General features: G+C 43.3%; 1 protein-coding gene across 1 annotated transcript; it reads left to right on the top strand.

The window, feature by feature from the left end:
- The first annotated feature begins 54,517 nt into the window (after positions 1 to 54,517).
- Positions 54,518 to 131,741, top strand: LOC143171911 (chromodomain-helicase-DNA-binding protein 1-like). The gene is made up of 38 exons (XM_076361092.1): positions 54,518 to 54,593; positions 56,131 to 56,331; positions 74,194 to 74,401; positions 76,505 to 76,606; positions 77,929 to 77,996; positions 80,129 to 80,278; positions 80,578 to 80,831; positions 88,084 to 88,309; positions 89,255 to 89,355; positions 96,374 to 96,552; positions 97,035 to 97,162; positions 97,254 to 97,470; positions 98,095 to 98,184; positions 99,036 to 99,226; positions 100,310 to 100,498; positions 100,670 to 100,832; positions 102,522 to 102,674; positions 103,251 to 103,322; positions 113,302 to 113,451; positions 114,109 to 114,257; positions 114,537 to 114,633; positions 114,724 to 114,819; positions 115,857 to 116,033; positions 116,240 to 116,400; positions 118,212 to 118,253; positions 118,999 to 119,129; positions 119,567 to 119,705; positions 120,424 to 120,574; positions 121,590 to 121,712; positions 121,930 to 121,953; positions 122,085 to 122,219; positions 123,427 to 123,684; positions 124,080 to 124,220; positions 126,933 to 127,111; positions 129,023 to 129,119; positions 129,327 to 129,384; positions 130,359 to 130,569; positions 130,768 to 131,741. Exons 2-38 carry the CDS (start codon positions 56,279 to 56,281, stop codon positions 131,129 to 131,131), a joined length of 5,427 nt encoding a protein of 1,808 aa, XP_076217207.1. The 5' UTR covers positions 54,518 to 54,593; positions 56,131 to 56,278; the 3' UTR covers positions 131,132 to 131,741.
- Positions 131,742 to 144,179: the final 12,438 nt, after the last annotated feature.

Below are 144,179 nucleotides of genomic sequence, written 5' to 3'. Positions count from 1 at the left end.
CCGGGCAGGGTGGACAGCTGTTTAATCTCTTCCGTCTCCAAGGCAGCCATACCAAAAGCCCACCGGTACCCTTTTGGGTCCTTGAAATACCCTCTCCTGAGGTAGTCTATGCCAAGGATGCACGGAGCCTCTGGGCCAGTCACAATGGGGTGCTTCTGCCACCCATTCCCAGTTAGACTCACTTTGGCTTCCAATACAGTTAGCTGTTGGGATCCCCCCATCACCCCAGAAATACAGATGGGTTCTGCCCCTATATAGCTTGATGGCATTAGGGTACACTGTGCACCAGTGTCTACTAGAGCCTTATACTCCTGTGGGTCTGATGTGCCAAGCCACCGAATCCACACAGTCCAGTAAACCCGGTTGTCCCTTTCCTCCCCCTGGCTGGAGGCAGGGCCCCTCTAATCCTCATCACAGTACTCATTTCTCATTTCTTGTACATACGAGTCAGAAGTCTCTTCATTAAGATCAGAAGTAAGATCAGCCCTTCTACTCTCTCTGGGGAACTGCCCGCTGGAAACTGGAGCAGCAATTTTCCTGGAAGAACCTCTTTCTGTGATTGTTTTCCCTTGCAATTCACGTACCCGTGCCCCTAGGGCTGCAGTAGGTTTCCCATCCCACTTCCTCATGTGCTCTCCGTGGTCACGCAGGTAAAACCATAGGGTGCCCCGTGGTGTGTACCCCTTATACTCTCTCTCAAGCAAAAGAATGCTGACTCCTAATAGCCGAGATACTGGTCCGTACAGGTGAGGAGTAGGACCTATCCTCTTTGAATTGCTGGAACTCCTGGGACAGTTTCTCCACAGCCGAGACGAGGGAGGAAGAGAGACTTTCCTCGTATTGCCGGAGTTGACTAGCCAATTCATCCACTGTTTGTTCCTCTCCATCTTTCCAGGTCATCACTGCCAATGAATTGGCGTATGACGATGGTGAGCTCCTTATAAACTTCCGCCACATGGGTCGTGTGCACTTGACTTCATCTGGATCTTTGGATAGTTGTTCATTGTTCAGGTCATCATAAATCACCTCCAGCACAGCTAATTCTCTCAGAAACTGGATACCCTTCTCCATGGTGGCCCACTTGCTTGGGCGACATATGACATCTTCCTTGAAGGGATACCTTTCCTTCACGCTTGACAAGAGTCGCCTCCAAAGGCTGAGGACTCGTGTCCCTTTTCCAATTGCTTTGTCAATGCCCCCTTCCCTAGAAACGGATCCCAGTTGCTTGGCTTCTTTACCCTCTAATTCCAGGCTACTGGCTCCATTATCCCAGCACTGGAACAGCCAGGTGACAATATGCTCACCTGGACGACGGCTGAAATCTTTTCGTATATCTCGCAGCTCACTCAGGGATAGAGATCGGGTGGTCACTGCCTCGTTTATGAGTTCTTCCTCTTCCTCCTCCCCGGTCAGCTGCTGTCTCTCCTCCTCCCGTTCTCGTGATGGCCCTTCTCCAGGGTAGTCGTACAGTTCTTCCTCCGGTTCCCTTTTAGAAGAAGCTTCTTCCTCCCTTAGTAAACAAGCCGACTTCTGCTTCCACGATTTCTTCTTCTGTACAGGGGCAACTGATACCGGCACAGGCTGGTTCTTTGGTTCAGCCACAGTGCGTGTCGCTGGGGTCTGAGTGGCCGCAGTGCATGTCGCTGGGGTCTGAGTGGCCACAGGGCGTGTTGCCCGGGTCTGAGTGGCCGCAGGGCCTGTCGTTTTTACCGTCAGATCCAGAGACCTTCTCTTCCCTTTGAGGGTACTGAATGGTGTTGAACAGGGCTCGTAGGCATGGGCCAGGCCCCAGCACGTTGCAATGATCTGCATCTCTCTGGAGTTGCCAGGGTGACAGCATACTTTGTCCAAATATTCTACTAACTTTTCAGGATTCTGCACTTGCTCAGGGGTGAAGTTCCAAAACACTGGGGGTGCCCATTGGCCTAGGTACTTGCCCATCTTGTCCCACACACCCTGCCACTCATAACTATTCAGCCTTGGGGCAGATCTCTTGATGATATTCTTAAATTGCTTACCAACTTTAGACAAAACCGAAACAATATTCCCAAGAAGTACCAATAGAAGTATCTTAACTACCCAAGGCTGTTCAAAATACTGAACAGTTACTGTAATGAAGGAGGAAACATCATAGAAGAAGGTAGTGACCCTGCCATTCTGTATTTCCTCCGTAAAAAAACTCTCAGAAAAGTTACTGCAATTGCTAGTTGTCTCCACGAAATGGTCTCCGTGGTACAGTAACAGCTTCATTGCAAAACTTACATACCACACTAAGGTCAAGGTCAATGTTCTAAAAACAAACCTCACAAGCGAGACATCACTATTCACTGCAGACCACAGCAAACTGCAAAAACCAACACCAATCTTTAACATGTACAGCAGGAAAAAGAGCACGATGCAGATTACACAAATCAATATCGAGAACAGAGAAACCAACATTGTGACCCACAACTATTAACAGATATAAGTTCCTTAATACACTCCGGTTAATCTTTTATTATCTCAACCCTTCGTGCCCCACGTTGGGCGCCAAAAAGGACTGTCGTGGTTTAACCTCAGTCGGCAACTGAGCACCACACAGCCGCTCGCTCACTCCCCCCTGACCCCGGTGGGATGGGGGAGAGAATTGGAAGAGCACAAGTGAGAAAAACTCATGGGTTGAGATAAAAACAGTTTAATAATTGAAATAAAATGATAATAATAATAATATGATGATAATAATAATAATAATACACAAAGCAAGTGATGCACAGTACAATTGCTCACCACCCGCCGACCGATGCCCAGCCAGTCCCCGAGCAGCGGCCCCCCCGGCCAGCTTTCCCCAGTTTATGTACTGAGCATGACGTCACATGGTATGGAATGTCCCTTTGGCCAGTTTGGCTGTGCCCCCTCTCAGCTTCTTGTGCACCTGCAGCCTTCTCAGTCGGTAGAGCATGGGAAGCTGAAAAGTCCTTGGCTAGTGTAAGCATTACCTAGCAACAACTAAAACATCAGTGCGTTATCAACTTTGTTCTCATCCTAAATCCAAAACACAGCATTGTACCCGCTACTAGGAAGGAAATTAACTCTATCCCTGCCGAAACCAGGACACTGGAGTAGTGATAGCAATCTGTCTTCGCATACTCAGTATCAAAATATTCAGTGTTAAAAAAATCAGATAAAATTCCGTTAAAACAACTCTTCAGATAGATACAGCTGGTGTAAGTTTAACTTCAGCACTTTACCAGGAGGAACCTACAGTTGTCAGCATTGGTTGCAACTCTATTTTTCACCCTTCTAAGAATGTGAATAACAAAGTAATTTGATATAAAAAGGAAATTTCTCACTTGTGCCAAGTCAAATTACAATTGAATGGGCTTTTTTGTTTAATGTTTATTTTAAAGGAAAGTATGACAGAAGAGCTCTATGGAGATCTCAGACCAGTGGCAGGGGTGGAGACACTAGGCTTTCTTTGATACTGGAGTTGTCTACTCAAGTTTCACTACAGCATGAGAAGATAAAGCAACTGGAACAAACTTTAGAACACATTGAAATGAAGATCCAGCAGCTGGCAGCAGATCTTAAGTCCCAGGCTATTCTGGTTGCTAAAATCCCTCAAAAGTATTTATCAAAGGTACCAAATGGCCATAATGTCAAGATAAATCTCATGGAAACTTCTGAAAACTGGAACTTGCTTAACTGAAATTGCTGAGTTTACAATGTGAAGTAAAAGCAGCTGAAGTCCATGCAGTTCTCAGAAGGAAATAGAAGTATTCTATATTTTTAAAACTACTGAATTATTGCTAGTTGTCATCTAAGTCCTGATGAAGCAAAGAGCTTAAGTATCGTTGTTAAACCCTTTGACTTCAATGAGCTTTGAGTCAGTTGCTTTTTTTGTGTGCATATCCTTTAATGTAAGTGTTTTCTGAGGCAAAACAGAGTCTAAGCTGGTTATATCATCTACTTGCATACTAAATTCTCCAGCTGTGTGTAAAAGATTTTTCTCTTGTACAGTTAGTTAACAGAATCCACTTGTTCAAAGTATCCAAAGCAGCATCATATCGCATTGCTTATTAACTAGCATCCTATACACACAGTATAATATATGTGAAGATCTGATTTTGCAAGGAATTTTGTACCTTTAAATATCATTCATTCTTTGGAGCTAAAGATATTGAACTTTCTTTGGAGGCGTTACATGAAAGAAACATCCTACCTAAAGAAATGCAAAAATGTTCTTTCTGTAAAAGTTCTTGCTATGATTTAGAAACAAATTGTATGATATTGTGACTATAATTGCTTCTGAAATAGAAGCTAGTATAACATTCATTTTATTTGAGAAAATTTCAGCAGGGTAAACTAAAAATGTTTAGCAAATATATACTCTAAAAAAACCCGCAAACCTCTCCGTATGTACAGTCCCTACAGATATAAGGAAAATACAAACTTTAGACAAGAATGAGGTTTAGAAAATATCTAGAAAAAGTATTCACAGGGAACTCAGCTTAAAAACTGAACTGAGCACTTCTGCAAGTCTATCACTATTTTATTTCACATGCATAAATAGCTAAATATGTGAGATATATATTTCTCTATTTAGGATAAAAAATAATTCTGATTTCACTCCAGTCTTAATAATCCATTTCCTTTTTTATATCTCTCTGCCTCAGAAATGTTTATTGTAAGATGAGCTCATCCCATATGTGCAGACATGCTAATGACTAGTTTCAACACTTGAAAAAAATCCTAAATGAAAACATTGCACAAACATAAAAGGCTTGAGCAGTAGGTCTTGACTAAACCAATGTAGCTATGAATATATTTTGGGAAAAAAAAAACTGCTTTTTCTCAATAGTTGGCTTATGATTGGAATATTTTTCACATTAATTTCATTCCACATTGTTTACAAGGGAGTAAGAGTGAGACTGTTTTATCAGTGACCTGGGAAATTAATTAGAGTACTCATGACAAATATTTCTATTGAATTCAAAATAATAAAAAGCACCATTTCCCAACAATGTAAACAGGTAAATGGTATGCCAAGGAGGTATATGGGAAAGGCAGTTAAGACACACAAGCAAGTGAAAGAAATAGGAATGGTCTACAACAACCAGAAACTTAAAGAAGCTGTTGTCTGAGATGAAAAAATGAGTATTCTCATTAATATTAAAGTAGTATAGCAGCTTTTCAGATATGTGTGAGGACTATGGAGGAAGAAAATGATTAAGTTTTTCCTAAGCTCTGAATAAATAAATTAGTAATTTGTAAAGACTATGTCAATGAAAGGAGAAGTTTATACAAGAGTCCAGATAACCTTGCACTTTGCTACATTTTGGTTCCTTCCTATCCATGGAGGATAAAGAGCTAATATTTGTATACTTGCTTTATGCTAAAAATTAGCATAAAGTACACAGTACTATACCAGCTACTAGGAAGGAAATTAACTCTATCCCTGCCAAAACCAGGACAAAGCCTTAATTGCCCTGACAAGCCTCACCTGGGACCACACCTATGCACCCTCTACCCAGTGGCCCAGGAGCTCCATTTAAGCTCAGGTCCAGGTACTTTTTTTTCTTACCTGGCTGATACTTTAAGTAGGTATGTGCTTACCCCTGTCTCTGACTTGCTAATTGGACTTGCAAAGTTGACCTTGAAATTGACTAGTTGCCTTACAGTTGTCTGATGATTGCTGGATTGTTGATGGATCCTGTTGCTGTCACATGCCCTGCTACCTTTGCTCAGGTACTGTCAGACTGTATCTTTGTTAGGTAGGCACCCTTTGAAAACATTTTACTCTGGACATTGAAACCTGAAATAGAGTGATCAAGTTAACCAGCCTAAGCCCTAGACTTAGGGACTGGTGCTCCTGTCAATGAACAGCGGAACCAGGGCTGTTCCATAAGGGATAATGAAATGTGAGTCATAGGAAGCGTTGGTCAGCTCCCAGAGCTACGATAAGGAAGCATTGGTGTGCTGGTTTTGGCTGGGATAGAGTTAAATGTCTTCATAGTAGCTAGTATGGGGCTGTGTTTTGGATTTGTGCTGAAAAGTGTTGATAACACAGGGATGTTTTCGTTACTGCTGAGCAGTGCTTACACAGAGTCAAGGCCTTTTCTGCTTCTCATACCACCCCACCAGCCAGTAGGCTGGGGGTGCACAAGAAGCTGGGAGGGGACACAGCTGGGACAGCTGACCCCAACCGACCAAAGGGATATTCCACACCATATGATGTCATGCTCAGCATATAAACCTGGGGAAAGAAGAAGGAAGGAGGGGGACGTTCAGAGTGATGGCGTTTGTCTTCCCAAGTAACCATTGCACGTGATGGAGCCCTGCTTTCCTGGTGATAGCTCTAAACACTTGCCTGCCAATGGGAAGTAGTGAATGAATTCCTTGTTTTGCTTTGCTTGCGCGCGCGGCTTTTGCTTTCCCTATTAAACTGTCTTTATATTAACCCATGAGTTTTCTCACTTTTACCCTTCTGATTCTCTCCCCCATCCCACTGGAGGGGGAGTGAGCGAGCGGCTGCGTGGTGCATAATGTTGGCTAGGGTTAAACCATGACAGTTGGTCAGCTCCCAGAGCTATGATATCATTGGTATTAGTGAGACTTGGTGGAATGAGTCCCACGACTGGAGTGATCGGATGGAGGGCTACAGGCTGTTCAGGAGGGATAGGCAGGGCAGGCAAGGTGGAGGTGTTGCACTATACATAAGGGAGAGGTTTGATTGTACAGCCCTTGCAGTTAGCGATGATGTGGTGGAGAGCCTCTGGGTGAGGATTAGGGGGATGGAAAACAAAGGAGATGTTGTAGTGGGTGTCTACTACCGATTGCCCAGCCAGGATGATAGCACTGATGAGTTATTCTATAGGCAATTAGGAGAAACTTCTGGATCGGTAGCCCTTTTCCTTATGGGAGATTTCAACTTCCCAGACATCAACTGGGAATACCGTACTGCTGTGACGAGCAGGTCTTGGAAATTCTTGAAGTTTGTGGGAGGTAACTTCTTGTCACAGGTACTCAGTGAGCCAACTAGGAAAGATGCCCTCCTAGACTTGCTATTTGTGAACAGAGAAGGACTCGTGGGGAATATGATGGTAGGTGGCTGTCTTGGCCACAGTGATCATGAAATGGCTGAGTTCAAAATATTCAGTGTAATGAGAAAAAAGGACAGCAGAGTTGCTACCCTGGACTTCAGGAGAGCAAACTTTAAGCTATTCAGGGAGTGTCGTGGTTTAACCTCAGTCAGCAACTAAGCACCACACAGCCGCTCGCTCACTCCCCCCGCCACCCGGTGGGATGGGGGAGAGAATTGGAAGAGCACAAGTGAGAAAAACTCGTGGGTTGAGATAAAAACAGTTTAATAATTGAAATAAAATGATAATAATAATAATATGATAATAATAATAATAATACACAAAACAAGTGATGCACAGTACAATTGCTCACCACCCGCCGACCGATGCCCAGCCAGTCCCCGAGCAGCGGCCCGCCCCGGCCAGCTTTCCCCAGTTTATGTACTGCGCATGACGTCACATGGTATGGAATGTCCCTTTGGCCAGTTTGGCTGTGCCCCCCTCCCAGCTTCTTGTGCACCTCCAGCCTTCTCAGTCGGTAGAGCATGGGAAGCTGAAAAGTCCTTGGCTAGTGTAAGCATTACCTAGCAACAACTAAAACATCGGTGCGTTATCAACATTGTTCTCATCCTAAATCCAAAACACTGTACCAGCTACTAGAAAGGAAATTAACTCTATCCCTGCCGAAACCAGGACAATATCCACCCCTTATTCTATACCATCTGCGTCATGCTCAAGTCTCATATTTTCCAGTATATTTTCATTAATCACCACCCCCTTTTTTTCAATATATACACACACACACACACACAGAGATATCATTCCCTTCGTCTGTGGGCCATCCCTCTAAAACGTTCGGTGAGTTCATTTAGTCCATCACTTCGGGCTCCATCTGTCATAATAACCTTTCAGGGCAGGAAAAATGGAGATGGTGTGCGGTGTTGGATTGTTTCATGTTGAAGTCAGTCCTGGTACCATCATCACTGTGCTTTGCTTGGTTTCACTGAAGTTATTCTTCATTAGTCTGGGTGATTCTTATTGTAATAACATTAGTATGGCATATAATATTACTAGTATGATTAGTATATCTGTGTATTATTAGTATAACTATTATAACTATAATTAGTACTTAACATCACATAATTCAGATCATTGGCTATTCTCACCCAAAATCAAATCCCCTTGAGGTACACATCGGACTTCCCCATCCTCCCGCATCACCCACCAAGTGCACCCAGGTCCTTGAGCAAAAGCAATCCCACGGATGGGTCTGCCTTTGCCCGAGGCAGGAATAACCCAAACTGTTTTCCCCAGCATATTTTTATGTGCACTACAGGGACTTTATTCCCATCTACAGTACGTAAAAGTTCTGACTGGGCAGGGCCTGCTCGATTGGCAGATCCCCTCGTGTTGACTAAACAGGGGGGCTTTGCTAAATGTGTATCCCAAAGTTTGAATGTCCCGCCACCCATTGCTCTCAGTGTAGTCTTTAACAGTCCATTGTATCGTTCAGTTTTCCCGGAGGCTGGTGCATGATAGGGGACGTGATATACCCACTCAATGCCGTGCTCTTTGGCCCAGGTATCTATGAGGTTGTTTTGGAAATGAGTCCCGTTGTCTGACTCAATTCTTTCTGGGGTGCCATGTCGCCATAGGACTTGCTTTTCAAGGCCCAGGATAGTGTTCCGGGCAGTGGCATGGGGCACGGGATATGTTTCCAGCCATCCGGTGGTTGCCTCCACCATTGTAAGCACGTGGCGCTTGCCTTGGCGGGTTTGTGGGAGTGTGATATAATCGATCTGCCAGGCCTCCCCATATTTATATTTCAGCCATCGTCCTCCATACCAGAGAGGCTTTAACTGCTTGGCTTGCTTGATTGCAGCGCATGTTTCGCATTCATGGATAACCTGCGCAATAGTGTCCATGGTCAAGTCCACCCCTCGATCACGAGCCCATCTGTATGTTGCATCTCTTCCTTGATGGCACCCTGAGGTGTCATGGGCCCACCGAGCTATAAATAATTCACCCTTATGTTGCCAGTCCAGATCCACCTGAGCCACTTCAATCTTAGCAGCCTGATCCACCTGCTGGTTGTTTTGATGTTCTTCAGTGGCCCGACTCTTGGGTACGTGAGCATCTACGTGATGGACTTTTACAACCAGGTTCTCCACCCGGGCAGCAATATCTTGCCACAATGCGGCAGCCCAGATGGGTTTGCCTCTGCGCTGCCAGTTGCTGCGCTTCCATTGCTGCAACCACCCCCACAGGGCATTTGCCACCATCCATGAGACAGTACAGAGATAGAGCACTGGCCACTTTTCTCGGTCAGCAATGTCTAAAGCCAGCTGGATGGCCTTTACTTCTGCAAATTGGCTCGATTCACCTTCTCCTTCAGCCGTTTCTACAACTTGTCGCATAGGACTCCATACAGCAGCTTTCCAGCTCCGATGCTTTCCCACAATACAACAGGACCCATCAGTGAACAGGGCATATTGCTTCTCATTTTCTGGTAGTTCATTATACATTGGGGTCTCCTCAGCACGCGTCACCTCCTCCTCTGGCGATATTCCAAAATCTTTGCCCTCTGGCCAATCCATGATCACTTCCAAGATTGCTGGGTGAATGGGGTTTCCTATTCAAGCCCGTTGTGTGATCAGTGCGACTCACTTACTCCATGTAGCATCAGTTGCATGATGCGTACAGGGGACCCTCCCTCTGAACATCCAGCCCAGCACCGGTAGTCGGGGTGCCAGGAGGAGCTGTGCTTCAGTGCTGATCGCTTCCGAAGCAGCTCAAACCCCTTCATAGGCTGCCAATATCTCTTTTTCAGTTGGAGTATAGCGGGCCTCGGATCCTCTGTATCCCCGACTCAAAACCCCTAGGGGTTGACCTCGAGTCTCCCCAGGTGCTTTCTGCCAGAGGCTCCAGGTAGGGCCATTCTCCCCGGCTGCGGTGTAGAGCACATTTTTTACATCTTGCCCTGCCCGGACTGGCCCAAGGGCTACTGCATGAACTATCTCCTCTTTAATTTGTTCAAAAGCTTGTCGTTGCTCAGGGCCCCATTTGAAATCGTTCTTCTTCCGGGTCACTTGATAGAGAGGGTTTACGATCAGACTGTAATTTGGAATATGCATTCTCCAAAAACCCACGACGCCTAAGAAAGCTTGTGTTTCCTTTTTGCTAGTTGGTGGAGACATGGCTGTTATTTTGCTGATCACATCCATTGGGATCTGACAATGTCCATCTTGCCATTTTATTCCTAAAAACTGGATCTCCTGCGCAGGTCCCTTGTCCTTACTTTGTTTTATGGCAAAACCGGCCTTCAGCAGGATTTGGACTATTTTCTTCCCTTTCTCAAAAACTTCTCCTGCTGTGTTGCCCCACACGATGATGTCATCAATGTATTGCAGGTGTTCTGGAGCTCCACCCTGCTCCAGTGCAGTCTTGATCAGTCCATGGCAAATGGTGGGGCTGTGTTTCCAGCCCTGGGGCAGTCGGTTCCAGGTGTACTGGACGCCCCTCCAAGTGAAAGCAAACTGTGGCCTGCACTCTGCTGCCAAAGGGATTGAGAAAAACGCATTAGCAATATCAACTGTGGCATACCACTTGGCTGCCTTTGACTCCAGTTCGTATTGAAGTTCTAGCATGTCTGGCACAGCAGCACTCAGCGGTGGCGTGACTTCATTTAGGCCACGATAGTCTACTGTTAGTCTCCACTCTCCATTAGACTTCCGCACTGGCCATATGGGACTGTTAAAGGGTGAGCGAGTCTTGCTGATCACTCCTTGGCTCTCCAGTTGACGAATTAGCTCATGAATGGGAATCAAGGAGTCGGTTGGTCCGATATTGCCGCCGGTGCACCGTGGTGGTAGCGATTGGCACCTGTTGGTCTTCGACCTTCAGCAACCCCACAACAGAGGGGTCCTCCGAGAGACCGGGCAGGGTGGACAGCTGTTTAATCTCTTCCGTCTCCAAGGCAGCCATACCAAAAGCCCACCGGTACCCTTTTGGGTCCTTGAAATACCCTCTCCTGAGGTAGTCTATGCCAAGGATGCACGGAGCCTCTGGGCCAGTCACAATGGGGTGCTTCTGCCACCCATTCCCAGTTAGACTCACTTTGGCTTCCAATACAGTTAGCTGTTGGGATCCCCCCGTCACCCCAGAAATACAGATGGGTTCTGCCCCTATATAGCTTGATGGCATTAGGGTACACTGTGCACCGGTGTCCACGAGAGCCTTATACTCCTGTGGGTCCGATGTGCCAGGCCACCGAATCCACACAGTCCAGTAAACCCGGTTGTCCCTTTCCTCCCCCTGGCTGGAGGCAGGGCCCCTCTAATCCTCATCACAGTACTCGTTTCTCACTTCTTGTACATACGAGTCAGAAGTTTCTTCATTAAGATCAGGAGTAAGATCAGCTCTTCTACCCTGTCTGGGGAACTGCCCGCTGGAAACTGGAGCAGCAATTTTCCTGGAAGAACCTCTTTCTGTGATTGTTTTCCCTTGCAACTCACGTACCCGTGCCCCTAGGGCTGCAGTAGGTTTCCCATCCCACTTCCTCATGTGCTCTCCGTGGTCACGCAGGTAAAACCATAGGGTTCCCCGTGGTGTGTACCCTTTATATTCTCTCTCTTGAGCAAAAGAACGATGACTCCTAATAGCCGAGATACTGGTCCGTACAGGTGAGGAGTAGGACCTATCCTCTCTGAGTTGCTGGATCTCCCGGGACAACTTCTCCACCGTCGAGACGAGGGAGGAAGACATGATGACCTTTCCAGGTCATCACTGCCAATGAATTGGCGTATGACGATGGTGAGCTCCTTATAAACTTCCACCACATGGGTCGTGTGCACTTGACTTCGTCTGGATCTTTGGATAGCTGTTCATTGTTCAGGTCATCATAAATCACCTCCAGCACAGCTAATTCTCTCAGGTACTGGATACCCTTCTCCATGGTGATCCACTTGCCTGGGCGACATATGACATCTTCCTTAAAGGGATACCTTTCCTTCACGCTTGACAAGAGTCGCCTCCAAAGGCTGAGGACTCGTGTCCCTTTTCCAATTACTTTGTCAATGCCCCCTTCCCTAGAAAGGGATCCCAGCTGCTTGGCTTCCCTACCCTCTAATTCCAGGCTACTGGCCCCATTATCCCAGCATCGGAGCAGCCAGGTGACAATATGGTTGCCTGGATGATGGCTGAAATCTTTTCATATACCTCGCAGCTCACTCAGGGATAGAGATCAGGTGGTCACTGCCTCGTTTATGAGTTCTTCCTCTTCTTCCTCCCCAATCAGCGGCCGGCTCTCCTCCTGCTGTTCTCGTGATGGCCCTTCTCCAGGGTCATCTGTCTCGTACACTTCTTCCTCCAGCCCCCTTTTAGAAGAAGCTTCTTCCTCCCTTACTAAACGAGCCGAATTCCACTTCCAAGATTTCTTCTTGTGTACAGGGGCAACTGATACCGGCACAGGCTGGTTCTTTGGTTCAGCCACAGGGCGTGTCACCGGGGTCGGAGTGGCCGCAGGGCCTGTTGCCGGAGTCTGAGTAGTCGCAGTGCATGTCGCCGGGGTCGGAGTGGCTGCACGGCGTGTCGCTGGGGTCGGAGTGGCCGCAGGGCGTGTTGCCCGGGTCTGAGTGGCCGCAGGGCCTGTCGTTTTACCGTCAGATCCAGAGACCTTCTCTTCCTTTTGAGGGTACTGAATGGTGTTGAACAGGGCTCGGTAGGCATGGGCCAGGCCCCAGCACGTTGCAATGATCTGCATCTCTCTGGAGTTGCCAGGGTGACAGCATACTTTGTCCAAATATTCTACTAACTTTTCAGGATTCTGCACTTGCTCAGGGGTGAAGTTCCAAAACACTGGGGGTGCCCATTGGCCTAGGTACTTGCCCATCTTGTCCCACACACCCTGCCACTCATAACTATTCAGCCTTGGGGCAGATCTCTTGATGATATTCTTAAATTGCTTACCAACTTTAGACAAAACCGAAACAGTATTCCCAAGAAGTACCAATAGAAGTATCTTAACTACCCAAGGCTGTTCAAAATACTGAACAGTTACTGTAATGAAGGAGGAAACATCATAGAAGAAGGTAGTGACGCTGCCATTCTGTATTTCCTCCGTAAAAAAACTCTCAGAAAAGTTACTGCAATTGCTAGTTGTCTCCACGAAATGGTCTCCGTGGTACAGTAACGGCTTCATTGCGAAACTTACATACCACACTAAGGTCAAGGTCAGTGTTCTAAAAACAAACCTCACAAGCGAGACATCACTACTCACTGCAAACCACAGCAAACTGCAAAAACCAACACCAATCTTTAACATGTACAGCAGGAAAAAGAGCACGATGCAGATTACACAAATCAATATCGAGAACAGAGCAACCAACATTGTGACCCACAACTATTAACAGATATAAGTTCCTTAATACACTCCGGTTAATCTGTTATTATCTCAACCCTTTGTGCCCCACGTTGGGCGCCAAAAAGGACTGTCGTGGTTTAACCTCAGTTGGCAACTAAGCACCACACAGCCGCTCGCTCACTCCCCCCTGACCCTGGTGGGATGGGGGAGAGAATTGGAAGAGCACAAGTGAGAAAAACTCGTGGGTTGAGATAAAAACAGTTTAATAATTGAAATAAAATAATAATAGCATAATAATAATGTAATAATAATAATAATACACAAAGCAAGTGATGCACAGTACAATTGCTCACCACCCGCCGACCGATGCCCAGCCAGTCCCCGAGCAGCGGCGCCCCCGGCCAGCTTTCCCCAGTTTATGTACTGCGCATGACGTCACATGGTATGGAATGTCCCTTTGGCCAGTTTGGCTGTGCCCCCTCCCAGCTTCTTGTGCACCTGCAGCCTTCTCAGTCAGTAGAGCATGGAAACCTAAAAAGTCCTTGGCTAGTGTAAGCATTACCTAGCAACAACTAAAACATGGGTGTGTTATCAACATTGTTCTCATCCTAAATGAAAAACACAGCACTGTACCAGCTACTAGGAAGGAAATTAACTCTATCCCTGCCGAAACCAGGACACGAGGTCTACAACGATCCAGAGGATATCCTGTGCACACGGGCCATGTGAAGGAAGTTGATTCAAAATGCCCCAGCGTCATATTCTAAAAGCTTGGCAACAATGTATTGCCCGGATATGGATACACCAACTGTGGAAAGAGTGTCTTCTTGGCTCCAAAACTTTGAAGAAAATCTCTGTCCCTCCTCATCCCCACGGGCCAGCGCCTTGGCTGTCAGGGCCTACCCAAGAAGTCAGTCCCCTCCTGCCCCGGTCAGAGGGAAAGGGAGCCCCAGGTGTATGCCGCGTGGCACCCTCTGGTTCGTCCTGTGTGACCAGGGGGAGGACATGAGGAAGTGGGATGGTTGAACCCACCTTCAAGCTGGAAGCCCCTGTACGCGAACTGAGGGGGAAGACAGCTGCTAAGAAGGGTCCACCCAAGAAGGCTGTGAGCTTTGTTGCTGTAGAGATACAAAAAGGCAATCAGTGATCTCCCAGACATAGAAGAAGGACTGAGATCACCTCCCTTCATCCTGGTGAGGGGACTTCTGGTCTGGCACTGCAAGGGTCAGACAGTGAATACTCTGACCAGGAACAGGAATAGAGGGTGCCTGCCTCCGGCCAGGAGGAGGAAAGGGATGACCAGGTATACTGGACTGTGTGGATTCTATGGCCTGGCACATCAGACCCACAAAAGTATAAGGCTTTGGTAGGCACTGGTGCACAGTGTATGCTGGGGCCATCAGGGTATAGCAGCACGGAACCCATCTGGATCTCTGAAGTGACAGGGGGATGCCAACAGTTGTCTGTATTGGAGGCTAAGGTGAGCTTAACAGCGGACAAGTGGCAAAAGCACCCCATTGTGACCAGCCCAGATGCCCTGTGTATCCTTGGCATAGGCTACCTCAGTAGAGGGTACTTCAAGGACCCAAAGGGGTACCAATGGGCTTTTGGTGTAGCCACTGTGAACACAGAGAAGATTAAACAGCTATCTACCCTGCCTGGCCCCTCAGAAGATCCCTTCGTTGTGAGCTTGCTGCGAGTTGAAGAACAGCAGGTGGCAGCGGCAATATCGCGCAAAAGGAGACTCCCTGGCTCCCATCCATGAGCTGATTCATCACTTAGAGAGCCAAGGAGTGATCAGCAAGACTCGCTCACCCTTTAATAGTCCCGTATGGCCAGCACAAAAGTCTGACCGAGGGTGGAGGTTAACAGTAGACTATCGTGGCCTGAACGAAACCACGCCACCGCCGAGTGCTGCTATACCAGATATGTTAGAGCTCCAATATGAACTGAAGTCAAAGGCAGCCAAGTGGTATGCTACAACTGACATTGCGAATACATTTTCTCAATTCCTTTTGCAGCAGAATGCAGGCCACAGTTTGCTTTCACATGGAGGGGTGTCCAATACACCTGGAATTGACTGCCCCAGGGATGGAAGCAGAGTACTACCATTTGTCATGGACTAATCCAAACTGCACTGGAAAAGGGTGATGCCCCTGAACATCTACAATACATCGATGACATCATCATGTGGGGCAACAGGGCAGAAGAAGTGTTTGAGAAGGGAAAAAGAGTAATTCAGATTCTTATGAAAGCTGGTTTCGCCATAAAAAGAAGCAAGGTCAAGGGATCTGTACAGGAGATCCAGTTCTTGGGAATAAAATGGCAAGATGCGCATCGTCATGTCCCTATGGATGCGGTCAACAAGATAGCAACTATGTCTCCACCAGCTAACAAGAAGGAAACACAAGCTTTCCTAGGCCTTGTGGGATTCTGGAGAATGCATATTCCAGGTTACAGTCAGCTTGTGAGCCCTCTCTATCGAGTAACCCGAAAGAAGAACTTTTTTGAGTGGGACCTTGAGCAGCAACAAGCCTTTGAACAGATCAAATCGGAGATAGCTTGTGCAGTAGCCCCTGGGCCAGTACGGACAGGACCAGCTGTGCAGAATGTGCTCTACACTGCAGCTGGGGAGCATGGTCTCACTTGGAGCCTCTGGCAGAAAACATCAGGAGAAACCTGAGGTTGACCATTAGGGTTTTGGAGCCGGGGGTATCAAGGATCAGAAGCCCACTGCACCCCGACAGAAAAAGAGATCATAGCAGCATATGAGGGGGTTCGAGCCGCTTCAGAAGTTGTTCGTACAGTAGCATATCTCCTCTTCGCACCGCGATTGCCCGTGCTGCACTGGATGTTCAAAGGAACCATCCCCTCTACACATCACGCAACCAGTGCTACATGGAGTAAGTGGGTAGCGCTGATCACGCAACGAGCTCGACTGGGGGAACTCCAACCACCCAGGAATCCTGGAAGAGATCATGGACTGGCCAGAAGGCAGAGATTTTGGAGCACTGCCTGAGGAGGTGGCTCGTGCCCAAGAGGCACCACCATATAATGAGTTATCAGAAGATGAAAGGCGTTATGCTCTGTTTACCAATGGATCCTGTAATGCTGTAGGAAACCATAGGAAGTGGAAAGCTGCTGTGTGGAGTCCCACACGACAAGTTGTTGAAGCCACTGAAGGAGAAGGTGAGTCAAGTCAGTTTGCAGAAGTGAAAGCCATCCAACTAGCCCTAGAGATTGCTGAACGAGAAAAGTGGCCAGTACTCTCTCTCTATACTGACTCCTGGATGGTGGCTAATGCCCTATGGGGGTGGCTACAGCAGTGAAAGAAGACCAATTGGCAACGCAGGGGTAAACCCATCTGAGCTGCTGCATTGTGGCAGGACATCGCTGCCCAAGTAGAAAACATTGCTGTAAAGGTACATCATGTAGATGCTCACATGCCCAAAAGCTGCGCTACTGAAGAACATCGAAAGACTGAACAGGTAGGCAAGGCTGTCAAAATTGAAGCAGCTCAGGTGGACCTGGACTGGGAACATAAGGGTGAGCTATTTGTAGCTCGATGGGCCCACGAAACATCGGGACATCTAGGGAGAGATGCAACATACAGATGGGCTCGTGATGGGGGGTGGACCTGACCATGGAGGCCATCACACACGTCACTCATGAATGTGAAACATACGTTGCAATCAAGCGAGCCACATGAGTAAAGTCTCCCTGGAACAGAGGGCGGTGGCTGGGTTTTCAATATAGCGAGGCCTGGCAAATTGACTATATCGGACCACTGCCACGAACACACCAAGGCAAGCGCTACGTACTCACCATGGTGGTAGCAACTACCGGTTGGCTAGAAACATACCCTGTAAACCATGCCACTGCCCAAAACGCCATCTTAGGCCTTGAAAGGCAAATTTTGTGGCGACATGGTACCCCAGAAAGAACTGAGTCAGACAATGGGACTCATTTCCGAAATAACCTCATAAACTCCTGGGCCAAGAAGCATGGCATTGAGTGGGTGTATCACATCCCCTATCACCCACAAGCCTCTGGAAAGACTGAGAGATATAATGGACTGTTAAAGACTATGTTGAGAGCATTGGGCACTGGGGCATGGAAGCACTGGGATGTAAATTTAGCAGCAGCCACTTGGCTGGTTAACACCAGTGGATCTGCTAACTGTCCTGGTCCTGCCCAAACAAAACCCCTACGTACTGTGGGAGGAGATAAGGTCCCCGTAGTGCACATAGGGAAGTGGCTGGGGAAGGCGGTGTGGACTGCTCCTCCCTTGGGAAAAGGCAAACCCATTTGCAGGATTGTCTTCGCTCAAGGACCTGGGTGTACTTGGTGGGTAATGCAGAAGGATCGGGAGATCCGGTGTGTGCCTCAAGGAGATTTAACCTTGGGGGAAAAATAATCTGTGATGTGAGTTGCATGTTGTAGGACGTAATGTAGCAGGAACGACCTGAATCAACAAAGAGTGAACTTTGCAAGGAACTGGGCGAGTGCAGCAATGACCCAAACCAAGCCAGTGTTGATGCCCAACAATTGAACATGCTGATTCTCCTGTCCTGAGCACCCATCTTGACAGATGGGACCCAAGTCATAGCCTGTTCTTATGAACAGCTAGAGGAGTGGAGGAAGCCCATGGAATGGGAGAGTAATATCTATCTGTTAAGGGACAGGGGATATAGTAGTTAATGAGAATGTATAAATCTGTATGCTGGGTATAAAGATGATTTAAGTATGTAGTTTAAGTTGTAAGTGTTGGTAAGAAGGGATTTCAGTAATGAGAATTAGATACAATGGGATGGTTAGAAGATATATATATATGTATTAAATTATGTGGGACCTGAGCATGACACAAATGGTATGGAATAAGGGGTGGAGATTGCATTGGGTCTGGCTGAGATGGAGTTAATTTTCCCCATAGCAGCCCTCATAGTGCTGTGCTTTGTATTTGTAGCTAGAAAGGTGTTGATAACACACCAGTGTTTTGGCTACTGCTGAGCAGTGCTCCCACAGCATCCAGGCTGTCTCTCCAGCATTCCCCCCTCACCAGTAGGCTGGGGGTGGGCAAGAGGTTGGGAGGGGACATAGCCAGGACAGCTGACCCAAACTGACCAAAGAGATATTCCATACCATATGAGGTCATGCTCAACAATAAAAACTAAGAGAAAGGAGAAGGAGGAGGGGGGCATTCATTATTAAGGTGTTTGTCTTCTGAAGCAACTGCTACACGTATTGAGGCCCTGCTTCCCAGGAAGTGGCTGGACATCGCCTGCTGATGGGAAGTAGAGAATAAATCTTTTGTTTTCCTTTGCTTCCATGTGTGGCCTTTGCTTTTGCTTTATTAAACTGCCTTTATCTTGACCCACGAGGTTTTTTCCATCTTATTTTCTTCCCCCCCCCTGCTGAGGAGGAGAGTGATAGAGCGGCTTGGTGGGCACCTGGCATCCAGCCAAGGTCAACCCACCACAATCACTGATTTTAAAAAAATTCTATTGAAGATGTTACAGAATACATTTTCTCTCAGTTTGCTCTTTGTGAATTTGACATTGCTACATACCACTCTGTTTTACTAGCCAAATACATCTGCCTAGATAAACCCACCTATACAAATATAAGAAAGACCACAAAATTTTCTTGGGCTTTCTAGATCCAGTACTACTGGAAACTCAGTTGAGCTTATATAAAAGATTCATCAGATCCTTTAATAAGCCTTAAGTATTTAAATGATGATAACAGTTAAGTTCAACAAAAAGGCAACTCAACAAAAAAATCTTTGCCCCCAAATTGTACCAAATAGATAGTCTTATCCTTCCCCATAAACTATGAAACAATCAGCCTTCTGGAAAGCTCATTAAATCTGACTGATATCAGACTAAGAGCTAGTAAACTCCAGGGACTGCACAGAGAACACCCTTCCTTGAGCACTTCCACAGGCCACCATTGTGCAATGTATCACAGAGAAAAAATATCTCTGGGCATATACAGAGTACTTTTAAACAGAAGAGATGCACATAACACACACCTGCATTACTTCTTTCTGCCTCTTCTTGTCAAGGAAACAACTTTTTTTCTCACCAATCTTTCTTTGACCACAGCATCAGTGTTATTCTTTAAACAGAATGGTTCTAGATTATAAACACCACTATAAGGAATCACTTAGTGCTCATGAGTATTTCTACAATCTATTAAATGAGATTATAATTACTTGTCTATGCGTTTGAAGTTCTGTTCAAATAATGGTCTTCTCCAAACAGGAGTCTCTAGCTCAGATAAGCAATGGCAAGTCTTTCTGTAAAGGCACCACCTGAATTTTGTGACCAAAGTTCTGGTGATTTGTTAACATCTGTCTTAGCTGTCCACAGATTCATTACACTACCTACCTTCAGTTCTGTTAATCAGCTAATACCATAACACTCAGATTCAAGATACCCGACTTATCATTTTTGAATGGCTGCTTGAATAATACTTGATTTATTATGAATCTATCTTAAAACTTGCATCCCTCATTCCTGCAATTTGCCTCCACTGCCTCTTAATGATAATTATCTTTAGGTCTGGATTTTTCCAAAGCCTTCAGCACTAACCCATATGCAATAAGAAGAGAATTAGAATGTAATTTTCAATTATTTTTCAGTATTTAAACAATGTATATAGCCTTTATCTTTATTGACAAGAAAAAATATCCTTAACCAAGATAATAAAGGGCAAAGTAATAATTTCCTGAAGAGCGACTTGCTCTTAGAAAAAGCATAAGTATTTTCTGGTTGACACTCACTCTTCCTAAGCAGCTGCACATTATTTTGAGTTGCACAATGGCTTCACCTATATTGCTAATAATATCACATCATTATTTAATGAATGTAACTTACTGAACATGCACGTCTTTTCTAGCAGTCAATCTCAATCCAAATCATTACTTCTTTTTTCCTTGTGCCTGGCCTATTACAGACAGCATTGACTTCTGAGCAACAACAATAAAACATATAAAATAATGAAAAATCCATGTGGAAATATTCACTTGATGCCATCCTCCTTCCATTTCTTATCTCAGAGAAGTTAAAGTTAGTAAAGAACCTCACAGATGAATAGAGAAAGATACATGCTTTGAGAGCTTGGAATTGTGGTGTGTTGCAAGAGCTATATAGGAATAAGTCAGAAATTATACGAAAATCTCAATTTTTCAAGATATATAATAAAAAAATTCTAAAAAATTCTGCTTTAGAATTGGTAGAGCTTATCATACTATCATTTTTAAAGGATTGATTAAGCACAGTTTGTAGTTTGATGGAGAATTTAGTGGGAATAAAAATTGCAGGCTTAGATGAATAAAACATAGGAGATACTAAATTCCCTTTTCACATATATCAGGATTTTTCTTGAAAATAGCAGCAAAACTAATATCTATGTTATGTATCACACTGATGTATGAAGTATTTGTATAGACAGCCTCTTTCTTTGAATTCTTACAGTGTGCAAAGCCAATAAAAATAGAAGGATTATCTTGGAGACACACTTGCTCAGGACTGATGTTTGAGAACTGAAACACTTGAATTAAATAAAAACATGCCCCATGCAATGTTTTCTTTTTCATAGTTAAGCAGGCACTTCTGAAAAGTAACTCTTGCAGTATGCTAACTATTTTTAAACCTACCATTATGTAGGTAGGTACCGCTGTGAAGGAGGGCTTTTATCATGAAGTTCTTGCATCCACATGTGCACTAGAGGAATATGGGAAAACTTGTAGTCCTTGGACCTACGTTTCAGTAAAATCCATGTGTTGTATTCTTGATTTGTTAAGCAACTAACTTGCACATTACAGCAGGCTCTGACAGAATATCCAGTGAAGATTCAAACCATGTATTAAGTGGTACCAGGAGATTCTGTTCATGGTAGAAGGATGGTCTTTTGCTTGTTTATTTAAGAATTTCCACTGTTTTCCCCTTATACTCATTTCACTCACTCTCTTTTCAAAATGAAAAATAAGGAGAAAAAAACGAGCTGACCATGGTATCTTAACATGTTTGAGATTTGTTTTCTGCAGCAGCATGTCTCATTTCCTGGTTTGACTCTGTCAACCCTACCTGACATACCAGAGTATAATTTTTTGGCATGTGTTAATTCCATCATGTTTCTTTGTGAAATAAGAAAGTATCCTCTGCTAGCCAGAGCTGGCTACTTCAATTACAATCAGTTGGTTGAAGGAACTAAACAGACATGGGAGTCTGTACTGGATTACAGCGAACAGTTGGTATGCAGTAACCTGGATAAAGCATGGAACTGAGGACATCTGCTGATGATGGGAAAGCAGAGAGTCTATTCCTTTTCTGTTTGTTAATATTTCAAGTTCCTAAAAAGCCTCTTTTAACTCCTGTACTGTAGTTCTTGGGTTTAGGATCTCCAAATCCACCTCTGAGTATGAAGTTATGAAAATGAATTCTCTTTTTCTCAGTGATTTGACTGGGTTTTGGAGAGGGGGCTGTTTCTTCCCCACCCCGACATTGAAAAAGTAGATAAGATCTAAACTGGGTGGATAGGAATATACTGTCTGAAGGTGTACTTTGTAAGTGGTTTGGACTTTTTTTCACAAAGAATAGTTGTAATATAAAATAATCAGTATCGTTCCATCTGCTTTACAGTTCCAAATTTGCAACATGCTAGTCACACTAAATATCAAAGACAAAGTCTCAAAGACAAAGTGTGTTCTGAAGAAGACCTCAGTTCTAATTCAGGAAAAAAATCCAGATCTTATTCATTCGGATATAAGATAGTATTCTTGATTTTAATAAAATGCTGTGGTGGGTTGACCTTGGCCAGCTGCCAGCCACCCACCAAGCTGCTCTGTCACTCCCCCTCCTCAACAGGACAGGGGGAGAAAATAAGATGGAAAGGCTTGTGGGTCAGGATAAAGAAAGGGAGATCAATTACCAATTACCATCAAGGGCAAAACAGACTCGACTTGGGGAAAATTCAATTATTTTATTGCCTATTAAAACAGATTTGGGTAGTGAGAAACAAAAACAACAATTAGAACACCTCCCCCCTTTCCCCTTTTTCCCAGGCTAACCTTCACTCCTTCATTCCTGACTCCTCTACCCCCCTGCCCCCGGGGCAGCACGGGGGGGGGGGGGGTGGGGGGTGGGGAATGGGGGGTTGTGGTCAGTACATAACAGTTCCTCTCTGCCACTCCTTCCTCACACTTTTCCCCTCCTCCAGCGTGGGTCCTCTCCATGGGCTGCAATCCATCAGGAAAAAAATCAGTTTCAGCATGGGTTCTCCACAGGCTACAGTTCCTTCAGGAAATATCCATCTGCTCACACAGCATGGGGTCCTCCATGGGCTGCAGGGTGGCAACCTGCTTCACCATGGTCTTCTCCACGGGCTCCAGGAGAATCTCTGCTCCGGCGCCTGGAGCACCTTCACCCCCCTCCTCCTTCACTGGCCTTGCATACATACAGGGTTGTTTCTCTCACATTTTTCTCACTCCCCTCTCTCATAGCTGCTGTGCAACATTTTTTAACCTTTCTTAAATAGGTTATCACAGAGGCACCACCAGCTTCATTGATTGGCTCAGCTTTGGCCAGTGGTGGGTCTGTTTTAGAGCCAGCTGGAACTGGCTCTGTCTGACACGGGGGCAGCTCCTGGTCTCTTCTCACAGAAGCCACCCCTGCAGTCGCCCCCCGCTACAAAAACCTTGCCACAGAAACCCAATACACAGGTTCAACTGGTAGTGAAGCTGAGCACATAGCCCAGAAACACACACACTCAGACACACATGGACACACAGAGGACACTGACACGGCCAGTCACACAGACTACCACAGACTAGGTGCTGCCTTCAACAGCACCTACATACAGGATTCACATAAAATATAATTATAGGCAGTCAAGTCCCCTTCCTCCTCTTTGGCTGGTAGAGAGTTCACTAGTGAAAGCACATGCACAACACTCTGGTTTCACAACCACACACACACATTTGCAGATCCCCCTGAGTACTGGCACGACCCGCTGCTGGTACAACTGCCCAGATCCTGGGCCCTCTTACCCGCTTCACAGGTCCCCTACTCACTGGCTAGTCCAGCTTGATGCTCACTAGCAAACATGCATGCACTCACACGCTCATCCCACAGGCACTCCACACTTGCAAGTCCCCCTGGGCATACCAGCACAGACCCTTGCCCGCCTGATATCCCCTGCCTGGACCAAGGGCCTCCTACTTGCTAGCTAGTCCAGCTTGAGGTTTGCTAGTGAATTATACACGAACACCCCCATGCACACCAGGTCTGGAGATGATACAGACACTTGGCCTGCCCCCCAGCAGCACCGGGCACACAGGTTCTGACCCGTTGTCCTGCTCCAGCCACTGGTGCTGAACGTCTCACTGGCCTCACTCACACCAGTCCCTGCCAGTAGATGGTTTTTGGGACACACACCATTCCTGCCCCAGTGGCTGGCAACTGAGACCCTCACCTGCCTGCTCCAGTAGCTGGCACTGAGACCCCACTTGCTCCAGTTACTGACACCACAAGCAAGGAACGCCTACACCCCCACTTTGACTCCAGTAGCTGGCACCAAATCCACTCACTCTGGTCTCACCAGTAGCTGCCACTTAGTCCTTGCAGCACCCATGCACACAGGACAGAGTGAGATTACACAGAGAGAGAGTTAAGAAAAGATTTAATAAGAAGATAGGACAGACTGCGGTGATCAGGTGCGGGATTCAGTCAGACAAATGGACTGACTACCCCTATTTTACACGCAACCGACACCTTTTATACCCTTTTCTGTCTACCCCCCCTTTGTTCCTCCTTGCTCCCCCTTCCCTGCAAATTCCCTCATCAGCTGGCATAGTTCCACCAACAGACTCCCCTCCAACATCCTAGATGCTCAGATTTGCATCCTTATCAGTTGCAAACATCTGGTTTCCCTGCAGTTTCTTGATAGCTGTCCTGGTTTGGGCAGGGATAGAGTTAATTTCCTTCCTAGTAGCTGGTACAATGCTGTGTTTTTCATTTAGGATGAGAACAATGTTGATAACACACCCATGTTTTAGTTGTTGCTAGGTAATGCTTACACTAGCCAAGGACTTTTTAGGTTTCCATGCTCTACTGACTGAGAAGGCTGCAGGTGCACAAGAAGCTGGGAGGGGGCACAGCCAAACTGGCCAAAGGGACATTCCATACCATGTGACGTCATGCGCAGTACATAAACTGGGGAAAGCTGGCCGGGGGGGCCGCTGCTCAGGGACTGGCTGGGCATCGGTCGGCGGGTGGTGAGCAATTGTACTGTGCATCACTTGTTTTGTGTATTATTATTATTATCATATTATTATTATTATTATTTTACTTCAATTATTAAACTGTTTTTATCTCAACCCACGGGTTTTTCTCACTCGTGCTTTTCCAATTCTCTCCCCCATCCCACCGGTGTGGGGGAGGAGTGAGCGAGCAGCTGCATGGTGCTCAGTTGTCAACTGAGGTTAAACCACGACAGTCCTTTTTGGCGCCCAACGTGGGGCACAAAGGGTTTGAGATAATAACAGATTAACCGGAGTGTATTAAGGAACTTATATCTGTTAATAGTTGTGGGTTACAATGTTGGTTGCTCTGTTCTCGATATTGATTTGTGTAATCTGCATCGTGCTCTTTTTCCTGCTGTACATGTTAAAGATTGGTGTTGGTTTTTGCAGTTTGCTGTGGTCTGCAGTGAATAGTGATGTCTCGCTTGTGAGGTTTGTTTTTAGAACATTGACCTTGACCTTAGTGTGGTATGTAAGTTTTGCAATGAAGCTGTTACTGTACCACGGATACCATTTCGTGGAGACAACTAGCAATTGCAGTAACTTTTCTGAGAGATTTTTATGGAGGAAATACAGAATGGCAGGGTCACTACCTTCTTCTATGATGTTTCCTCCTTCATTACAGTAACTGTTCAGTATTTTGAACAGCCTTGGGTAGTTAAGATACTTCTATTGGTACTTCTTGGGAATACTGTTTCGGTTTTGTCTAAAGTTGGTAAGCAATTTAAGAATATCATCAAGAGATCTGCCCCAAGGCTGAATAGTTATGAGTGGCAGGGTGTGTGGGACAAGATGGGCAAGTACCTAGGCCAATGGGCACCCCCAGTGTTTTGGAACTTCACCCCTGAGCAAGTGCAGAATCCTGAAAAGTTAGAATATTTGGAAAAAGTATGCTGTCACCCTGGCAACTCCAGAGAGATGCAGATCATTGCAACGTGCTGGGGCCTGGCCCATGCCTACCGAGCCCTGTTCAACACCATTCAGTACCCTCAAAGGGAAGAGAAGGTCTTTGGATCTGACGGTAAAACGACACGCCCTGCGGCCACTCAGACCCGGGCAACACACCCTGCGGCCACTCCGACCGCAGCGACATGCTCTGCAGCTACTCAGACCCCGGTGACATGCACTGCGGCTACTCAGACTCTGGCAACAGGCCCTGTGGCCACTCCGACCCCGGCAACAGGCCCTGCGGCCACTCCGACCCCGGCAACACGCCCTGTGGCTGAACCAAAGAACCAGCCTGTGCCGGTATCAGTTGCCCTTGTACACAAGATGAAATTTTGGAAGCCGAAGTAAGTCTAACTGGGAATGGGTGGCAGAAGCACCCCATTGTGACTGGCCCAGAGGCTCCGTGCATCCTTGGCATAGACTACCTCAGGAGAGGGTATTTCAAGGACCCAAAAGGGTACCGGTGGGCTTTTGGTACAGCTGCCTTGGGGACGGAGGAAATTAAACAGCTGTCCACCGTGCCCGGTCTCTCGGAGGACCCCTCTGTTGTGGGGTTGCTGAAGGTCGAAGACCAACAAGTGCCAATCGCTACCACCACGGTGCACCGGCGGCAATATCGCACCAACCGAGACTCCCTGATTCCCATTCATGAGCTAATTCGTCAACTGGAGAGCCAAGGAGTGATCAGCAAGACTCGCTCACCCTTTAACAGTCCCATAAGGCCAGTGCGGAAGTCTAATGGAGAGTGGAGACTAACAGTAGACTATCGTGGCCTAAATGAAGTCACGCCACTGCTGAGTGCTGCTGTGCCAGACATGCTAGAACTTCAATACGAACTGGAGTCAAAGGCAGCCAAGTGGTATGCCACAGTTGATATTGCTAATGCGTTTTTCTCAATCCCTTTGGCAGCGGAGTGCAGGCCACAGTTTGCTTTCACTTGGAGGGGCGTCCAGTACACCTGGAACCGACTGCCCCAGGGGTGGAAACACAGCCCCACCATTTGCCATGGACTGATCCAGACTGCACTGGAACAGGGTGGAGCTCCAGAACACCTGCAATACATTGATGACATCACTGTGTGGGGCAACACAGCAGGAGAAGTTTTTGAGAAAGGGAAGAAAATAGTCCAAATCCTGCTGAAGGCTGGTTTTGCCATAAAACAAAGTAAGATCAAGGGACCTGCGCAGGAGATCCAGTTTTTAGGAATAAAATGGCAAGATGGACGTCATCAGATCCCAATGGATGTGATCAGCAAAATAACAGCCATGTCTCCACCAACTAGCAAAAAGGAAACACAAGCTTTCTTAGGTGTCGTGGGTTTTTGGAGAATGCATATTCCAAATTACAGTCTGATTGTAAACCCTCTCTATCAAGTGACCCGGAAGAAGAACGATTTCAAATGGGGCCCTGAGCAACGACAAGCCTTTGAACAAATTAAAGAGGAGATAGTTCATGCAGTAGCCCTGGGGCCAGTCCGGGCAGGGCAAGATGTAAAAAATGTGCTCTACACCGCAGCCGGGGAGAATGGCCCTACCTGGAGCCTCTGGCAGAAAGCACCAGGGGAGACTCGAGGTCGACCCCTAGGGGTTTGGAGTCGGGGATACAGAGGATCCGAGGCCTGCTATACTCCAACTGAAAAAGAGATATTGGCAGCATATGAAGGGGTTTGAGCTGCTTCGGAAGTGATCGGCATTGAAGCACAGCTCCTCCTGGCACCCCGACTAATGGTGCTAGGCTGGATGTTCAGAGGGAGGGTCCCCTGTACGCATCATGCAACTGATGCTACATGGAGTAAGTGGGTCGCACTGATCACACAACGGGCTTGAATAGGAAACCCCAGTCGCCCAGGAATCCTGGAAGTGATCATGGATTGGCCAGAGGGCAAAGATTTTGGAATATCGCCAGAGGAGGAGGTGACGCGTGCTGAGGAGACCCCAATGTATAATGAACTACCAGAAAATGAGAAGCAATATGCCCTGTTCACTGATGGGTCCTGTTGTATTGTGGGAAAGCATCGGAGCTGGAAAGCTGCTGTATGGAGTCCTATGCGACAAGTTGTAGAAACTGCTGAAGGAGAAGGTGAATCGAGCCAATTTGCAGAAGTAAAGGCCATGGTTTTAGACATTGCTGACCGAGAAAAATGGCCAGTGCTCTATCTCTGTACTGACTCATGGATGATGGCAAATGCCCTGTGGGGGTGGTTGCAGCAATGGAAGTGCAGCAACTGGCAGCGCAGAGGCAAACCCATCTGGGCTGCTGCATTGTGGCAAGATATTGATGCCCGGTTGGAGAACCTAGTTGTAAAAGTCCGTCACGTAGATGCTCACGTACCCAAGAGTCGGGCCACTGAAGAACATCAAAACAACCAGCAGGTGGATCAGGCTGCTAAGATTGAAGTGGCTCAGGTGGATCTGGACTGGCAACATAAGGGTGAATTATTTCTAGCTCGGTGGGCCCATGACACCTCAGGGTGCCATCAGGGAAGAGATGCAACATACAGATGGACTCGTGATCGAGGGGTGGACTTGACCATGGACACTATTGCGCAGGTTATCCATGAATGCGAAACATGCGCTGCAATCAAGCAAGCCAAGCGGTTAAAGCCCCTCTGGTATGGAGGACGATGGCTGAAATATAAATATGGGGAGGCCTGGCAGATCGATTATATCACACTCCCACAAACCTGCCAAGGCAAGCGCCACGTGCTTACAGTGGTGGAGGCAACCACCGGATGGCTGGAAACATATCCCGTGCCCCATGCCACTGCCCGGAACACTATCCTGGGCCTTGAAAAGCAAGTCCTATGGCGACATGGCACCCCAGAAAGAATTGAGTCAGACAATGGGACTCATTTCCGAAACAACCTCATAGACACCTGGGCCAAAGAGCACGGCATTGAGTGGGTATATCACGTCCCCTATCATGCACCAGCCTCTGGGAAAATCAAACGATACAATGGACTGTTAAAGACTACGCTGAGAGCAATGGGTGGCGGGACATTCAAACATTGGGACACACATTTAGCAGAAGCCACCTGGTTAGTCAACACGAGGGGATCTGCCAATTGAGCTGGCCCTGCCCAGTCAGAACTTTTATGCACTGTAGAAGGGGATAAAGTCCCTGTAGTGCACATAAAAAATATGCTGGGGAAGACAGTTTGGGTTATTCCTGCCTCGGGCAAAGGCAAACCCATCCGTGGGATTGCTTTTGCTCAAGGACCTGGGTGCACTTGGTGGGTGATGTGGGAGGATGGGGAAGTCCGATGTGTACCTCAAGGGGATTTGATTTTGGGTGAGAATAGCCAATGATTTTATCTGTATGATGTTAATTGCTACGTAATATTATATGCCATACCAATGATATTACAATAAGAATCACCCAGATTAATGAGGAATGAACTTTGATGAAACTGAGCAACGCGCAGTGATGATGGAACCAGAACTGACTTCAACATAGAATCATAGAACCATAGAAGCATTGAGGTTCGAAAAGACCTCTAAGATCATCGAGTCCAACCATCGACCCAACACTACCATGCCCTCTAAACCATGTCCCTAAGCGCCTCATCTACACGTCTTTTAAATACCTCCAGGGATGGGGACTCCACCACTTCCCTGGGCAGCCTGTTCCAATGTTTGACCACTCTTTCAGTAAAGAAATTTTTCCTCATGTCCAATCTAAACCTCCCCTGGCGCAACTTGAGGCCATTTCCTCTCGTCCTATCGCTAGTTACTTGGGAGAAGAGACCGACACCCACCTCGCTACAACCTCCTTTCAGGTAGTTGTAGAGAGCGATGAGGTCTCCCCTCAGCCTCCTTTTCTCCAGACTAAACAACCTCAACGTCCTTCTTGTAGTGAGGGGCCCATATAGATAAAATGATTCTAAAAAGTAATGGAGTCCACGGTGGAAACAAATTTAGAACCCCGATCTTTCAAATATCACTTTTTTTTTTGTGTTTTTAATAATAAGGGTATCTTTCCTTAAACATGATCTAAAGTTGGGGTTAACCACATCTTCTCAATTACACCACCTCTCTTTCCCTCTACTTCTAGCTGTACTTCTATTCATGGAGCTTTCTAAGTGCAAGGATGATTCTCTGGTGATGATGCTAGTATATTTAGCTATTAGACTCCCTTATGGCATATCCAAATTCAAACACATTTGTTTTTATAACCTATATCCTGTCTGTATTGATGAGATTTGTTTCCCATTTGACTGCCCTGGCTGTGCTCAAACTCGTGTGCAGATCTTCTCTGGTCAGCCTGGAGGTTTGTTTCATTGAATTTTGGGCTGCTGATTTACTTTGATCTTAATTGCATGTTGCTGGTGTACCAGTTTAGTTTGGGGCATTCCTGATTTTTGACAATAGGTACTGTTCTGGGCCATAGGCGGAGATTTATTTTGTCTCAAAGTGAAATAAATGTGACAAAAATTATTGTTTTTCCTGTCATGCTTTTAAAAAGTTGTGCTGCCCCGCTGATAGCAGGAGGATGTTGCATCTGCTTCTACTCCTGTGCTACAACTTGATAGATTCTGTCAGCTGCCCTCTCTGCTGCTGATGGTTGAGACACTACTGCTGGCAGCTGCGCCCCTACTCACTCAGGACCCTGTAAATCCTTAATTGTCATGAGTTTTATTATATATGCTTTGGTTCTATTGTCTACTCAAAATTGTCATCTTTGTCAATACTGCCATCTCAGATGAAGTATAGACAGCCATAATTAGATTTTCTTCCCTATCCATCATAGCATGCATTTTGTCCCTAGTTTTTCTTGGCATTTTGTAATGGGTGTATATGGTAAGGTTTTGGTAGTGTGGGGGGCTGCAGGGGTGGCCTCTGTGAGAAGAGGTTGGGGCTTCCCTGTGTCGGACTGAAAAAGATAAACCCCAGGTCAAAGCTGAGCCAATCAGTGCAGCTGGTGGTACATCTGTGAAGACATTTAAGAAATGGAACAAATGCTGGACAGGAAAGGAGGGAGGGGAAAAAGTGTGAAAAACAGCAGTGTGAACACCAAGGACAGAGAAGAAAGAGGGGGAGGAGGTGTTCCAGGTGCCAGAGCAGAGATTCCTCTGCAGCCCTTGGAAGGGAAGATGTAACGGTATGTGGAAAGAGAGTGTCTGCTCCTTTAAGAGTATCTTGTAAAGGGCCTTTTCAATGCAAAAAGGGATAAGAAGTAAAACAGGAAGCCATAAACAAGAACATACAGAGACAAACCTGACAGACAAATGATAAGGGCAGTAGTGATAAGAACGAACCTGGTCAGTCCCACTAATTGGCAAGGATATGTGGAGTGTGAAAATGTTTATTTTCCAGTAAGATTACAGAATCATAGAATCATTTAGGTTGAAAAAGACCTTTAAAATCAACGATTCCAACTGTAAACCTACAACTGCCAAGTCCACCACTAAACCATGTCCCTAAGCGCCATGTCTACACATCTTTTAAATACTTCCAGGGATGGTGACTCAACCACTTCCCTGGGCAGCCTGTTCCAATGCTTGACAACCCTTTCGGTGAAGAAATTTTTCCTAATATCCAATCTAAACCTCCCCTGGCACAAGTTGAGGCCATTTCCTCTCATCCTATCGCTAGTTACTTGGGAGAAGAGACTGACACCCACCTCGCTACAACCTCCTTTCAGGTAGTTGTAGAGCATGATAAGGTCTCCCCTCAGCCTCCCTTTCTCCAAGCTAAACAACCCCAGTTCCCTCAGCCGCTCCTCATAGGACTTGTTCTCCAGACCCCTCACCAGCCTCGTTGCCCTTCTCTGGACACGCTCCAGCACCTCAACGTCCTTCTTGTAGTGAGGGGCCCAAAACTGAACACAGTATTCGAGGTGCAGCCTCACCAGTGCCTAGTACAGGGGCACGATCACTTCCCTACTCCTGCTGGCCACACTATTTCTGATACAGGCCAGGATGCCATTGGCCTTCTTGGCCGCCTGGGCACACTGCCGGCTCATATTCAGCTGGCTGTCAACCAGCACCCCCAGGTCCTTTTCCACTGGGCAGCTTTCCTTTCCAGCCACTCTTCCCTAAGCCTGTAGCGCTGTGTGGGGGTGAAAAGCGGCGTATTGACAGGGTCCTCCCCCATTAACTGAGCAAGTCCCGCGCCCCGTAGCGGGTCTCCCGCTCGCCGTTAAAAGCAGTAGCCGAATCAAGGGGAATTCCCTTTCGTTTTAGCCATGAAAGCAATAGGCGGAGGGTATAATCATCATACTTAATTCCACACTTTTCTAACAGCTTCTTAATAGTACATAGTATAGATTCCTTCTCCTTAGTTAGTTGCGATCCCATTTTAAGTTTCCCAGCTGCTCACCTCTGCTCCAACGAGGCGATGATTCAAAGTTCCGGCTCCAGCTCTTTCCTGAGACTGCTCTGTCTCCCGCTGGCTATGACTCGTTCAGCTGGCTCCCCACCGGTGCTCTGTTCCAGCATTTTCGCCCCACGTTGGGCGCCATTTGTGGGGGTGAAAAGCGGCGTATTGACAGGGTCCTCCCCCATTAACTGAGCAAGTCCCGCGCCCCGTAGCGGGTCTCCCACTCGCCGTTAAAAGCAGTAGCCGAATCAAGGGGAATTCCCTTTCGTTTTAGCCATGAAAGCAATAGGCGGAGGGTATAATCATCATACTTAATTCCACACTTTTCTAACAGCTTCTTAATAGTACATAGTATAGATTCCTTCTCCTTAGTTAGTTGCGATCCCATTTTAAGTTTCCCAGCTGCTCACCTCTGCTCCAACGAGGCGATGATTCAAAGTTCCGGCTCCAGCTCTTTCCTGAGACTGCTCTGTCTCCCGCTGGCTATGACTCGTTCAGCTGGCTCCCCACCGGTGCTCTGTTCCAGCATTTTCGCCCCACGGCGCTGCATGGGGTTGTTGTGGCCAAAGTGCAGGACCCGGCACTTGGCCTTGTTGAACCTCATACAGTTGGCCTGGGCCCATCGATCCAGCCTGTCCAGGTCCCTCTGCAGAGCCTTCCTACCCTCAAGCAGATCAACACTCCCGCCCAACTTGGTGTCGTCTGCAAACTTACTGAGGGTGCCCTCAATCCCCTCGTCCAGATCATTGATAAAGATATTAAACAGAACTGGCCCCAATACTGAGCCCTGGGGAACACCACTTGTGACCGGCCACCAACCGGATTTAACTCCATTCACCACAACTCTTTGGGCCCGGCCATCCAGCCACTTTTTTACCCAGTGAAGAGTACGCCCATCCAAGCCATGGGAAATGGTGTCAAAGGCTTTACTAAAGTCCAGGTAAACAACATCCACAGCCTTTCCCTCATCCACTAAGCGGGTCACCTTGTCATAGAAGGAGATCAGGTTAGTCAAGCAGGACCTGCCTTTCATAAACCCATGCTGACTGGGCCTGATCACCTGGGTGTCCTGTACATGCCGCGTGATGGCACTCAAGGTGAGCTGCTCCATAACCTTCCCCAGCACCAAGGTCAGGCTGACAGGCCTGTAGTTCCCCGGATCCTCCTTCCGGCCCTTCTTGTAGATGGGCATCACATTTGCTAACCTCCGGGCAACTGGGACCTCCCTGGTTAGCCAGGACTGCTGATAAAGGGTTGAAAGTGGCTTGGTGAGCACTTCTGCCAGCTCCCTCATTACCAATGGGTGGATTCCATCCAGCCCCATAGACTTGTGTGTGTCTAAGTGGTGTAGCAGTTCGCTAACCATTTCCCCTTGGATTATGGGGGCCTCATTCTGCTCCCCATCCTTGTCTTCCACCTCAGCGGGCTGGGTAACCCGAGAACAATTCATCTTGCTATTAAAGACTGAGGCAAAGAAGGCATTAAGTACATCAGCCTTTTCCTCAGCCTTTGCCCCTACGTTTACCCCGCACCCAATAAAGGATGGAGATTCTCCTTAGCCCTCCTTTTGTTGCTAATGTATTTATAGAAACATTTTTTATTGCCTTTTACGGCAGTAGCCAAATTAAGTTGTAGTTGGGCTTTGGCCCTTCTAATTTTCTCCCTGCATAGCCTCAGGACATCTTTGTAGTCCTCATGAGTTGCCTGCCCCTTCTTCCAAAGGTCATGAACTCTCCTTTTTCCCCTGAGTTCCAGCCAAAGCTCTCTGTTCATCCAGGCCGGTCTTCTTCCCCGCCAGCTTGTCTTTCGGCACATGGGGATGGCCTGCTCCTGCACCTTTAAGGTTTCCTTCTTGAAGAATGTCCAGCCTTCCTGGACTACTTTGCCCTTCAGGACTGCCTCCCAAGGGACTCTGTCAACCAGGCCCCTAAACAGGCCAAAGTCTGTTTCATGGTTTAACATTATTCTCATCCTAAATCCAAAACACAGCACTGTACCAGCTACTAGGAAGAAAATTAACTCTTTCCCAGCCGAAACCAGGACAGTATCCACCCCTTATTCTATACCATCTACGTCATGCCCAGGTCCCCACACTTTCCAATACATCACAATTAATCACCACCCCTTTTCCTGTCTTTTGATATATACACACAGATATTCCCTTAGTCTATGGGCCATCCCTATAAAATGTTAGTTGAGTTCATTTAGTCCATGACTTTGGGCTCCATCTGTCATAACAGTCCTTCAGGGCAGGAGAGATGGTGTGTGGTGTTGGATTGTTGCATGTTGAAGTCAGTTCTGGTTCCATCATCACTGTGCTTTGCTCAGTTTCATCAAAGTTCATTCCTCATTAATCTGGGTGATTCTTATTGTAATATCATTGGTATGGCATATAATATTACGTAGCAATTAACATCATACAGATAAAATCATTGGCTATTCTCACCCAAAATCAAATCCCCTTGAGGTACACATCGGACTTCCCCATCCTCCCGCATCACCCACCAAGTGCACCCAGGTCCTTGAGCAAAAGCAATCCCACGGATGGGTCTGCCTCTGCCCGAGGCAGGAATAACCCAAACTGTTTTCCCCAGCATATTTTTTATGTGCACTACAGGGACTTTATTCCCATCTACAGTACGTAAAAGTTCTGACTGGGCAGGGCCTGCTCGATTGGCAGATCCCCTCGTGTTGACTAACCAGGTGGCCTTTGCTAAATGCGTATGCCAATGTTTGAATGTCCCGCCACCCATTGATCTCAGTGTAGTCTTTAACAGTCCATTGTATCGTTCAATTTTCCCAGAGGCTGGTGCATGATAGGGGATGTGATACACCCACTCAATGCCGTGCTCTTTGGCCCAGGTGTCTATGAGGTTGTTTTGGAAATGAGTCCCGTTGTCTGACTCAATTCTTTCTGGGGTGCCATGTCGCCATAGGACTTGCTTTTCAAGGCTCAGGATAGTGTTCCGGGCAGTGGCATGGGGCACGGGATATGTTTCCAGCCATCCGGTGGTTGCCTCCACCATTGTAAGCACGTGGCGCTTGCCTTGGCGGGTTTGTGGGAGTGTGACATAATCGATCTGCCAGGCCTCCCCATATTTATATTTCAGCCATCGTCCTCCATACCAGAGAGGCTTTAACCGCTTGGCTTGCTTGATTGCAGCGCATGTTTCGCATTCATGGATAACCTGCGCAATAGTGTCCATGGTCAAGTCGACCCCTCGATCACGAGCCCATCTATATGTTGCATCTCTTCCTTGATGGCACCCTGAGGTGTCATGGGCCCACCGAGCTATAAATAATTCACCCTTATGTTGCCAGTCCAGATCCACCTGAGCCACTTCAATCTTAGCAGCCTGATCCACCTGCTGGTTGTTTTGATGTTCTTCAGTGGCCCGACTCTTGGGTACGTGAGCATCTACGTGACGGACTTTTACAACCAGGTTCTCCACCCGGGCAGCAATATCTTGCCACAATGCGGCAGCCCAGATGGGTTTGCCTCTGCGCTGCCAGTTGCTGCGCTTCCATTGCTGCAACCACCCCCACAGGGCATTTGCCACCATCCATGAGACAGTACAGAGATAGAGCACTGGCCACTTTTCTCGGTCAGCAATGTCTAAAGCCAGCTGGATGGCCTTTACTTCTGCAAATTGGCTCGATTCACCTTCTCCTTCAGCAGGAGACCTTCCTATGTGGAAAGATTACAGCCACCAGCCAGGAGGCTAGATTGCTGTCTGGTTGCTCCAATGCTGGGATACTGGGGCCCACAGTCAGGAATTAGAGGGCAAGGAAGCCCGGCAGCTGGGATCCCTCACTAGGGACCAGGGATTCAATAAAGGGATTGGAAGAGGAGCAACAATTCATAGCCTCTGGAGTCAGATCCTGTCAAGCGTGAAGGCAAGGTATCCCCTCAAGAAAGATCTTAAAAACTACCAAGGCCAGTGGACCACCATTGAGGAAGGTATCTAGTATGTGTGGGAATTAGTGGTGGTGGAGGTGGTCTACAGTGACCTGGACAAAAAACAGGTCTCCAAAGATTCAGTTGATGTCTAGTGCACGTGGTCCATGTAACAGAAGTTTGCACAGAATGCTCTCACATCATATGCCAACACCCTGGCTATGATGGACTGGCCAGACATTGAAGCATCAACTGTGGAGAAACTGTCCCACCAGCTTGGGCAATTCAAAGAGAATCTCCATTCCTCCATGCCCCTACAGGCCTGTGTCTCAGCTATCAAGGGTGCCGCACAGAGTCGGCACAGAGTCTGTTCAAGGGAAAGGGAACCAAGGGCACATGATGCATGACACCCTGTGGTTCTATCTGCACAACCACAGGAAGGACATGAGGAAGTGGGATAGTGCACCTTCCTCTAACCTGGAAGCCCGTAGGCTAACAGGGAACTTGTGGCAAAAGCATCCTATTGTGCCCAGCCTGGAGGCTCTGTGTATCCTTGGCATAGACTACCTCAGGAGAAGGTACTTCAAGGACCCAAAAGGGTACCAGTGGGCCTTTAGTGTACTCACTGTGGATACAGAGAAAATTAAACAGCTGTCTACCTTGCCTGGCCTTTTAGACGATCCACCTGTTGTGGGGTTGCTGAGCATCAAACAGCAGGTGTCAACTGCTACTATGACAGTGCAGCAATATCACACCAACCAAAACTCCCTGGTTCCCATCCATAAGTTGTGTTATCAATTTCGAGAGCCAAAGAATGATCAGCAAGACTCACTCACCTTTTAATAGTCCCATATGACCAGTGTGAAAGGCTGACGGAGGGTGGAGGCTAACAGTGGACTATTGTGGCCTGAACAAAGTCACGTTGCCATACCAGATATGCTAGACCTCCAATACAACCTGGAGTCAAAGGCTGCCAAATGGTATGCCAAAATTGGTATGGCCAATGTGTTTTCCTTGATTCCTTTGGCAGCAGAGTGCAGGACACAGTTTGCTTTCACGTGGTGGAGAGGTGTCCAATACACCTGGAACCGTCATAGGCTGATCCAGACTGCACTGGAACAGGGTGAAGCCCCTGAACATCTGCAATACATTGACAACATCATCGTGTGGGGCAACACAGCAGAGGAAGTGTTTGAGAAGGAGAAAAGACTAATCCAGACCCTTCTGAAAGCTGGTTTTGCCATAAGAAAAATAAAGGTCAAAGGACCTGCACAGGAGATCCAGATCTTGGGAATAAAATGGCAGGTTGGACGTCATCACATCCCTATGGATATGATCATTAAGGTAACAGCTATATGTCCACCAACTAACAAAAAAAGGAAAAAGCTTTTCTAGGTGGTGTGGGATTCTGGACAATGCATATTCTGAGTTGCAGTCAGCTTGTGAGCCCTCGCTATGGAGTGACCCGAAATAAGCACCATTTTGAGTGGGGCCCTAAGCAGCAACAAGCATTTGAACAGATCAAACAGGAGATAGTTTGTTCGGTAGCCCTGGAGCTAGTCTGGTGTGACTGTTTACTCAACTCCTGCTTAGATTTTAGCTAACCCAGCTCACGCTAAGGCCTGCTGTATGCTGGGAGCAGCACCACATAGGCAGGACAGGTGGCCAGAAAGAGTTAAAGGGCCATTATGCAGCCATTATCACCTGCAAATTGCTGTCTCCTGCAGCCATCATCCTTGCTTATTGGTTGTCTGGCAGTTTCTTCAGAATCCACTAAGTCATGGAAACAGTATAGACCAAACTTCCAAGCTGGATGGTATAAAACATCAGCTTACCCAAAAAGCTTTTGAAGTGGATCCAACAGCAGCTGGACTGCTGAGGCTTTCATGCTTCCCGGTGTGATACAGGGGATGCCTACATTGTGACAGAGGAGGAAGGATGAGCACTCTCACCATTGGCTAAGTAACTAATTCTTTTTTTTGCTCATAGGTGCACAATATTAAGAGTTACGGGTTATACGTTATGAAACCTTATGACTTGAATGGTGAATAAGTGAATTCATGTGATAGACTAGTCTGGGCAGAAGAGGATTGAGCCCCTGTTTGTTATGTTTGTTTATTGTATTTCTTAATGAGCTCATGAAATAAAGTTTAAATTGAAAGGGTTACATCCCTGACAATCCCTGACTAAAACCTTGCTGTGATACACAAAAAGCTTCACTTGCATAGGTTTAGTTATTTGTCAATGGAGTTGATGGTGGGACATTTCGAAACATGTAACTTCTTGCCTGACAAGATTAAACAGGCCTTTAGCTAGCTCGTTAAGCTTCCTGTGTCAATCACTGATAACAGGAACTCAGGACAATTGTGTCAAGATAAGTGCCAAAAAACTAGTTTAAACTGACCCCCTTGTAACATCCCGCAGTCGAAGGACTGATAAGCTAATTCAATGACTATATATGGACAAAGGAAGCCCAAAGTTCAACTAGCGGACAGAGTGAGGAAAACTATGGACGACCACCAGAGGGTGAAAAGACCCTAACCCTAATTTTACTGCGCATGCTTGGACTATGTAAATGAATTCCGGGAACTCATCACCATAAGACCACCCTTTCCAGGAAATCTGATGAATATGTATGATTTTTCTGTATATAAACTGATGTACTTTGCTAACCTGTTGGAGCACTCATGGCAGAGCTATCCCCAGTGCTGCCCAGCGCTGTATTAAAGAATGCCTGCTTAATAACAAACTAATTGTTATTGAGTTATTTATCTCGGAAAACCATACTGATCGGGCCTCCTCCTGTGAGGAGCGTCGGAAAGTGCAGGCTCGGTACCGACTTTGTTTCAAAATCAAAGAGTATGTTGTCCTGTAAATTTGAGAGATCCGAACAGACCGTGACAGTCTGGACAGGACAAGATCTGGGAAACATGCTCTACGCTGCAGCCGGGGAGCATGGCTTCACCTGGAGCCTCTGGCAGAAAGCACCCAGAAAGACCCGAGGGCGACCCGAGGTTTTGGAGTCAGGGATATTGAGGATCTGAGGCCCACTATACCCTGACTGAAAAGGAGATACTAGCAGTGTATGAAGGAGTTTGAGCTGCTTCAGAACTAGTCGGTACGGAAGCACAGCTCCTCTTGGCACCATGATCTCCTGTGCTGCGCTGGATGTCTGTGCTGCATGGGAGTCTGAGAAAGAGATGGGAGTCTGAGAAAGAGATAGACTGGTGGAACCATGCTCTACCCTCCCTGAGACAGAAACAGGAACATCCAGCAGAAAAAACACAAGATCAATAGGATCCTGTATCCTCCCCCTGCCAGGCTGAAGGCAGTAGCTTAAAGGAAAGGAGTGAATGGAGGCAAGTCTACGCTTGGGGTGGCAGGCAAACCCCCTCCTTGCCCACCTCACCTTCCCAGGTGCCTCTGTACAACAGGTATGAGGCTCTGGATGTGGAAGGACAGTCAATGGACGATGTGGATGACAGTCCGTCTACACCAGAGGTGTTGCCAAGGTCAGAAAGGCCTACCCCCCATATCACGACCACCTCCACGAGGAAGAAAAGATGGGTTATAGTTGTAGGTGACTCCCTTCTGAGGGGAACAGAGGATCCAATATGCCGGATAGACCCTCCTCTTAGGGAAGTCTGCTGCCTCCCTGGGGCCCAGGTTAAGGACATCACTAGGAAACTTCCTAGCCTGGTACAGCCCTCGGACTATTACCCATTATTGCTCTTCCATGTGGGTGGCGATGAAGCCGCAATGCATAGTCCAAGGGCAATCAAAAGAGACTCCAGGGCCTTGGGACAGTTGGTAAGGGAATCTGGAGCACAGGTAACTTTTTCCTCTATCCTTCCAGTTGCGGGCAGCAACACTGGAAGAAACAGACAGACCCAGTCTATTAATACGTGGCTCCATGGCTGGTGTCACCACCACAATTTTGGGTTTTTCGATAATGGGATGGCCTACACGGTACCAGGCCTGCTGGCGTCAGATGGGATTCACCTCTTTGCTCATGAGCTAGCAGGGCTGATTGACAGAGCTTTAAACTAGACATGAAGGGGGAAGGGAATAATATCAGGCTTGCCCATGACAAGCTGTGGGATGACACGCCAAGGTTAGAGGGACGGGGTGCTAGCGAGGGCCCTCAGCCTGTTGCTCTGAGATGTGCTGGATACACTGGAGCACACTTGAAGTCTTACGGAGATGAGCCAGGGGCTCCTGAGGTAATAGGAGCCAAGAGGGAAACACCAGGGAAATACCTCAAAGGAATTAAGGGGTGTTCCTCTAAGAATGTGACACGGCCAACAGCCCAGCTGAAGTGCCTCTACACCAATGCATGCAGCATGGGCAACAAACAGGAGTTGGAAGCCACTGTGCTGCTAGAAAGCTACGACCTAGTTGCCATCACTGAAACCTGATGGGATGAATCCCATGACTGGAGTGCAGCTATCGATGGCTACAGGCTCTTCAGAAGGGACAGGCGAGGAAGGAGGGGTGGAGGGGTTGCCCTCTACATCAAGAAATGGATGGATTGTGAAGAGCTGTCTCTGAAGAATAGCCACGAGCAAGTTGAAAGCTTATGGGTAAGAATTAGAGACCGAGGCAACAAAGGGAACCTTGTGGTTGGTGTCTACTACAGGCCGCCCGATCAAGGGGAGCCTATTGACGAAGCCTTCTTACTCCAGCTACAGGAGGCATCGCGCTCGCAGGCTCTCATCCTGCTGGGGGACTTCAGCCACCCCGACATCTGCTGGAAAAGTAACACTGCGAGCTGTAGGCAATCCAGGAGACTCCTGGAGTGCATCGAGGATAACTTCTTAGGCCAGGTAATAGACAGCCCTACCAGAGGGGATGTGTTACTGGACCTGTTGGTCACCAATGCAAGTGAGCTAATCAGTGACGTCAAGATTGGAGGCAGCCTGGGTTGCAGTGATCATGCACTGGTGGAGTTCGCAGTCCTGAGGGATATGGGTCAGGCGAAGAGTAAAGTCAGGACCCTGAACTGTAGGAAAGCAAACTTCCAGCTGTTCAAGGAGTTAGTCAATAGGACCCCCTGGGAAACTGCCCTCAGGGACAAGGGAGCAGAACAGAGCTGGAAGATCTTTAAGGATGCTTTCCATAGAGCGCAAGAGCTCTCGATCCCCAGGTGTAAGAAATCAGGAAAGGAAGGCAAGAGACTGGCATGGATGAGTTGAGACCTCAATGGTCAAACTAAAGGACAAGAAGGAAATGCACAGGCAGTGGAAGCAGGGACAGGCGTCCTGGGAAGAGTATAGGGACGCTGCCCGGTTGTGTAGGGATGGAGTCAGGAAGGCTAAGGCGCAGCTGGAGCTAAACTTGGCAAGGGATGCAAAGATTAATAAGAAGGACTTCTATAGGTATGTCAGCCAGAAAAGGAAGGTCAAAGAAAGTGTACACCACCCCCACCCCCCCACCCCCCCACCCCCGATGAACAAGACTGGCAAAGTGGTAACAATGGACGAGGAGAAGTCTGAAGTACTCAACAACTTTTTTGCACCTTCTTCACTGGCAATCTCTCTTCCCACACCTCTCGAGTGGATGGACCTCAAGGCAGGGACTGGGGGAGCAAAGTCCCTCCCACTGCAAGAGAAGATCAGATTTGAGACCACCTGAGGAACCGGAACATACATAAGTCTATGGGACCTGACGAGATGCATCCCAGAGTCCTGAGGGAATTGGCTGATGTAGTTGCCAAGCCACTATCCATGTTATTTGAAAAGTCATGGCAGTCAGGTGAAGTCCCTGGTGACTGGAAAAAGGGAAACATTTGCACTCATTTTAAAAAAGGGTAAAAAGGAGGACCCTGGGAACTACCGACCTGTCAGCCTTGCCTCTGTGCCTGGGAAGATCATGGAACACACCCTCCTAGAAGCTATGCTAAGGCACATGGAGGACAGGGAGGGGATTCGAGACAGCCAGCATGGCTTCACCAAGGGCAAGTCTTGCCTGACCAACCTAGTGGCCTTCTATGATGGAGTGCCTACATCAGTGGACACGGGAAGGGCTGCAGATGTCATCTATCTGTACTTCTGTAAGGCCTTTGACACGGTCCCCCACAACATCCTTCTCTCTAAACTGGAGAGATATCGATTTGATGGGTGGACTGTCTGGTGGATGAAGAATTGGTTGGATGGTCGCATCCAGAGGGTAGTGGTCAACAGCTCAATGTCTGGATGGAGATTGGTGACGAGTGGTGTCTCTCAGGGGTCCGTATTGGGACCAGTCCTGTTTAATATCTTCATCAATGCCATAGACAGCGGGATCGCGTGCACCCTCAGCAAGTTTGCAGATGACACCAAGCTGAGTGGTGCAGTTGGCATGCCTGAGGGATGGGATGCCATCCAGAGGGACCTGGACAAGCTCGAGAAGTGGGCCTGTGTGAACCTCATGAGGTTTAACAAGGCCAAGTGCAAGGTCCTGCCCCTGGGTCGGGGCAACCCCCGGTATCAATACAGGCTGGGGGATGAAGGGATTGAGAGCAGCCCTGCCGAGAAGGACTTGGGGGTACTGGTGGATGAAAAGCTGGACATGAGCTGGCATTGTGTGCTTGCAGCCCAGAAAGCCAACCGTATCCTGGGCTGCATCAAAAGAAGCGTGGCCAGCAGGTCGAGGGAGGTGATTCTGCCCCTCTACTCTGCTCTAGTGAGACCCCACCTGGAGTACTGCGTCCAGCTCTGGAGCCCTCAGTACAGGAAAGACATGGACCTGTTGGAGTGGGTTCAGAAGAGGGCCACAAAAATGATCAGAGGGCTGGAACACCTCTCCTATGAGGAAAGGCTGAGGGAGTTGGGGTTGTTCAGCCTGGAGAAGAGAAGGCTCCAGGGAGACCTTATTGCAGCCTTTCAATACTTAAAGGGGGCTTATGAGAAAGATGGGGACAAACTTTTTAGCAGGGCCTGTTACGATAGGACAAGGGGCAATGGTTTTAAAATAAAAAAAGGTAGATTTAGATTAGATATAAGGAAGACTTTTTTTTATGATGAGTGTGGTGAGACACTGGAACAGGTTGCCCAGAGAGGTGGTGGATGCCCCATCCCTGGAAACATTCAAGGTCAGGTTGGACGGGGCTCTGAGCAACCTGATCTAGTTGAAGATGTCCCTGCCCACGGCAGGGGGGTTGGACTAGATGACCTTTAGAGGTCCCTTCCAACCCAAACTATTCTATGATTCTATGATTCTATGATTCTATGATTCTTTGTCCAAAGGAGTTGACTCATGCCCAAGAAGCCCCACTGTATAATAAATTACCAGAAAGTGAGAAGCAATGCAATCTGTTTACTGATGGGTCCTGTTGTATTGCGGGAAAGCATCAGGGATGGAAAGCTGCTGTGTGGAGTCCGACATGGTAAGTTGCAGAAACTATCAAAGGAAAAGGAGAATGGAGTCAGTTTGCAGAAGTGAAAGCCATCTAGTTGGCCCTAGAGATTGCTGAACAAGAAAAGTGGCCAGTACTCTATACTGAATCCTGGATGGTGGCTAATGCCCTGTGGGGGTGGCTACAGCAGTGGAAGAAGATCAATTGGCAGTGTCACCGAACATCAGGAATAAAACTCCTTAACACTGGGTGTATTAAAGAGCAGGCATTACTTTATTCGGCCGGGTGCATGGGGGATCTCTCCGCCTAGCATGCACACCGTATGTTGCATCAACCGTCCCTTATATGGCTCTTCGATATACATATTCATAATAATTTATTGGAATAATCATACATATTCATTATATTTCTAAGAACTAATTATAATATTTGCATAGTCTTTCACGCATGCGTTTTGAGTCCTTAGGAGCATCTTCAGGTGTCTTAGGTGGTCTCTGGTGGTCTCTCGTGGTCTCTTGTGGTCTTTGCAGGAGGTGGACTTTTCTTGAACCTTTGGGCCCTTCTCCTTATATGGTCACAAATTGGCTCATCACTGCCATTTGCCACAGTTTTGGTTGTCCTTGTCTGGTTTCTGCTAGTACTTATCTATCTCACGATGTGCTCATTAACTTTGGCCTTGTATGTGATGTGCTCATTAGCTTTGGCCTTGTATATTTGACCCATGCATGATTAATCCAGCAGTTTATCTTACAACTATTTACAACAGCAGTGCAGAGGTAAACCCATCTGAGCTGCTGCATTGTGGCAAGACATCGCTGCCCAGGTAGAAAACATTGCTGTAAAGGTACGTCATGTAGATGCTCACATGCCCAAGAGCTGTGCCACCGAAGAACGTTGAAACAACGAGCAGGTCAACCAGGCTGCCAGAATTGAAATGGCTCAGGTGGATCTGAACTCAGAATATAAGTGTGAGCTATTCATAGCTCAGTGGGCCCATGCAACATTGGGACATCTAGGGAGAGATGCAATGTACAGATGGGCTTGAGATTGAGGGGTGGACCTGACTACTGAAGCCACTGCATGGGTAATTCATGAATGCAAAACATGCACCATAATCAGGAGAGCCAAGCGAGTAAAGCCTCTCTGGCATATAGGATGGTAGGCAGGATATCAATATGGCAAGGCCTGGCAGATCGACAATATTGGACCACAGCCGCGAACCTGCCAAGGGAAGTGCCATGTGGTTACCATGGTGGAAGTGACTACCGGGTGGCTGGAAACATAACCTGTAAACCATGCCACCACCCAGAATACCATCCTGGGCCTTGAAAAAGTAGTTCTGTGGCGAAACAGGACCCCAGAAAGAATTGAGTCAGATGACAGGACTCATTTCCAAAACAATCTCTTAGACAGCTGGGGCAAGGAACAGGGCATTGATTGTGTGTACCACATTCCCCATCACCCACAAGCCTCTGGGAAGAGTGAATGATACAATGAACTGTTAAGGACTACACTGAGAGCAATGGGTGCTGACACATTCAAGCAATGGGATGCAAATTTAGCAGAAGCCACATGACTGGTTAACACTAGAGGATCTGCTAACCTGGCCCTGCCTAAACAAACCCCCTACATACTGTGCAAGGAGATAATGTCCCCATGGTGCATGTAGGGAACTGGCTTGGAAAGACAACATGGGTTACTCCTTCCTCAGGAAAAGGCAAACCCATTCATGGGATTGCTTTCGCTCAAGAACCTGGGTACACTTGGGTAATGCGGGAGAATGGGGAAATCCCATGTGCACCTCAAGGAGTTTTAACCTTGGGGGAAAATAACCCATGATTTGAGTTGTATGATGCCATAGTTGTATGTCAAAAGTACCACAGTGGAAGTCACCTGAATCAATGGAGAATGAGCCTCATAAGGAACCAGGCAAGTGCAGCAGTGATCCAACCTGAGCTGGTTTCAGTGCCCAACAATCCAGGGCAACACGCCATCTCTCCTGTCCTGAATGACCATCACAACAGATGAAGCCCATGTTATGGACTAAACGAACTGAATGGACCTTTGAATGGGGATGGCCCATAGACTAAGGGAATGATATTTGTGTCTATGTCAAAGGATGGGGAAGAGGGTGGTTGACGACAATGTATTGAATACTGTAGGACCTGAGCATGATGCAAATGGTATGGAAAGAAGGGTGGAGACTGGGTGGGGGCTTAGCTGCCAGCTGGGGTCAACCCACCACAGTGGGTAATGCAGGAGGATGGGGAAACCCAGTGTGTACCTCAAGGAGATATAACCTTGGGGGAAAATAACCCATGATTTGAGTTGCATGTTATAGGAAGTAATGCAGCAGGAACCACCTGAACCAATGGAGAATGCGCCTTGCAAGAAACCGGGAATGTGCAGCAGTAACCTAACCTGAGCTGTCTTTGGCAACCAATAACTCAACACAACACTCCGCCTCTGCTGTCCTGAACACTCACCATATAGATGGAACCCAAGTCATGGACTAAATAAACTCAGTGGACATTTGTTGGGGGTGACCTATAGACTAAGGGAATGATATCTATGTATATATTAAAGGATGGTGTGGTGGGTTGACCCTGGCTGGACGCCAGGTGCCCACCAAAGCTGCTCTATCACTCTCCCTCCTCAGCTGGACATGGGAGAGAAAATATAACGAAAGGCTCATGGGTCAAGATAAGGACAGGGAGAGATCACTCACCAATTACCGTCATGGGCAAGACAGACTCGACTTGGGGAAATTAATTTAATTTATTGCCAATCAAATCAGAGTACAGTAATGAGAAATAAAAACTAAATCTTAAAACACCTTCCCCCCACCCCTCCCTTCTTCACGGGCTCAACTTTGTTCCTGATTTTCTCTACCTCCTCCCCCGCAGCGGCGCAGGGTGATGGGGAATGGGGGTTGCAGTCAGTTCATCACACGTTGTCTCTGCCGCTCCTTCCTCCTCAGGGGGAGTACTCCCTCACACTCTTCCCCTGCTCCCACGGGAGACAGTTCTCCACGAATTTCTCCAACGTGGGTCCTTCCCGTGGGCTGCAGTTCTTCACGAACTGTTCCAGCGTGGGTCCTTTCCATGGGGTGCAATCCTTCAGGAACAGACTGCTCCAGCGTGGGTCCCCTGCGGGGTCACAAGTCCTGCCAGCAAACCTGCTCCAGCGTGGGCTCCTCTCTCTCCATGGGTTCACAGGTCCTGCCAGGAGCTTGCTCCAGCGCGGGCTCTCCGCGGGGTCACAGCCTCCTTCGGGTGCATCCACCTGCTCCGGCGTCGGGTCCTCCATGGGCTGCAGGTGGATATCTGCTCCACTGTTAACCTCCATGGGCTGCAGGGGGACAGCCTGCGTCACCATGGTCTTCACCATGGGCTGCAGGGGAATCTCTGCTCCGGCGCCTGGAGCACCTCCTCCCCCTCCTTCTTCACTGACCTTGGTTTTCTGCAGGCTGTTTCTCTCACATATTCTCACTCCTCTCTCCGGCTGCAGTTGCTGTTGCGCAGCAACTTTTTCCCCTTCTTAAATATGTTATCACAGAGGCGCTACCACTGTTGCTGATTGGCTCGGCCTTGGCCAGCGGCGGGTCTGTCTTGGAGCCAGCTGGCATTGGCTCTATCGGACATAGGGGAAGCTTCTAGCAGCTTCTCACAGAAGCCACCCCTGTAGCCCCCCCACTACCAAAACCTTGCCACGCAAACCCAATACAGATGGGAAGGGAATGGTGGTTAATGAGGATGCATTGGATAGTGTAGGACCTGAGCATAATGCAAATGGTATGGAAGAAGTGGTGGAGATTATACTGGGTGTGGCTGGGATGGAGTTCATTTTCTTTGTAGCAGCCCGCATGGCACTGTGTTTTGGATTTGTGGCTAAAACAGTGTTGATAACACACCAGTATTTTGGGTATTGCTGAACAATGCTTGCACAGCATCAAGGCTTTCTTTTTTTCCCCACTCTGCCCCCTCAGCAAGTAGGCTGGGGGTGGGCATGAAGGCTGGGAGTGGACACAACCTGGACAACTGACCTGAATTGGCCAAAGGAATATTCCATACCATATGACATCATGCTCAGCAATAAAAACTGAGGGGAGGGGGTTTTGGGGGAGGTAGCCATTGCTCAGAGACTGGCTGGGCATCAGTCTATTTGTGGGAGGTGGCGAGTGATTACTTTTGCATCACTTGTTTTATTTTGGTTGTTTTTTTTTTTCTTCTTCTTTCCTTTACTTATTGAACTTTTAACCTTGACACTTTTGCCCTTCCGATTCTCTCCCTGGTCTGACTGGGGGGGGCAGGAAGTGAGCGAGCAAGCCATGTGGTGCTTAGCTGCTGGCCAGGGTCAACCCACCACAGTATCTTATGCATTAGGTCACATAATGTTAATGCTTATCAGATGAGGAACATTTTCCCAGAAACACTGTGTCACAACAGAGGGCCTGCAGCTAAGAAAATGTTTTCTGATAAGTAAAGGTGCATGCTACCTGACAGCTGCCCAGTTCTACACCTTTTGCTATGGTACTCTATCTGCCAGATGCATCTGACCAACACTCCACCAACCAGGCCAACTAGCTGAATCTAGGAGGAGTGATCAGGAAAGAGACTACTACAGGTTCATGAAACACCAGCATGCAAAAAAGTAAAGCAATAAAGGGGCCAGGTGAACAAGCCCTGTATGATATTAGTGTTGCACATCCTGAAGAAGGAAACATATCCCAGAAATCCCCTAACAACTCTCTAAAACAGACTTATGATGGCTTAAGTCTATATGTCGGAGTTGACAATTTTTGACTGTTCAATAGATGTTTTAAATAAGTTTAAACCTAAATGTTGAGGTGTTTTGCAGTCAGACAGAAGAATCCTTAAAAGAGAGAGATAGTTTCTTTCCTACCCATTACTGATACTGTTCTTCCAGTAGAGCTTCCTAATGAAAAAAAAAGTACATGGATGCATTGTGTCTATTTATTTTTTAATTCTCCATCTTCTTCCTCAATAACTTTTTTAATCAGCTAGCAAGTTCAACCAAGTCTATCAAAGTGGCAGGGGCTCTAAAAATACAATGCCTGTTGTTGTCAAGAGAGGCCTAAGTGAATGCCCTACTTCAGAAAAAGGCTCTAGCTTGAGCTCAACTGGTATCCAACAAAGCCAAATCAGCCTCCTCCTGCCTTCCTCCCCTTATCACAGCACATGATACTTTTTGTCCAGCCAGCAGTTAATGGACATGAAAAGGAACTTGAGGTGTTGAAGCATGAGGAAAGTCATAGGGAACATAACAGAGATTGAGATGGTGGTATACAGAACACAAAATTGTAGGAAGAAAGATCCTCTTAGTTGTTCCCAGAACACCTATTTGTTTTCCTTCTTTTAAGTATTTGGAGACTGCCAGACACAGCCTGAACCTGCAACAAAGCTAACTAATCTCACCCTGTAAACAAAAGAAAGATCTATATAGCTGGTGTGGTTATGGCTGAACCTGTCCTTTGGTGATTTTTTTTTTTCTAAAAATAACTTTTTCTAAACAACATTCAAAGCCTGATTGATTTAAAAACCAAAGTGCTGTTTTGAAATAAGATACTGATTTGCAAATGCGTAGGTAAGAATCAAAATAAGCTGTATCTTGTCTTGGATGCTGTTACTGAACCCATATACTTTTTTCTGGATAACTTAAGCACTCAATAAACATCACAAGAAAGCACAACTTATCCTGAAGGAGAAAAGGTTTTACTCAATTTCCAAATTAAAAGAGCAAGAACTCTCTCTGTTGTTATGTCTAGCCTCTTGGCTTTTTTAGATATAAAAGTCACAGACCTGAAATTATCAGGTTCCTAATACAGACATGGACTAAGAATACAATTTTTACTAATTACAGTAACAGCTGTAATTGCTCCTTTACAAGCACAATTATCCATGATCCTAGAAAAGAGTGGGAAGAGTTGAAAGCATAGGCCAAAAATAAATAAATTCAACATAAACCAGAAACCATATACATTCTATTCATATCAGAAAATGTCTTTCCTTTTCCAGACACATCAAAACTAAAAGGAAACTAAAGATTGGCAATATCATCACAGAATGAGGACATCACAGGCAATTAAGGGAAAACAGTCTATTTCTCTCATTATCCAATTCCAAAACAGAACTAAACAACAAGAAATCTAAAACTGACTGCATGGCAAACTCATCTTCCCCTTAATAAAGAAGTTCTTTAATAATTCTTTCGTAGGCTATTTAAAATAGATATGTATAGGATTAGTGTGATTTAAAAAACCACAATAAAATTATAAGATTTAATTAAATCAAGAAGCATACAAGTGCTTATTGTGATTGAGTAAGCCTTCAGGAATTAATTTTTCCCCTACTCCAGAATATAGTCTGAAGCAGTCTACTGTAGTTATAGGCTTGCCTTTATCTTAAAAATATCAAGCATTACTGCCTAAGGAAAAAAAAAATACTTCACTCTCACTTTACACTTTTCCTAGCTAAACATTGAGAAGGCCATACTAACAGGAATGCCATATTTATAAAGCAGGCAAGAGACTTTTAGAGAGAATTAATGCTACCAGCAAGCCAAGAGCAATTTAAAGGCAGACCAAACAAAATAGCAATAGAAAGAGAAGTGTGAACTTTTCTCAGCTGTCTTGATGGATTTTAACTTTGAAACCTCATTATAACCATTTAAATGCCAATGTTTTAATTATTTCTTTAATCTGTTCAGCAAAACCTTCAGCCAATGCACTAATTCAGTGTCACTGTTCAGATATTCCAATCATGTACAGATACTCTGTCCAGACAAGGCAGTAATTTGTAAAAAGGATTTATTTTATTGTACTACATATCAGGTTTAAGAACAGCCTTGAATCGTAATTGCCCAATTATCAGTTTATCATTCAATTCAATTAAACCAATGTAATTAATTAATGTAAATGTATGCACACACTTGTACCAGTTGAATTTGTTCTATTTCATTTTAACTTGTAAATAATCACTTACATTAAACTGAGATATCTACATATTTTGTAAGGGTGTTGTGGGTTAACCCCAGTAGGCAGCTAAGCACCACACAGCTGCTTGCTCAATCCCACCCCACCTGTAGTGGGATGGTAGAGAGAATTGGAAGGGTAAAAGTGAGAAAACTCATAGGTTGAGATAAAGACAATTTAATAGGGAAAGTAAAAGCTGCACACATAAGCAAAGCAAAACAAGGAATTCATTTGCTATGCCCCATCAGCAGGCAGATGTTTAGACATTTCCAGGAAAGCAGGGCTCCATCACACGTAACGGTTACTTGGGAAGACAAATGCCATCACTCCAAACGTCCCCCCCTTCCTCCTTCTTCCCCCAGCTTTTTATTGCTGAGCATGACATCATATGGTGTGGAATATCCCTTTGGTCAGTTGGGGTCAGCTGTCCCGGCTGTGTCCCCTCCCAACTTTTTGTGCACCCCCAGCCTACTCGCTGGTGGGGTGGTATGAGAAGCAGAAAAGGCCCTGATGCTGTGTAAGCACTGCTCAGCAATAACGAAAACATCCCTGTATTATCAACACTATTTTCAGCACAAATCCAAAACATAGCCCCATACTAGCTACTATGAAGAAAATTAACTCTCTCCCAGCCAAAACCAGCACAGCAATATATCACTGCCCAGATAGAAAACATTGCTTTAAAGGTCCATCATATAGATGCTCATGTGCCCAAAAGCCGTGCCACTGAAGAACACTGAAACAACAAGCAGGTAGACCAGGCTGCCAGAACTGAAGTGGCTCAGGTGAGGGAAACTGAAGAAGCTAAGAAGATTAAGGAGAATATAACATAAAATGTAGATTTCTCCCAAATTTTGTAATTAGGAGTTTAACTTCATGTCCTGCTGAAACAGAACTTTATTCTGCTTGAATCTCAAGCTTGTCTAGTATTGGTAGTGATTGCAGGTGAGGTTGGCAAATGTAAATAAAGCACCTTCATTTCTTTGAACACAAACAAAAAGGCACGTGCAGGTACTTCCTGGGGGAACTGCGCTTTGAGATGTTTAGAAGTCTTAGGGACTGGAGGATATCTCCTGGGTTACAAAGGGTGGCTAGTATTTTTAAGTGCTGTGTTCAAGCAATTTCTTTTTAGTGGACACAGGCTAGCATCTCTGCTACAGACAGAAAGCAGACACACATCTCTCGGCTCTAAGTAAACCATGAAACTTTACAAACAAGCTAAGGATTAATCCTCATTGGAAAAGAGGTAGGTTTAACCATATTAATTTGGATGTGGAAACTACTGGTGTTGAAGTCCTGGCAAAAAAAAAAAAAGATAATTTTTAGCAAACTACCCAGTAGTAACAGATTATAGTGAAGATGATGTGTAATGCCTTCCTGGCAAAGGGGTGTTTGTAGTGGGTGCAAGTACATGCATTATTGCTTAATTAATCTAAAGTAGCATCATGCATTCCAGAGCCTTCTAGAAACCATACAGCAGTTCTCCATAGACATCTGATATGCTGGGTTGGATGTAACTGTAGAGGTACTGTACATCTGCAAAAGGAAGCATATGCCACAACAAGTGATGTTATAATCTTGATAGTACTGCTGGTAAGTTTCCCTAGCACACGCTCCAATTAATTTATGCTAATGCTGTCATATTTTCACAGCTATTGTTACTTTTGATAGCTAAAATAAGTTATTACAAATATACTTAATTTATGTACAGTCACACCTTCTTACTCTATAGACAATCTTGCAGAATATATCCTTCTTAATGAAGCAATTGCCCTAAATACTCACCAGAGGAATGCCAGGAAACTATGAAAATATTCAAAATGTTTGCAGATTTGGGGCATTATCCAACAGCTAAGCACCACACAGCCACTCACTCAACCCACCCCCCACCCAAGCAGGACAGGTAAGAGAATAGGAAGAGCAAAAGCAAGAAAACCCTAGGTCAAGATAAAGATAGTTTAATAAGTAAAGGAAAGAATAAAGTAAAAACACAAAACAAGTGATGCAAAGACAATCACTCACCACCTCCCACATATAGACTGATGCCCAGCCAGTCTCTGAGCAATGGCTACCTCCCCCAAAACCCCCTCCCCTCAGTTTTTATTGCTGAGCATGATGTCATATGGTATGGAATATTCCTTTGGCCAATTCAGGTCAGTTGTCCAGGTTGTGTCCACTCCCAGCCTTCATGCCCACCCCCAGCCTACTTGCTGAGGGGGCAGAGTGGGGAAAAAAAGAAAGCCTTGATGCTGTGCAAGCATTGTTCAGCAATACCCAAAATACTGGTGTGTTATCAACACTGTTTTAGCCACAAATCCAAAACACAGTGCCATGCGGGCTGCTACAAAGAAAATGAACTCCATCCCAGCCACACCCAGTACACTTTGGTAAAGTGTTTCAGTGTTAATTACCTTAATTTAAATTAAAATTTTAAATTTTAATTTAAAGCAGTTATTTTCATTCTGACATTCTTGAGTTTAAAGTCTATTGATCTTGTGGCATCTTTGTCTATCACAATGAAGTATTCTCCCTTAAGCTGACTTAGACAAACTTAAGTACTTCAGGAAGGAACATAGTCTAATACAGCGTTTTTGTAGGCTTTGAAGCTGTTTTCTTGTCTGAACGCTTCCTTATGCATTTTTTTTTTAAGTCTAAGGGGGAAAAAACGTTTATTCTCTCTGTCTTTAACTCCTGAGATTTTGAGGTATTTTCCTACGGTGCTTGAGAGATGGATTAGTGGAAGTGCCTCACCTAGCCTCTGCTGCTTCAGTCTGGTTCCAAAATGGAGATGGAGTTGCTGTGTGTAACAGCTGATCCCAACACTTGGTGGGCTGAAAGAGCAGCCACAGGAAACCCCTGCAGCCCTGCTGAGGGGGTGGCAGGTGCCTTGGCTGCCCAGCTTTGCTCACCCAAGGGGGGGCAGCCATGAGATAAATCCTAGGCCAACATCTCTAGCTGACTGACTGTGGCTCAGATGCTGGCTCCTGGCCAACACAACTCTTCAAGTATGAACTGATTTGACAGCTACTGTAGCCACCTTGCTCTGGTATATCCACACAATGACTCTCTTCTTTCAAGCCTTTCCTTCCTTCATGAGCAAACTGTGTTTTCATGTTAATCTCAACCTTTTTTACTCTTGCAGGGTGCTGAAGAAATTTCCAAGTCTGGTACTACATCCTGGTCAGTAATGACCCCACAATCCTCCCTAGCATGATGGAGTGTAATTGCATGTGCAGGAATCCAAAGAGGAGAAAGCAGGTAAATCACTTCCTCTTTCCAACACATTTGGCTGTGTAATTGTGTTGCTCAGAGCGCAGTCTTTCACTCAGCAGCCACTACTTTCTTTTGCCACTCTGGGAACATGTAGACTCCAGCAGTAGCACGATTTACGTGATTTTTTTTTTTCTGAACACGAGCCACCTTAAACAAACAGCTTTCTCATTAATCACTTCGAAACAACTCGAGTTAGACATCAAGAGGAAGAAAGGAGTGCTCTGCCTCCAGCTGGGGGATGCCTTCCTCATGGAGGCAAGCGTCCTCTGTGCAGCTGCATGCCAAGCCTTCCTAAATATACCCTAATGCCACTTGTAACCGCATAGGAAGACTAAGAAATGCATATGTGTTTGTTAGGGGGCTCTGATTTTAGACAGGAAAAACCTGAAACAAAAAAAACCCACACCGCACTAAACAGTAACATATGGCCTAGGCCAGGTTCCCTGCCACGCTGCACCGGTCACGGGCGCCCCTCAGGCCAGGCCGCGCCCTGCCCCCTCACACAGGAGCTGCAGCGAGCACCAGGAGCAGCACCAGGAGCGGCACCAGCCCCAGTGCCCGTTCGCTGCTGCGGCGGGCGGGCGCCTGCCGCTCCCGGCCCCGGCAGTATCCGGCGCGGTAAGGAGGCCGCTTTGGCTCCGCCACCCCCTCCAAGCGGCCCTTCCTGCCGCCATGGCCCGGCGGCGCTGTCCCCTCCCGGCTGTTGCTCCTCCTCCTCCCCGCTCTGTCCCAGGGCGCAGGACTGACATCACGCCCAGGGTTTCCATCCGACTAAGGGAGGAGGAGGAGGAGGAGGAGGTTGAGCGGAGTGGCAGCGTGATGGCGGTAGTCGGGAGGACTTAAGAAACGGCGGCGGAGCAACACAGTACCTACTCCCCAGGCTTCTCCCTGCCCGGTTTGGGGTCCTATTGTTCAAGCCGGTGGGGGCTGCAGGCGAGCCCGCCGCGTGGGGCTGTAAGGAGCCGGCGGCCCAGGCCCTGTGGCGGCCGCAGGAGCGGCCTCCGACCCTAGGTTGCAGCACAGACCTCTTCGTGGGGTATAGCGCCGTCTCGGATCAGGGCAGCCCTAGGGAGGCTGGGCTGGGCGCACGCACGCAGGTAGGCAGAGGCCCGCCATGGCTCCTTTCCCTGGTCCGGAGTTGTGCGGTGGCTGTCGCTTTCGAAGATGGATGGGGAGGCGACTGGCGTTGAGAAGAAGGGGTTGGATGCCCAGCGCGGGGCTGGGCTCCTGGACCCGCTCGCTGTTTTCTGAAGAGGGAGGGAGGGAACTGTGAGAGCTGAGGCGGGCAGCCGGGGTTGAGCCTCTTTCGCTGGCTCCTGCGGGGGGAGCCTGTGACGAACCGGCTGGGAGGCAGGAGTGCGGCCTTCGCTCTTCTCCGGCCATGGGGGGGCGCTGGGAGAAGCGAGCACGGAGGACAGCGGCCGCCTTGGCAATACTGCCAGGGAGCCTTGGCCAGGAGCGGCGCCTGTGCGTGCGGGTCGCGCCACCAGCAGAGGGCCGTCTCCGGGGGCGGGAGGTAGGGAGGCAGCCCTGGCCTGGGCTCTCCCCGGGAGCGCCTTGGGAGCGGTCGGTCACGGGAGGCCGCGAGAGCGCGGTGCGGGTGGTCGGGGAGGATCGTCGCGGAGCAGGGAGTGGGCGACAAGGAGCGAGTTTCGTGGCCACTAAAGATGTTTCCTGGGGCCTGGGGAGTGCCGGTCCCGGAGGCGGCAGGGTGTTCGCACCCTGGGCGCGGGAGGGCAGACAGCGCGGAGCTTGGCCTCGTTGGGCAGCAGCGGCCGATCTGCGAGGAACCACCAAGCTGCCCGGCTCGCCGCCGCGGGGGCCCCAGCCTCGCTTCGCGGCCTCTCTGGGGTTACAGGGCTCTTTCCTATCGCTTTTCTTCCGTCATCGCCTTTGTTTGCTGGCTGGAGTGGCCCTGGTGTCTGAGATGGTGCCTGAGCGCAGGGCTTTTTCCATCCCGGAACGAGGCGGCCCACGCCTCCCATCATGAGCTATAGGTCGGGCTGTATTAGAGGAGAGCACCTCGAGGCAGGCAACCTGCAGGCGAGGCCCCAATCGCTTTCACACCACTAAATCTGTGAGAAGCGCTGCTCTTTAGCTGATTATCAGTGAGTTCATACTTGCACTCCATTTAAAGTGAGCCTAAACTTTTTCTAGGTGCATCTGACATGGCAGAGATCCAATTGAAGATGTTCATGTATATGAAATAACGATCACGCCATCTGTGGGATCTTGTTAGCTTGATGTAGTTGAGCCAATTTTTTAAAATGGGACAGACAGTCTTTATTTTCCTGCCTCTACCCCCAATTGGATGTAAACATGTCTGTGTCTGGAAATGCTTCTGATATGTTTGTTTTGTGCATGAAATAATTTTGCTAATCAGATCTTAGAGCATTAATATCCATAACTTATATTTATGTGTTTGGGGATGCTGTTTTCCTTTAAAAGTTAGATCTGGTTGTTCTTAAGACAGTACTATGGCATACCAAAAGCTATTTTTCAGTTAAAAAGATGTCAAATGTGATAGATAATCCCTTTCAGTGTTGTTGTGACAGGACAGGTTATTTTCAGTATCTTTCAGTTGCAACCATCAAATATTTCAAATTATGTCAACATTTTCCTTTACTACTTTAGGTAATTTGGGAAAAATCTTCAATACCTGCAGAGAACAGTTGAGTAAACAAGTCGCCTGGAAAACAGAGTACCAAGAAGTAGATTCTTGACATCCACCTTCTAACCTGAGTGGACTTCTATTTATCTTTTAAACTTCTTAATATTTACAATGAATGGGCACAGTGATGAAGACATTGTAAGAAACAGTAGTGGAGAGTCAAGGTAAGCACTTTCAGTCCTTGGCTACGTATTCTCCTGTATTTTGTTTTATTAGAACTGGTTTACGTTTTAATTTTGTGCCAAAGCTTCCTGGTGAGCAAGTAGACCATTATTTAGGAGGACCAGCCATGCTTTTTTACAGATGCTTAATCTGCTTGTTAGAATCAGTTAGCTTCATTTAATAACTGTAACAATCGTGTATATACCTTACATAATACAGTTTTAATACTATTTAAGCTCTATCAGCATCCATTATTCTTTTTCCTCAAAAGTTGTCTGAAGTGTCAAAAGCTGAAACAGATTAGATTGAAATGTTAAAGTAAAACTCGTGTCTATGAAGTGCAGGGCATGCATGCATAATATGTGCTGTATAAACCCTGAACTAGGCTATCTCTAAAGTTGGAACAGTGGACTGTTAATTCTAGTGAGGCTTCCTTTTTTTGTTGAGTTGTCAAAGCAGTATAACGGAAAGCGTTAACTTCATGTTTGTTTTCCAAAGTGAAAGTACAGTTTTCCCAGCTGTTTTCTTAATTAAAAAAAAAACAACACAATAATCCACCCCTCTAATGTCGATTGCTGGTGTTCTAGGATGTGTAGAGCGTTCACTTGGTTGGAAAAGCCTGGTTAGAACTTCCCTGCTGCAAGATGAGGATAACTGAACTTGTAGGGGTGGAATTAAATTCTTATTCTAGAACACTGCTAAGTTCAACAAATATCTACTGCACTAGGAAGCTAATATTTCTAAAACTGGGAAATATGATGAATGCTGCAGATTTAAGAAGGCAAGGCAAACTTACAAATAGAAGCAGTTGTGATCATGCTGTCAGTCTACCCATCTGTCTGTCTCTTCCTCTTTCTGATCACAGCCTGTTGAACCTGTTAGTTGATTCCATCAGTCAGAGGTCATAAAGAAAACTGAGTTCTGTGGGCTTTATGGAAACAGCCAGTTGGGTAAAGGGGATAGATCTAAATTTTTGCCCCAAGTGAAGAAATCCAAAAACAACATAATGGACAGCTGATCATTCAGCACGTGCTGGCCATTAAGCTTGCATGTAGCACAGTGAGTAATGGGGTGGGAAGAAGAGGGAAGAGAGAAGTGTTTAGGTGATATTAGGTGCAAATCTCTAGGAAACCTATAAGCAGTAAAACTAAAGAAACTTTAACAACTTTTGTGTATTTTTTTTATGTCAAACTTCCATATTATACCTAGAAATATTCTAGAATTATTAAATGTTAGAATTTCTGTGTAATAATTACAGTGGAGTCTACTCCAGTTTTTTATTTACTTGAAATCACTGCTCTGGAATGTTTTCAGTAGTTCTAGGTGAAATATCACAGATAAACATTATCTGGATAGCAAGTAAGTATAAGCAGAAAAACTTTATAGCAATGCTCTGAGAAACTGACTCTTAAATTTAAGAAAAGCATGTTTGTGTAGTGTTCTTGAAAGCATTCTGTTGCAAACTTGAATAGGAGTAAATACATATTAGTTAGCTAGCATTAAGAAAGCTTAATGAGCAAGGAAGGGCAGTTATAGCTGAACTGCAACGCAAGCTCCAGGTAGAACAGGGAATGCAGAAGTGAAACATTGGTGCCAATTGAATAGCAATCTGGTTTCCCATCTCTTTGCTCTTTGTTTCCTGTAGAACAAGACATGGAGCACTTGAGCAGACCTTACTTCTCTGTAGGTAAAAAAGGGTGTGCTCAGTAAAGCTTATCTGGAAAGTAGCTGGCTGGGGTACATTGTACTTCCTTTTTCCAGTAAGCAGAAAGTGGCTTCTTGCACCAAGGTCCCTTACCATTGTTTATGTTCTTGAAAGCTGATGTTAATACAAGACACTAATTTCTGTGGATTTAATTTTCTTTGTTGATTTAATAGTCTGTGGACCACAAAAGATAGTTAAGTAAAGCCAGCTCTTTGTCAGTATGTCAGCAGGCTTGAATTTGCTGTATAAACTCATACCTTCCACAGAAGATTAAAAAGATAAATTGAAAGCCACTATTCTAAGTTCCTGCTTTCAAGAAACCTAAGTGGGAGTTAAAACAAAGATTCCCCAAGCATAATTACAGAAGTATTCTCATCTATTGGTTTCTTTTTGGTAGAAGTAGGTAATACACACTTTTTCCTTTTTTTTTTTCCCCTAATTTGTATGTATAGAGAGAGTTGTGTTGGGTTTATGTGGCAAGGTTTCGGTAGTGAGGAGACTACAGGGGTGGCCTCCTTCAGAAGAGACCAGGGACTGCCCCTGTGCTGGACAAAGCCAGTTCCAGCTGGCTCCAAAATGGACCTGCCACTGGCCAAACATGAGTCAATCAGTGAAGCTGGTGGCACCTCTGTGATAACATTTAAGAAAGGGTAAAACGCTGTGCAGCAGAGTGTGTGTGTGAGAGAGAGGGAGGAACGAGGGGGGAAAATGTGAGAGACAGCTCTTCAGACGCCAAGGTCAGTGAAGGAGGGGGAGGAGGTGCTCCAGGCGTCGGAGCAGAGATTCCCCTACAGCCTGTGGAGAAGATCACGCCAGAGCAGATATCCACCCTGCAGCCTGTGGAGGGCCCCACGCCAGAGCAGGTGGATGTGCCCTGAAGGAAGCTGCAGTCTATAGAGAGCATACACTGGAGCAGGATCCTGGCAGGAACTGCGGCCTGTGGAGAGGAGCCCACGCAGGAGCAGGTTTTCTGTCAGGAACTGCAGCCCCTGGGGGACCCACACTGGAGCAGTCCATTCCTGAAGGACTGTACCCTGTGGAGAGGACCCATGCTGGAGCAGTTCTTGAAGGACTATCCTGTGGGAGGGACCCCATGTTGGAGCAGGGGAAAAGTGTGAGGAGGAAGGAGCGGCAGATGAGCTATGAACTGACTGCAACCCCCCATTCCACATTCTCCCCGGCCCCCCCCCCCCCCCCCCCCCGGGGGTGGGGGAAGGAGGTAGAAAGTTGGGAATGAAGGAGTGAAAGTGAGCCTGGGAAAAAGGGGGTTGGGGGGAGGAAGGTGTTTTAGTTTTGTCTTTGTGTCTCACCATCCTACTTTATTTTTAATTGGCAAGAAATGAATTTGAGTTGTCAGCCTAAGTCAGGAAAAGGGAATCGAGTTCGTCCTTCAGAATAGATGAGGATGGGAAATAACACTTCTTGGTAGCCTGAACTTAATACTCTTTGTTCCATTTGCTTTATATTAGTGGTGACGAATAAGATGAATCTCTTTTACACATCTAAATCAGATTGAGTAGTTCAGTTTTCTTTAATAAAAAAAAAAAAAGCCCACTTGCATTGTATTTGCCTAAATAAACTTACCTATGAACTTTCAGTTTTAAGAGTTTGGCATTTAGTGTATATTACTTCTATTTATTCTGGAAGGGGCTCTTCATATTCAAATGCATGACCTTCCTTGGACTTCTGGTTTATTAAAGTAACGGTGAACTGTCATTTCAGATGCTTTTCAAAGACCTTGCAGAAATTAATCTTTTCTGTTTTTAATGGGTTAAACTTTTATTTTGCTCAAATTGATATTCTGTTTCCTGTTGTTTTTAAATTGGAGGATTGTTAAGGCAGTTTAATGTAATGAATGCCCTCTAAATCAGCAGTGATAAATTGTCCTCTCTTGGGTCCTTTATCAACCTAGACCTTATACAGGAGTCTAAATGTTCTAACAGTGGTTTTGCAGTATGGCTTGTGCAGCTTTCTGTCTTAAAGTTTCTCTTCCTAGTGCCTTGTATAAATTAGCTGACTGTTCCTAGTTGTGTGTTCTGATCGGGGGGACCTTGTTTTAAGAGGTAAGCTAGTGAAGCTAAACCTAAGACTACTGAAAAGAACTAGTCACTCTGTGCAAGCAAATGCTTGCTTTTAATGTTCGTCAGTGATGTTTTTCTTTAAGTCTGTCTTCTCCTGTCATCTCCCCAAAGCATACTCTTATTTCATTCCATAGGTATTTATTGGGGTTTGAAAAATTAACAGGTGCAAAAATGAAACAATTATCTCTTTTGGTACTCTCAGTAAGCTATCTTGCTTTTCTTGCAAAATAGTTTGAAAATAAATATTGCTTTTGTGGATCTCTCTTAAATTGCTCTTGAATATATTGAGAATATCCAGAGACAGTGTCTATAAAATGTAATACAGACTAACTTCTTAATTGTGTCAAACTTTCATACCAAATCAGATTTGACATATGCTGCTGTACAAATGCAACTATTTGACTCAAGGACTAGGGGTGTGAGAAGCTTCTTTACTACATATCCTGGAAGATGTTCTCTGTAGACTTTACATTGGTTTGCCAACATACATGAAACTATACTTTTTCATGTAGAAATCCCATCCTGAGAGCGTGCTGTTCATTCTTAGTATATATTCCTGCATGCCTACTACTGCAGGTTAGCATTGTCAGTTAACTTTGTGTCATGGTTTAACCCCAGCTGGCAACTGAGCACCACACAGCCGCTTGCTCACTCCCCCTCCAGTGGGATGGGGGAGAGAATCAGAAGGGTAAAAGTGAGAGAACTCATAGGTTGAGATAAAGACAGTTTAATAGGTAAAGCAAAAGCCACACACGCAAGCAAAGCAAAACAAGGAATTAATTCACTACTTCCCATCGGCAGGCAGGTGTTCAGCCATCTCCAGGAAAGCAGGGCTCCATCACGCGTAACGGTTACTTGGGAAGACAAATGCCATCACTCCAAACGTCCCCCCCTTCCTCCTTCTTCCCCCAGCTTTTTATTGCTGAGCATGACATCATATGGTGTGGAATATCCCTTTGGTCAGTTGGGGTCAGCTGTCCCAGCTGTGTCCCCTCCCAGCTTCTTGTGCACCCCCAGCCTACTCGCTGGTGGGGTGGTGTGAGAAGCAGAAAAGGCCCTGATGCTGTGTAAGCACTGCTCAGCAATAACGAAAACATCCCTGTATTATCAACACTGTTTTCAGCACAAATCCAAAACATAGCCCCATACTAGCTGCTATGAAGAAAATTAACTCTCTCCCAGCCAAAACCAGCACATTATCCACCCCTTATTCCATACCATTGACATCATGCTCAGGTCCCACACTAGCCAATACATCCTCATTAACCACCACTCCCCTTCCCGTCCTTTGATATAATATGCAGATATCGTTCCCTTAGTCTATGGACCACCCCTGTGAAATGTCCACAGAATGTCCATTGAGTTCATTTAGTCTATGACTTTGGGCTCCATCTGTTATGGTGGTCACTCAGGACAGGAGAGATGGTGCGTTGCGTGGAGTTATTGGGCACCAAAGCCAACTCAGGTCAGGTCACTGCTGCACTTGCGCTGCTTCTTGTAAGGCTTGTCCTCCATTGGTTCAGGTGGTTCCTGCTATAGTAATTCCTATAACATGCAACTCAAATCCTGGGTTACAACAATTTAATGGTATTTCCATTACAATCTCCACCCCTGGCCCCTTTGAACCAGACCATAGGGTTTAACATTGCAATGAACTCCTCCCCTTGCCCCTGCTCCGTCTTGGACTTATCCACAGACTGCAGTCCCTTAGGGTTGTACCTGCTCCAAGTGGAGCCTTATCTATGAGCCACAGTCTCTCCAGGGGTATACCTGCTGCAGCATAGAGTTATCCACAGCCATAGTCGCTTTGAGGTGCACCTGTTCCAGCGTGGCCTTCTCCATGGGCCACAATGCCTTCAGAGATATACCTGCTCCAGCGTGGCCTTACCCACAGCCACAGTCCCTTCAGAAGTAAACCTGATCCAGCATGGCCTTACCCATGGCTGCAGTCCCTCCAGGGGTGTACCTGCTCTGTCGTGGGCTTATCCATGGCCACACGCTTTGAGGTGCTCCAGCATGACCTCATGCACAGCCACTGATGCTTCAAGGTGTACCTGCTGAAGCATGGATTTATCCACAGCCACTGACACTTCGAGGTGTACCTTCTCCAGTGTAGACTTATCCTTGGGCCACAATCCCTTCAGAGGTATACCTGCTGTGGCACAGACATAACCACGGCCACAGACGCTTCGAGATGTACCTGCTCTGGCATGGGCTTATTCACGGCCACAGATGCTTTGGGGTGTCCTGCTCCCGCATGGACTCATCCACAGGTCACAGTCCCTTCGACTCGAGTTCACCCTGGAGTTCCAGCCTGTCCAGTACAGCAGCACAGAAACAGCAGGGATGCCCTGGCCATCTGTCAGCCCAGGCGCATCGCCATTGCTGTTATCAAAATGTTCCTAGGCACAGCAGAGTAAGGTGATAAGCAGTCCAGCACTACAGCAAGCCGCGAAAGCAAAAAAAGCAACCACTAACGAGCACTAGACTCTAATATACAGTAAAGCAAGCAAGCCCCATGGCAAGCACAGGAGCCTGCCAATTAATAGCTAAACAGCAATAACAGCTATAAATTCGATCTAGCACATTCCAATCAAATCTGTCGTTATCTCGAACCCTTAGTGCCCCACGTTGGGCTCTAAAAAGGGCTGTTGTGGTTTAACCCCAGCCGGCAACTGAGCACCACACAGCCGCTTGCTCACTCCCCCTCCAGTGGGATGGGGGAGAGAATCAGAAGGGTAAAAGTGAGAGAACTCATAGGTTGAGATAAAGACAGTTTAATAGGTAAAGCAAAAGCCACACACGCAAGCAAAGCAAAACAAGGAATTCATTCACTGCTACCCATCGGCAGGCAGGTGTTCAGCCATCTCCAGGAAAGCAGGGCTCCATCACACGTAACAGTTACTTGGGAAGACAAATGCCATCACTCCAAACGTCCCCCCCTTCCTCCTTCTTCCCCCAGCTTTTTATTGCTGAGCATGACATCATATGGTGTGGAATATCCCTTTGGTCAGTTGGGGTCAGCTGTCCCAGCTGTGTCCCCTCCCAGCTTCTTGTGCACCCCCAGCCTACTCGCTGGTGGGGTGGTGTGAGAAGCAGAAAAGGCCCTGATGCTGTGTAAGCACTGCTCAGCAATAACGAAAACATCCCTGTATTATCAACACTGTTTTCAGCACAAATCCAAAACATAGCCCCATACTAGCTACTATGAAGAAAATTAACTCTCTCCCAGCCAAAACCAGCACACTTTGTCATCATTGCAGTGATTTGTTTGCATGGTAGAGAAGTAGTCTCACTTCAACAGGACTGAAGAGGTCATTATTGCTTTATCCATCACTCGCTTCTTTTTTTCCATGGTCCTGTGATGCTCCTATAACTGTTTTGTGCAGTCTCATGCATTCCTGTCTTTGGTGGTGTTGGTTTTAGGTTTGCTTGTTGTTTTGTTTGGGTTTTTTTTTTTTTCAGTTGAACAAAGTACAGTGTATGGTTTCTTATTCAAGATTACCTTTTATCAAATAATGCTGTTTTAATTTTACTGGGTTTTATATATCTAATATATAAACAATATAAAAAAATTGCTTGAAGCAGGGGGAGGAAGGCTTATATGACACATTTTCGAAAGAGGGACTTACAAAAGCAGGAATTCTGTTCTGAGTAACAGAATTAAGTATCTAAAAGAGCACAAATGCTCTTCAACAGCAAATACTGAACATTCCCTTTCTGTATACATCATATTAACAGCATCTTTATTTTGTAGCTTAATTTGCCTTGCCCTATTGTTTTAGATCTAGAGTTCTTCCAATTTTAGTCTTGATAGTATTTATAATTTCTGTCTATTCTTGGAAGCACATTCATCAGTGAAGAAGGGGGGGGAAGCAAATTACACCACAGGATAGAGTTGGTTGGAAGAGGACAGCAATGCAAGAGCAGAGTAAAGGGAGGACATAATGTGACAAGGTAGGATAGGGTAAATTGACAAACGCAGGTGAATAGTTAACTGAAAATTAAGTTTTGTACACTGTCTCTTTCTCTCATTATACGTAAGGTACGTATGGTTTTTCTACCAGTCTCTTGAGTATATTCAGAAAGGGTGAGGGAAAGACAGGAAGGTTCTAATTTAGGCTTAGGTGCCTGAAGATTGCCTCCTACCTTCCAGTTTCAAGCAGGCTTTTTTGAAAGAGGGGGAAAAAGGCTGGTTGTGTTGTACCCAAACCCTCTCTTTTAGGCTATTTCAGGTGTCCACAACAGGATGAGTATGGTGTCCTCTTTCACCTTTTGTTGAACTGTTTCAAATAAAAGCATCTAAAGAAAAGGCACTGACCCTGGACTGTACAGGAAGAGAAGGGGGCAAGGAATAAAGCACTTTGCCTGTCCTCTTATGTAAGAGGAACTCTGGAGAGCAGAGGATCAGAATTGGTGTTCCTGAGATGATATTTATGTAACAGCATTAGGTAGCAGGTAATTATGACAGTATTCTGAGTCTTTGGTTGAAGAAATATTTGAGTTTTAATGTTCCTTGCATCCTAACACTAGGGATACAATACCAGAATCTCAGTAATTAGTAGTGCCAGTTCAAGTGATTAATCTTGTAGAGGTCAGTGGTGCTATTTTGTGTTAATAGGCATTACTCATTGTGAGAAAAGTTAGACAAATTATGGACCCTAGCTGGACAGCATCAGATAATATTTAAAGCTCTCTAGCTAGAGGAGGAATTGCTTATATACTACGCCACAGATAATGCAGGGAAAGTCAAAGAAGCCAATAGGCAAAGGAGGAAAAAACGTGACAAGGATGTTAAAATATGACTACGACACAGCTATTATTTCCATGAATTTACATTTTAAATGCCTTTATTATAGAACTTAGGTTCTGCTTCTTTTAATAAAAGGATGAAAGGAAACAGTCTTGCTATCATGAAAGTGTGTTGTGTTTTGGGGGGGGGTTGTTTTGGCGGGGGGTGTGTTTTCTCTTTCCCCTAATGGAACAACTATTTTAAAAGTCAAATTTTGGTATAGTCTGAAATGCTCTCATTTTTAGCTTGGTTAGCAACGATAGCTTGCAATGATTATTTCTAGAAAATGTACATGTTGTCTTAAACTGTATCTCCTTTCCTTTTCAACCTCAAGAAAGATTAAACCACTTCTGGCATGCTGCTGATAGAAGTTGTTGGAGTGAGAGATTGCTTGTCTTTCAAGTTCTCAAAAGAATGTGAACTTTTCTCAAGCTGATTATGATTGGTTTTGCCCTATAATAGCTGTTACAGTATTCATTTTAGCGGATCAAGAAAACGTAATCTGAGCTACTAGAAATGTGTATGAAACTTTTGTATCTTGTATGTCTTTTCCTACAAGCTTCAAAAACTCAATTAGATTTTTAAAACTATGGCGAACAAGTTCTCTGAACTTACAGTGATGCTGGTAGATGTTGCAGTGTAATGAGTTCTGCAGTGGTTTTTGGTGGGTTTTTTTTTTTTAGTCATGTCAGTAATGCTCCTTGAAGAAAGGGGAAAAGGTATTAGACTGTGTAGCATTTTAAGCACTTGGAAAAGCAACTGCAGTCTGTCATGATGCAATGTGGAGTGTGTGTGCATGTACTAAAATTGATAACAACAACAAAAAACCCTTTTCATTTGAAATTTAGTTAGTTTTCCTAAATTCTGTATTGATTTGCACCGTTTTATACTTTGGTTTCAGGACAGCAGTCTTAAGAAATATTACCCTGTTCAATTGTGCTTACTTGTTACACTGCTTTGTGGAGTCTGTAAGTTGCTAGGATGTTTTTTAAAAGCTGAATCTGTTCCTTCTACAGACTGCACTGACACCACTAAGGGGGTGCTGTGTTGGGGGAAGGTTGGAGAGAGCATTAATAGCAATGTCAAAATAAGTTATTCTTGTGGAGCATCACTCACCAGCAGGCAAATATATTGTTTGAGGACCAAGACTGTGTTTTCAAGGTGCTTGGCTTCAGCTGTGATAGCTCATACTGCTGCTTTGTACCATTTTTCAAATTGTGAGAAAATTGCTGAAATTCAGAGTAAATGTAGGAGCATTTAAAGTGAAATTTTGAAGTTGCTTCTTCCTTAGTTCCCCTCTATTTGCAAGGAGATTATAGATGTAACTTTTTTTTTTTTTAGCACATGCATGTGTGTAACTGTGTACCTTTTCTTAAATAATTCCATCCTTCCTCCAATGGTTAGCATCTGAATTACTAGGGTTTAATCTGGATTACTGCTCATGTGGTAGAGGGTCATAGGTAGTCCCGTGACAGGGATTAGAGATTTATGTTCATTTTTAATAACTAAGGGTTGCTTAATGTGTCTGTGTCAGGGAGAAAGGAAGGCTGCTCTCCATTACTGTTTTTTACCCCTTAGTGTGCCAGTAGTTTTGTGTTTGCAGTAAAATGTGGGGAGGCTGGGGGAGGAGAGTTCTGTTTTTCTTTCATGAATACATTAGCTAAAATACTGTAGCAAATAATTGGCTACAATTAAGTCCTGAGGCAGGGTGAATCTGGGCCCTGCTTAGGTGATACTGAGAAGTAATGACTCCTAAATTTTGACTAGGTCAGCACTAGACAAGTGAAACAAAAATAAAAAGCCAAGTACATATATATCCCAGTGAAGTTACATCTGCAAAAGCAAAGTGCTAGAAAGGGATGCTCTCTGGTGGTAAATTGACATGGTGTAGCAAACTGCTAGTAGCTGTGTTGAAAAGAAGTTGAAATTGAAAACTATTACTATGGTAGCTTACTACAGTAGTTTTTCAGTAAGATGTAATTTTCAAAATACTTAATTTTCAATACCCCAGTTTTTATTATGGGCACTGCTTATGAGAAGTGGCTAGAACACTGCAGACGTTTTGGCGTGAGGGAAGAAGTAGGTTTTTAGTCTCCTCTTTAGATAACACTTCTTCCTTTGTTCCAAGCAAGTCTTGGCATATTTTGGAGACTTTCCTGAATTTTCTTTTAGAAAGTTAAATAGGTCTGTCATCTTTATTGTTGCTGCTTTCTTACAAGTATTACTTCAAAAACAAGTAAGGCATTGCTTTATCTCAGAAGTTGATCATGCCAGTTGGTAGTCTAGCTGATGCTGATCTGTTTCTTATACTACCTACATATTCTAATATGTAGGTAATATATTCTAATATGTAGAATCATAGAATAGAATCATAGAATAGAATCATTGAGGTTGGAAAAGACCTCTAAGATCATCGAGTCCAACCGTCAACCCAACACCACCATGCCCACTAAACCATGTCCCTAAGTGCCTCATCTACACGTCTTTTAAATACCTCCAGGGATGGGGACTCAACCACTTCCCTGGGCAGCCTGTTCCAATGTTTCACCACTCTTTCAGTAAAGAAATTTTTCCTCACGTCCAATCTAAACCTCCCCTGCCGCAACTTGAGGCCATTTCCTCTCGTCCTATCGCTAGTTACTTGGGAGAAGAGACCGACACCCACCTCGCTACAACCTCCTTTCAGGTAGTTTTAGAGAGCGATGAGGTCTCCCCTCAGCCTCCTTTTCTCCAGGCTAAACAGTCCCAGTTCCCTCAGCCGCTCCTCATAAGACTTGTTCTCCAGACCCCTCACCAGCCTCGTTGCCCTTCTCTGGACACGCTCCAGCACCTCAGTGTCCTTCTTGTAGTGAGGGGCCCAAAACTGAACACAGTATTCGAGGTGCGGCCTCACCAGTGCCGAGTACAGGGGCACGATCACTTCCCTACTCCTGCTGGCCACACTATTTCTGATACAGGCCAGGATGCCATTGGCCTTCTTGGCCGCCTGGGCACACTGCCGGCTCATGTTCAGCCGGCTGTCGACCAACACCCCCAGGTCCTTCTCTGCTGGGCAGCTTTCCAGACACTCTTCCCCAAGCCTGTAGCGCTGCATGGGGTTGTTGTGGCCGAAGTGCAGGACCCGGCACTTGGCCTTGTTGAACCTCATACAGTTGGCCTGGGCCCATCGATCCAGCCTGTCCAGGTCCCTCTGCAGAGCCTTCCTACCCTCGAGCAGATCAACACTCCCGCCCAACTTGGTGTCGTCTGCAAACTTCCTGAGGGTGCACTCGATCCCCTCATCCAGATCATCGATAAAGATATTGAACAAGACCGGCCCCAAAACTGAGCCCTGGGGAACACCGCTCGTGACCGGCCGCCAACTGGATGTAACTCCATTCACCACAACTCTCTGGGCCCGGCCGTCCAGCCAGTTTTTGACCCAGCGCAGAGTCCACCTGTCTAAGCCGTGAGCCGCCAGCTTCTCGAGGAGAATGCTGTGGGAGACGGTGTCAAAGGCCTTGCTGAAGTCCAGGTAGACCACATCCACAGCCTTTCCCTCATCCACTAGGCGGGTCACCTGGTCATAGAAGGAGATCAGGTTGGTCAAGCAGGACCTGCCTCTCATGAACCCGTGCTGGCTAGGCCTGATCCCCTGGTTGTCCCGCTCATGCCTTGTGAGTGCCCTCAAGATGAACCGCTCCATAATCTTCCCCGGCACCGAGGTCAGGCTGACAGGCCTGTAGTTCCCCGGATCCTCCTTCCGGCCCTTCTTGTGGATGGGCGTCACATTGGCAAGCCTCCAGTCGTCCGGGACCTCCCCCGTTAACCAGGACTGCTGATAAATGATGGAGAGTGGCTTGGCGAGCACCTCCGCCAGCTCCCTCAGCACTCTCGGGTGGATCCCATCCGGCCCCATAGACTTGTGAGCGTCCAGGTGGCGTAGCAGGTCATTGACTGCTTCCTCTTGGATTATGGGGGGTTCATCCTGCTCGCCGTCCCCGTCTTCCAGCTCGGGGGGCTGAGTACCCTGAGGATAACTGGTCTGCCTGTTAAAGACTGAGGCAAAGAAGGCATTGAGTACCTCAGCCTTTTCCTCATCCTCGGTGACAGTGTTCCCCCCTGCATCCAATAAAGGATGGAGATTCTCCTTGGCTCTCTTCTTATCATTAATGTATTTGTAAAAACTTTTTTTGTTGTCTTTAACGACAGCGGTCAGATTGCGTTCTAGCTGGGCTTTTGCCTTTCTCATTTCTTCTCTGCACGACCTAACGAGATCCCTGTACTCTTCTTGAGTCGCCTGCCCCTTCTTCCACAAGCGGTAAACTCTCCTTTTTTTCCTGAGTCCCAGCAAGAGCTCCCCGTTCAGCCAGGCCGGTCGTCTTCCCCGCCCATTCTTCTTACGGCGTACAGGGACAGCCTGCTCCTGCGCCTTTCAGACTTCCTTCTTGAAGATCGTCCAGCCTTCCTGGACCCCTTTGCCCTTCAGGACCGTCTCCCACGGGACTCTCTCAACCAACGTCCTGAACAGGCCAAAGTCCGCCCTCCAGAAGTCCATGGTTGTGGTTTTGCTGCCCCCCCTCCTTACTTCACCAAGAAGCGAGAATTCTATCATTTCATGGTCGCTAAGCCCAAGACGGCCTCCGACCACCACATCTCCCACCAGTCCTTCTCTGTTAGTAAACAGCAGGTCGAGCGAGGCACCTCCCCTGGTAGGCTCACTTACCAGCTGTGTCAGGAAGTTGTCTTCCACACACTCCAGGAACCTCCTAGACTGCTTCCTCTCTGCCGTGTTGTATTTCCAGCAGACGTCCAGGAAGTTGAAGTCCCCCACGAGAACAAGGGCTAGCGATTGAGAGACTTCTGCCAGCCGCTTATAGAACGCTTCATCCGCCCCTTCATCCTGGTTGGGTGGTCTATAACAGACTCCCAGCAGGATATCTGCCTCGTTGGCCTTCCCCCTCATCCTTACCCATAGACACTCAACCAAATGTAGGTAGTTACCTTTTAAAGATAATTGAGAAATAAATCTTAGGCTGAAAATTTCCATTCAACTTCTGTTTGAATAGGTAAGTAGTCCTGTTAGGCAAGAGACTTTTTTTGTGGTATTGATACAAAGATGTTTTCTTTCAACTGCTGCAATCTCCAAATAGCTTGGTTAGGGAATGAGTTTTCCATTTTATTTTTGTGTGTATGTATATGTGTGTATATAAATATTTTTTTTTTCCCCCTAGGTTTAAGAAAAAAATTATTTCTATGAGAGAGCAGAGGCAGTGAGTTTGATAGAGGGAGTGGCTAAACTGAGTTCCTTGTTCTTAAAGCTTTTTCATGACACCTATGTTAGTGTAAAATTGAATTTGAAAGATGCTAGTATTAAGTTCTTATTTAAAAAAAATGTCAGTTGAACGTCATAGTTTGAAATACTGACATATCAGTTTTACACTTTGTGAAAGAAGGAATGTTTTTTAAAAAAAAATAATTTTTTTTTTAAGGTTTGGCCGAAGTACAGGAAAAACAAGGACACAGTCTGCACCTGGAAATATGTGACAGCTAGTGATTTGCCTTGGCATAAACTTGTTCTCTTCTGACTCTTAGACTACAGTGATCTCAGTGGTAGAAATGAAAATATTAATTTTCTCTCTGATGTTTGGAAAAGTTGGGTTTTGGGGGTGTTTTTTGCGGGGGGTTTGGTGGTGTGGTTTTTTTTAATGCTGAAAATTGAGCATTTATCCTATAGCATTTACTGTATAGTGTGTGTTTTGCCTGGGGTTCCTCATCACTGTTACTGTTGGTTTAAATACATTATATTTCTCAGAGGAAAGTCCTTTGATATACAGACTATTGCAGCTGTTGGAGTTTTAAAAGTATTGTGTCATGCAGTGCTGCTTGTATGGTCTCAGTAATCTATAGTGTATCTTCATTGCAGAATATGCAGAATGTACTCATATATTGCCCTGCTTCCTACCTCCTTTGCAGATACAAACTTTTGGTTTTTGGGTTATGATACTGCCCTCGTAGGGGTTGTGTCTCCAAGTTAAAGTTCTACTGAAGCTTAGGGTAGAAATGGACCTCCTCCCAGTGAGAACACATGATAAATTAAATGATAAATTAAATGTGTGCTGGTAGTCCTCAGAGCCTTCCACAGCTGGTCATCCTGTGGCCAGTGAATAGGCAAGTTCTCCACACTTAAGTAAAAATGAAGTCACAGCTATTCATCTTGTCTGTTTTTTGTGTGTGCTGTAGTTACATCAAGATCTCTGCGAATATGTGGTACATATAAGAGGGTGTACAGACAGAAACTAGTGTAGTTTCACACATCTGCATTAATTTGGATGACTAGAGTTGAAGTAAACTCTACCTAGTATGCACTAGTCCTCTGTGCTTGAACTCCCATAGGTACTTTTTACCAGTGAATTTGAAACATTTTAAAGCATGTATGAGCACTGCCATAGCATCTCAAGATTTGATAAATGTTTTAGCAAGGCCTTATTTTCAAAAAAACTTGCTGATGCTCAGTTTGCCTTTTCCCATTTTCTTGTTGTGCTGATTTAACACTGTGGGATAAGACAGCTTAGAAGACCTTGTGGATGGTAGGGCCTTTAAACTTTATCTTTCTGGTTTTTCTTTATTCTAAGTACAAATTTGCTGTTAGTTTACGGTAGTGATCCTGCATTCTTCCTCGTAGAGGGTGGCTATTAGGGTAGCCCTGAAACAATAGTGGTGAATCTTATTATTTGATTTTTTTTTTGTTTCTTGTATTTTCCTTTCTTCATCTCCCCATCCCTCTTGCTTCTAGCTACAGATTTGTATTATAATCTTGCATTTATTAATAAGTCAGTTGAATACTGACTTTGAAACTTTTACTCTTTTTCAGGTGTTACTATTAGTTGATATGCAGTCTGGTCATATTACCCTCCTCATGTCCAAATTGGGTCAATTTATTGTGAGAAGCAGGGATGATGAGATAGGTCTTATTTTGCTGATCCTGCTAAGCCCAGTGGGGAATCCATTCCCAGGCAGCCATTGTTAAGAGGCAGTGTTGCCAAGATAAGGAGTCTATGTATTTTGTCTGAACACTGAATATTGTATGATCCACATCTGTTGATGGATTGGTATTACTTAATGGAGAGCATAGATGATAGCTAGTTGATCTCTTCATAAAGAAAATTATTTGGAATTAGTCCAGTTCTTTACATCTAGCTCCTGAGCAAATACTTGCAATATCTATTAGACTTTTTCTTTCTATCTCACAATCCTTTTGTTTTTGAACTTGCCACTTACTTCCTATGTTGAAAAACATTAAACTGTTAAAATTTCCCATCAACTGTGAATCTTACTAACATGATTTTTGCTTATTTATCTAAATGTAGGATTTAGGCATTTTTGGTGGCATTTTGTCACAGGGACTTGTCTGGCAGGTATTTATTTCTGTCTTGAGGTTTCTCCTTGCTGAATTTTTTTCTCTTCATGTACCATCTTCCACAGTCCCTGTGACACTTACCTATGGCACTGTGCTATGCTGAGAAATACTATTGTTTTATAACGCTCTAATTTACCCAACACTAAAGGTAAGGTAGCAGTTGTGTACAATAATACTATTGTCTTTAAAATATCTTTGGTGAATCACAGTGGATGTTGCCCTTAATTTCTGGTAAATAGTTTAAACTCCAGTCATATTCTACAGCGGGTGCCTTGCTTTTATTTTTCAAGTCAGGTTAATATGTTAGTGTTATAGCATCATGCCTGAAGTAGGCCCTTGATGACAGGAATGGGAAGTTTGGAAGCAGCCTTGTTGCTCCCCAGTTTTCTCCTCAGCAAGTGTAAGTAAACCCAGCAGTCGTATTTTTTCATATCCCCCACTTCAAAATAAGGAAGCTTTTTCATGCTTTGTTTCTTTCTTTCAAAGTCAACAGATGCAGATGGTTGGTTGAGGTGCTGTCTACAGAAATCAGTTTGTGAATAGCTTCATTTTTTTTCCCCTCACTAGTACAATTTAATTGGTGTTAGCAACAGGGATAGTGGTTCTGTTTTGTGGCTTTAAATGTTGTCAATTAAGTGTGTTCTAGTGCAGAAGATGATCAGTCTGCCACCACCACCCCCCCTCCACACACACACACCCCCTTGCTGGCTGACAGCCAGATGAATTGTGCTGGCAGTGATAGGCTTAGACTTTGATATCAGCTTTTGGGTTTTTATTGTTTTGGATTTTGGTATTATCTTTACTGGGGGTTTGTTTCTTTTTAAATGCTTGCAACCCAGGTGTACATAATTTAAAATTATTTTACTTGTGTGGTGTTGTAATTCCAATGTTTTCCCTCATGATATCTCTAAAGTATGGTAGTATTTAACCTAATGAGGAATTTGATTAAAGTTTTAACTCTGTTCCTTTGTAAAATTGTTTTAGAAAACCAAATGTTTCTATGTTGTTGAATAGTCATGAAATAAATGTTTAACTTCAAATATTATTCTATTTAAATATGTTAAATCTAGTGTGAAATGAATGTACAGGTGGAATAATCCAGTGGCTCAAGAATATGATAAGGTCACTGATTATATGACTTGGCACAAGTCATATAATCAGTGACAAATTCAGAGGTTTTCTGTGTGGGGAATTTTACTGCTGTTATTTTAACAGTATAAGATGGTCTGCATGGATTTATATTATGTGTGACAACACACTTCTGGTTTTCCAGTTACTTTTATAAATACTTTATTTAATCAAGTGTTTGGTAGTATTTTGTATATAGTTGGTCCAAATCACAACATGAAATGTAGTTTGCAAGTACTTCCTTAAAGCTACTTTTTCCCCTATTGTTTTTATGAAAAAAGTAAAACTAGGGAAACAAAACGGAGTTTATATTTGCTTTGAAGAAATGCATGCTCAAAAAAAATAAATTGGGGGGGAGACACTGCTGATCTAAAAAAAGACTTAAAACAATTGTGTGTGTGTGTGTATACACAAAAATATGTGGGGTTTGATAGAGCTAAGTAAGGGTTTGAGTGGGTGAGAAGTACCCTTGACTCCTCTACATTAATGATTAATGTTCTCCCTTCTTTCTTGCCTCTCTCTCTTTTTTTTTCTTTCTTTTTTTTTTTCTTTTAAGGTTTAGTGAAAAGTATCTGATTAAACTCTGAATTTTCATTCCTGATTTATTTAATCCAGTGCATTCATTTGTATGCTATCCATGTGTCTGGGCTAACCTAATATTTGATTTATAGGTGAAGCTAAAGTCTTTTTAATGTGACTTTTTTTTTTAATACTGTTTAATTAGCCATTGTGTAATATCCTGTTAACTTCTAATTGCAGCCAATCAGATGATGATTCTGGGTCAGCATCAGCTTCTGGATCTGGTTCAAGCTCTGGAAGCAGTAGTGATGGAAGTAGCAGTCAATCAGGTAGCAGTGACTCTGAGTCTGGTTCAGAGTCAGGCAGTCAATCAGAATCAGAGTCTGACACATCTAGAGAGAAGAAACAAGTTCAAGCTAAAGCACCACCAAAAGTTGATGGATCTGAGGTAAAACAAAACATATAAATTAACCCTTTGTGGGGAAAGAAACACTCTGCAGAGTATTTACAAGAGCAGTTTTAATTTAAACAAACAAAACCCCCATAATTTTTACTTAGAATTTTAACTTGATTGGGTTAGTGAATGCACATGCTTAGCTCTCATAACAAACATTGGGCTCTTAAATTCTCATCTCTGTAAATACCTACAGTTAGATACTTACCTAAATTTTATCACGCAGAAGCACCTATTATTGAATATTTTTGAAGACAAAGCCACACATAATGTTGTTATTTCTAAAATTTTTAAGTTGTCTCTTCATATCAATAAATGATTGTACGACAATTTCAGGCTTAGATACGGCTTGTCTTCTGTATGGGGAAGAAGTCTGCCAAATTTAGAAAAAAAAGTGGTGTTTAGAAATATTTTAAATGCAATGGATGAAAGTTACCTGAACTCTCCTCTGTTTCTCTGCGTAATATGGACTTAATTTGGATGATATATATGAAAGGTAATAAAATATTTCCTACTGTAAGATTCAAAGGCTGTTAAGGATTCTTTTTTTGTGGGTTTTTTTTGTGGTTGTTGTTCATGTTCATGCTTTTGATAGTGTCTCTCACAGTATCCTTCTGGACAAAATGTCCAGCACACAGCTAGACAAGTCCATAATACGATGGGTGAACAATTGGCTGATGGGTCGGGCTCAAAGAGTTCTAGTAAATAGGGTTACATCAGGCTGACGGCCAGTCACCAGTGGGGTGCCCCAGGGCTCAGTTTTAGGGCCAGTGCTCTTTAATGGTTTTATAAATGATCTGGGCGTAAGAATTGAATGTACATTAAGTAAGTTTGCCGACGATGCTAAACTAGGAGGAGCTGTGGACTCCCTCAAAGGTAGAGAAGCCTTACAGAGAGATCTGGATAGACTAGAGAGCTGGGCAATCACCAACCATATGAAATTTAACAAGAGCAAGTGCAAGATTCTCCACCTGGGATGGGATAATCCTGCTTATACATACAAATTGGGGGACAAGAGGCTGGAGAGCAGCCCTGCAGAAAGGGATCTGGGGGTTTGGGTTGATGGCAAGTCGAATATGAGTCAACAGTGTGCCCTGGCAGCCAAAAGGGCCAGCCGTGTCCTGGGGTGCATCAAGCCCAGCATAGCTAGCCATACGAGGGAGGCGATTGTCCCACTCTACACTGCACTGGTGCGGCCCCACCTCAAGTACTGTGTGCAGTTTTGGGCGCCTCAATATAAGGAGGACATCAAACTATTAGAGTGTGTCCAGAGGAGTGCGACCAAGATGGTGAAAGGTCTTGAGGGCAAGACTTATGAGGAGCAGCTGAGGTCACTTGGCTTGTTCAGCTTGGAGAAGAGAAGGCTGAGGGGTGACCTCATTGCAGTCTACAACTTCCTCAAGAGGGGCAGCGGAGGGGGAGGTGCTGATCTCCTCTCTCTGGTGACCAGCAATAGGACATGAGGAAATGGAATGAAGCTGCGTCAGGGGAAGTTCAGATGGGACATTAGGAAAAGTTTCTTCACTGAGAGGGTGGTCGGTCACTGGAACAGGCTCCCCAGGGAAGTGGGTCACGGCCCCAAGCCTGTCAGAGTTCAAGGAGCGTCTGGACGACGCTCTTAGTCATATGGTTTAGTTTTAGGTAGTCCTGCAAGGAGCAGGGAGTTGGACTTGATGATCCTTATGGGTCCCTTCCAACTTGAGATATTCTATGATTCTATGTACTTCGGTATTCCCATATGAAGCAAAAATATATCAGCTAAGTGGCCTGAAAGGACTTATCTAGATCAGTTTAAAAATTTACTTTAAAAAAAAAATTATCTTAATAATACAGAGGCCGGCACAACTATTGTTATACTTACTGTAAAAATTGTGCCGGCAATTCTCATATAACATTCCTTTCTGCAGAAGTCTCACTACTTTAAAATGCTATCCAATATTATTAATGCGTGCGGTATTTTATAGTGATTTTTTTATTATTAATATAATTGAGATCCATCTTAGTAGTGATGCTGCCCATCTTAAGAAAAGTAAGCATGTGGTAAACTTTAAAGTTTCAATAGGTTTAAATGACTCTTGTATCTGAATTCCAATTCAGTTTTGGAAGTCCAGTCCAAGTATACTTGCTGTGCAGAGATCAGCAGTGCTCAAGAAGCAACAACAGCAGAAGGCAGCCTCATCAGACAGTGGTTCAGAAGAGGTGAATAACATATAAGTTAGTAAATAAAATGTAAACACGCATGTCTCATTACCCCATATGTTAGAATAAAATTATGCAGAGCCAAGTTCCGTTCTCTTAAGAGAGTGTGTGTGTGTTTAAAAAGTCTGGTTTTAGTCTATAAAAGTAATGTTCAAATAACTGACATGTTTATAAGGAAACATAGGGGGGAAAATATTTAGTTGCATGTTTTCGGGTGAGTTGTGCCAAAATGATAGCAGTTTAGATTGATATTTTTAGCTAGATATTCTGTGATGTATGGACAAAATTTTCAAGTCACGTAGTATTAACTTTCATTGTATTTCTGCCTTCTGAGTTCCATAAAGACAGTTAAAAATACTAAAAGACTTTTCCACTATTGTTTCTATATAAAGGTAGCTGCTGCAGTTTTCAAAAACACTATTTGGAGTAGAAAGCTAGATTTTTGCAACTTTTGTAACAGTTATAAAAGAATTCTTGTATTTTGAGAACCATACTTCAATTTTAGAGATTTTTAAAACCTAAACCATAGGCTAAACAAAAGTTGACTTCATGCAGTAGGAATATCTTTTAAGGACACTAGTGACTGTGAATTAGAATTTATTTAAAAGCAGACTTTCATATTTCCTTCATTATAAAAAAAAAAAGTAAGCATTGTGATCACAAGTCTTTAATCATTACTCTGGGCGTCTTTTTTTTTAGTCAGATTTAGCTGTTCATCGTTAAAACTAAACAAAGGAGTTAATATTTATAGCTGTTGCTAATTACTCTTTTCCTGAAGACTCTTTTTCAGGATAAAAATGATCTAAATTTAATCTCTATGAGATTGGTTTTAGGAAAATAATTTTAAGAGGGTTCATCGATTTATTTATTATTATTTGTTTAGGAGTGGAGAGAGAAGAAACATGCTATTCCAAAATTTTCTTAGTGGTGTTTAAATGTGAGAGGATATGAAAGGTGAGAGAGCTCTCAAAGGGCAGGAGATTTTATTAGGCTTTTGATAGAACCTTCATCTTGATTTATTAACTTGCAGCAGTCTAAACTATGACTATATGTAGGCACAATAATTATATTTTAAGACAGGTTTTTTGTAGTGTTTTCTAGAGTTCTGCTGACATGGTATATTCATAGATGGAGAAATACGAAATCAATAACAATCCTGATCTTATTCAATATCAGTGGGTACACTGAGGGGGATGAAGAGGATAAGACATTAAGAATATGATTTCAGTTTGAAAGTGGGAGCTGAATTATCTTTTTAATACTAAAAATACTTCATTCTTTTTGTGGTAATGAATCGTATATATTCTTTTCTTCATCTGCAGGATTCATCGAGCAGTGAAGATTCTGCAGATGACTCTTCCAGTGAAACCAAGAAGAAAAAACATAGAGAGTAAGATGTTTTTCATAAATAATATAATTTTTTATTATGGCAACATAATGCTTATAATTACCCAGGCTTCACTTCTCTGCACTTGAAATACATAATCTTGTGCTTCTCAATTTTGATTAACGTTTTGGAATATTTTAAAATAAATACTCTCAAAGGACCATATATATCACTATTCATTTCTCAGCAAAAGAGACTGTATTACCTACAGCGTTATTGAAAAACATTCATCAGCACTTTTTATTTTTAAAGTAGTCTTATTTGCGGCATATTTTTGAGCTGAAGGTCCTCCCTGAAAATTATTGAAGAAATAGGAAACTACTTAAGTAGGTTGTCTCAGATAAAATTTAAGTTGGAATCCCATAGTTCATGCCAAATTTTTAAACGCTTTAGAGGCAAAATTATTACAGGTTTGACTGTAATAAACTGTCTTGGCTAGTCAATAAAGCTAAGTTGAAATTGAGCTGGTTTTAAGCTGTAGATCAAAAAGTTTGTGAAAAAGGTTATACCTTCTCATTGGTAGTGACCTCTGTGTGTGTGGGGGGGTGGTTTTATTTGTGTTTTGTTTGGGGTTTTGTGGTTTGTTTGGGGTTTTTTTTATGAATGGTGTATAGAAATTGAATCGTTCTCTCATTCCTCTTCTCCAGTTAACTGAATCATCTCAATATTCAGGGTTGCCAATATAATATCTTCAAGAAATGGTATTGGGGGGGAGGGGGAGGCAAAAAAGCTTGCTATGCAAAATAGTACTTCTCTAGTGATGAATTGTTATTAACAGTCTTCTGTTACTTAAGAATGTGATTACACCTAATAACATACTCTGTTACAGGAAAGATATTTAAGTTTAGAAACTAGTAACCAAATAACCTCATATATCCAGTGCTACAATTTTGATTTATACCTATTTTGAACAAGTATGTTTGCAGTTGTTATCTGACATGCAGATCAGATTTCTCTATATAAATTTAGTACAGGATCCAAGCCCTTGAGTATGGTGTTTTATATGTTGTCTATATCTCCAAATAAATGCAGGCTGTGGATTTGCATAGGGTGGGGGAGTTAGTTGGTTTGGAGTGGGGTTTTTTTGTTTTTATTTTTGGGGGTTGTTGTTTGGGTGTTTTTTAATTTACTGCTTGCAGAAAAAAAAACTTTTAAGGAGACAGATGATTCTATAGTATTTCCAAGACACACAGATGTATTGACCACAATGAAAACGTAACTTCTAGGACCAATGCATATTTAAGTGAAAGAAGTGTCAAAGCACTGATTCCTAGGCTTCCTGATCTGAAATTTAATGAAAAGGTCTTTGAGTAATATTCCACCTTTCAAGAATGCATGCCAGACTTTTCTCCCCCCCCCCCCCCCCCCCAGCTATTAAGATTAAATTTCTCTGTACAAACAGAGTCTGAGGTAAGATACTGTTGATCAGTGGGTACATATTTCCTGTTGCAGAGTAGAAGATCTCAGCTAAGCAGGAGCACAGAGATACTGTCACTGGGAGTCACAAGTGGCTTACTCGTATCTTGCATGGGTGTGAAGCACTGATTTGGAAGCTCAGTGGGGGCTTTTGGGAGCCAATGCCTCTCAGATTGCCATGGTTCAAGTTTTTCTCTGTGTTTCTCAAATCTGATTCTGCATTATTTTTGGTTCCTCTGCTGAAGTTGCTATTTATTCACATGAGGCACAGGGAACATAGAGAATTTTGGATTCTGCAAAATATAATGTTATGGGGTTTTATGACTTGAGCATAGGTAAGTTCCAGTAAATATGTATCTTTCCAGCTGAAGTCTTGTTAAGGACTTCGGGTTTATTGATGTCAAATTAACTCAATTATTAAAGCTGTAATTTATACAGAAATCCAGATTTTTGGTTTGATTTGTTTTTTATATCTACCTCTTGATAACAGAAAACTTAATTCAACTCCCTTTGAAGCCATTGGGCATTTTTACCTGTTATCCATTCATGATAAATTTCTGTCCTTCCAGCTGAAATGACTATTGTAACATTTTTATTTCTGTGAAGAATGTTGAAATTAAAGCAGCAAACCTGTAGTGAATACCTGATTTAAAAACAAATCAGACAAAAAACCCAAAAAACCTAATGTGAGTTACTGTTTTTTCTCTCAATATGTACAGTGAAGACTGGCAAATGTCTGGGTCAGGGTCAGTATCAGGAACTGGTTCTGATTCTGAATCAGAGGAAGATAGAGAGAAAAGCAGTTGTGAAGATAGTGAATCTGACTATGAGCCAAAAAACAAGGTCAAAAGCCGGAAACCTCCAAGCAGGTAAGAAGTCTTGCATTTTAGATACTCTGGTACTATTTCTGATTCGTAATCAAGTATTGTACTACTATACAGGCAAATGAAAACATTAATATTTATTACAGAACTTGAAGCCTTTTTTTCAGCTACAAAAGATGTTATCATACCAGTGGTTTGTGTTGAATACCTCTTTCCTGTCTGCTCCAACTGAAAGTGGTGTAACTGAGCAGTCATGAAATATATGTATTCAGAAACAAATACAGAAGGCTTGTAGTTGTCCATGTTGAAACCCCACTGTTGTGTTGTATCTTACTGTCTTCAAGAATTGAGCCAAAAAGCGGCAAAAAGATTGCAGGACAGAAAAAGAGGCAGCTTGATTCATCAGATGATGATGACTATGACAAGAGAGGATCTCGACGCCAGGCAACAGTCAATGTTAGTTACAAAGAAGCTGAAGAAACCAAGACAGATTCTGATGACTTGTTGGAAGTTTGTGGAGAAGATGTCCCGCAGCCTGAAGAAGATGAATTTGAAACTATAGAGAAGTTTATGGATAGTCGAATTGGCCGAAAAGGAGGTATTTTTTTATCAGTGTTCTTAAGATGCTGCAGTGCGTTGTGGTGCAATGTAAACAGCAATTGTTCTCAGCTGTAGGTAACCTGTGATGTTTGTAAAGAATATGTTTAAAAATACCAGAAAGTAATCTTATTTTGTTTTTCATACTCATAAGGATGTTTCTTTTGTAAGCCTTATAAAGTAAAACATAGAAGAACTTAAGTAACTAATTAATGCAAAAAGAAAAAATGAAGTGGAATATAGCTCCATATTGCGTAAATGCATGCCATACTGTTACATCATTTGTACAGTTTATTGATACCTGATAGGTATAAACTGTATACAGGGGGGTGGAGAAAAAGTGGACTGGATAGAACAGCTAACCAGTAGCCTGAATGCTGAAGGATGATGTTGGGAAGGCTGAACCACTGAGATTGTGATTTCAGTTAGTCCTGTACAAATAGTCCCAATACAATGCAATGTATGGTGGAATCTAAAATTTCAGTGGTGTGCTTGCATGTGCACTTCTAAAAGTAATTTTATGAATGATGGTAGGGGTGTCATATTTCCAGCAGCTGATGGGATGCAGTGTCCTGCTTATGTAGGGTTTTTTTTTTTTAGCCTGCAAATTAGGGTTCTGATTACAGAAAACTTGGGCCTACTCACACTTCAGAACTGCCTTTCTCCATTAGTTATACCTGATCTTTAGCTTTAGAGATTCTGACCTATCTCAGAGCTTGCACTCTCTTTCCTCTCAACTTTCTTTTCCCATACTGTCCTAAATTCCAGTGTATTCTTACTCTAGCCCCTTACTCCAATGCACAGTGTAACCACTGTGTTAAAAGCCTTTTGGACTAGGCTTCTTATATTCTGCATATCCAGATGTTGTTACTGCTTGTGCTGTCCTTTGCTATTGCCACGCTCTGTTGCTATATCTGTTCCCTGCATCTGGTTGGGTCCACTTCCTTATTTGGCTCTCCTCACAGAAATGAGCCTGTTTCCTGCTGCTAGTGTGCTTCAGCTGTAATACTGACTGTATTTAATTAAAAATTACCCCACAAGATTCCAAAGATGGGGGGGGGGGGAAGTAGTAAAACGCGTTTAGGAAGAAATAGTTCAAGAGCAGCCCATCCCAACGAGCAGGAAGTCAGGCAAAAATGCCAGTAGGCCTGCATGGATAAAGAAGGAGCTCCTGGCAAAACTCAAAACCAAAAAGGAGGTATACAGAAGGTGGAAGCAGGGACTGGTAACCTGGGAGGAATACAGAGACACTCTCCAAGCATGCAGAGACGCAGTTAGGAAAGCCAAAGCCCACTTGGAATTGAATCTGGCAAGGGTTGTCAAAGACAACAAGAAGGGCTTCTATAAGTATATAGGTGACAAAAGGAAGATTAGGGAAAATGTGGGCCTGCTGCTGAATGGGGCAGGGTCCTGGTAACACAGGACATGGAAAAGGCTGAGGTATTGAATGCCTTCTTCACCTCAGTCTTTACAAGCAAGACCAGCCTTCAGGAATCCCTGGCCCTAGAGACCAGGGGAAAGTCTGGAGCAAGGAGGATATACCCTTGGTGGAAGACAATCAGGTTAGGGAATACATAGGCAAATTGAACATACATAAGTCCATGGGCCCTGATGGGATGCACTCACAAGTGCTGAGGGAGCTGGCAGATGTCATTGCGAGGACACTCTTGATAATCTTTGATTGATCATGGCAACTGGGAGAGGTGCCCAAGGACTGGAGGAAAGAATCACAGAATCATAGAATCATTAAGGTTGGAAAAGACCTCTAAGATCATCGAGTCCAACCATCAACCCAACACCACCATGCCCACTAAACCATGTCCCTAAGCACCTCATCTAAACGTCTTTTAAATACTTCCAGGGATGGTGACTCAACCACTTCCCTGGGCAGCCTGTTCCAATGTTTAATCACTCTTTCAGTAAAGAAGTTTTTCCTCACGTCCAATCTAAACCTCCCCTGGTGCAACTTGAGGCCATTTCCTCTCGTCCTATCGCTAGTTACTTGGGAGAAGAGACCGACACCCACCTCGCTACAACCTCCTTTCAGGTAGTTGTAGAGCGTGATAAGGCCTCCCCTGAGCCTCCTTTTCTCCAGGCTAAACAACCCCAGTTCCCTCAGCCGCTCCTCATAGGACTTGTTCTCCAGACCCCTCACCAGCCTCATTGCCCTTCTCTGGACACGCTCCAGCACCTCGACGTCCTTCTTGTAGTGAGGGGCCCAAAACTGAACACAGTAGTCGAGGTGCGGCCTCACCAGTGCCGAGTACAGGGGCACGATCACTTCCCTACTCCTGCTGGCCACACTATTTCTGATACAGGCCAGGATGCCATTGGCCTTCTTGGCCGCCTGGGCACACTGCCGGCTCATGTTCAGCCGGCTGTCGACCAGCACCCCCAGGTACTCTTCCGACAGGCAGCTTTCCAGCCACTCTTCCCCAAGCCTGTAGCGTTGCATGGGGTTGTTGTGACCCAAGTGCAGGACCCAGCACTTGGCCTTGTTGAATCTCATACAGTTGGCCTCGGCCCATCGATCCAGCCTGTCCAGGTCCCTCTGCAGAGCCTTCCTACCCTCGAGCAGATCAACACTCCCGCCCAACTTGGTGTCGTCTGCAAACTTCCTGAGGGTGCACTCGATCCCCTCATCCAGATCATCGATAAAGATATTGAACAAGACCGGCCCCAAAACTGAGCCCTGGGGAACACCGCTCGTGACCGGCCGCCAACTGGATTTAACTCCATTCACCACAGCTCTCTGGGCCCAGCCGTCAAGCCAGTTTTTGACCCAGCAAAGAGTACACCTGTCTAAGCCATGAGCCGCCAGCTTCTCTAGGAGAATGCTGTGGGAGACGGTGTCAAAGGCCTTACTGAAGTCCAGGTAGACCACATCCACAGCCTTTCCCTCATCCACTAGGCGGGTCACCTGGTCATAGAAGGAGATCAGGTTGGTCAAGCAGGACCTGCCTCTCATGAACCCGTGCTGGCTGGGCCTGATCCCCTGGTTGTCCCACACATGCCTTGTGAGCGCCCTCAAGATGAACCGCTCCATAATCTTCCCCGGCACCGAGGTCAGGCTGACAGGCCTGTAGTTCCCCGGATCCTCCTTCCGGCCCTTCTTGTGGATGGGCGTCACATTGGCAAGCCTCCAGTCGTCCGGGACCTCCCCCGTTAACCAGGACTGCTGATAAATGATGGAGAGTGGCTTGGTGAGCTCCTCCGCCAGCTCCCTCAGCACTCTCGGGTGGATCCCATCCGGCCCCATAGACTTGTGAGCGTCCAGGTGGCGTAGCAGGTCGTTGACTGCTTCCTCTTGGATTATGGGGGGTTCATCCTGCTCGCCGTCCCTGTCTTCCAGCTCAGGGGGCTGAGTACCCTGAGGATAACTGGTCTGCCTGTTAAAGACTGAGGCAAAGAAGGCATTGAGTACCTCAGCCTTTTCCTCATCCTCGGTGACAACGTTCCCCCCCGCATCCAATAAAGGATGGAGATTCTCCTTGGCTCTCTTCTTGTCATTAATATATTTGTAAAAACTTTTTTTGTTGTCTCTAACAACAGCGGCCAGGTTGCGTTCTAGCTGGGCTTTTGCCTTTCTCATTTCCTCTCTGCACGACCTAACGAGATCCCTGTACTCTTCTTGAGTTGCCTGCCCCTTCTTCCACAAGCGGTAAACTCTCCTTTTTTTCCTGAGTCCCAGCAAAAGCACATGTCATAGAATCATAGAATGGTTTGGGTTGGAAGGGACCTTTAAAGGTCATCTAGTCCAACCCCCCTGCTGTGGGCAGGGACATCTTCAACTAGATCAGGTTGCTCAGAGCCCCGTCCAACCTGACCTTGAATGTTTCCAGGGATGGGGCATCTGCCACCTCTCTGGGCAACCTGTTCCACTGTTTCACCACCCTCAGCATAAAAAATTTCTTCCTTGTATCTAGTCTAAATCTACCCTCTTTCAGTTTAAAACCATTGCCCCTTCTCCTATTGCTACAGGCCCTACTAAAAAGTCTGTCCCCAACTTTCTCATAAGCCCCCTTTAAGTATTGAAAGGCTGCAATAAGGTCTCCCTGGAGCCTTCTCTTCTCCAGACTGAACAACCCCAACTCTCTCAGCCTTTCCTCATTGGAGAGGTATTCCATCCCTCTGATCATTTTTGTGGCCACCTTTGGACCCACTCCAACAGGTCCATGTCTTTCCTGTACTGAGGGCTCCAGAGCTGGATACAGTACTCCAGGTGGGGTCTCACCAGAGCGGAGTAGAGGGGCAGAATCACCTCCCTCGACCTGCTGGCCACGCTTCTTTTGATGCAGCCCAGGATATGGTTGGCTTTCTGGGCTGCGAGCGCACATTGCTGGCTCATGTCCAGCTTTTCATCCACCAGTACCCCCAAGTCCATCTCTGCAGAGCTGCTCTCAATCCCTTCATCCCCCAGTCTGTATTCATACTGGGGGTTGCCCCGACCCAGGTGCAGGACCTTGCACTTGGCCTTGTTAAACCTCATGAGGTTCACACGGGCCCACTTCTCAAGCTTGTCCAGGTCCCTCTGGATGGCATCCTGTCCCTCTGGTATGTTGACTGCACCACTCAGCTTGGTGTCATCTGCAAACTTGCTGAGGGTGCACGTGATCCCACTATGTCATTGATGAAGATATTAAACAGTACCGGTCCCAATATGGACCCCTGTGGGACGCCACTCGTCACTGATCTCCATCCAGACATTGACCCGTTGACCCATTACCCTCTGGATGCGACCATCCAGCCAATTCCTCATCCATCAAACAGTCCACCCATCAAATCCATACCTCTCCAGTTTAGAGAGAAGGATGTTGTGGGGGACCGTGTCAAAGGCCTTACAGAAGTGCAGATAGATGACATCTGCAGCCCTTCCCGTGTCCACTGATGTAGGCACTCCATCATAGAAGGCCTAACATAGGTTGGTCAGGCAGGACTTGCCCTTGGTGAAGCCATGCTGGCTGTCTCGAATCCCCTCCCTGTCCTCCATGTGCCTTAGCATAGCTTCCAGGAGGATCTGTTCCATGATCTTCCCAGGCACAGAGGTGAGACTGACTGGCCTGTAGTTCCCCGGGTCTTCCTTTTTTCCTTTTTTAAAAATGGGGGCTATGTTTCCCCTTTTCCAGTCAGCGGGAACTTCACCGGACTGCCATGACTTTTCAAATAACATGGAGAGTGGCTTGGAAACTACATCAGTGAATTCCCTTAGGACTTTGGGATGCATCTTGTCAGGTCCCATAGACTTATGTATGTTCCGGTTCCTCAGGTGGTCTCAAATCTGATCTTCTCCTACGAAGGGAGGGATTTTGCTCCCCCAGTCCCTGTCTTGAGGTCCATCCACTCGAGAGGTGTGGGAAGAGAGGTTGCCAGTGAAGACTGAGGCAAAACAGTTGTTGAGTACCTCAGCCTTCTCCTCATCCATTGTTGCCAGTTTGCATGTCGCTCCTATCTGCAAGAAGGAGGACCCAGGGAACTACAGGCTGGTCAGCCTCACCTCAGTCCCTGGGAAGGTGATGGAGCAGCTCATCCTGGAAACCATTTCCAGGCACATGAAAGACAAGAAGGTCATCAGGAGTAGTCAGCATGGCTTCACCAAGGGGAAGTTTGATATCACGTTTGATAACCTTCTGCGATAAAGTGATTGGCTTGGTAGATGAGGGGAGAGCAGTGGATATAGTCTACCTGGACTTAAGGAAGGCCTTTGACACTCTCCCGTAAGATCCTCATGGACAAGCAGTTGATGTATGGGCTGGATGAGCAGACAGTGAGGTGGGTTGAAAACTGGCTGAATGGCTGGGCCCAGAGGGTGGTGATCAGTGGCATGAAGTCTAGCTGGAGGCCAGTAACTAGCGGTGTACCCCAGGGGTCAATACTGGGTCCAGTCCTGTTCAGCGTCTTCATTAATGATCTGGATCATGTGGCAGAGTGTACCCTCAGCATGTTTGCAGATGACACCAAACTGGGAGGAGTGGCTGATACGCCAGAGGGTGGTGCTGCCATCCAGAGGGACCTTGACAGGCTGGAGAAATGGGCTGACAGGAACCTCATGAAATTCATCAAGGGGAAGTGCCAAGTCCTGCACCTGGGGAGGAATAAGCCCACGCACCAGTATATGCTGGGGGGATGACCAGCTGGAAAGCAGCTTTGCGGAAGAGGCCCTGGGGGTCCTTGTGGACACCAAGTTGAACATGAGCCAGCAATGTGCCCTTGCTGCAAAGAAGGCTAATGGTATCCTGGGCTGCCTTAGGAGGAGTGTTGCCAGCAGGTCGAGGAATGTGATCCTTCCCCTCTGCTCAGCACTGGTGAGGCCGCATCTGGAGTATTGTGTCCATTATTGGGCTCCCCAGTACAAGAGACTGATGGCACTACTGGAGAGAGTCCAACGAAGGGACACGAAGATGATGGACTGGAACATCTCTCCTATGAAGAAAAGCTGAGAGAGCTGGGCTGGGAAGAGAAGGCTCAGGGGGGATCTCATCAATGTATATAAATACCTGAAGGGAGGGTGCAAAGAGGACAGAGCCAGACTCTTTCCATTGGTGTCCAGTGACAGGACAAGAGGCTGTGCGCACAAACTGAAACAGGAGGTTCCATCTGAACATCAGGAAAGACTTTTTTTGACCATGAGGATGACTGACCCCTGGAACAGGTTGTCCAGGAATGTTGTGGAGTTTCCCTCCTTGGAGATACTCAAAAGCCATCTGGACATGGTCTTGGGCACCTGGCTCTAGGTGATCTTGTTTGAGCATGGGGCTTGGACTAGATGACTTGCAGAGGTCCCATCCAACCTCAACCATTCCTTGATTCTGTGAATTGGATTTATAGCATCCATAGTAATTGAATAGTAGGCTATTCAAGTCTCAAGGCTGATTAAGCACAATGTCAAATATCTGTTATATTCTCAGAGATGAGAAGGATATAGCAAAGATGACAGCAAGCAGTGTTAGTGGAGCATTCTCTGGGGATCACTAGAAAAACTAGGAATGCTAAGAAAATTCTCATGAGATGAGATACTGTAGGTTAGATGCAGTTTTTTGGTTGCTTTTTTTAATCTCGTTGGTATACTTGTGCATGTGTTAATATAACTACATCATAATTCTTCAAATAAGAGGAGTGACATAAGAGTTGTAGATATAATTAGTCAAGTTACATGCTCATATAAGAGCATCACTGCTTTCTGCAGTATGTTTTTTACTGGTTAATTTATGGCAGTGCACGCTTAATCAAGCCTTATGGTGTGGTTTCTTTATCAGCCACTGGTGCTGCAACCACCATCTATGCAGTTGAGGCAGATGGTGACCCAAATACTGGGTTTGAAAAGTCAAAGGAGCTAGGAGAAGTACAGTATCTTATTAAATGGAAAGGCTGGTCACACATCCATAATACTTGGGAAACTGAGGAAACACTGAAGCAACAAAATGTTAAAGGAATGAAGAAACTGGACAACTATAAGAAAAAGGATCAGGAAACAAAACGCTGGTAAGTATTTATATAACTACTTCCACGTTGCATTTTTTGTAACAATATAGATGTTTTATTGTGTTTATGTGAGTTCTATTGCCTATTTGTGAAGGCATAGTTTCAAGTGCCTATACAACAGGAAGACAAAAGCTTTAAAGTTAAAGCTTCCCTAACACCTTATGATCCTGTAAGATTCTGAGCATACCAACTTTACTTGAGCAAGTGAGAATACTCACACATCTTGTAAAATCAGGCCTTTAAGGAAGCAGCTTCTGCACCTAGATTTTAATGTCTGTTATAAATGAAGTTTTAACAAGATGGGTGGTAGGTGTTCTGGTTTTGTTTTAAATCTTACCTTTTACTAATTTTGTCATTGATTGATTGTATTTTGATCAGAGTTCTTCAGGAATTGCTGCAGAGATTAAAAAAATATCAGAAATGGCTAAAGTACTCAAAACATACAGCATTTAGTTTTCTTGGCTCAAACTTCTGTTAAAGCCTCAGATCCAACAAGTGAAAAAAATCCTTACGTTTTAGTGCTATGTTTTGGTATTCCATTTTATTAGTATGTTTAATATAATCTATGAATAGTGGTGGGATTTTTAGTGACTCCTACTCATAAGATAGATTCTTACAGTGAGCCATCAGTGCTGTTCCATGAAAATACCATGTGAAGTACACTACTCAGTGTTGAGAACAGATATTGTAAATGATCTGTGTGACTAGTACAAGCTGTAGCTGATAGTAATGTCTCTTGATAAGCTTTCCTCAGTCATCAGTGATGAGGTACCTAGACCAGATGCAACACTTCTATAGCAGAAATTTCAGAGTTGTAGCTTCTTCAAAGAAGCTCTCTAAGCAGCATTCCTATAGTGCTTATGTTCAGAGCTTTAAAATTGCCAGATTTGCTTAGTTTTAGAACTACTCAATGTAATAAGTGCTGCAAATAAATTCCCATTTCAGGCTGAAAAATGCTTCTCCAGAAGACGTGGAATATTATAACTGCCAGCAGGAACTTACAGATGATCTACATAAACAGTATCAAATAGTGGAAAGGATAATTGGTATGTGACAAACTTCCAGATGGAAAACAGTGTTGAGAATATTACAAGTTGTCGTGGTTTAACCTCAGTCGGTAACTGAGCACCACACAGCCGCTCGCTCACTCCCCCCACCCGGTGGGATGGGGGAGAGAATTGGAAGAGCACAAGTGAGAAAAACTCGTGGGTTGAGATAAAAACAGTTTAATAATTGAAATAAAATGATAATAATAATAATATGATAATACTACACAAAGCAAGTGATGCACAGTACAATTGCTCACCACCCGCCGACCGATGCCCAGCCAGTCCCCGAGCAGCGGCCCCCCCGGCCAGCTTTCCCCAGTTTATGTACTGAGCATGACATCACATGGTATGGAATGTTTCTTTGGCCAGTTTGGCTGTGCCCCCTCCTAGCTTCTTGTGCACCTCCAGCCTTCTCAGTCGGTAGAGCATGGGAAACTAAGAAGTCCTTGGCTAGTGTAAGCATTACCTAGCAACAACTAAAACATGGGTGTGTTATCAACTTTGTTCTCATCCTAAATCCAAAACACAGCATTGTACCAGCTACTAGGAAGGAAATTATCTCTATCCCTGCCAAAACCAGGACAATATCCACCCCTTATTCTATACCATCTGCGTCATGCTCAAGTCTCTCATTTTCCAGTACATTTTCATTAATCACCACCCCCTTTTTTTCAATATATATATATACACACACACACACACAGAGAGATACCATTCACTTCGTCTGTGGGCCATCCCTCTAAAATGTTCGGTGAGTTCATTTAGTCCATGACTTCGGGCTCCATCTGTCATAATAATCTTCCAGGGCAGGAAAGATGGAGATGGTGTGCGGTGTTGGATTGTTTCATGTTGAAGTCAGTTCTGGTACCATCATCACTGTGCTTTGCTTGGTTTCACTGAAGTTATTCTTCATTAGTCTGGGTGATTCTTATTGTAATAACATTAGTATGGCACATAATATTATTAGTATGATTAGTATATCTGTGTATTATTAGTATAACTACTATAACTATAATTAGTACTTAACATCACATAATTCAGATCATTGGCTATTCTCACCCAAAATCAAATCCCCTTGAGGTACACATCGGACTTCCCCATCCTTCCGCATTATCCACCAAGTGCACCCAGGTCCTTGAGCAAAAGCAATCCCACGGATGGGTCTGCCTCTGCCTGAGGCAGGAATAACCCAGACTGTCTTCCCCAGCATATTTTTTATGGGCACTACAGGGACTTTATTCCCATCTACAGTACGTAAAAGTTCTGACTGGGCAGGGCCAGCTCGATTGGCAGATCCCCTCGTGTTGACTAACCAGGTGGCCTTTGCTAAATGCGTATCCCAATGTTTGAATGTCCCGCCACCCATTGCTCTCAGCGTAGTCTTTAACAGTCCATTGTATCGTTCAATTTTCCCGGAGGCTGGTGCATGATAGGGGACGTGATACACCCACTCAATGCCGTGCTCTTTGGCCCAGGTGTCTATGAGGTTGTTTTGGAAATGAGTCCCGTTGTCTGACTCAATTCTTTCTGGGGTGCCATGTCGCCATAGGACTTGCTTTTCAAGGCCCAGGATAGTGTTCCGGGCAGTGGCATGGGGCACGGGATATGTTTCCAGCCATCCGGTGGTTGCCTCCACCATTGTAAGCACGTGGCGCTTGCCTTGGCGGGTTTGTGGGAGTGTGATATAATCGATCTGCCAGGCCTCCCCATATTTGTATTTCAGCCATCGTCCTCCATACCAGAGGGGCTTTAACCGCTTGGCTTGCTCGATTGCAGCGCATGTTTCGCATTCATGGATAACCTGCGCAATAGTGTCTATGGTCAAGTCCACCCCTCGATCACGAGCCCATCTGTATGTTGCATCTCTTCCCTGATGGCACCCTGAGGTGTCATGGGCCCACCGAGCTAGAAATAATTCACCCTTATGTTGCCAGTCCAGATCCACCTGAGCCACTTCAATCTTAGCAGCCTGATCCACCTGCTGGTTGTTTTGATGTTCTTCAGTGGCCCGACTCTTGGGTATGTGAGCATCTACGTGACGGACTTTTACAACCAGATTCTCCACCCGGGCAGCAATATCTTGCCACAATGCGGCAGCCCAGATGGGTTTGCCTCTGCGCTGCCAGTTGCTCTGCTTCCATTGCTGCAACCACCCCCACAGGGCATTTGCCACCATCCATGAGTCAGTACAGAGATAGAGCACTGGCCACTTTTCTCGGTCAGCAATGTCTAAAGCCGGCTGGATGGCCTTTACTTCTGCAAATTGGCTCGATTCACCTTCTCCTTCAGCCGTTTCTACAACTTGTCGCATAGGACTCCATACAGCAGCTTTCCACCTCCGTTGCTTTCCCAGAAGACGACAGGACCCATCAGTGAACAGGGCATATTGCTTCTCATTTTCTGGTAGTTCATTATACATTGGGGCCTCTTCAGCACGCGTCACCTCCTCCTCTGGCGATATTCCAAAATCTTTGCCCTCTGGCCAATCCATGATCACTTCCAGGATTCCTGGGCGACTGGGGTTTCCTATTCGAGCCCGTTGTGTGATCAGTGCGACCCACTTACTCCATGTAGCATCAGTTGCATGATGTGTACAGGGGACCCTCCCTCTGAACATCCAGCCTAGCACCGGCAGTCGGGGTGCCAGGAGGAGCTGTGCTTCAGTGCCGATCACTTCCGAAGCAGCTCGAACCCCTTCATATGCTGCCAATATCTCTTTTTCAGTTGGAGTATAGCGGGCCTCGGATCCTCTGTATCCCCGATTCCAAAACCCTAGGGGTCGACCTCAAGTCTCCCCTGGTGCTTTCTGCCAGAGGATCCAGGTAGGGCCATTCTCCCCGGCTGCGGTATAGAGCACATTTTTTAAGTCTTGCCCTGCCCGGACTGGCCCCAGGGCTACTGCATGAACTATCTCCTCTTTAATTTGTTCAAAGGCTTGTCGTTGCTCAGGGCCCCATTTGAAATCATTCTTCTTCCGGGTCACTTGATAGAGAAGGTTTACGATCAGACTGTAATTTGGAATATGCATTCTCCAGAAACCCACGATGCCTAAGAAAGCTTGTGTTTCCTTTTTGCTAGTTGGTGGAGACATGGCTGTTATTTTGCTGATCACATCCATTGGGATCTGACAATGTCCATCTTGCCATTTTATTCCTAAAAACTGGATCTCCTGCGCAGGTCCCTTGTCCTTACTTTGTTTTATGGCAAAACCGGCCTTCAGCAGGATTTGGACTATTTTCTTCCCTTTCTCAAAAACTTCCCCTGCTGTGTTGCCCCACACGATGACGTCATCAATGTATTGCAGGTGTTCTGGAGCTCCACCCTGCTCCAGCGCAGTCTGGATCAGTCCATGGCAAATGGTGGGGCTGTGTTTCCACCCCTGGGGCAGTCGGTTCCAGGTGTACTGAACGCCCCTCCAAGTGAAAGCAAACTGTGGCCTGCACTCTGCTGCCAAAGGGATTGAGAAAAACGCATTAGCGATATCAACTGTGGCATACCACTTGGCTGCCTTTGACTCCAGTTCGTATTGAAGTTCTAGCATGTCTGGCACAGCAGCACTCAGCGGTGGCGTGACTTCATTTAGGCCACGATAGTCTACTGTTAGTCTCCACTCTCCATTAGACTTCCGCACTGGCCATATGGGACTGTTAAAGGGTGAACGAGTCTTGCTGATCACTCCTTGGCTCTCCAGTCGATGAACTTGCTCATGAATGGGAATCAAGGAGTCTCGGTTGGTGCGATATTGCCGCTGGTGCACCGTGGTGGTAGCGATTGGCACCTGTTGGTCTTCGACCTTCAGCAACCCCACAACAGAGGGGTCCTCCGAGAGACCAGGCAAGGTGGACAGCTGTTTAATTTCATCCGTCTCCAAGGCAGCTATACCAAAAGCCCACCGGTACCCTTTTGGGTCCTTGAAATACCCTCTCCTGAGGTAGTCTATGCCAAGGATGCACGGAGCCTCTGGGCCAGTCACAATGGGGTGCTTCTGCCACCCATTCCCAGTTAGACTCACTTTGGCTTCCAATACAGTTAGCTGTTGGGATCCCCCCATCACCCCAGAAATACAGATGGGTTCTGCCCCTATATAGCTTGATGGCATTAGGGTACACTGTGCACCGGTGTCCACTAGAGCCTTATACTCCTGTGGGTCTGATGTGCCAGGCCACCGAATCCACACAGTCCAGTAAACCCGGTTGTCCCTTTCCTCCCCCTGGCTGGAGGCAGGGCCCCTCTATTCCTCATCACAGTACTCATTTCTCATTTCTTGTACATACGAGTCAGAAGTTTCTTCATTAAGATCAGGAGTAAGATCAGCCCTTCTACCCTGTCTGGGGAACTGCCCGCTGGAAACTGGAGCAGCAATTTTCCTGGAAGAATGCCCTTTCTGTGATTGTTTTCCCTTGCAACTCACGTACCCGTGCCCCTAGGGCTGCAGTAGGTTTCCCATCCCACTTCCTCATGTCCTCTCCGTGGTCACGCAGGTAAAACCATAGGGTTCCCCGTGGTGTGTACCCTTTATATTCTCTCTCTTGAGCAAAAGAACGCTGACTCCTAATAGCTGAGATACTGGTCCGTACAGGTGAGGAGTAGGACCTATCCTCTCTGAGTTGCTGGATCTCCCGGGACAACTTCTCCACCGTCGAGACGAGGGAGGAAGACATGATGACCTTTCCAGGTCATCACTGCCAATGAATTGGCGTATGGCGATGGTGAGCTCCTTATAAACTTCCACCACATGGGTCGTGTGCACTTGACTTCATCTGGATCTTTGGATAGTTGTTCATTGTTCAGGTCATCATAAATCACCTCCAGCACAGCTGATTCTCTCAGAAACTGGATACCCTTCTCCATGGTGGTCCACTTGCCTGGGCGACATATGACATCTTCCTTAAAGGGATACCTTTCCTTCACGCTTGACAAGAGTCGCCTCCAAAGGCTGAGGATACGTGTCCCTTTTCCCATTACTTTGTCAATGCCCCCTTCCCTAGAAAGGGATCCCAGCTGCTTGGCTTCCCTACCCTCTAATTCCAGGCTACTGGCCCCATTATCCCAGCATCGGAGCAGCCAGGTGACAATATGCTTGCCTGGACGACGGCTGAAATCTTTTCGTGTATCTCGCAGCTCACTCAGGGATAGAGATCGGGTGGTCACTGCCTCCTTTATGAATTCTTCCTCTTCCTCCTCCCCAATCAGCAGCCAGCTCTCCTCCTCCCGTTCTCGTGATGGCCCTTCTCCAGGGTATTCGTACAGTTCTTCCTCCGCTTCCCTTTTAGAAGCAGCTTCTTCCTCCCTTAGTAAACGAGCCGACTTCTGCTTCCAAGATTTCTTCTTTGTGTACAGGGGCGACTGATACCGGCACAGGCTGGTTCTTTGGTTCAGCCACAGGGCGTGTTGCCCGGGTCTGAGTGGCCGCAGGGCGTGTCGTTTTACCGTCAGATCCAAAGACCTTCTCTTCCCTTTGAGGGTACTGAATGGTGTTGAACAGGGCTCGGTAGGCATGGGCCAGGCCCCAGCACGTTGCAATGATCTGCATCTCTCTGGAGTTGCCAGGGTGACAGCATACTTTGTCCAAATATTCTACTAACTTTTCAGGATTCTGCACTTGCTCAGGGGTGAAATTCCAAAACACTGGGGGTGCCCATTGGCCTAGGTACTTGCCCATCTTGTCCCACACACCCTGACACTCATAACTACTCAGCCTTGGGGCAGATCTCTTGATGATATTCTTAAATTGCTTACCAACTTTAGACAAAACCGAAACAATATTCCCAAGAAGTACCAATAGAAGTATCTTAACTACCCAAGGCTGTTCAAAATACTGAAAAGTTACTGTAATGAAGGAGGAAACATCATAGAAGAAGGTAGTGACGCTGCCATTCTGTATTTCCTCCGTAAAAAAACTCTCAGAAAAGTCACTGTAATTGCTAGCTGTCTCCACGAAATGGTATCCGTGGTACAGTAACAGCTTCATTGCGAAACTTACATACCACACTAAGGTCAAGGTCAGTGTTCTAAAAACAAACCTCACAAGCGAGACATCACTACTCACTGCAAACCACAGCAAACTGCAAAAACCAACACCAATCTTTAACATGTACAGCAGGAAAAAGAGCACGATGCAGATTACACAAATCAATATCGAGAACAGAGCAACCAACATTGTGACCCACAACTATTAACAGATATAAGTTCCTTAACACACTCCGGTTAATCTGTTATTATCTCAAACCCTTCGTGCCCCACGTTGGGCGCCAAAAAGGACTGTCGTGGTTTAACCTCAGTCGGCAACTGAGCACCACACAGCCGCTCGCTCACTCCCCCCTGACCCCGGTGGGATGGGGGAGAGAATTGGAAGAGCACAAGTGAGAAAAAACTCGTGGGTTGAGATAAAAACAGTTTAATAATTGAAATAAAATGATAATAATAATAATATGATAATAATACACAAAGCAAGTGATGCACAGTACAATTGCTCACCACCCGCCAACCGATGCCCAGCCAGTCCCCGAGCAGCGGCGCCCCCGGCCAGCTTTCCCCAGTTTATGTACTGCGCATGACGTCACATGGTATGGAATGTCCCTTTGGCCAGTTTGGCTGTGCCCCCTCCCAGCTTCTTGTGCACCTGCAGCCTTCTCAGTCGGTAGAGCATGGGAAACTAAAAAGTCCTTGGCTAGTGTAAGCATTACCTAGCAACAACTAAAACATTGGTGTGTTATCAACTTTGTTCTCATCCTAAATCCAAAACACAGCATTGTACCAGCTACTTGGAAGGAAATTAACTCTATCCCTGCCGGAACCAGGACAAAAGTTTATTGCTTGCATGTTGAATTTATATTTAAGAAATTTAGGTTATTAATATCCCTAACAAGGCAAAACAAAATCTCTGATGAAGAGAAAAGTTGTCATACTGTCTTTGCTGTGAAACTAGTTCATGTTGTCTTACCACCTAAAATGAGTTCTTTCTTAAAATACAGAAGGAAAATACTGATCTGGTCTCTCTGATGCATTTCTGCAGCTCATTCAAATCAGAAATCAGCAGCTGGTTATCCAGATTACTATTGCAAATGGCAAGGTCTACCTTACTCAGAATGTAGCTGGGAAGATGGTGCTCTCATTGCCAAAAAATTTCAGGTGTGTATTGATGAGTATTTTAGCAGAAATCAATCCAAGACCACTCCATTTAAGGACTGCAAGGTGAGTGTGTATTTTCAATGGCTTTATACAATTGCGATAATAAAAAAAAAGTTGATGTATTTTATGCATCCAGAAATAAGATGCATATTATAAAATATTTTTTGAATGTTGTCCAGAACAGTAATAATGATAGCTATATTTATATATGTAGCAAGTATCACTATTAAGAATAGCCTTTTGTAGATATTTGTTCCCTATTTATTTTATTGCCATTCAAAGATGGAATTTTTTAGTACTTTAATTTGTTTTAAAAGTAACCTTTGTGAATGAGTTCATTCACTTCTGTTGTGGAATTTAGATCAGCAGTCAAACTAATTTTAGCTTGCAAATGGGTTGATATTGTTATATGGCCTAGGTGTCTGTGATGAACAAAGACTAGACTTGGTGACCAAACAGATTCCTACTGCTACTTTGTTTCTGTAAGAAGACATTTTGGTAACTTCAGTAAGTAGTAGGACTGATGCTCAATTTGCTTTTGACAGATTCTAAAACAGAGGCCGAGGTTTGTTGCACTAAAGAAGCAACCATCTTATATTGGAGGACATGAGAGTTTAGAGTTAAGAGATTATCAGTTAAATGGACTGAACTGGCTTGCTCACTCGTGGTGCAAGTAAGTATAGTCTTAAATTAGTCTTGCTGTTTTTAATTTGAACGCATTTATAAATTTATTTATTTATTTATTTATTTTAATTTTTTTTTAGAGGGAATAGTTGTATTCTTGCAGATGAAATGGGTCTGGGTAAAACAATACAAACAATTTCTTTTCTGAACTACCTGTTTCACGAACATCAACTGTATGGGCCTTTCTTGCTAGTCGTGCCACTTTCTACCTTGACATCTTGGCAAAGAGAGATTCAAACTTGGGCTCCTCAGATGAATGCTGTGGTTTACTTAGGAGATATAAATAGCAGAAATATGGTGAGTATTTCTTTGTATCATTGAAAAAGATTAGTGGTAAACAAGACTCACTTCATGTTCCTGTCTTATGCTAATCTCCAATATTTTGATTAGGAATGAGCAAATACTTATTTGAAACATTGTATGTGTTTAAAATGCAAATTAAAAGCATAAATTTTGATCTGATATAAATGTATGTGAAAGATTTCATTCCTGCTTAATAATAAAAAGGATTAAAAATGCAACCTTGCATTTGAAAATAAATTGTCTTTTGTCATGTGATTATTTAGGTGCATAAAATAAATATTTAAGCCAGACAGACATAATCTTAATTTGTTTTCTGAAAGGAGGAATGTAAGTAACCTTATCCATTAAAGTTTAAAAAAAAAAAACAAACCACAAAAAAACCAAAAACCACACACACAAAAAAAAAATCCACAAAAAACCCAACCAAACAAAAAACAACAAACACCCCCACCACCACTGTTTAATAACTTTAAAAAAAAAAAGCTTCACGTGTTATGTTCCTTTTTCATGATCAGATTCTTGTGTCACTTAACATCTTTATTGCTGTAGTACCTGAAGTCATCCCGATCAATAAGACCATTTTTCTCTAGCTTATAGTTCACTTGATTCTTCTTGTAGATAAGAACTCATGAATGGATGCATCCACAGACCAAGCGATTAAAATTTAATATACTTCTAACAACTTATGAAATTTTGCTGAAGGATAAGGTAATCACACTTACTTCTTCAGGGAGATAAAATAATTTGTGGAATGTAAAACTCCTTTAGAGTTGGCACATATTTGGGTTCTGGGCCATTAAATGGATGGGGAGTATGACAGCTTTACTCTTGGAAGTATGACAGTGAAGTTTTCTTTAAGCACTTTTAGATTTTATGTATGTGTGGTGAGGCTTTCTGCCCCCTCCCTCCCCCCCCCATCGAGTGGGTAAAACTTCTTTTTCTTCAGTTTGCTTGAGCTTCACATTACTGTAGTAATTTCTTCGCATCTCAAAATCTCTACTTTCCTGTAGACCATCATCCAGGAACTGAAAAAACAAACCAACCCCTAGCCCCAAACACCTGTGATTCACAACTCCGAAATCCCATGTTTTATCTTTGTATTTGTGTGTGCAGTATTATATATATGTATATTACTACTCTCTTCATGATGGTAGCACATAGAGTTATTGTTAATCATAACAGCATATGAAAATTTTAATTAATTTAAAAAGTTCTGCTTGTTGGCTATTTCATTTGTTTGTACATGCTGGAAAGAAGAGAGTCAATAGTGGATTTTTTTTTTTGTCAATTGAAAATTTATAGATCAGCTTTTTGCCTTCCTCCTCCCCCCCAAGTATAAACTTGGATTATACTTTCCTTTTAAACTTGGGATGCCTGCATAGCCTTTTATTGAATCCAGCAAACATAAAAACCATAATTAATATTAAAAATATATAGGTGTCCATTTGTTATTAAAATAAAAGGAGTGATGGTGTATATATAACCTCATGTAAAATGTCAGAAATTGCATAATATATTAACTTGTATAATGTCTTCCCCCCCCCCCCAATTTCTTTAAGTCATTCCTTGGTGGTCTGAATTGGGTATTTATAGGAGTTGACGAAGCTCATCGTTTAAAAAATGATGATTCCCTTCTGTACAAGACTTTAATAGACTTTAAGTCTAATCATCGTCTTCTTATTACTGGAACCCCTCTGCAAAACTCCCTCAAAGAGCTTTGGTCTTTGCTGCACTTCATCATGCCAGAAAAGTAAGGAATGTGATTTTTTTTTTGTGGTCAAGTTTCTTACAGCGGAATATTGTAGTGATTGGAGAATCAATAAAGAATTGCATTGTGAAATAGTTTAAATATTTTATATAAAATGGATGCACATATTTTTCATGCTGCTCTTGATAAATTGTTTTGGTAGCAGTTGTCACTTTTTCTGTTTTAGCAGTCCACAAAAAAATGGATTGATGTATGGCTCAGAACCCTGAAAAGACGCTTCATCTTAATCTAAAAGGAAAATCACATGGATTTACTCTAGGGAAATAGAATGGTGCTGAGGATGTCTTCTTTTCTGTGTTAGTACCATGAATGAAAACAAGATTGTACCACAATGCCTGATATCCAGTAGTCAGTCAGGCAGCCAATTTGCCCTTACGGTTTGCATAGAATAGGTTTACTGTATTGACGTTATTCTATACTGACCTCTTTTTATATCTGAGATAAATAAGAGCACATGTTCCTTTTGGATATCTTGTAAATACAAAGCACTGTAGCTCCAATTAGTTTCGGAGCTATGCATTGCATTGATTTCTTCAGAACCTTACAAGCAAAGCCACTAAGGTTGTTGTCTGGCACCTATTCTTCATTTGATCACAAAGTCCATTCTCTTAGTCTGTTAGCACATACCAGAGGATAATTACATTTCAGCTAGTCCATAAAAGCTGCAAAAAGTATGTGAAGTGGTCTGTTCTCTTGCACTTCCTCCAGCTATACAACTATTTTTTCATTCTGCTCTTGAGAAATATAATGGAATTTCTGCAACCTTCTACCTGGGTTTCCATGCAGAAAAGCAAAATGTTGGGTTTTCACTGGATAAATTAAAATTCAGTAGTTTGTTTTGAATTTTCATTCTGCAAAAGTGTTTGGAAATTTCCATTCTCCTATTTGCAGACAAAATATTTGGAATTTCTTGTGAGATGCAAATTCAGAAACTTATTAAATAAAACAGAGGGGAGTGGGGACGAAGTCCATATGTGTTTGTGCGCATGTGGTATATTTATGGTCTTTGTGTGTCTGTGTTCATGGTATGTCACTATTTTACCTTTATTCTTTCTTATGTTGAAGGTTTTCTTCCTGGGAAGATTTTGAAGAGGAGCACGGCAAAGGGAGAGAGTTTGGTTATGCAAGTCTTCACAAAGAACTTGAACCATTTCTACTCAGAAGAGTTAAAAAAGATGTAGAAAAGTCTTTACCTGCTAAGGTTGAACAAATTTTGAGGATGGAAATGAGTGCATTGCAGAAGCAATATTACAAGTAAGTAATGACACTTTTTAATTCCTGCTATTTTAATGATATGTCTATATAAAAATTACTGAAATGTAATAGTTCTCATAATGCAATTTGAACTGATATTTTGAGAGCTTACATCCTTCATATTTCCACAAATGGTTAGAAATTACTTCCATTGCACATTCTATATCATAGGTGGATTTTAACCAGGAATTATAAAGCCCTGAGTAAAGGTTCAAAAGGCAGTACCTCAGGCTTTTTGAACATCATGATGGAACTCAAGAAGTGTTGTAACCATTGCTACCTCATTAAACCACCGGATGATAATGAATTCTATAATAAACAGGAGGCCTTACAGGTAATACCTTTTTGTTGTTGTTTTAAGTGTTTTTACATCTCTAATATGCACGCAGTAATTTTATAGTGTTCTGGCAATTTATTAGTTCTTATTAAAGTATATTAAGAAAGAACAAGTTCTCTATTAAATGTGCATCCTGGGTTTTACAGGTAAGTGAATTGATTATTTTTGTTTGTTTGTTTCTTAACTAGAACTGAATAATAGAGAGATCAATACTAAATAAAATATCCCTGGCTTGAATTATGATCAAAATAAAAAGGAAATAGTTTTAAATAGTCTGTGTATTTTCAGACTAAATAAACTTAAGACATATTTTAAACCCAGATTAAAATAAAGCAGTTAAATAAACAGGTAAATTGAATATAAATGCAAATGCATGTGACTGGCAGTGGTACACCAACAATCCATGTGATAGCAGAAAGTAATCTGCAGAATCTCTTTAAGCTTTTTTGTAATCAAACACTGTTCTCTGCATGCCTTCAAACAACCAAAGTGAAAGGAAATAAAAATAATAAACATCTAAAGCTTAGTCTGGTTTTGTTGTTGTTATAAATGAAAGCAATTATAGCATCACTACCAAAGATGGTCTGTGATTGTGTTGTGGGTTTATAGTTTGTTTTTTTTGTAAAGGTTACCTAATCTTTGTAGGAAAACTGTTGAGAACCACAGCAACAAATAAAAGGACTGTTATAATTGATGCCGTTTATAACAACATAAATGTTTCTAAAGATCAGGGTTTTTTTTCTGTAAGCTTTGAAGTTCATAATTTAAATACTTTCCCAAAACTACTAGATTGAAATCACAAGCTGTCACTGCACAAGCTATTTTATATTATAAAGTGCGTATCAAAGCTAAACAGTGTTTGATTTGCAACTTGGCACACTCTAACTACTTAAATTTATAATTAAACTCATCAGAACTGTTCAGCCATTATTGCTAATAATTGCATACTTGTAACAATGATTTCGTTGGCTCATCTGAATAAGCTTTGTTAGCTCTAATTATGAATGATACATCCTTCTCATTTCTGGCATAAAGAATAAAAGCACGTAACTCCAAATTTTTTATTCCCCAAAATTCTATCCTGAGCCTCTTCAGCTAATGAGGCCTAATGTTTTCAACATTAAATTCAGCATGCACCTGAGTTTCTGTTCTTGTTGTTCCCACTGGAGCTGAGAAGGCTTAACGTTGTAACCTAGCTAAAGCCTGTTGACCTCTACAAACAAGATTCCTCTCACTTTTATCTTGCCTGAGAAACTTGACTGATTAGGCATTGTTTAAAAATACTTAGAGGATCAAGTAGCAATGCTTCTTTCTGTTCAAAAGACAGAAAGTGAGGAGCAAGTAGTACTAAGGTAGTCAGGTAGTCTGTTGTTGTTGATTTGGTAGAAAAGAACTTGAGTCTACACTGTAACTGCTCTAACTCAATATTTACTTAATATTTTAATGAAATGTTAAGATGCTGTTTTATGAGCCAGAGCTGAGAAATGCATTTATTTGAAAAACACGCTAGTCAGTACTCCTGTTGATTTCAGTTAGAGTACTTAATGCTTTTATAATGAGTTTTTACAAGATCAGGACTGACTAAATACTTATTAAACTTTCATGTTCAGTTAATGAATGTCTAACCATCTGCAGTGTATATTAGTGTTGAGGTGAACTTATTTTGCAATACATGTTTTCTTGTAGCATTTAATACGTAGCAGTGGGAAACTAATCCTTCTTGACAAGCTACTGATTCGTCTACGAGAACGTGGCAACAGAGTACTGATTTTCTCTCAGATGGTGAGGATGCTAGACATCCTAGCAGAGTATTTGAAGTATCGTCAGTTTCCCTTTCAGGTAAGAATTGTGCTGGTAGTAGCCAAGAAGCCTTGATCTTTACCACTTTATCTTAAGAAAAGTGTCCTGTTTGTAGAAAGATTTCTTGCGACAGAACAAGGGGGAATGGCTTTAAACTATAGGGGGGTAGATCTAGACTAGATACAAGGAAGAAATTTTTTACGCTGAGGGTGGTGAAACACTGGCACAGGTTGCCCAGAGAGGTGGTGGATGCCCCATCCCTGGAAACATTCAAGGTCAGGTTGGACGGGGCTCTGGGCAACCTGATCTAGTTGAAGATGTCCCTGCCCACAGCAGGGGGGTTGGACTAGATGACCTTTAGAGGTCCCTTCCAACCCAAACTATTCTATGATTCTGTGATTCTATGATTTATGAAAGTTTAATTTTAAGTACAGGAAAAGACTGGTAATTACTGTATGCTAAATAGTATTTTGAAATGAAACTGATGAATTAGAAAGATGAAGTGTTACATTACTCTTATTCCCCCCTCAATTGTTTTGGCAATTGAGAATTCAAGTTGCTCCAATTAGAATATAGTAGGAGTTCCTTTTTAACTGTATTATTCAATCTCTTTAGAGACTTGATGGATCAATAAAAGGGGAATTGAGGAAACAAGCCCTGGATCATTTTAATGCAGAAGGATCAGAGGTATGGTATTAGTGGGTGGTTGTTTTTTTAATCTACTCAGCTTTATTTTTTTTTCCCAAGAAATATAACAAATATTACACAAAAATTGAAGATAGAATAAAATGAGGGATGTATTATGTTGAAATTCTGTTGTTATTGCCTAGACTATAAGGTTTACAACTATTAACAAACAAAAAAAACCCCCCACAAATCCACAACCAAAAAAAAAATCCACCAAAACAAACACACACAAAAAAACACCCCCAAAACTAGGAGGAGATTCAATAGGAAACATAGAATTTATGAAAATGGTGTTTAACTAATATAACTACATAGTTATATTTTTAGATTTTTGTCAGTGCTCTTTATCAAAGTAATTTTAAGTACTGTATAAAAACTGAAGAATTTAATTTATTTTGTTGTGTAGGACTTAATCCTTCAATTTTTACAGGAGCACTGAACTTTTACACAAGCTTTTGACATCAAAAACCTACTTAGGCAATGGGCAGAATTAAGTTGTGTATATCCTTGCATGAAGAAAAACTATCTTTAATAGCTTTAAATCTGGCTTCTGTTATCTTCATTTTTTGCCTCTTATTTCCTTGCCCTGGAAGAAACTGAAGAACTGATTTCTAGCCATTGTTTGTGTACCACTTAAGATTCCTAGTTTTATTTAGGTTTCCTACTATGGAAGCCATTCCATACCTTTGATAACCTTAGGTCTTTTGTCCTACACTGATGGGGTTTTTCAGTAATAGAAGCATAGCATTTGTCAGTTGCTGCTGAGCTTATGTTTCTGCTACGGTTGAGGAGGAAGGACTTAATTTCATAACATAAACTTCAGATGTTTGTTAAATGCAAAAGTTAGTTCTGTTTTAAATTTCTAGTACAGACACCATTGCCTTTTTCTGGAATCCTTGTAGTTGTACTGTACAGTTTTTAAGATGAAGGGGGATCCAAACATCACATAGTATTCAAGAATGGAGGCAAACTATGGAGTTGTGCAGCAATAAAATTGTTTCCTGTTTTATTCTCTATTTCTTTACTAATAATCAATAAAACTTCATACTTTTTTTTTTTGCTATTACTGAACTAAGGTATTAATGGAAATATCTATGACAACTCCAAGGACTCATTCCTGAGCAGTAATGGCTTGCTATTATCTTTCACTGTATTTAAAACTCAAATTTATTTCCTATTTCATGTTATCTTTAATTTCATATGCTTTTTTATTGCCTGTCTCATAAGATCCTTCTGTAGTCCTTTGTAGTTGTCCCTGAATAACTCCGTATCATCTGCAAACTTTGTCACCTCATTGCTCATCTCATTTTCATATTGTTTATGAATACGTTGGAAGAGCATTGACCCCAGCAGAACACTTCAATTTTCTTAACAAAAAAAAAAGAGGGACTTGTACACACACGAGGCTTTAACAACAAAGGGTTTTGTACTTTTGGCCAGTGTTTTGCTTGGGTTTTTTCTCCCCAAGTGGCTTTTGCTCATCTTCTAGGATGCTGCTTCCTTTAAACCACGGATAAGTCAATAACTGTTCACAAGAGAAATTGATATCAGTTTGCTTTATACTTATACTGGGTCTGGCTGGGCTGGAGTTAATTGTCTTCATAGCAACTTGTATGGTGCTGTGTTTTAGATTTGTGACAAAAACAATAATAACACACCAGTGTGTTAGCTGTTGCTGAACAGTGTTTGCATAGTGTCAAGGCTTTCTCTATTTCTTACTCTGCCCCCCCCAGTGAATAGATTGGGAGGTGCGCTGTCGGAGTTTCCCTTTGTTCAGTGTCGACGACGGAGCGGGAGTTGCGATTCCGGAGTAATGACAGATCTCAATATGAGTATGGTCATTCTCCTTTATTTACACTTATAACAAGGCTTATATAGTTATCTACTATGGACACGCGCTACCTGCAGCTTGCAGATAGGTTACAGCCTTGTGTTCACGCGCATCTATGCTCTAGCAGATTGGCCCGTTCTTTCTGATCATGCGAAATGCCTTCATGGTCTTTATCTTGTTTTTCTCCTTTCAACTGCACATTCCTTTCTCCGTTATTTACTGCTTAAGTGCCTTGTCATGCCAGGTGGTGCAGTGTTTGCTCATTAAAATCAAACTCAGGAATGTCCGTTAGTGAGACTCCCATTCCCACATCTCCCCCTTTTTGTTTTACTAGAAACACTGCTGAAACCGATCTTTCAATCATTTTTCGTATACATTGCAACAAACAGGGTACACAAAACAAAAATGCATATAAATACTATTACACATATCCCTCTTAGCTTGGCTAGTCCTTTTAACCAGCCACGAGGAGGAGCTGTCTGATACCCGCAAGTCTGCAAACGCAGCAGCCAGGGGGTCTTTCTCCCCGGTCACTCCCCCATCATTCATTGGAACGGATGGGGTGGCTGGGCATGCTCTTCATAACAACCTATAATTGGTTAATCACAGCTGTCCACGCACTCACAATACCCTTCTCATTGGTAGCTGCCGGCTGGTCTCGCCGATCTGTGCCTCCTCCTTATCCTGGGTGTTGTTCCGCTGTTGTTGTTCATCACGTGGCGAGGCTCCTTCTTCTGCTCAGGGAAGGATGGTCAAGGTCACCAGCCGTCTTTGTCAGCATATCCCTGCTACTGTTAAAAACATGGGTTGCTCAGGGATACTAGATCGTGCCCCTGCTGTACCAGCCACTCCTCCACAATTCCCCCTTCTTGTTTTTGAGTAACCCAGACTTGATTAACAATTTTCATAATTGCTTTCTTCACACAGCTAAAAATTATACAAGAGCATATACTTATTACTAATATAACAATTAAAATGCATAAGCTTTCTTTTATTAAACTTATTATCCAAGAGGGCAGTTCCCCAAATATATTCTTAAGCCAGGTATCGAATAACCCGTGATCTTGTTGAATCTTCTTGGTGTGGTCCTTTAACCATTGTAGCTGTTTGTGGATTGACTCCCCATGGTCAGACAGATTCATACAACACATCCCTTCAAAATCCTCACACCCATGTCCTTGTGCTAATAACAGAAAGTCAATAGCAGCTCTATTCTGTAAAATCGCATGATGGAAGGTATCCTGATCTGCAAGTAATTTTTCAATAAGCTCTGTTGTCATATCAGCCTGCTTTTTAGCCCAACAAGCTAATTTCCCTACCTCATTTAGGGCCCTCGCAGCTGCAGCGCCTGGTACAAATAGTGAAAGGAAGACTTTTTCGGTGTCGCTAGGCAGAATTACGTCATCACGACAGTCTGGGGAAAGACCCGTGGCGGCTCTTTTTCGTCTTTGTTGTTGCCCTTTTCTTGTTATGGTTTTCCACCAATTTTCTCCCGGGGCCAGCAGGGTCAATTTTCCTAAGTAGCATGGCCCTCCTACAGCATTTGCTGGGATACCCTGCCAGGCCCTGTCCCCACATATTAAAAATACCTGTGGGGGCAACGCCTTTGGGGTACCATTGTTCCAGATTGCTATTCCTCCCTTTGTTTCCGCTCCAGCCGCTCCTAAAGCATAGCTATTACCACTGTCATTGGTACCACAAAAATCGCCCGCATCCTGATACTTGTAGTAAGATGCGTGAGAGGTGACATTAGTCCACCCTGTCCAATTTCTTGCCTGGTAGAAGTGGATACCCGTCTGTAGGGGTCCCCCAAATATAAAACATGTCTGAGTCCAATTTTTAGATGTATTTCCAACTCGCATCGACCCTAATAGTTCCAACTCCTGGGGATTCCAGGGTAGCGAGTGATTTAATCCTTTTATCAAGTTAGCACTACAGTTGCTAGTTGCAGTCACATTAGTACAACTGCCATTACTGAACCCGGCAAAGTCACCTTCCTTATATCCAGGCATACCTAACAAACAAGTCCTAAACGGCTCAGTTGCTGAGGCGAGGGAAAGGCAAAACGCGGGCTGCCCTGTTTTATTTGCCCAGGTTACCCACATATTTTCCCTTGGGTTAATGCGATGTATAGTTGCCGACCCTGGGAGTATTAAGATTAGCCCAATTACGATCACATCTGCCTGGCTCAACATTTTGTCTTCTAGGCGAATTGCCTTTCTTTTTTTGTTTTTTTGTTTTTTTTGTTGTTGTTTTTTTGGGGGTTTTTTTTGTTTGTTTGTTTTTTTTTACAAACAATAATCAATTTGGCAGTTTCGTGGACTGTATTTTGTGTCCAGTGGTTATTAATATTCTATACAGCACTATTTCTTTCAGATAGCAAGTTTCACACCACCTTTGTGCGCGCGTGCACCGGGCCCACCACTTCTTATCACAATGGTAAAACTGACACAATACTCACGGTACACACCATAGGCACTCTTTGTTTTTGTTTTTTTTGTTTGTTGGGGTTTTTTTTTTTTTCTCTCTTTTTTCTCTCTCTCTCTCTCTTTTTTTTTTTTTTTTTTTTTTTTTCTCCCCCACGTATCGCCCCCCACAAGCGATCGACAAAATGACTATACGCTTCAGTGGCACCTTGCTGTACAGAACGAAAGGATGGAGTGGACGAACCGGGTAAGGCTAAAAAGGCATCTAGCACCAGTTTGGCAGACAACTGCAACAAAGCAATAGGAAAAACCAACTGAGCATTAATATCATTAAACCTTCCCGTCCCCGTTATCATTTCCGCGGTAATCCCATAGAGGGGATCCCCCTGCGTTTGATGCTGTGCCGCAGCACTTGCCGCCTGCCGTGACCATTCCGACCCCCACAACAAATACTGCGTAGGTGACAATAAAAGCCTCATAAGGTTTTGGCAGTCAGCAGGGCACATCAGGTCAGCCGAAAAAATCCAGATTACAATTTGACGTGAAGCTTCTGATTTTATCCCATACTGGGACACAGTGTTTTTTGCTTGCTGTAGGATTTTCCAATCGTGAGGTGCCCACTTATTGCCGTTATTCTCTTGCAGCACAGGAAAAGCACTCGCCCCCAAGCTGGATGCCGCTTGCCACTGCCCGTCCAGCATAGCGTCTCTAGCCACTTCGCTCCAGCGTCTGGGCTGAACCGTCGCTGGTGGTCCAGAGAGGCAAGGGGGTAGGGATTCCCCTGATGCCCCGGACAGGTGCTCCATCCCTCCCCTCTGGGCTGTAATTGTTAAGTCCTGTAACTGTTGCACTACCTTCTTCAGGAGCTCATTAGTCCCAGCCATACTCTGTTCTTTGCTGTCACCCTGTGGCGGAGTAGACGCACCTGAAGAGACTCCTAGAGGCGGGGCTGTTGGCCATGGAGGGGTTAACGGAGCTAGCCGCTCCTCCTCCCCGGGTCGTCGCTCTTCCGCGACCGCCTCAGGTGAAAGAGGGGTCCCGTTACCGCTAGTTTCTGCATCTTTGCAGTCCGTAAGCGGAGGGTACGTTTCAAGCAGTTCAGAAGCGCCGTCACCCCCCAGAACACTATACTTGGCTTCCAAGGCAGTTCGTTTGGGGGTACCCGACATACCTCGGACTGCAGACGGCCCAAAGAACCGAAACAGTCCAGATGTTGTATTCTTCGGTCTATCAGGCAAGGGTTCTGGGGCTAGCATTTGAGTGGCTGCACAAGCCACCTTTCTTTCAGCTTTCATGGCTTTTAAAGTCTCTAACACAGACCTCCATAGTTCCCGCACTGTTTTAATCTCCTTCTTTGACTTTTCGTCCCCCGTGATAGTCTGCTCCCACATAGTATTGCCAAGCTCTCGCCACTCAAGGTCAGAAAAAATAGTTTGACTGTCCTTAAAATGTCCCCAACGTTGTCCTAATTTAATCAACGTACATAATTGTTTTACCGTTGTCTCGATCCCTCTCTTGGAGAGGATGCTTACGAGCAACACAGCTGCCGCCTCTATTTCCATGATAGCGGTCGCTCACTGGGAGGCAGTTGGCCAGACTGCTCCGTTATCTTATCCCCCTCCGATCATCGGGATAGTACAACTCCCAGCCGCTTTTCTCCCGCTCCCCTTCTCTCGCTGCTCTTACCGCAGTCTCGAAGATGCGCGCCGAACCATCCTCTGCTACCAGATGTCGGAGTTTCCCTTTGTTCAGTGTCGACGACGGAGCGGGAGTTGCGATTCCGGAGTAATGACAGATCTCAATATGAGTATGGTCATTCTCCTTTATTTACACTTATAACAGGGCTTATATAGTTAACTACTATGGACACACGCTACCTGCAGCTTGCAGATAGGTTACAGCCTTGTGTTCACGCGCATCTATGCTCTAGCAGATTGGCCCGTTCTTTCTGATCATGCGAAATGCCTTCATGGTCTTTATCTTGTTTTTCTCCTTTCAACTGCACATTCCTTTCTCCGTTATTTACTGCTTAAGTGCCTTGTCATGCCAGGTGGTGCAGTGTTTGCTCATTAAAATCAAACTCAGGAATGTCCGTTAGTGAGACTCCCATTCCCACAGTGCGCAAGAGGTTGGGAGGGGACATAACCAGGCAGATGACCCGAACTAACCAAAGAGATAATCCATGCCATATAATGTCATGCTCAGCAATAAAAAGGGAAAAGAGGGGGTTTAGGGAGGTTAGCCATCTTTTGCTCGAGAACTGGCTGGACATCAGTCCTACCCATGGGAGGTGGTGAGTGATTGCCTTTGCATCGTTTGTTTTGTTTTCTTTTCTTTCTCTCTTTTTCCACTTCTCCTTTGCTTATTAAACAATTTTTATCTCGACCCCCAAGTTTCCTTGCTTTTAGTCTTCCTTTCCTCTTCCCCTGTCCCACTGGGGGTGTGGGGGAGAAGTGATCGAGTGGCTGCATGGTGCTTAGCTGCCTATGTGGGTTAACCCACAACATACTGATCTAGAGAGCTTTAAACTAGAATCGATGGGGAAAGGGGATACCAGCAGGATTGCAGCAGGTAAGCCAAGATTTGGCATGGCATCACCTGAGGGTGGCAATGCTAGTGGGAACATTTACACTGCTCCTGGGAGCACAGAGGGCTCAGGAGCACATCTGAAATGCTTGTACAACAACACACGCAGTATGAGAAACAAACAGGATGAACTGGAAGGCATTGGTCAGCTCCCAGAGCTACGATATCATTGGTATTAGTGAGACTTGGTGGAATGAGTCCCACGACTGGAGTGATCGGATGGAGGGCTACAGGCTGTTCAGGAGGGATAGGCAGGGCAGGCAAGGTGGAGGTGTCGCATTATATGTAAGGGAGAGGTTTGATTGTACAGCCCTTGCAGTTAGCGATGATGTGGTGGAGAGCCTCTGGGTGAGGATTAGGGGGATGGAAAACAAAGGAGATGTTGTAGTGGGTGTCTACTACCGATTGCCCAGCCAGGATGATAGCACTGATGAGTTATTCTATAGGCAATTAGGAGAAATCTCTGGATCGGTAGCCCTTTTCCTTATGGGAGATTTCAACTTCCCAGACATCAACTGGGAATACCGTACTGCTGTGACGAGCAGGTCTTGGAAATTCTTGAAGTTTGTGGGAGATAACTTCTTGTCACAGGTACTCAGTGAGCCAACTAGGAAAGATGCCCTCCTAGACTTGCTATTTGTGAATAGAGAAGGACTCGTGGGGGATGTGATGGTAGGTGGCTGTCTTGGCCACGGTGATCATGAAATGGTTGAGTTTAAAATATTCAGTGTAATGAGAAAAAAGGACAGCAGAGTTGCTACCCTGGACTTCAGGAGAGCAAACTTTAAGCTACTCAGGGAGCTATTTAGCAGTGTCCCCTGGGAATCTGCTTTTGAGGGCTTAGGAGTCCACGAGTGCTGGTCAGTCTTTAAGAACCACCTTTTAGAAGCACAGGAGCAGGCAACCCCATTGTGTCAAAAGTCAAGCAAGCGGGGCAGAAGACCAGCTTGGCTGAACAGGAAACTCCTCGTGGAGCTCAAGAGGAAAAAGAAATGGTATGATCTCTGGAAGCCAGGTCAGGCTTCGCAGGAAGATTACAGAGCTGTGGTTCGTATATGCAGGGAGAAGACACGAAAGGCCAAAGCTCAATTAGAGTTGAAACTGGCCGGTGTTGTGTCAGACAACAAGAAAGGCTTTTTTACGTACCTTAATAGCAAGAGGAGGTCTAAGGAAAACATTGGACCGATACTTGTTGACGATGGTCACCTGACTAATAGGGATGAAGAAAAAGCAGAGGCATTCAATGCTTTTTTTGCCTCAGTCTTTAATAATACTGATAGACCTTGGGCTGCCCGGTCCCCTGAGTCGGAGGACCACGAGTGTGGGAACAGTGACTTTCCACTTGTGGACACTGAAGTTGTAAGGGACCAGCTGTATCAGCTGAATGTTCACAAGTCCATGGGGCCTGATGGGATTCATGCCAGAGTACTGAAGGAGTTAGCGGATGTTACGGCAGGACCCCTCTCGATCATCTACCAAAGGTCTTGGGAGTCTGGGGAGGTCCCTGCTGACTGGAAGCTAGCCAATGTTATTCCACTTTACAAGAAGGGCATGAGGGAAGACCCAGGGAACTACAGACCTGTTAGTCTAACCTCAGTTCCTGGAAAAATTATGGAGAAGATCATACTGGGTACTATTGAAAGGCTTTTAAAGGACAATGCAATCCTCAGGCACAGTCAACATGGGTTCACAAAGGGAAAGTCCTGTCTAACTAATTTGATCTCCTTCTACGATAAGGTCACCCGCCTAGTGGATGAAGGGAAGGCGGTGGATGTAGTCTTTCTGGATTTTAGTGAGGCTTTTGATACTGTCCCTCACAGCATCCTTCTGGACAAGCTGTCCAACCGTGGGATGAGCGGGTTCACGGTGTGCTGGGTGAAGAACTGGCTGAAGGGCAGGGCTCAAAGGGTTGTAGTGAATGGGGCTACATCTGGCTGGCGGCTAGTCACTAGCGGTGTTCCTCAGGGCTCAATTCTAGGGCCAGTTCTGTTCAATATTTTTATCAACAATCTGGATGCAGGAGTTGAATGCACCATTAGCAAGTTTGCTGATGGTACCAAACTGGGAGGTGCTGTTGACTCTCTCGAGGGACAAGAGGCCTTGCAGAGGGATCTAGATAGATTGGAGCATTGGGCAATCATCAATGGGATCAAATTTAACAAGTCCAAATGCCAGATCCTGCACCTGGGATGGAGTAATGCCGGGCACAAATATAGATTGGGAGAGGAGTGGCTGGAGAGCAGCCCTGCAGAAAGGGATCTGGGGGTGCTGGTCGACAGCAGGCTCAATAGGAGTCAGCAGTGTGCCCTGGCAGCCAAGAGGGTGAACTGCATCCTGGGGTGCATTAAACACAGCATAACCAGCCGGTCAAAAGAGGTGATTGTCCCACTGTATTCAGCGTTGGTGCGGCCTCACCTTGAGTACTGTGTGCAGTTCTGGGCCCCACAATTTAAGAAGGATGTGAAGGTCCTTGAATGCATCCAGAGGAGGGCAACAAAGCTGGTGGAAGGGCTGGAAGGCATGTCCTATGAGGAGCGGCTAAGGACTCTGGGTTTGTCTAGTTTGGAGAAAAGGAGGCTGAGGGGCGACCTCATTGCTCTCTACAGCTTCCTGAGGAGGGGAAGTGGAGAGGGAGGTGCTGATCTCTTCTCCCTGGTATCCAGTGACAGGACGCGTGGGAATGGCTCAAAGCTGCGTCAGGGGAGGTTCACACTGGACATTAGGAAGCATTTCTTTACCGAGAGGGTGGTCAAACACTGGAACAGGCTTCCTAGAGAGGTGGTCGATGCCCCAAGCCTGTCAGTGTTTAAGAGGCCTTTGGACAATGCCCTTAATAACATGCTTTAACTTTTGGTCAGCCCTGAAGTGGTCAGGCAGTTGGACTAGATGATTGTTGTAGGTCCCTCCCAACTGAAATAGTCTAGTCTATTCTGTTCTATTCTAATAGAGATTTACTGGCTCTAACCATCACAAGCACCTTATTGCATTACAAGTCTAACATATGTTTATGATATCCTTAAAGAAGTGTATGAGTTCATAGTCTGCTCCACAGAGCATATAAAGAAGTGTCATATTGGTTCCTTCAAGAATATTATAGCTAATATATAAAAAGCTATTTCTTATTTTATAATTTCAGGACTTCTGCTTTTTGCTGTCTACCAGAGCTGGAGGATTAGGTATAAACTTGGCATCTGCTGACACTGTAGTTATATTTGATTCTGACTGGAATCCACAGAATGATCTGCAAGCACAGGCTAGAGCTCATAGGATTGGACAGAAGAAACAGGTACGCACACTTGTCTTTTAAGCTCCAAACCTGAAGGAGGCTTTCATATGGTAGCCGTAAGGTGTCTGTCTGGGCCATCGCAGTCCTCATGTATTTTGAGAATAACTAATACTTGCCACGAATGTCTAAAAATGTTATTAATGCTAATTTGCCTTTTTAAAAAAAAAATTTAAATCTCCCTATATGGAGAGATTGCACAGCAGCTGTAGTATATGGATGGGTAAGAAGAGTTGTGGACTTGTCCCACATTCGTTGGCATCATGTCATTCTAGAAAGTAACTGCTATACTTCAGGCGCATCCGTTTTACTTAAATACTTCATAGTTCTCCTTGGATTTCTTTCTTGCAGAAGACTTCAAGTAGTAATCAGATATAACACTTTTCCTTGTGGCCATGCTTGTGCCTCATCACGGAAGTTTAAAGAGGAGAGGTCTAAGAATTTCTTTATTTTTTTAAATAGTTTATGTAGAGACTATGGTAACATGATTGACTGGTTTCATATATGAATTACTAGTTCAGTAAGATTTAGAAGATTTGTAATCACGACTAACATTTCTCCCTGTTGTTGCTCAAGGGGTTTTTGTTAACATCATCTGAATATTGTTTTCATGTGTAATTTGTGAGCATGTAAATAAAGCCTTTTTTATAATATGCATAGGTTAATATTTATCGGCTAGTCACAAAAGGATCAGTAGAAGAAGATATTCTTGAAAGAGCCAAGAAAAAGATGGTGTTAGATCACTTAGTAATTCAGAGAATGGACACTACAGGGAAAACTGTACTACATACAGGCTCTACTCCTTCCAGGTATGTTTGTTTATTCTTTCATATTAACTTATGCTTAAGTATACCTGACTATTTGAGTAAAAATGCAAGTCATTTCGCTTGGTTAATAAAAGGCAAAAAATATGTGGTAAGGAGTTATGTAAGTAAAGACTGCAAAGTATATTGTCTTTGTACATTTTTTTTTACATATTAAATATAGCTTTTATTTAAGTCAAAAGGAAGTTTGATTGACTCATGATTATAGTAATTTGAAAAAATTCACTAAGATAAAGTGTTTATCTGAAACTTTCTGTATTTCAGCTCAACACCTTTTAATAAGGAAGAGTTATCAGCAATTTTGAAGTTCGGTGCTGAGGAACTTTTTAAAGAACCTGAAGGGGAAGAAGAGGAGCCTCAGGTAAATGGAACAGTGCATCTACACTTGATGGACAGGGAAACTAAAAATACGTATGAATTATTTTGTTGTAAAGAGAAACTTCTGTTTCAGGAAATGGATATAGATGAAATCCTGAAGAGGGCTGAAACTCGAGAAAATGAGCCAGGCCCACTAACTGTAGGAGATGAGTTGCTTTCACAGTTCAAGGTATTGCTCTGTTCCCTCCCTCTTCCCTTAATTATACTTTCCTTTATAAATGCTACTTTTTCTTCTTCTTTTGTACCACCTATTCATCTTTTCTTAATTCTTATGAAACAGTTGCAACAATAAGTCAACTCTTTGGCATAGAATGTCTTTTCACCTATACAGGGTAATTACTGCCAGTGCAAATGTTTAAAAATACATAATGTATTTTGCTAACAAAATAAGAAAGAGATTTACAAATACATTAGTCTTTGATTTAATTATTAGAATACTGGGGAGGGCTGTTTTTCATTTAATGCTTTATACTGTTAAGCACCTGTGGTACTTCTGAAAACAGAGAATGAAGTTTGGATTTCTTAGTTGATGACTTTTAGAAATTCCTTTCAGCCCCCATGTAAACGTGAATGCCAGATATGCTTAACTGGATAACACTTAAAATATTAAGTGGGTCCAAATTGTGTGTGGTGGTTTTGGGTTTTTTTTTTTTGTGGATCTTTTTGTTGTTGTTGTTTAGGTTTGGTGTGTGTGGTGTGTTTTTGCTTGTTTTTTGTTTAAAGCAGGGCAGGACTTTTTTAGATCAATAGAGTACTAAATCACTTTCCTGCTAATCATTCATTTGCAACATATTGTGATTTCTACAGTTTATTAATGTTTGGTTAGTTCTACATTATTATAGTTTCATATTAACTCGGGCATTCAGTTAGACTTGCTTTCTGCTTTGAAGGAAATTAAACAACAATCACAGCTATTGGGGAGGCATTTCATAGTGTTTCTATATTACTCATCTTGTAAAAGAAGAAAAAGATTCTCATCTTTATATTCAGCCATGTTGCATGGAATGTGTGCATTTCATATATGAAAATACTTTCATTAGAGACAGTGCTTCATGAAGCATTTTATATGTGTACATTTTCTGTATATATAAATAAATAAAATATGCCATTCTGAACTAAGTTTTCCTAAAATATTAATTACTGACTCTTTGTTTAAATAAAATCATGTATTGATTTTGTGAAAATACTTATGTTCCAATACATAAGGTGGCTAACTTTTCTAATATGGATGAAGATGACATTGAGTTGGAACCAGAACAAAATTTAAGAAACTGGGAAGAAATCATTCCAGAAGTCCAGCGGCGACGAATAGAAGAGGAGGAAAGACAAAAAGAGCTTGAAGAAATATATATGCTCCCAAGGATGAGAAACTGTGCAAAACAGGTATCTCTGGGTTTTAACCAACTAACTTTGATTTTTTTGTTGTTGTTGTTGTTTGTTTGTTTTTTCGTTGCTGTTGTTTTGGCTTGTACTTTTGGGTTGGGTGGTTTTCACGCGTGGCGCCCCCTCCCCCCATTTTTGACAGGCTAGATAACACATTAATAAAATCTTTGTCACGTAGCTTTGAACTACTTAATCTGAAATTCCAGATCAGCTTTAATGGAAGTGAAGGGAAACGCAGTAGGAGCAGAAGATATTCTGGATCTGATAGTGACTCCATCTCAGAAAGAAAACGACCAAAAAAACGTGGACGACCACGAACTATTCCTCGAGAAAATATTAAAGGATTTAGCGATGCAGAGATTAGGCGGTAAGACGTGGGGGGACATGCATGTTTAAAGGGACAAAACATATTTTTATCATTTTAGAGTTTGAAAATATGGAAAACAGTCTATTTTTCCTGAATTTAGTTGAAAATTTTTATTCTAGGCATTTAAGGCTTTACTCTGTGTAGTTTGGGGTGCTGACATAAGGAACAGTTATGTCCAGAATTTGAACCTATTTTGGTGAGGGATAACACTGGGTTTGAAAACTGTTCTCAATTGTTTTACAATCTTTTAATATGTATTATTCTTCCTGCATCCCCTAAAGACAGTGATTTCAAAAACCAGTTTCTAAAATGGATGAGCTTTTTTTTTTTTAACCCCACAAACAAAATATTCTACTTCCCATCATTTAACCTAAAAACTGTAGTTGAAGAAACGATATGCACATTTTTGTGGAAATACCTACAAAAGGTTCAGTGAGTTTTGTTTTGTTTTAAATTTCTTGCCATTGTAATTGAATTAATGTTATATGGTGCTTTTTAAAACTAAAAAAAAAAACAAACAAAAAAAAGAAACCGAAATCCATTTTGATAAGTTGTTGTGGTTTAACCTCGGTAGGCAGCTAAGCACCACACAGCTGCTCGCTCAGTCTCCCCCAGAGGGATTGGGGAGAGAATCAGAAGGGTAAAAATGAGAAAACTCATGGGTTGAGATAAAAGCAGTTTAATAGGCAAAGCAAAACAAGGAATTCATTCACTACTTCCCATTAGCAGGCAGGTATTTACCCATTTCCCGGAAAGCAGGGCTTCATCATGCATAACAGTTACTTGGGAAGACAGATGCCATAACACCGAACATCACCTCTCCCTCCTTCTTTCACGCAGTTTTTATTGCTGAGCATGATGTCATATGGTATGGAATATCCCTTTGGTCAGTTGGGATCAGCTGTCCTGGCTGTGTCCCCTCCCAACTTCTTGGGCACCCCCAGCCTACTCGCTGGTAGGGCGGTGTGAGAAGCAGAAAAGGCCTTGACTCTCTGTAAGCTCTGCTCAGCAATAGCTAAAACATCCCTGTGTTATCAACACTGGTTTGGTCACAAATCCAAAACGTACTAGCAGGTATGGTGCTCTGAAGAAAATTAACTTTATCTCAGCGAAAACCAGTACATAAGTGAATCTGTACAGCTGATCCCATCAATATTTGGTGCTGAAAATACTTCTTTGGTAGAAGGAGGATAAATTGTTTTGCTTTACTTTGGTTTGTGAAATGCTACTTTGCTTCTGTAATTTAAGTATTCATGTTTCTCTAAAATACTGTAAAGCATATAAAATATTTTTTATTACATAAATAACCTTAAAGAGCCTTGTTTCCTTTTCATTTCATCTAACATATAATGATTTGCTGCTTTTGTCAGGGGTATTCTTGTGCTTGCATTCCTTTATCTTTCATGTTATGTTTTCCTAAGTATTAAAATCACCTTAAAATTGCAGCTAGCTCCTCTTTATTATGAGGCCTAACATAATGTCTGAATTCTCTATTTACTATAAATCCACATTTGATTTTTATGATTAGACACATCACATTGCTGAATCCTTTGTCTTGTGAAACTAATTAGTAAAGTAATTTTTGAAATAAATTGTTTCTTCTATTGTTTTATTTACATCAGTTATTAAACCAAATAGAACTCTGGCTTTAAGTGGGGGTTATCTTGATATACTAAGCTGTCCTAGTCTCTCTAGTTCTTATTTTCTTTGCATTGTCCACGTAGCCTTGTACTAAGACTTTACAAATACATTTTTAAAACCAGTGTAGTTAAGCATACGTTTTTAACTGCAAAATTATTTTCTGTTACTAGGTTTATCAAGAGTTACAAGAAATTTGGTGGCCCACTTGAAAGGTAAACTTATTTGATTATATTTGTATAGCAACTTGGAACCTTGTTTTCATTAAAATTAGAACAATACACCAAGAAACCTTAGGTTGAAGAGAAGATAGTGTGCCTAATCTTTTGCCTTGACTATAACATGAATTTAATTTTTTTTTTTCCTTTCTTCATATATGGTATGTATGTAGACAGCCAGTACGACAAATCTTTCAATTTTGCAAGACTGCTTGTTTTTCTTTATACTTTACCTATTGTCTTGTTTAATCTGCATTAGTGACAATCGTTCAGTTTTCTTGTTTGATAGAGTGGATAAAGCCATAGGCTTTCAACAGAAAAACTGCCAGTTTTGCATTTTTCTCATTGTCAGTTCTTATTTTAAGCTTTCTGTATTACTCTGTATTTTGAGAATAATTTCCCACCTTCGTTTTCTTTAATAGTATTCATAGTCTATATAATCTTATTATATATAAAAGTTCCTTTTCTATTTAAAAGAATGTGTAGTAATGTAACTCAAAACTGTATAGTTAGGGTCCTTTATAGTTCCTGTTGTATTGTCCTCTATGTGAAACACCCTTTTTTATAGTTTCTGTATTCTTTTCTATAGCTGCTTTTAACTGCATGGATCAAAACTGTACACAGCATAGCAAGTGTGGGTGAATGATAACTTACATGATCACTTTTCTATTTTCAAAATCTGAAGGAGTCATTCATAATACTAAAGTTTTAGAGCTGTAAAAACATATTTGTTTTCTTACAGGTTAGATGCTATAGCTAGAGATGCTGAGCTAGTTGATAAATCTGAGACGGACCTTAGACGTCTGGGAGAACTTGTACATAATGGATGCATTAAGGCTTTAAAGGACAATTCCTTTGGACAAGAAAGAGCAGGTAAAGTGTGTTTGGGGATGGGGGAGAGGAATAAAAAGTGTCAAGAGGTCTGAATAATTCTTGCACTCTGATTATAACAAAACAATTGTGTTAGGGGAAAACATTAACAAAATGTTAGCATGCTAGGTGATATAGAAAAATGGATTATAGTAAGAAGACTTTTTGGGTTTGGTTTTTTTCCCCCCTTTCCCTGAGTGAGTTGTTGCAGTAGAATGCAGCATGTTTTTGCTTTACCATGAAATTTTAAATTAATCTGCTATTATTATCTGGAAGACCTTGAGATTCTGGAGTTTAATTAAAGTGTTTGGTTAAGAAAAAGTCATTTGCTATAATTGAATGTCTGCTGCTATAGCATCAAACTTTCTTTTTTCTTTATGTTTGTCTATAAGATACACATAAAGGCTAAATGTTTTAATAATTTGGTCCTTTATTTTAAGGAGGTAGACTTGGGAAAGTTAAAGGCCCAACATTCCGAATATCAGGAGTGCAGGTGAATGCAAAGCTAGTCATCTCTCATGAAGAAGAGTTGGCACCATTGCACAAATCCATTCCTTCAGATCCAGAAGAAAGGAAAAGGTATTTTTTTTCTTTTCCTAAAAAAAGCCATAATGTAGAAAGTTATTCAAGGCTTTTATGCATATATTTAAGCAATCCAGACTCTAAGCACACTGGGACACCAGTGTCACTCCATTCCCTCTAAGAACTGGCAGCAGAAATCTGCTCCACATCCTTTCTTTATTCTTTCTTCCCTCTCCTTAGAGGCCAGTATTTGCTTTGGCTTCTGAACTGTATTCATCAGGGACTGGGTTCAGTTACTCTTAATTACTCCAGACTAGAAATTAGGCTTGTTGAGGAGCTGCTTTGTGTCACCTCTGCCTGAGAGAAAGCAATATTTGTCAAAGTGGAGCAGATGGTAATTGTTGGTAGTTGTTTAGCCCTCTGACCTTTTTAGCTTGCTACCTTGTGTATCATAGTCCCTAGACTATCTGCTTATTCAGTTAGCAGTTACACTTGAGTAATATTTTAAGCTTATCTTCATGGTTAGCCAGTTCTGACTCAATCCATGGCCACAGATAGATGTCTGTTGTTCTTTATATCTTAATCTTGATCTGCTTTAAAACATGTTTCGGTACTGATTTCAATAAATATTTTATATAAATTGTAAGAAAACCTGATAGATATCCGGATTACTTACCTAAATATACCAGGATCTTAGTGATGTGTGGCATGTTCCCCTCTCCCTTGCTAAGTTTGAGAAGATCGCTTATTTATGTTTCTAATTTATTTCTACTAGATATGTCATCCCATGCCACACCAAGGCAGCTCATTTTGATATAGATTGGGGTAAGGAAGATGATTCCAATCTGTTAATAGGTATCTATGAATATGGCTATGGCAGCTGGGAAATGATAAAAATGGATCCTGATCTCAGTTTGACACAGAAGGTATGTCATCTACAAAATTTCATCAAGGACTTTTTTTGTTTAGGTAATAATGCTAATAAGAACAGTTACTGAAAGAGCTTATTTTATGATAACTGAAATTGCACAGAAGTTAGGTCAGTTGTACTCCTTTGTATCCTTCTGGTAAATTATTAGATTTCAAGATTTTGTGTATTCAGTTGAAGTATACCTTCTTAGAGTCTGTTATGTTTCTGTATTTCTATGTATTTGGATCTCTGTCACTTGAATCCTTTCTCTTCCATCTTTTGCTTCTCTAGTTTAAATGCTCTAGTTGTGTTAATTTTATTCTTGATCTTTTGGAGGGAAGGTTGTTTTGGGGTTTTGGTTTGATTTTCCTATCCCTGGTTTCTTTGCTTGAAACCGTCTTTCATTCGCGACATGAGAATAGCTATATTCATCAGATTAGAAGTAGTGCAATGGCTGCTTAGAAGTAGTGAGAAACATTTAGGGAAAGACTGGAGTGAAGCAAACTCAATGACATTGCCAACAACCTGTAGCTTTGGGATTTGAGGAGCCAGGGTTGTATATAAATCTGTTTAATGATATCCTGCCCCTGCCTTCCATTAATTTGCTTGTTTTATGAAACCACTCATTTATATTTTTGGCTTCTGAAATATCCTGTGGTAATGAGTTAATGCGTTTAGAAGCACAAGGCAGAACTAGGAGATCTGTGGATGACAGTGGTACAGGAGCTCTGAATTTTTTAGATGAACTATGAGAGTGGAAACAGAAATCTGAGGCTAGTTTCTTGAGTTTACTGTAAACTTTGTGAGACCATTTCCAAGACTACATTAGTTGTGTGTTTGGGGAAAAATAAAACGTTTAAGAAATTCTCCATTCCTTGAAGCGTGCTGGCATATTGGTCAGGTATAGTTGGAGTGGATTGGTTTTTTACCTTTTTTTTAATTCAGCTTTTTCTGTTCCCAGTGCTCCAGACTAGCAGCTTCCTAATTTGATAATGTGTACTCGTAGTTGATAATACCATTGCTCTCCTCAGATTTTACCTGATGATCCAGATAAGAAACCCCAGGCCAAGCAGTTACAGACCCGTGCAGATTACCTCATTAAATTACTGAATAAAGACCTTGCAAGAAAAGAAGCACAAAGACTTACTGGTGCGGTAAGTAAAGCTTGATATTCAGTAGCAAGATAACATAATATGCTTATGGGCATGTCAGCAGATACTTGTTTTATTCTTAGTTCCACTCTTCTTTGCTTTGTGCAATTTTTCTCTGTATTGCTAATCATATTATATGAGACTAACTCAAGGAATGAATTGCAAGTTTAATATTGTTTTATTCTCTCTTATTTGTATGTATTCTCTACTGTTGCATTAGGCTTGGTCTCCAGTCCTGAGAAAAGTAAGTGGTGGTCATTAGTGGCAATAAATAAAATGAATGCTTTCTTTAACATAAAAAACAAATCTTTTTCTGCAACTGTGGTGCAAAGACACTTGTCAGTTGACATAATAAAGGTACTAATTTGCATTCAGGGCAATTCAAAGAGGAGGAAAACAAGAACTAAGAAGAATAGAGCAACAAAGGCTGCAAAAATTAAAGAAGAAATAAAAAGTGACTCCTCATCACCACCCTCAGAAAAATCTGATGAAGATGATGAGGATAATGAGGTAAACATCATTCATATAGTAAAGATGGCTAGTCAATTGTTTCTATTAGTAACGCTTTCTGTTTGATCTGTTTGACTTAATAAAATTGAAGCACTTGAATGGCATCCTCCTTCTGTGGCAGTTAATATTGCATCAATATAATTACATGGAAGATTATATCTATTTTAATTTAATGATAAGCCTGTAGCTCAGACATTATGATTAGTTTTCCAAATTATAATATCATAAAATAATGTTGTCGCCCAATTACAAGTGACATTGTGCAATTTCAATGTTCTTTGAAGACGAGCATTGTATCTGCTAGAAATGCAATTTTAATGTAACATCTGAATATAAAACTAATGTTTCTGACTAATCCATTATTACTACTGATAATGATTCTTCAGGTAGCAACTTTTGTTCAGGCTCAGGAAAAAAAAAATCAAGCTTGATTAGAAAGAACAGCATGAATAAATGATGTTTTGAGACATGCAAGTGAATGCTTCTGTGTATGTCAGGGCTTTCATTATTCTAATAGACTACTCAACTTTGTTATGTTTTTATTACTTCTGATGTATTCCTTTAGGCCTCTGTTTTTGTTGGGTCATTTATTTAAATTTATCACACAGCAGAAACCACTAGAGAGAACAAAAAAAAAAAACCAAACACAGATGAAGTTTAGGGGCCATGTTGCACCTAATTTTATGACTTTGAAGGTAGCTGAAAGAACACCAGATTCTTCAGAACACCTCTGGAAAAGAGAAAGTTGGAACTCTGTTCCCTTCTCCTGTGACTGTGAATGTTTAATTTGTGGTCAGTAAAAAGTTACTGGAACAAAGCTAACCATAACAGAGGTCTTTTATCATCACCATGCCCTGAAAAATCAGCTCAGTCTTGTGATGCCTACTTCCTTATTGTTTTTAGCTCTTTTACAGGGGCAGATTTCTTTGGGGATATGAAAGTTAAATGGACTTAATCTCTCTCACACACACACACACACACACCCCCATTACCCCTGCCCAATCAGTACTTGTTTTGTGTCACATCAAAGAAATGAGTGAGTAGTCCTCATTTTGTTTCGCAACTGCATCCAGCTCTATTTGATAGGTGTTAAACCTAAGTCTAAAGAAATCACACACAGATAAAAAGTACATTTTAATCTGATGGTTACAAAACTTGTATAGTTAGGAACTCAATTTGATGTGACATATATGCTTGTGTATTGCAGGATGAGATTGTTTTAGTGAAACATCCACATAAAAAAATAAAAGCAGAAAAAGAAAATGAAGAAAAGCCTGAGCCAGATATTGGTATAAAGAAGGAAGCTGAAGAAAAAAGAGAGACAAAAGAAAAAGAAAATAAGAGGGATTTGAAAAGGGAGAAAAAAGAAAAAGAGGATAAGAAAGAATTAAAAAATATTAAAGAAAAAAGAGAAAACAAAGTAAAAGAATCCACACAGAAAGAAAAAGAAGTAAAGGAAGAAAAGGTAACTAGGGTTATTTTTCTTATATAGCTCTAGAAAAGGCCACCAGGTTTTTGTGAACAATTTTGAGTTGAAAAGGTATTTTGGATCATTTACTTTACAGTTGTAATTTCATTGAAATCTTTTGCATCATTTGAAGTTTTATTTTTACCACTTGTAACTACAAGGACAGGCAAATGAAATGGGAAATTGCCTCTTTAAAGATGCATAGCTTAGTGGGACTGAGAGTGCAAGTGGTGCAAGAAACTTGTCCATTCTCCTTCTCCATCCCTCGGATTTTTTTTTTCTTGTTATTATTGAAGAGAATGCAGTAATTACAGTGATTGCCTAATTACAGTATAATTCCAGCCCCAAAATAAGGTTTGCTTATCAGATACATTTTCATATTTTGTTCTTAGGTAAATGAAATCAAATCTGAAAATAAAGAAAAAAATAAAAAAGTTTCATTGTTGGATATTCCAGTTCATATTACTGCAACTAGCGAACCAGTTCCTATATCTGAAGAATCTGAAGAACTGGATCAGAAGACATTCAGTGTGGTAAGTCCCTTGTTGATAATTTAGTGTTTACACTTGATTTTCTAAATGAACACAATTTCTGATGTTCTTGATTCTGCTATTAGGCATTATAACACAGATATCTATTGCCAGTAAAATCTTAGATCAGTGAAGGGTTATCAACACTATACTTAAAATCAGTTTTGTTTTCAGGCCAGCAGTTTTGTTTTATTGCATTTATGCAGTATAGTGAAGAGTATTTGTCTAGTCGTCTGTGCACTGAATAGTTTTAAAATATAGACTGTGAAGATCCATTCTCAAGAATGATTCGTGGATACTGCTTCTTAAAGGACAGAAATGAATGAATTTTAATGCAGCTGCTGTAGTCTCTGGCTTGGCCTTATCAAATACCCCTTTGTTCTTTGTAAGCTAACAAGAGAAATTAAGTTTCAAAGTTGCTCTTGAAGTATTACAGACTTCCTGCGTTAGACACAGGAAGGAATAAATCCTAAAGTCCTTAGAAATATCTTGCCAGAGTAATATCTCTGATACCAAAAGAATTTCAGTTATGTCACTACTTTTGACCACAACAGAATCAATATTGGAAGAAAAAAAGGTAGGTAAACTCAATCTATGTAAAGTTTTATAGGTTGATTGGGGCCTTTGGAAAGATGCTAAGGAGTTACTTTGAGCAGCTACTTTTCTGCTGTGGAAGTTCTATCATTCAGGTCTCAACAGTTGTCTGTTACTGCCAGAAAGGTTTACTGGGTCTACTGTGGTGCTGGCTGAGAGAGGCAAATTATCTTGTTTTCTTATCAGTATGGTACTGACCAGTTTATGTATGTGGGGTTTTTTGTTTTGTGTTTTGTTTTTTATCTAAATGTTATAAGTGACTCATCCATAATTTCCAGGATATCTTGTGTGTGGCTAGGTGACTGAAAATCACTTGGTTCCCATGTACAATTACGCTTCTTTGTTTACCTCTACACTTAACTTAAGCAGTGTACTTTGTAAACTGTTTTTAAAGGTTGCTTTAAGCTGTGGTTAGTGCAATATGTAATGTAGCTGCTTAATTACTCAATGGCATGAACTGGTAATGGAACAGCTTCACTGACTTTTGAGTTTTCCCTAGATGTTGACACAGTGATGGTGATGTTCTCCAAAACCCCTCATATTTTTGATTCTGGATATACAGACTTGCCTCTCTTCCTTAGTGGGAGCAATTCTAGGTTGCGTTTGTGTATAGGACATTTTTTTAGCCAGGCCCTCTGTTCTGGAAGGTATATTCATCATTATGCCATGGTCAGATGCAATCTAATTAGCATGTTTACCTTTTCAAATGGAAATTACTGCTGTGGGTTGTTGAGGCTAACTCATTTGACTTCTTGTCTACCTTGTGACAGGTAAAAATATGCATTTCATCTGTCTACCTTGCCATTGTGATTGAATGGTATTTCCAAGCAAGTGTCTGTAATTTAAAACATGCTAACTGGTTTATCTGCATTTACTATTAACATGTTTGAATTACTGTGAAAATTCAAGTATGCACATATGAAATATATCTATGGGTACATCTGTGTTGTCATCACTTACTAATTTAGGCACACCTAAACTAGCTTTATCCTAGATAGCTCAGTTTCTGTCAGTATCTGCATAGAACTCAGGCTTAAAAACTGCTCAGAGAAGGAATGCTGATCCTCTGTTGAATGCCAAGTTTCATTGTTGCAGAAAGTATCTACTTAAAATATATTAAACATTCTCATACTTAATCTTGACACTGAGTTCGTATAGCTTTCAAGGTCCTAAAAAGTAAAATAAGTATTGTCCTATATACTTGTGCTGAAAGTTAAACCCATGATTGTAAAACCTAGTTATAATAATTCCTTTTCCTCTGTCCTGGTTTCGGCTGGGATAGAGTTAATTTCCTTCCTAGTAGCTGGTATAGTGCTGTGTTTTGGATTTAGTATGAGAATAATGTTAATAACACACGGATGTTTTAGTTGTTGCTAGGTAGTGCTTACCCTAGTCAAGGACTTTTCAGCTTCCCATGCTCTACCAACTGAGAAGGCTGGAGGTGCACAAGAAGCTGGGAGGGGGCACAGCCAGGACAGCTGACCCAAACTGGCCAAAGGGATATTCCATACCATGTGACGTCAGGCTCAGTACATAAACTGGGGAAAGCTGGCCGGGGGGGCTGCTGCTCGGGGACTGGCTGGGCATCGGTCGGCGGGTGGTGAGCAATTGCATTGTGCATCACTTGCTTTGTATAGTCTTCTATTATTATTATCATTATATTATTATCATTATTATTATCAGTTATTAAACTGTTCTTATCTCAACCCACGAGTTTTCTCACTTTTACTCTTCCGATTCTCTCCCCCATCCCACCGGGGCAGGGGGAGAGTGAGCGAGCGGCTGTGTGGTGCTCAGTTGCCGGCTGAGGTTAAACCACGACACCCTCAGAAAATCTTTTATATTAAATTAGTGCTTTCTTAAATCTTTCATATTTGTTACATACAATCTAATGCTTTCATATAGGAGTAAATTTTCAACTGGATTTAAAATACTACTTTTTCCAAATGAAGCCTTGTAGTAAAACTAAAAGAGCTGTGAGCGAAGACTTGTTTTTCATTTGGCTTACAACAGTACTGTCTGCCTGTATAAATAGCACAGTAAGGGTGGGTCATGTTTTACAATTTTTTTTATCTTTTTATTTTGCTTTGAATTAATGTATTCCTTTTTTACATTTTATAGTGCAAAGAAAGAATGAGGCCTGTCAAAGCAGCATTGAAACAACTGGATAGACCAGAGAAAGGCCTTTCTGAAAGGGAACAGCTGGAGCATACTAGACAGTGCCTAATCAAAATTGGGGACCACATTACTGAATGTCTAAAGGAGTACACAAATCCTGAACAAATTAAACAGTGGAGAAAGTAAGTTATTCTGCATGATTTTTCTTGAAAAAGGAAAATCCATAATAGCTTCTATTAAGCAGAATAGTTTTTAATTATTTCTCGTTTCTTATTCTCCCTTTCTTGTATTTTTCTGCTGTATTAAATAAGGACTTATAAAAAGATGATTATAAATGGCTCCAGCTTTTAATGGATTCACTTTTTCATACTTGCATAGCAATGCATTTTGTCCAGTAAGTGGAGTCATCTTACTTCTTAAAACCAAAAGCAAACAGAAAATAACTGTATTTAGAGTATATTTAACGTTTAGTGGAAAAGAGTTCTTATCATTAAAGAATCTGGCTTTTTCAACTTTGAAGTTTGTTTGTTTGTTTGTTTGTTTTTAATTCATGCTAAAAATGGGCCATTATAAGTTTTTGTGTTGAAGTTTGAATGATTTTGAGTTGCAGAATCCTTTATTCTTTTTTAAAATATACTCTAAAATGAAATCAGATATTAACTATGACTTTATAAAAAACATTTATCATAACATAGCGATGTATTTCAAAATGAAAGAAGAGTTTTAAGTGTTCTTATGCATCTGTGAGGTGATAACTTTGGAAAAAATAAGAAAAATGTTGGTTTATAAACTTGTTATATTTTGTTGTTAAGTTCTTAATACAATTTGAGTTAGTTTTATCATAATGTGCACTTTAATCCTTTATGGTTGCAAATCTATCCTGCACTTCCATATACGACACTCAGTCAAGTCTTTAATTTCCTTGCAGACTGCTGTTAACATAGAATATTTCTGCTGTTTGTACTTGCTTTACTTCAAAATATTAGGGTGAACTGAAATACAAAAACAATATCCATGTCTTAAAGACACCTTGGTGAACGTTATATTTAAGTGGAAATTCATAGTAGAGCTACTATAATATTAATTCATAATAATGCTACAGTACCATACATAGATTATTAAAATATGTATTTCATCTGTCTTTAATAAGACATAGAATTTAGTAAAGGTATTAATTCTATATGTCTTATACAGATATCATTGGGCACACCATTGGCTGGTTGCGTCTACTTTTGCAAACCTCTAGGCCAAAACTATAATGTTTAAATCATCACAGTGAAAGAGCAGATAGATGCTTCTTGAGCCTACACACTTGAGATGTTTCTGAACTAAACACTAATTAGAACAGTAGTATTCTGTAGTCTTTTAAGCACCCCACCTGTAAACTTTGCTAAAAGAATTCTAGACTTTAGATCTGGTGTCTGCGATCATAGAAGCAAATGTTGTCTTTAGGGTTTTGGCTTCTTGACACCGAAAGAGTTGATTTGTTTTCCTTTCTTCTTTCATAGCATAGATTAGTATCAAAGTTTTTGCCATGCTACTTCCATCCTCTTTCAGATTTCTCATTTGGTTTCAAAAGCTTTGACCAGGCTTTGGAATTCTGTGGAAAAATCCTATCCCTGATATCTGTAGGAAATGAGGCATGTAGGTCAAATTTCTTACACTGCAAGAGATTTCAAGTTTGGAAGAATCTTTACTGAGTAGTAAATACTCAAGTTTTCTGACATATTCCAAACAATCTTTCAGAAGACTTGCACAACAAATTGAAAACTACATTTTTATGCAATTGCACAAATCATTCTATTAACAGAATTGCCATTAATACTACTTTTCATGCACTTTGCATTCTGCAGTCATTGTGATAAATATTACAAAATGACAAATTATTAAAGGAATTAATTTCTCAAATGTTTGAAATACAGCTGAGTAATGTTTTCTGTGCAGCTAGATAATATTCTGTATAACAGACTTTACAATGATTTCAGTTTACTGAAGTACTGTTGAAATAATTTCATTTAAGTCCATGTTCTGTTGTATGATACAATAAAAACTAATATATGGAAGAATTATAACCTCTCTTTCTTTTTCCTCAGAAACTTGTGGATTTTTGTCTCTAAGTTTACAGAATTTGATGCCAGAAAGCTGCACAAGCTGTATAAACATGCAATCAAAAAACGCCAAGAATCTCAGGTAATACTTTCAGACTCTCTAAATATACAAATATATATTCTAAGTTTTATAACTGTTTTATTAAGTATCAATTGAGTACACTCAATACATTTGAAGTATATTTTACTGTTCATAGTAAACTAGTCTGTTTTCTTAGGGTATTTTCTGAAGGATGCAGATGCAACTTTGGGATTTATCAATGACAATTTTTGTACTTGTCTCTTTTAGCAACACAGTGACCAGAATATTAGCAGCAACGTGAATACACATGTAATTAGAAATCCAGGTAAGAAATCTTGAGCATATTATTGTGCTGGATATCTTCAGTGACGGTATATAAAATGAAATAAGCTTAAAACTGTCTCCTAGAACTCCCATACTGCTGGATATCATAGGGATAGGCTGACTTAGTGTAACTTCACTAGTTTGCTGATGAAATTCAACCGAGCACGGACTGAACTTGGTACTTACTGATTTTAGTAGCAAGTTATTTGGCCATTCTTTTAAAGTAAATAAATTAATTAAAAAAAACAAAACACTTTTTTGTATTTAATTTTGAGGAGGGAGAGAGGCCAACTCAACACTTGTAAACTTCTTGGAGGCTCTATACCTGTTTGTAGCAGTTGTGATGTCACCATATCGTAAGAAAGATATTCCCTGAAGTCATAGTTAGCAATCAGTTATATGGGATGTCTTTTATTGTAGACAATAATACTGTTTTTCTATGCTCCCACACTTGCCTTCTTGTAATACTTGTTTTTATATCATGTTATGTAAAACCTTGAGTATGTTATCATGGGTTTAAAATGAGTATAATGTATTTTAGGAATACCACAAAAAACCTTTCATTAACAAGGTGTACCTCTAAAACTGATGTTCGTGCTAGGGCTCTCTCTCCTTAGAGAGGAACTTCCTACCATTCTGTCTAAAATTGCTCTACTAAAGGCACCTGGTCTCTACTCACTGCTCATTTGGACCACACTGATCCTCTCCATTCAGTCTGTAAGGTGGAAAATTTTAGTCTCTCAGCCCTACATATCTACATTTCTAGCTTGCTTGCCTTCTATTTACTTCTGAGGTTTCTCTCAGTTCACTCACATTAGTGCGTTTGTCTTTCAATTATTTAGATCTTGTTTCTGTCAAATTATAATGCTCTTTTAAATTGCTTTAAATCTGACAGGTAGAAGTGCTGTTTAAATTGGTGAAGAAAAAAATTTATAGTGTATGAGACTTCCTTATAACCTCTGCTTTATTAAACAGATGTTGAAAGACTGAAAGAGAATACAAACCATGATGACAGTAGCAGGGACAGTTATTCTTCTGATAGACATTTGTCACAATACCATGATCATCATAAGGACAGGCATCAGGGGGATGCTTATAAGAAAAGTGACTCTAGGAAAAGATCCTATTCAGCCTTCAGCAATGGAAAAGACCACAGAGACTGGGATCACTATAAACAAGACAGCAGGTAAATTGCTTCAGCAATTGTAAAATCTGTCAAGAATTCCCTTCCTGGTTTTGCAGTATGCTTGTAGTAAGCACCAAAGTATCTTTTCTGAGTAATGCAGAATTGCAAAGAAATTTCTCTAATGCGGTTCTGTTGAATTGACATAATTGTAGTTCTTACTATGTGTTCAGTAATATTAATATAAGTAAATCTTTTCAGGTACTATAGTGATAGTAAACATAGAAAGTTGGATGACCACAGGAGTAGAGATCACAGGTCAAACCTGGAAGGAAGTTTAAAAGACAGTCGGCCTCATTCAGATCACCGTTCCCATTCAGACCACAGGATACATTCAGATCACCGTTCCACTTCAGAGTACAGCCATCATAAATCTTCCAGAGATTATAGGTACCACTCAGACTGGCAAATGGACCACAGAGCTTCTGGTAGTGGCCCAAGGTCACCATTAGATCAGAGGTCTCCTTATGGTTCAAGATCTCCTTTAGGACACAGATCTCCATTTGAACACTCATCAGATCACAAAAGTACACCTGAACATACATGGAGTAACCGGAAAACATAACAAAGACTGACATTTTCTGGACCTTCTTTTAGCCATATACAGTAAGCTAACACAGTAATTGCCTTATGTGACTTGAAAGATATGGACTGGATATTCTGTCAGTAGCAGTATTGTTACTTCTTTCCAGGATGCAAGGTCTATTATCCCAACAATAGAAAAATATTTTTGTATTTAAAGTTTATGCTGCACTGTGCTGCAAATCTTGTGGCACTTTTTTTTTTTCTTCCCCTCTTTAAGAAATGGAAAATGTTTACTTTTACAGGGACCTCAACACTGCCCCATTCAGACTGGATCTCATAAAACTGTTTTTAGGCTGAACACAGTTTAAATTATGTTTGCAAATGAATTTTTAAACACTGACCTGTGATCATGTTTCAGGAAGGAATGAGGAGTTTGTTTTGTTTTCTTAGTAAAGAATTCTCAAGGACTTTGTTCACTTTCCAAAGCTATTTGTTTACATTGTACACTGCAACCACCTTACCGCTTTTCATCACAAGCTTGAATATTTAAGTTCTGTACCTATAACTGTAAAATAGCCAGGATTTCTCCTGTTTGTGATCAGTTGTAATAATGCCTTTTTACAAAATAAAATAAATGGCTGAAAATTATTGCAAACTAATTAAATGAGCTTTCTTTTTTTTTTTTTGCTTGTTCCTTTCTCCACCAACTCAGGCCTTCTTGTCACAAATATGAAACAAAGTCAGTATACTAACACTTTTTAATAAAATATCTTTATGAAATCACTGTTCAGAATGCAAAAATGGGGAAAGGGAACATTTTTATTCCATTTAGTGTCCCCTTTTTATTGGATGCTTCAGATACGTGTTTCATTTTTGTTTTTCTATTAAACTGTCAATATTGTGATTTGTTGTAATGAAACGGTGGGAAATATTCAGCTAAACTGTGATCTGGAAAGTTTTTTCCAGTCCATTGGTTTTAAAGAAGGAGTGTTCAATATCTGAACACTTCTGAATCCAAATCAGCCAAAATTTATTGGAAATATATTTGTTTTCCCTCTTAAAATGGGCAATAATGTCAAATGTGCTATGCAGCCAGTTAATATTTTAGATTTGAATGGCTTTCTATTAATAGAATTATTACAATGCACACTGATTGTACCTAGATAACTTCTGTCTGACAAATTAAATTTAAAAGGATATGTGGGCTCTTGTTTTCTGCTGGTGTTTTTCTACAGCGTACCTTTCTCATTTAACCAGAAAAATATTAAACTCTAAGTACTAAATTTTAATACACAACATAATTAGGGAAGATAAATGTCTACCCTGGCATCATGTGGTTGGAGTTAATATGTTGCTCCAATTTTTCTCATCTTGCAATGTGTTGAGCATTTTTTTCCAATTAACCAGGTGTTGTGGTTTAACCTCAGTCAGCAACTGAGCACCACACAGCCGCTCGCTCGCTCACTCCCCCCCTCCCTGGTGGGATGGGGGAGAGAAAACTCGTGGGTTGAGATAAAAACAGTTTAATAATTGAAATAAAATAATAATAATAAAACAAGTGATGCACAATGCAATTGCTCACCACCCACCGACCGATGCCCAGCCAGTCCCCGAGCAGCGGCCCCCCCGGTCAGCTTTCCCCAGTTTATGTACTGAGCATGACATCACATGGTATGGAATGTCCCTTTGGCCAGTTTGGGTCAGCTGTCCTGGCTGTGCCCCCTCCCAGCTTCTTGTGCACCTCCAGCCTTCTCAGTTGGTAGAGCATGGGAAGCTGAAAAGTCCTTGACTAGGGTAAGCACTACCTAGCAATAACTAAAACATCAGTGTGTTATCAACATTGTTCTCCTCCTAAATGCAAAACACAGCATTGTAGCAGATACTAGGAAGGAAATTAACTCTATCCCTGCCGAAACCAGGACACCAGGTTTACATGAAAGCATTAAAATTGAACCAAAACCTCTTCAGAGTACCTGTCTGTTATGATCTCACTCTAGGCACAGCTGCCATGCATTCTAAGTTAATATCATTTAGCCAAGTACATTTAAGCTAATTTAATGTAGGCTGCAACTCAGATAATTAATGCTTCTTCATTCTTAGGTCTTCATCTTCCCAGGGTTGGGAGGGTTTTGAACTCTGCTTTTGAGCTTAGTTGCTGAAGCAGTGTTTAGCTAGTGGTGCCTAGTAAGGTTGTGCATGTGTGCTATGCATCTTCCTCTTCCAATGGTAAAAATCTAGAAGTTGGAGCATCCACAACCACTGCCTAGTTCTTACAGTTTGGGTAGTGAGCTGGAATCTTGGATCCACTATGATAACACATCAATAGAGCAGTCCCACTAAGTCTGCTTCACCATCAGTGTAGCTATATTAGCATGGCATTGTGGCTGATCATGTCTATGTGACATGGTTAATCTGCATCCGCTTTTGTCAAAGGCATCTTGGGTCTTTCAGAGATAAGCAAGACAGAACATACTTGGTGGCTTTGGTTAGAATCTTTGCTAATTAGTATATTTAGGTTGTGTTAACTTTAATCATGCTATAGCTGTTTAAGACTTAACTGAATGCAGAGGGGAATGAAGTTTGATGATAGAGGTGTTCTCCATGGCTTATGAGATTGACTGTTATGGGATTCTCCTAAATAGTAAGATATGCACCATATCCTCTGCAAATAAGCCATTTATAATTCATTTTCCATGCATGCAGATTTGATTTTCATTTTGTTCTTTTATAATGGTAAGTCATTGAGGAGTGTGTCCAGTTCTGAAGTATCCATTTGACAACAAGCCTCTTGTTTCAGATCTTAGTGTTGTTCTCTACAAGAGGTTTTAGGAAGTAAGAATTCTGGCGGCTCCAAGAGGACTCATGCTGCTGATAAAGATTCAGTTGTTTATCTACCATGCACAGAATCATAGAATCATTTAGGTTGGAAAAGACCCTTAAGATCATCGAGTCCAACCGTTAACCTAACACTGCCAAGTCCACCACTAAACCATGTCCCTTAGCACCATGTCTACACGTCTTTTAAATACCTCCAGGGATGGTGACTCAACCACTTCCCTGGGCAGCCTGTTCCAATGCTTGACAACCCTTTCGGTGAAGAAATTTTTCCTAATATCCAATCTAAACCTCCCCTGGTACAACTTGAGGCCATTTCCTCTCGTCCTATCGCTAGTTACTTGGGAGAAGAGACCAACACCCACCTCGCTACAACCTCCTTTCAGGTAGTTGTAGAGAGTGGTAAGGTCTCCCCTCAGCCTCCTCTTCTCCAGGCTAAACAGTCCCAGTTCCCTCAGCCGCTCCTCATAAGACTTGTTCTCCAGACCCCTCACCAGCTTCGTTGCTCTTCTTTGGACATGGAAGTCTAAGACTTCCATCTTAATCCTGTTAAATATTTCTAATCTGCCATCCCCAGTACTACCTAAAAAGAGTAGGTTGGTGGTCTGTCTGCAAAAGCACATTAAAAAAATGCATTGCTGCTATGAGCATTTTAAGGACAGATAAATGTATTCTCTGACTGGTTACCATTAGCTCATCTGCTCTTGTGTTGGCATCACCATTTACCTGTTCAGTCACTCAGTGTTTTCCCCATTTTGATCTTCAGTGTGGATGCCCTGGTATCCAAGCTACACTTAAAGAGCCTCTGGTTTCTGAGAGACTCTCAGTACTGTCAAGTAAGTACAGGACTTGTAGATGATTTGAGCACCAATGACCTGCGGTCAAGTGAGGAGGCAGTGGCCTGGGTTGGCAAGCAAAAGGTGCAGGGTCATGTGGACAAAAGAGACCTTGACACCAACAAAACAGGGCAGAAGGGGGCTGACCTTAGGTGTACGCGCACAAATAAGGATACACTGAGAGGACAGCATGATGGGAGAAGCTCACACCCTTTCTGGGAAAATCAGTGTGAGTGTGGGCCTCTCTGAAGTGTCTGTACACTAATGCACACAGCATAGTAAACAAGCAGGAAGAATTAGAGGCCTGTATGCACTTGCAGGTGTATAATCTCATTGGGATCACAAAGAGATGGTGGAATAGCTCACAGGACTGGAGTGCTGCAATGGCTGGATACTGGCTCTTCAGGAAGGACAGGCTGGGAAGGCAAGGAGTGAAAGTTGTGAGGGAGGAGCAGGGTTGCCTGGAACTCTGCCTAGGAACAGATGATAAGAGTTTTTGGATCAGGATTAGTGGGCAGACCAATGTGTGACATTGGGGTGGGTATCGGCTACAGACTGCCTGATCAGGAAGTAGTAGTAGATGAGGCCTTCTTCAGACAAAGGGAAGAAGCCTCATGTTTGCAAGCCTTTGATATCTGCTGGAAGGGCAACACAGCAGGTCACAAGCAATCCACGTTTCTGGAGTGCACTGATAATGACTTACTGATCTTAGGAAATTATCATTATCTTCTAGCTATATTTAGTTAATTTTATTAGCATTACCCACTATGGAGTTAGGCACTTCAGAGCAGATACAAAGACAACCCATGCCTGTTTAAGATGCAAAATAAAAAAAAATCTCTTATTTTGATACATTGTTTTCTAGTACTTTCTACAAAACAGCTTGTCTCCTTTCATACTGTTGTTTTTATTAATACCAATGAAATTCAATGTTAAATGAATTAATAAACATCAAGGATAATTTTTTGCTTTTCAGTTTCTGTAGTGATCCTGGTGGGAAGACCTCAAGGAGTTAGTGATCCACATAACAGTTAACCTGAGTAGGCCCAGGTCTGTGCTGTGTTGTGCTGAGTGTACAGCTTGACCTTCTGGCCTGTGTTGTGCTGCATGTATCCCTTGGCCGCAGGATAACCTCAGCCAGCTCATTGCAACAGAGGAGCCTGCAAGCAGCTCCCACTTGGTACCAGGCCTTGCCTTTAAAGCTGCAGCAACAAGTTTTCACGTGAACATTCTTTTGTTGGACAGTAGAAATGATGAATAGAGTTGTTTTCTTGTAAGAAAATCCAATAAGAGCTCAGAGGAGCAAAACAGGGAACTTTTGCACGGATGGGGTCTGCACAGTGCACTGTGCCCTGATCAGAGGCCCATTTGATGCTGCACAACTTGGAGTTCCCAGCATCTGAAGAGATGTAAGATTATCTATACTGTCTTCTTCTTTATAGTGTTAGCTCTAATGAATAGCATTTTAAATGATACTTAACATAGTCTGAGTGCCTTTCTTACTGGGATCATAACAAACCAGCACCTCCTGGTGCAAAACGGCTTCTCCTAACAAAAGCATCTTAAATTAGGTTGTTAGAAAGCTTCACTTTATAGATGCAGTGGCATAACCAGGGTCAGCACCAGCTGAGAGAAAATTTGGTTTGGCACTAAGGTACATTGTGACTAAGTTTTTTCAAATTCATCTGCCACCTGAATATCGTGCCATGCTGCTTTCTCTAGAGGAAGATGTGCCAAGAAGGCCAGCTCTCCAAGTCTTGCAATGACAGTGATGCTAAGAAAATTGCATGATGGTTTGATAGAGCGCACTTGGGACTGATTGTACATATGGATAGGAGATGTGGGTCTCAGGTGATTCAGTGGATGAGGTTTCAACCTTTGCCTCTTCCTAACCCCAATTTAAACATTTTAATTTACATTGCAAGTTTTGCAGAATCCCAAAAGAAATTAAATTAACAGGCCTGACATGGTAATAACTTAATCAAACCAAATTCATGCAATGAGGAGGAGTCATTTGCCATCACCTCTTGGAAGAATTTGTCGGCCTTCATTGGGAACAAAAGATTAGTTAGCAATCAGGGCAAAACCTGACTGGTTATTTTCCAACACTTGAAAACAAACACCTTTCTTCCTGGACCTCCTGACAGCTGCCAAACAATCCAGTTCAATCACTCTGCTGACTAAAATGTACTGCTGAAAGACAGAGCAGGGAGCACGATGAGGCCAAAGAGCACAACTGTTCTTTAGAAGGTATTTTTCCTTTTTTTTTTTTTTTTTAAAGTGCCTGCTAATTACATTATTGGGCCCAAATCCTGAAAATGGTTAAGCAGATGAATAAACATACTGTGAAGAGCAATGGAATGGAACATGCTTTGATAATGATTTAGGAGTGGTGTGTTGACAATTATAGTGAATTAACTGTTTCATGAGAAGAATGATTTTTGCTTCTCTCAATTTCCATGTACAGCATTTTGCCTCATGTTTGAAAAAAACGCTTAAGAAAGCTATAGATATATTATTTTGATTTAAAAGAGCCAAGCACACACTGTACAGATCTAATAGACTGTCAAAAGCAATGAAATTCAGGTGGAAGGCTGCCAACCTGTCTTTAATTCGCTCTGTTTCATATATTCCAAGTTTCTCAGAATGCATGCTTTAATACAAGAGCTATTAAGTATACCTGTATTGGGTTTACATGGCAAGGTTTTGGTAGCAGCGGGACTGCATGGGTGGCTTCTGTGAGAAGACACCAGAAGCTGCCCCTATGTCAGACAGAGCCAGTTCCAACCGGCTCCAAAACAGACCCACCGCATGCCAAAGCTGAGTCAATCAGCGATGGTGGTAGTGCCTCTGTGATAACATATTTAAGAAGGGGAAAAAACACTGTGCAACAGCAGCCAGAAGAGAGGAGTGAGAATATGTGAGAGAAACAACCCTGCAGACACCAAGGTCAGTGAAGAAGGAGGGGGAGGAGGTGCTCCAGGCGCCGGAGCAGAGATTCCCCTGCAGCCCGTGGTAAAGACCATGGTGAGGCAGGTTGTCCCCCTGCAGCCCATGGAGGTCCAAGGTGGAGCAGATATCCACCTGCAGCCCGTGGAAGACCCCATGCTGGAGCAGTTCGTGAAGAACTGCAGCCCATGGGAAGGACCCATGTTGGAGAAGTTCGTGAAGGACAGTCTCCTGTGGGAGGTACCAACACTGGAGCAGGGGAAGAGTGTGAGGAGGAAGGAGCAGCAGAGACGAAACATTATGAACTGACCGCAAACTCCATTCCCCATCCCCCTGTGCCGCTTGGGGGGAGGAGGTAGAGAAGTTGGGAGTGAAGTTGAGCCTGGGAAGAAGGGAGGGGTGGGGAGAAGGTGTTTTTAGTTTTGTTTTTGCTTCTGACTATCCTACTCTCTTATTAATTGGCATTAAATTAAATTAACTTCCCCAAGCAGAGTCTGTTTTGCCTGTGACAATAATTGGTGAATAATCTCCCTGTCCTTATCTCGACCCATGAGCTTTTCATCATATTTTCTCCCCCTGTCCTCTGGATGGAGGGGGAGTGATAGAGCGGCTTGGTGAACACCTGGCAGCCAGCCAAGTTCAACCCACCACAATACCACCAAGAATTAGACTCTCAGAACCACAGTCTCGAATGTCTGTTCTTTGCTGCATGTTGTTTGGCTTACATTTTTAGAAATAGCTTTAGTATATGAATGAAAGATGTGCAGGTAGGGGAAATAAGGTGATATAAAACAAAATGAACAAGGTAAATGTTGGAAAATGTTATTTAAACAGGAAGCTTTAATTTTAGGACAAGAAAAGAAATTATTTTGGCTTAAGTCAACTCAGAATTTGTTAAATGGGTATGTGAAGAAAGGAAAATACATTTCCATTAATATCGTATTTAGCCTGTGGTGTTTCAGAATGTGTGTATTATAAGATAGTAATTATTTTACTTTATTTAAGCTATATGTGGTCATAAGCATTAATAAAATAAATATTTGGATTGTTCCTTTGACAATAGTAACATTTTTAGTGATAACTTTTCACATTTTAGAGTTCACATATTGAACTCGCGTTGTTTTCATTTCAGTCTAACATCTTCTAATTGAATCCTGCCATCAATATACAATTTCTCTAAAATGACATAGTGAAAAAGTACAGTAACTAATTTTACCAGCCAAATAACAGCATATATTAAGCTGCAAAATCTCGCCCCATCTGCAAAAATAAGAACTTGTTAATTTATGGGGATTGCAACCTTTAACTGTTGAAGAATTTAAGACAGCTAAATCTAACACTGCAGTTCTCAGAGCCTTCACACAGCTGTTACCAAATTCAGTAGTACCTGAAGTACCTCAATTTTCTATATTAAGATTTATTGCCCACACAATCCCCTGGCTTTAAAGGACTGAGCAGTTCAGTGCTATCTCCTTCCTACATCCAAGAGCATGCATTTCTATGTTCATCCTCCTTAAGGGTTCAGTTTTGTAGACATTTTAATTTGCCACTAGATTTCCAGATCTCCAGTTTGTTATTTTTATTCTCCTTTGTGGCTTTGGCAAGACATTTCTTTATGTAAACCCAGAAATGGGCTAGGCATTATTAATGTGTAGAAACCTATGTTGTGAATTGCTTACAGTCCAGGTAGAAAATCTGTAAGTGCGGGAAAGTGAAAACACAAAGCTCTGCTTACTGAGCAGTGAAATGTGAAATGTTTCTTGTGGGATGCATATCTGTTTGCTTGAATTATATTTGTGGGGATGAGAGTGGGAAGGCATTGCTGAAAAGCTAGAGATGAAGTAATAACTTCAGCTCCACTGGTTCCTTGACAGGATAAGGAACTCAGGGTGAGGAAGTTATGAGAAGTGTTTTGATCCTCCATATTAAAATTTCATTAATGGTGAGTGCCACAAGCTCAAAACAAAACTTTGGAGGCTACAATGGAGGGGGCAGGTGGGGAAAGAGAGGCAAAAAGGGTCAGCAGTGGATATGCTCTTTATTCAAGATGAGAAATGCCTAATTGTCTTAGGGGGAATAAACCACCAAAGAAACTCACTTTGGCACATTTGAAAATCATAGAATCATTGAGGTTGGAAAAGACCTCTAAGATCATCAAGACCAACCATCGACCCAACACCACCATGCCCACTAAACCATGTCCCTAAGTGCCTCATCTACTCGTCTTTTAAATACCTCCAGGGATGGGGACTCAACCACTTCCCTGGGCAGCCTGTTCCAATGTTTAACCACTCTTTCAGTAAAGAACTTTTTCCTTACATCCAATCTAAACCTCCCCTGGCGCAACTTGAGGCCATTTCCTCTCGTCCTATCGCTAGTTACTTGGGAGAAGAGACCGACACCCACCTCGCTACAACCTCCTTTCAGGTAGTTGTAGAGCGTGATAAGGCCTCCCCTGAGCCTCCTTTTCTCCAGGCTAAACAACCCCAGTTCCCTCAGCCGCTCCTCATAGGACTTGTTCTCCAGACCCCTCACCAGCCTCATTGCCCTTCTCTGGACACGCTCCAGCACCTCGATGTCCTTCTTGTAGTGAGGGGCCCAAAACTGAACACAGTAGTCGAGGTGCGGCCTCACCAGGGCCGAGTACAGGGGCACGATCACTTCCCTACTCCTGCTGGCCACGCTATTTCTGATACAGGCCAGGATGCCATTGGCCTTCTTGGCCGCCTGGGCACACTGCCGGCTCATGTTCAGCCAGCTGTCGACCAACACCCCCAGGTCCTTTTCCGACAGGCAGCTTTCCAGCCACTCTTCCCCAAGCCTGTAGCGCTGCATGGGGTTGTTGTGACCCAAGTGCAGGACCCGGCACTTGGCCTTGTTGAACCTCATACAGTTGGCCTCGGCCCATCGATCCAGCCTGTCCAGGTCCCTCTGCAGAGCCTTCCTACCCTCGAGCAGATCAACACTCCCGCCCAACTTGGTGTCGTCTGCAAACTTCCCGAGGGTGCACTCGATCCCCTCATCCACATCATTGATAAAGATATTGAACAAGACCGGCCCCAAAACTGAGCCCTGGGGAACACCGCTCGTGACTGGCCGCCAGCTGGATTTAACTCCATTCACCACAACTCTCTGGGCCCGGCCGTCCAGCCAGTTTTTGACCCAGCGCAGAGTCCACCTGTCTAAGCCGTGAGCCGCCAGCTTCTCGAGGAGAATGCTGTGGGAGACGGTGTCAAAGGCCTTACTGAAGTCCAGGTAGACCACATCCACAGCCTTTCCCTCATCCACTAGGCAGGTCACCTGGTCATAGAAGGAGATCAGGTTGGTCAAGCAGGACCTGCCTCTCATGAACCCGTGCTGGCTAGGCCTGATCCCCTGGTTGTCCCGCACATGCCTTGTGAGCGCCCTCAAGATGAACCGCTCCATAATCTTCCCCGGCACCGAGGTCAGGCTGACAGGCCTGTAGTTCCCCGGATCCTCCTTCCGGCCCTTCTTGTAGATGGGCGTCACATTGGCAAGCCTCCAGTCGTCCAGGACCTCCCCCGTTAACCAGGACTGCTGATAAATGATGGAGAGTGGCTTGGCGAGCACCTCTGCTAGCTCCCTCAGCACTCTCGGGTGGATCCCATCCAGCCCCATAGACTTGTGAGCGTCCAGGTGGCATAGCAGGTCATTGACTGCTTCCTCTTGGATTATGGGGGGTTCATCCTGCTCGCCGTCCCTGTCTTCCAGCTCAGGGGGCCAAGTACCCTGAGGATAACTGGTCTGCCTGTTAAAGACTGAGGCAAAGAAGGCATTAAGTACCTCAGCCTTTTCCTCATCCTCGGTGACAGTGTTCCCCCCTGCATCCAATAAAGGATGGAGATTCTCCTTGGCTCTCTTCTTATCATTAATGTATTTGTAAAAACTTTTTTTGTTGTCTTTAACGACAGCGGTCAGATTGCGTTCTAGCTGGGCTTTTGCCTTTCTCATTTCTTCTCTGCACGACCTAACGAGATCCCTGTACTCTTCTTGAGTCGCCTGCCCCTTCTTCCACAAGCGGTAAACTCTCCTTTTTTTCCTGAGTCCCAGCAAGAGCTCCCTGTTCAGCCAGGCCGGTCGTCTTCCCCGCCCATTCTTCTTACGGCGTACAGGGACAGCCTGCTCCTGCGCCTTTCAGACTTCCTTCTTGAAGATCGTCCAGCCTTCCTGGACCCCTTTGCCCTTCAGGACCGTCTCCCACGGGACTCTCTCAACCAACGTCCTGAACAGGCCAAAGTCCGCCCTCCAGAAGTCCATGGTTGTGGTTTTGCTGCCCCCCCTCCTTACTTCACCAAGAAGCGAGAATTCTACCATTTCATGGTCGCTAAGCCCAAGACGGCCTCCGACCACCACATCTCCCACCAGTCCTTCTCTGTTAGTAAACAGCAGGTCGAGCGAGGCACCTCCCCTGGTAGGCTCACTTACCAGCTGTGTCAGGAAGTTGTCTTCCACACACTCCAGGAACCTCCTAGACTGCTTCCTCTCTGCCGTGTTGTATTTCCAGCAGACGTCCGGGAAAATGATATCATGAGCCTAAAAATCAAGCAGACACTCTATTTACATACTGATCCATATGTGCATTGAATTGCTAAGAACCCCCACTGGGGGTAAATTACCCAAAAAGAAATCTAAATTGTTTTCTGGGGAAGTTTTATTCATGATTGTCAGCTAACCCTTATTATCCACAATTAAACTGCAGTTAACAGTTGTATGTTTGTGGCAAGTAACCCACCACAGGCCAATATCTTGCCAGTTAGCTTGGCAGTTTAAATCTCCAGTAAAAATATCCTCTGAGCAAAGTTTAATGGCACAAAGAGATTATTTTTATCTGATTTACAATAATGATACCTAGAAATCTTGACTGAGATGAAGGACCCTTTGGGCCTGGCTATTAGGACGTTAGCCTTGTCCAAAGATGAAATGAGAGATTACCACAAACATAAAAAGTAGAATAGAAACCAAGTGCAGTAAGGGGAAAGTGATTAGCCCAAGATTACATAGTGTACTCTCTGCAACAGCAGAGCTAGATCTGGGTCATCTGCTTTTGTGCTATGTTGAGCATTTTTTTCTTTTTTTACTTCTTGTATTTTGACTAACCAGTTCACTTATAAATGATCTGCTTTTAGGCTGTGGGGTTGATTTTCGTTATTGCTGGGTTTTTTTACCCAGAGAGCTATAACATTGCATGTTGATTTTAAGGCAGGTGATCTTTTTCCAATATTGAAAGAGATTTTCACTTGTGAAGTGAATCTCCTTATTGTCCCCACTCACCATGCTTTGGTTCACATCTTAGACTGCATGAAATGGCTCCTTTCAGATGAAACTAAATCGGAAGAAGTGCTCCAGAAGAGCATATAATACACTCCAACAGCTGATGAGTGTTTGGTCTATTTGAACCAGAGCAGAGCAAAATCCTCCAAAACATGCAGGGGTGGGCACTAGATCTTCAGAACCAAAGATTTCACTCTACATTTCTGCTCCCATTGGGCCACATAGGAGCAATATCCTAATACTTTTTTGAACATAAGTAAGTCCATTATTTGTCTCATGTTTCGTAATTGTGAAATTAGACATTTTACCATGGAATGTAAACCTAGAAGTAGAAAGTGTTTCCATTTGCAAGGCTCCTTTTTTTTTCTTCTTTTGGTGAAACAGTCACATCAAGATTATCAGGTTATCTAAATAGATCAACAATAAAAAAAATAAAGCAAGTAGAGGAAGCTAAACAATAATCCACAAACTTACAAGGGTTAGTTGAATCTCTGCTGACAGAGAAAAAACTCTTTTCTTGTTTGTCAGTGAACATGCATGTCTACTTGTAGAAAGCTTTCAAAGATTCAAAACGTGGAGGGTCATCACTGAAGGATTTCATATGTATCAATTCAAGAGCTTAAAATAGTTGTGGGGGGGATGTGATTGCCACAGAAGTAGATGTACCTGAAATTATTTTTCACCTGAGGCATATCTACATCTGATTTTCCATTGAGAATATTTATTCATCCCTTTACTGTACATCTCATTTGTAAGATGAAGCAAGACTTGTGGCTTTTTAATAAGTACATAAAAAACCACACCTTCAAAATAGTGGCCTTCCAAAGACTCACAAGCATGATTTGTGCAAGTCACAGTTTAATTATCTAGGGCCTTTATATAGGATTTAGAATTGATAAATGTACATTACATCATTATTTTTTAACTTGCCCTAGCCACCAGAAGGGTTGACCACTACTGAGCTAGCTCACATGCTCTCAAAAAGACTGGTATGAAAAAGCTGGGTGGTACTTCTGGGAAAGAACAGCTGCTGAATCAAGCCTGTGGGAGTCTTATAAAAGGGGGGACAAATTAAATTATTTTTATCAGATATAGGTGTAACCTAGGTACTGAGCTATTTATAATGAAGATGTTATAGGCATCTGCAATGATTTCATTGGCAAGCTGGCTTTTAAA

The sequence above is a fragment of the Aptenodytes patagonicus genome, chromosome W, assembly GCF_965638725.1.
Source record: "Aptenodytes patagonicus chromosome W, bAptPat1.pri.cur, whole genome shotgun sequence".
In the NCBI taxonomy this organism is placed as follows: domain Eukaryota; kingdom Metazoa; phylum Chordata; class Aves; order Sphenisciformes; family Spheniscidae; genus Aptenodytes; species Aptenodytes patagonicus.
Note: the sequence above shows the minus strand (reverse complement) of the source record. Positions and strands in the feature narration are given on the sequence as shown.

What these genes read in the sequence shown, in the direction of transcription:
- LOC143171911 (XM_076361092.1), top strand. Translation starts at nt 56,279, where the DNA reads ATGAATGGGCACAGTGATGAAGACATTGTAAGAAACAGTAGTGGAGAG. An exon ending in GGGAAGAAGAGGAGCCTCAG is followed by an intron (nt 114,634 to 114,723) that starts GTAAATGGAACA and finishes CTTCTGTTTCAG; the next exon opens with GAAATGGATATAGATGAAAT. An exon ending in AAGATGATGAGGATAATGAG is followed by an intron (nt 122,220 to 123,426) that starts GTAAACATCATT and finishes TGTGTATTGCAG; the next exon opens with GATGAGATTGTTTTAGTGAA.